At 42.6% G+C, this 144,179-nt stretch overlaps 1 protein-coding gene across 1 annotated transcript; it reads right to left on the bottom strand.

Annotated features, from left to right (window-relative positions):
* Positions 1 to 41,784: 41,784 nt before the first annotated feature.
* Positions 41,785 to 125,538, bottom strand: LOC145416330 (uncharacterized). Its single transcript, XM_080285329.1, has 5 exons — positions 125,179 to 125,538; positions 124,640 to 124,711; positions 97,624 to 98,196; positions 68,278 to 68,960; positions 41,785 to 42,444 (listed from the first exon to the last, which is right to left on the bottom strand). Exons 1-5 carry the CDS (start codon positions 125,528 to 125,530, stop codon positions 41,785 to 41,787), a joined length of 2,340 nt encoding a protein of 779 aa, XP_080141455.1. The 5' UTR covers positions 125,531 to 125,538.
* Positions 125,539 to 144,179: the final 18,641 nt, after the last annotated feature.

Here is a 144,179-nt window from a genome sequence, read left to right as displayed (position 1 = left end):
TCTTTACAGTTTACTGTGGAATGGAAGAACAATTTTAATCCATCACTAATCGTTCGAGCCTACTAACCTAACCTAACATACTGGTAATTCAGCCAGAGTTGACCTAACCAAACTATCCTGAATGATTTGGGGATGAATAAGTTTCAGCAGGTCTTTATTGACCCCTTGCCCTATGTAGGATTCAACCTGTGACATCAACAAGCCTCATTTGAGTAACATGTTATTTTTGCATAATTTGGGAGACATGAACATTTTTGTAATATAAACGATATTTCCAAAGAATATGGGTGTCATAAAATAGTTGAGATTTATGAAAGATAATCCATCATAAAATTTTCATGTGTTAACGGGAGCTCTCCTGCAGCTTTTATAAGAAAATTTTAATGTATATTTGAATATTAATGATACATTACACTAAATGAATCATTTGACCATATTACATCTTGTTTTACTTAATTATTGCTCATCGTAATAGGAATAATACATTTCATCTATGCAGCAGTAGCCCTCAGAATGCAGTTATCAATTCATCCTCTCAAGTAGCAGTCAATTTTTGGTAAGGAACCCAGTGTATTTGATTCCATATCCACTCAGTTGAGTAACCTTGACCTTGCCCTTGACATTTTGGGTGATTTTAACATACACAGTGTTGAATGGTTATTGCAATCCGCCCGGACTGACGACGCTGGTCTAGAATGCGAGCTGTTTGCGAAATCATTTAATCTCACCCAGTTGGTAAAGCAACCAACCAGAATACCTGATAATCCTGACCATAATGCCCATCTCTTGGATTTATTCTTGACAAATAATCCAGATCAATACAGGATAGAGGTACTGTCACCACTTGGATCCTCTGACCACAATCTCATCAAAGCCTCATTAGTTAACCCTCCTACACCTCCCCATTCCGAACCTGTCAGGGTGACCCGATGGCACTTTGACAGGGCAGACTGGGATGGATTTAGAAATTATCTTGCTGATGTTCCATGGCAATCTTTCTTCTCTAGTGATCCCAATTCTACCCAGTCCCACATTTGCGACTTTATTGACCCCTTGCTGGTATGGATTTACTCATACCAAGTCAACAATTCACTAAAAGATCAAACTCTCCAAAATGGTTTGATGGCAATTGTGCCAGAGCAACAGCCCAAAAGTCATTAGCATATAACTCTTACTTAAAATCAAAAACATCTAAATCACTCTCCCAATTTAAAATTGCTAGAAATCATGCAAAATCTGTATTAAATCTATCTAAATCAAACTTTCTTCAAAAGCAAGCATCAAAACTACTTAACAACCCTAATGCCAATAGAATATTCTGGTCAACTCTTAATTCTTTCAATAATAACTTTAACAAGTCATCTTCCATTCCCCCACTAAAATCTTCAGATGGCAATATTACAAATGACCCACGTGGGAAAGCAGATATCTTTGCTAGTACCTTTGCAAGAAACTCTACCATAGATGATACCAGCCAGAATGTCTCAGTACTGGAACTTGAGTCTCCCGAAATTGCCCCACTTAAAACACAGACAAGATTCGTAAAATCCATCCTAGACAATTTACCTATCAACAAAGCTCCAGGCCCAGATGGAATTCCGCCAATTGTTTTGAAAAAGTGTTCCCCTGAACTTGCCTCTGTCCTAGCTAAATTATTCAGACTATGCATACGTACTTCTTTATTCTCAAATTCATGGAAAGAAGCCAATATCCACCCAGTTCCGAAGAAAGGAAGTTCGTCTGACCCCTCCAATTACAGACCAATAGCTGTCACATCTTCTCTTGGTAAGGTATTTGAAACTTTAATTAATAAGCATATTGTTAAATATCTTGAATCCAACAACTTAATTAGTGATAGACAATACGGTTTTCGCCGTGAAAGATCCACCATTGACATACTCAATCTCTTAACTCATACGATCCATCAGTCAATTGATCTTTTTGGAGAAACTCATGCAGTAGCTCTTGATATCTCTAAAGCTTTCGACAGAGTATGGCACCGTTCCCTGCTGTCCAAACTCCCTTGCTATGGACTAACGTCTTTTGTTCCTTTGATTTCTTCTTATCATAGTGACAGGAAAATAAGAGTAAAAGTAGATGATGTATATTCAAATTTCCACTCAATTAACGCCGGCGTGCCGCAGGGATCAGTTCTGGCGCCAACCCTATTTCTGGTTCATATTAATGATCTCTTATCTGTCACTCACAATCCCATTCACTCATATGCAGATGACTCAACACTACATAGTTCATTCACACTCAGACATCCAATTACAAAGTCTAATATCTCTAACTCTCAACTCAGTACAGCCATCTCCATAAATCAAGCTCTATCTACAATCAGTGAATGGGGGCAAAACAACCTTGTCTCTTTTAATGCTAGTAAAACTAAATATATACAGTTTACTAATAGACAAATATTGCCAGATTCGTACATTACCTTCAGTGCTACTAATATTCCCATCTCCAAAAGTATTGAAATTCTTGGTGTCTCACTTAACAGTGCCCTCAGCTGGACCTCTCATGTCAGATCACTTGCTAAAACCGCCTCAAAGAAACTTGGATTATTGTACAGAGTCCGTAACTTCTTCGCCGATGAGCAGTTGGCTATAATTTATAAGAGTCATGTGCGCTCTCAGCTTGAATATTGCTCACCCTTGTGGGATGGTTGTGGAGAGGTTGCATTAAGACAACTAGACAAAATTCAGAATAAAGCTGTTAGAATCATTAACAACCCTGCCATTACATATAAACTACCTCCCCTGCAAGTAAGAAGGAATGTTGCCTCCCTTGCATTATTTTACAGATATTTTTTTGGCAAATGCTCAGACGAAGTTGCGTCCATGGTGCCACCTCTCCATGCCTTCCCTCGTGCTACACGGGCATCTTGTAGCGCTCATGACTGGAATGTCACTCAACCATATTGCAGAACTTCTGCCTATCAATTCTTTCATTCCCCGAACTGCATCTCTCTGGAACTCGCTTCCCCAGAGTTGTTTTCCTCCAAATTTCAACCTACAACTGTTCAAGTCTAACTGTTACAGATATTTTATGAACAGAGGACACCAGTAATCTGGTGTATGGATTTTTTTTTTTCCCCATTTGTTTTTCCTTACTCCGTTCTGTTATTAAAAAAAAAAAAAAAAAAAACATTGTGTTTAATTGCCCCTTTGTAACATTTATACTCTACAGGAGAAGTATATGGGCGTACATTTTCATGGTTTTTCAGATGTTCGGTGTTTATGTTTTTGCACATTTGTGGCTTTGCAAATTTATGACAGTTATGACATTATTAACACTTTTCCAACCCTGTCTACCAGCAAAGTAGTAAATTATTCCTACTTTCTGCCCAAGGATTGCAGTGCACATAAAGAGAGGGTCTTGTTTCATGGATGATGATGGGGGGGGGGGAGCATGCAGTAATATAGAAACTACCAAAACCTATGAATACCAAGCCTAACTGAAATGCTGCATAATACTTAAATGGCACTACTGGTACTGGCAACACACTTCTATGTTATATGGACATTTACTTTTAGAGAAGTGTTATTGGATATGACATGAGTGTATGACCAAAAAGCAGTTTCTTATTCTGTACTTGTGAATCTTCATTCCAGGAGGAAGATCCAGTTGTACGGAGAAACTGACTCGTGTTGAAGAGGCAATGCTGGATACAATTGTGAGTGAGGCTGTAGGAGGTATGCCAGGTGCTCAGGAAACGGAAGATGTAGAAGAACCGGAACCCTGCCAGGTGACCATTACTTTGCCATAATGTATACTGGTTTTCATATCCATTGCATATATATATAAATAAGTTGATGGTAAGGTATCTTGTACCCACTGTCATCATAATTTTTCCACCCATATTTTAGTCCCATTATAGATGTTAACACACTGATAGGTTATAGTAAAAATTTCTTATGCTGCTACTGTATCTTTAAACCAATAGAGTTCATGAGCGTAGAAATACCTAACCATTCCCTGATTGTGATTGCCTTGGCCAGCATTTTTCCCTGGGGTACTGTAAACCTTCAGCCACTAACCCTAAACAAAGCCACTTTTGGGAGTGGGACAGTGTTTCAAACTTAACATTGTTACTGTTATTACATCCAACACATGCAAGCCTTGATGGTCGTGTTTCGGTAAAAACAAAAACTATCTATCTATCTATCTATTGCCAGACGCCTCAATCCTGTTTGGGGTGGCCACAAACAAATCGCCTCCAAGTCGCCCTGTCCCCCGCCATTTCACTGCCCTGCTCCCAACTCACACCCCCCTCTCTTATATACCTCTCCACCCCATCCCTCCATCTCATCCTCGGCCTCCCCCTCCCTCTTCCCCCCTACATCCTCTCCACATGGCCAAACCACCTCAGTGTGTTCCTCCTAACGCTTCCTATCACATCCACATCAACACCACAACTCTCCTTTATATATATATATATTATATATATATATATAGTATATATATATATATATATATATATATATATATATATAAACAGTATGATCTTGTGATGTCCTTAATTACTCATTTAATTTATTGTTGTTTAAATACATTTCTTCCTCGTTGTCTCTCCTGTCCCACATCATTCATGAACTATCATTCTCGGTTTGTCACCGACATCTGTTTTGTTGAAACCATCAGCGTATTTAATGTAACAGTAGGTCGGCTTCAAGAAATTGCTGAGACATACTTTGCACTTTATTAATTTGATTTCTTATCAAACAGGACCCAGTGGTCAGTAGCTGCCAGTGGTTTGGCTCGGTGCGGATGCAGAGATGGTCAGCCCTAATGTCGAGATAGAGGAAGAAGTTGTGGCAGTTCCCTCTGAACATTTCTATGCATATTCTAGGCCATCAGGTAGACCACCAAGCAGACAAGTTGAGGCATTTGAATGCAGAGCTAAGACTTCCACCAGTGGCCCAACCCGGCCACCTAGCTGACCCACCAACAGAGCGCTTAGTCCAGCTCAAAGCAGAATTACATTGGCTAGTGATATGCTTAAGGTACAGACAGACATCAAAGACTGTCTGATGTATAGAACAGCAAACTGCCAGTATGGACAACTCTTTAAAAAGTATTGCAGAGTCTCTAAGAAAAATTGCTTCTAGAACATGAAATGTATTTAAGTCACAGTGTTGTCTTTAATACTGTGTTTGGTCATAGCGATTTTTTTTTTTTTTTTTTTGTAGTGCACTTATTATTATTATTCAGTTACGGTCAAATAAAAATAGTGATTTTGTCGACTACCTATTGTAGGATATCATACGTTTTGCAGTAATTACCTTCATTTCTTTATATTGTATGCAATGCTTCAATCACATTCTTATGTTGTGATAGGCAACATGCAAAATGTGGAAGAATCGCATTGCGCTTTCTAGTCCCACCAGATGTGATGTAAGGATCTCATTTATATAAGTCAATTATTCTAGTTTTCAGTTTGGTAAACATTGGTTACAAATATTAATCTCATTTTCTCTAATTACATGCCAAAGTGTTCTGTAAATCAAGTGCAGTGTTCCTTTTAATAGTGATTTGTTCATGGCCTTCCCTTGAAGACTAGGGGGGGAGGGGTAAGAGGCAACTGAAAGATGCATTTTGGTCTCAAGTCTTTCACTCCTCATTATCTTCTGCTCTTCTGTCTCCACTCTCGTCATGATATTTTCTTGTTTCTTCTGACCTTTATTTTTCCATTACCACTGTTCAAGGTACTGACTTAAGGCGCCTTCTCTCAGTGGCACTGCTATAGTCGAGCCGCTTCGCTGCCCATTCCACGAATGACTCTTACCTAACTCCCCCTTCCTCGGAAAGGGGGATGATGGTTTGCAGGAAGGGGGCAACTTCAATCTGTTTTCCGCTGGGTTCACGTTGCAATGAGTCATGTTTTGCCGTTAATACTATTGCCAGTACGTGGCCGTACCAGCTAGGATAAAACCCATTGATAGATAAATGTGAGTATACTGTACATAAATCTGTAAATGTGAAGGAAAGTTATATACGTCTTGATACAGTGTGCCTTTATTTTAGTACACTTTTCTAGCCAGATTAGGGTTGCCATATGTGAAGAGTCAAAATACAGGAGGCCTCCCCTGAAACCCATGCTTCCCCCTCGACCTCCCTAACACACACTGGGCCTTTGGCGTTATGAAACCTTTATATATATATATATATATATATATATATATATATATATATATATATATATATATATATATATATATATATTCCCTTGTACAAAGGAAAAGGGGAAAAAGAAGTGTGTGGTAATCATAGGGGCATTTGTATTCTTAGTGTAATAGGAAAGGTATATGTTGGGATACTTACTCATAGAGAGTTAGGGAAATAACAGAGGAATTAGCTGGAGAAGAACAGGGAGGTTTTAGGTAGGGAAGAGGTTGTGTGGATCAGATATTCATTCTTAGATCTGTAGTGTATATATATACAATGGGCTCGCACAGTGCGCGAGAGATTGGGTGGTCCACGACCTCGCGCACTACGAATTCGCGTACTAGAAATACATAATCTTATGGGAATAATTACATATGGGCGGTGCCCCCTCATATCTGGACATTTTTTGGCCCTTAGAGACATAATAAAGGCCATATGTTTCAGACATTGTACTAAAGCTATAGCTACAATAACAAAAATATGGGTAGTCACCTTAACAACAGTAGACAACAGGCCTGATGACCTTAAATAACAGGGGTTCCGAGGCGCGGCAACACTTACAGAGCCGCACTCCCCACCGCACCTCCCACTGCACCAACACTTCCCTTCACAGACTCCTCTTGATCACCTTCCCCAGGAGCATCAAAGTCACTCACTTCGGCCATAAACCCTTCAAAGTCCAATGCTGACACTTCTGACATTGCATCCTCTTCATCCTCAACAGGAACAGGAGCAGACGATGTCGATGGTTCCACAATTTCACCAACTTGAGCCCGCTGTGTGTAGTTTGTTATGAGTGTCTGTCTTCTTTTGTTTATTTCTTCCCTGTGCCTGACTGTGTAGAAACGGAAGAGTTTGTCGATACCAACCAGAAGTTCCTCCGTTTTTAGGTTGCTCACTTCCTGTTCCTTCACCTCTTCCTTGAGCTTATCCACGGCAGCAAGGATCTTGCTAATGTTTGACATACACAGCTCAGTCCTGCCTTCCATCACGCTAGGCTGCTCAACTTGACTCTCTCTGGCGTCGGGCTCTGCGTCAGCCTCGTCTGTCTGTTGCAACACTTCCTCGGGAGGCTGTTCCTCAGTAGCAGTGTGCTCTTCTTATATGTCCGCCAATGTAACGTCCTCGAAACCTGGTACAGCTTGTGCTGCTGTTAATGTTGCTACCTCAGCATTGGCCAGTGGTTGAATGGCCGTCTCCTGGGTGATGCATAGGTGAGGCGCGAGCATTCGCCACGCATGGTTCACCATTGCAGGTGTAATCTGGTGCCAGGCTTGAAGGAGAAATTCAACTACGTCCTTCACAGTAAAGTTACGCCAAAATGCCTCAACAGTCATGGCATCTGTGGCAGGTCGGGATACAGGTGCTGGTGGAGATGGGATGGGAGCAGATGCCTCATCAAGGTCTTCGTCGTGATCTTCTTGTAGGGCATGAAGCTCCTCTTGTGTGTCGGTCTTCCTGCATAGGTAGTCGTACACTTGCTTATGGTAGAAATGCTTCACTGTGGCGATTAGTTCTTGATCCAGTGGCTGCACTAGTGACGTCGTGCAGGGCGGCAGAAACACAACACGACAATCCTTGTGAAGATCTTCCAGGTATGAAGGGTGACTTGGTGCGTTATCAAGCACAAGGAGCATCTTAAATGGAATGCCCAGTTCCTGACACTTGGCCCTCGCATCAGGGACACGCTGCCTCGTTAACCAGTCTGCCATAATGTTCCCGGTCATCCAACCATTTGCGGACTTGTACCAATACATGTCACTTGCATCCATGTTCGTGAGGTTTTTGTAGCACCTTGGATGTGAAGCTGTGTGTACAACAACTGGCCTCATCTTGTGGCTCCCAGACAGGTTTACAGTGAACATTACCGTCATCTTACACTTCTGGATCTTGCGACCAGGGGCTTGTTTCTGTCTTTTAGCAATGTAAGTTGATTTTGGCATGGCCTTGTAATATAACGACGTTTCATCGATGTTGTAGATCTGGTCCTTGGTGTACTGTCCCTCTTCAATAATCGCATGAAATATCGCAAGATAGTCTCTCGCGGCCAGCTCATCGGCAGAGGCACGTTCACCAGACACTTTCACGTTACGGAGTTCCTTGCGCTTGAGAAAACGGTCCAGCCATCCAACCGATGCCCTGGAAGGTTTCTCCACTTTTAACCTTCGAGATGCAGCCTTGTTAAACAGCCGGGCTTAGTTCTGAATAAATCTTCCATTGAGTGGGACATCTTTCTTTTCTTTCCGCATTATGAAGGTGGCAAGATAGCGCTCCATTAGTATCATAGCACGATTTCCCACCCGCGAATGGTCGTCTAGGTCAGAGGCACCGTACGTCTTCACAACAGCCTTTATGGCTTCATGGTTCTTCCACACAGTTCTCACTGTAGATTCAGCCAGTCCCTGGGTTCTCCTGATAGCCATGTTTCCTTGACCCTCCTCCTTCATCTTAATGATCTTTAACTTGGTGGCATGCATCAGAAGTTTCTTAACTCTTGGGGTTGGAGCCATGGTGCGGCAAAGTACAGGCAGCACAAAAAACACTACACGTTGTACACGACAGGTTAGCTGTAGAGAGCGGATCCACACAATGCACGAGCCAGGACTGTTATGGCGCGCCCACTCCCTTGTACCCCAAGCTGCGCAGTAGAATGCCCGGGAATTTCTGCGCATCAACATGACGACACGTGACGCGCTGTGTGAGGGGTGGTCGCGAACTAGTAGAAAATGGCATTTTTGAGCCACTCCTTGCCTCTGCCTCGCGTTCTGTGCGGTAAACTCGCGCATTGAAGGGTTTTTGGTTATGATTTTTGGTCACTCGTGCACAAGGCGAATTGCACACTGCAATGACGTGCATTGTGCGAGCCTACTATATATATATATATATATATATATATATATATATATATATAAAATATACTGCCCTGGGAGGAAGGGAGAGTCCCAGAGGATTGGAAGTCAGGTATAATTATTCCCCTGTACAAAGGAAAGAGGGAAAAAGAAGTGTGTGGTAATCATAGGGGCATTTGTCTTAGTCCAACAGAAAAAGTATATGGTAGGATACTTATTGATGGAGAGTTAGGGAAATAACAGAGGAATTAGTTGGAGAAGAACAGGGAGGTTTTAGGAAGGGAAGAGGGTGTGTAGATCAGATATTCTTTCTTAGATCTTTAGTGGAAAAGGTTCTAGAGAAGGGAACGAAGTTGTGTGTGGCCTTCATGGATTTGGAGAAAGCATATGACAGAGTCGATAGACAAGGATTGTGGAAAGTATTAAGAACATATGGAGTAGATGGGATGTTGCTGATTGCCGTGAAGAGTATGTATGAGGGTGCTAAGGCTGCAGTGCGTGTGGGTAGTGAATTGGGTGAATTTTTCTGTTTGAAGGTTGGATTGAAACAGGGATGTGTCATGCCTCCATGGTTGTCCAATATGTATATGGATGGGGTTATAAAAGAGATACAAGGTAGGGCAGTGGCTGTTGGAAAGGCCCTAATGAAATTGGGCAGTGTTTGGAAACTTACCCTGTACTGTTGTTTGCGATGATACTGTGTTCTTCATTGAAGACGAAGGGGAGCCGCAAGGCTTGGTGGATGAGTTTGGAAGAGTGTGTAAGAAATGGAATCTAAAGGTGAATGCAGGGAAGAGTAAAGTTATGGTCTTTGAGAGAAATGAAGTCAATGAATGTACAGTGAGGTTGGATGAGGAGGAAATGGAAAATGTGAGTGCGTTTAAGTACTTGGGTAGTGTGATGAGTAAGGATGGAAGTTTAGAGGGTAAAGTGCTTGAAAGGGTACAACAAGGAAGACGCGTTGCTGGTTCTTTGAGAGCAGTGATAAGAAACAGGGAGGTGAGCATGGAAGTGAAAAAGTTACTACATGACAGTATTGTGATACCAACTCTAATGTATGAAAGTGAAGCTTGGACCTTGTTGGAGGGACAGAAGTCAAGAGTGAGAGCAGTGGAAATGAGTTATTCGAGAGGAGCATGTGGAGTCACGTGTAGAGACAGACTGATAAATGAGGAAATGAAGAAGCGTTGTGGTGTGGTTGTGATAGAAAGTGTTATTAGAAATACACTGAGGTGGTTTGGCCAAATGGAGAGGATGGAGAGTGAGAGACTGACGAGGAGAGTGTATGTGAGTGAGGTGGAGGAAGGAAGAGGCCAAGGATGAGATGAAGGGATGGAGTGGAGAGATATATGAGAGGGGTGTGTGAGCAAGCAGGGCAATGAAATGGCGGGGGACAGGGCAACATGGAGGCGATTTGTTTGTGGCCACCCTTTACGGGATTAATGCGTCTGGAAATATATATATATACAGTATATATATATATATATATATATATATATATATATATATATATATATATATATATAAACACACACACACACACACACACACACACCAGCATTGCTGTACTGTACCACAGGGTTTAATATTTTTACAATATATTGGACAACAAGCAAAGTACAGAACTGGCTAGTTTATGACTGAAAATGCTAAAGCGCCTTAGATGCAGGATAAGATCAGGATTACAAAAGTTACAGTATTGAAATGAAAACTATGGGAAGAATTGTGTACAATTACAATATATTGTATGGCTATAACAGCACTGAGTACGAAAAACATGCTTGTGGCCGAACAAAAGGAGAACGCAGGACATTTTAGCTAACTGCTTGAGCTAAATCAGCAAAATTGGCAACATTTACCAACTGACGAAAACAACTAATTCTCTGTCTGTCTGTCTGTCTCGCGTGCGCGATTACAGACTTTAAGGGTATATTAAATTTTTCGAGAAATAGTGATGGAAACTGAAATTCCGGACTTTGAAGAATTTTTAAAATTCCTCCCGGACGAAAATTTTGACACGTAAATGCAGGACATGTTCGGGAAAAACCGAACGTATGGCAACCCTAAGCCAGATTAAATTAGCTTATTGTACATGAAAATATTTCACTGCCTTTCTGATGTATATCAATTAAGGATGAGTACAACAAATGAAAAAAAAAAAATGCGGTGTCCATGTGCTAGAGCTCATGAAGAGCAGTACCTTCAGATACATATTAAGCAGGAGAGTATGCAAAAGTTTGGTGGAGAAGGAGGTATTTCGGAGAGAGGCATGAGTTAGAGAGGGTTGCTGGACTGCAGGGTACGAGGTGACAGGAGATAAGTTTGTGGCCACCCGTTAAAGCAGGGGTTCTTAACCTGAGGTCCATGGACCCCTTGGGGGTTCATGGATGGGCTTCAGGGGGTCCGTGAAGGTCAGAATAATTGAGAACAATTCAGTGATATTGCGTGATGCCGTTTGGCATAATTAGCTGCCCGCTCCCCCCCCCCCCAAAAAAAAAAAAACAGTCTTGAAGAATTCTGGTTTTCGTTGACAGAAGCCTACCCTCATCTTGCAAAGTGAGCTATGGGTGATCTGATTCCGTTTGCTAATACATACCTTTGTGAGTCAGAGTTTTCAGCGCTTGTTTCTACCAAAACGAAAAATCAAAATCAACTGGATGTCAACGATGACATGCGTGTTTCAAAGACCACCCCACAATTTCATCTTCTTATTCAAGCCAAACAACAACCCTCTCATTGACATGAACTTTTGGGCAGAATTAAAGTTATATTTTGTTTTATTTGCACAAGTTGGATGTACTTCATTTTTTCGAGTGGTCATTAGTTTGTGCATGAAAAAGAGTGAGAAACATTATTCTTTGTAAAGATGTTTTATACTTGTGTATGTCATACACTGCGTGAGGTAGTTTTCAATAAAACAAAGTATATTCGTTGCATGCAAAATGCTGTGTTTATGTGCTTATGTGCATTTTTATGGGGAAGGGGTTCATAGCTTTCACTAGATTCTCGAAGGGTCCGTGACTCAAAAAAGGTTAAGAACTATTGCGTTAAAGGATTAAGGCAACTGGTTATAAAAAGGCAGACACTAACTGTGACATTAAGACTGTGATTGACATCTGATCAGGGTAATTTAAACATCATAAAGTGGCATTTTGCTTGTACCATTATTATCTATTCAAAGAATGAGTGTACAATTGCCATCCTCCTTGCATGACCAGGAGTATTCACAACGTCATCTGCTCTACGTTGTGGCTGGTCAACAGGCTCCTTTTCCTCCTCAGTGATTTCTGGCAGTGGGATTCTCCTCTGTATACGAAGTTATGAAGCAACATGCACGCAATGATTATTCTGGCACATTTACTTGGTTCATACTGTACTGATCCCCCTGACCTGTGCAGGCATCTAAACCTTGACTTAAGAATACCAAAATTATTCACGATCACTATTCGAGTACTAGCGTGGCTGCGTTTGTATATTCTCTCTGCAGGTGTAGCAGGCCGGGCAAATGGAGTGATACGGTGAGGCTCTAGAGGATAGCCACTGTCCCCTGCAAACAGGTGGAAATGCATGTTTCTAATTAAGCCTGGGTGCAGTAAGGTAATATTTAAGATTTTCTATTCCTCATCATTATCATCCATCTCATTTCCCACCTTAGGGTGGGTTGAGGAGTGGTCATGAGTTTCAATGAAGGTTAAAAAGGATGAGTGTAAGTAGCGAATTTCTTCATGTACGATAAGTACAAACCATACATACATGTGTATTATGTATATTTACATGCCATAGACACTTATGACCCCCCCCCCTCTTTTTTGTTGTTGTTTGTGGTGGAAGTTCTTATGATTCCATCAAGTTTAGAAACCACGCATTTCTGCAAGAAATGTTGGCCAAAATCAAATTAACATCTTTTTTTTTACATAATAAAACATTAAAAAAGAAAAACTTGTGATTTGCCAAAAGTAAAACTAAACCCAAACAACTGCCCAACCTTAAAACATTAGCAAGATGATAAGGTTTAGGACCTTTCGATCATTTTTGCCATGTTTTACTTATTGCCTGATTTACACAAAGTAAGCCATTACCAGACTTGCCCAGCAGAAAGCTGTCACCGCAGACACCTTGTTCAAATCTCTGGCGGAGGTTAGAATTGGCCCAGATAAAGGCATCGTGAGTTCTGCCAGGGCATCGGGCATTACAACTCATTATCATTTTCTTGCTATCACAAACTACTTGCACATTAAGTGAATGGAACCCTTTCCTATTGACAAACATGTTCATTCTGGTATGCGACTTTAACTGAAATATGGGTTCCATCCACTACTCAATCATTTTGGGAAAATTGTTTATTCCGTGGAAACCTATTGCCTCTGTGCTCCACCGCAAAGCACTGGCCATCTTAATTTCCCTGGGTCCTTTTCTGTACAGTGCATCTGTCACACACGATATTACCATGGATGCACTTGATGAATACCACAGGCATCTGCAACAACACTCTGTAAACTCTCACTAGCATAGAACCCCAGGGCTGCCAAAACCTGTGTATGGGCAGGAATCGCATGGGAACGTCGCGTAGCCCTTCCAATGTGACGCACATGTTCTATTAACCATAATATTTCGTTCCTGGGGAGACGTTGGTGTCTCAACAGATGTTCATCATTTATGCCAAGAGGAGTCCAGCTGATCCCTGAACCTCCGTTCCCTTTGGAAACCATGATCTAAATCATGGGCAACCGCCAACTCCATATTGAAATAAACAATAACAAGTTTGGTAGGGTTTGTGTAGTAGAGAGTAAGTTTATTTATAGGTCACAATACGGTAAGGCTCCTCCGACCCGGTCTTAGCGGTTGAGGTGGCCTTTCTGAGGTTTACCCTCCTGTAGGTACTTCGTGTATGGGCCTTAACAACACAGCCTTAAACCACCCAACTTAAGGCCATGGTCAGCCTTAAGGCTGTTTGTGCATCTGCCCCCAGGGCTTCAACATTTTGATTAACCCAGTAGTGCACAGTGTCCTCTCTTCTATATTGTGGTTAACAACATGCGATTTAAAAGTGGAAAATTCACTGGAAAATGTCAGTTATTATTAATAAGTAATGGCTTTTATTCGCATGTTACCATTAACCCTTAACCATCGGCTGACGTGTACAGCCGTCTTGATTCAGGGCACGGAGCGCTGCTGGCTGACGTGATATACCACACTCACCTTCCCGCCACCCTTTGAACTCGTGACCATTTTCTATGATACCCACCAGGTAGGTAGGACCCCATGGTACCCCACGGTTGTGCGGTTCAGTCTGTACACAGCAGTGGTAGCATGAGGAGCCATGTCTTCTTCCTTGTCATCGTCCAATTCCCTTGCACCGCGTGAAGGGTCTATCACCTCATCGAACCCTGCGAAAGTTCTGTCCTTAATGCCGGGGAAAAGGCTAAGTGATAGTGCAATTGGACGTGCCTTGGACGACACCGTGTTCTCACGGACACTTAGCGAGAGCACGTCCTCAGAGGAGAGGAAGAGCTACTGCGTGGAGAGCGACCTTTCTTGCCCTCTGATCCCTACCCACTCTCTGACGCCAGAGGAGGCTCTGAGACTTCTTCAGAAAAAGGGAAGAGCCTGTGAAAGTGATGAATTTGGCGAGGAGGAGGAGATTGATGTCCCAGAACATCGGAAAGGTGACCATGGAACTGGCGGTCATCTCTGGAATAAACGTCAGTCATCTCTCCAACACTCTCGTTGCCTGCTCGCCGACATCTCGTCCTTCAACGTTCCCCAACACCTCAGCCTAGCACCTCAAGGATGATTATTCACAACTGGGCCCTTCAGGAGTGGTATTTCCCACAGGGGCCCCACATGGAGATACGCAGCACCGAGTGTCTCCCCAGGCAAGTTCCGCATCAGGTGAGCCATCACCTGTTTACTCCCCCAAACACCTCTCCCTCTTCTTCCCCCTCACCCCCTGTCAGTGGGCATGCACGTGGGTGTGCATGAGTGATAAAGAAACATCCTGGAACTGCCAGACGGCCGGCTCTACCACGTGTGGGTAGAGTCAATACCTTTGTGTGGGAGGATGGTGCTGGCTTTGAGCTGTATGTGCTGACATTTCATGAAAAGGATGCAGTTGTGCAGGAGGATGAGCTTCCCCCCAGACCCTGGACTATTAGCAGTTTGTTCAGGGCCATTTTTATCACTGCTATCATCCAATACCTGGTGGAGGAGATCAATTTCCACCAGGCCATGTGTGTGCGGTGGTTCGACGTGGCTGCCAGTGAGAGCATGTACTGTACAAATGTGACTGGATACTTGTGGAGGTTGGGGAGATGTTTGTGTGGCTCGCCCTTACCATGTTGATGGCGCATGTAAGAAAACACGTGCTCCATGACTATTGGTCGGTTGATGATGTCGTGGGCACTCCTGTCTTCGGCAAGTATATGGCCTGTGACAGGTACCTAGCCATCCTAAGGTTCCTTCACTTCAACAGAAATTACAAGCCTGCACCAAACGACAGGTTATGGAAAATAAAACCAATCATAACAATGCTCAAGGACTTCCAGGGTTTTTCGTCTGTTCCAGAAAGTGGTTACTGACGAGTCACTGGTGTTATTTAGGGGCAGGCTGGCATTTATTCAGTATGTGCCATCACCAGTTTGGCCTCAAATTCTTTGTGCTTCGTGACTGCAAAACTGGATATGTGCTGGATGTGATAGTTTATTCGGCAACAGATGTTGATATACCTAGTCACAATCCTCATGGGTTCTCAGCATCGGTAGTGAAAGTGATCATGGAAAGGTATTTCAACAGGCATCACATTCTGTACATCGATAATTATTTCACTGACGCAGCATTGACCAAGTATATGCTTGACCATGGTACTGGGTCCTGCGGAACTGTTACAGCCAACAGAAAGAATTTCCCTGTATTTCCGGCAAATACTGAGAAAGGAGCCCTTCTGACCAAGAAATGTAGCAACATGTTAGCCCTTCTCTTGCATAACAAGAGACCGGTTAACATGTCTACAGTACATAAGGGTGTGTCGAAGGAAACTGGAAAAAATGACTTCAGGACCAGGGAACCCGTGATAAAGCCAGATGCAGTCAACGATTACAGTATCAACATGCGGCTGGTTGATAAATCGGGCATGCAAATTGGTGAGGTCGATTGCCTACATAAGTCCGCAGGTGGTTCAAGAAAACAAGGTAAAGAAAATATGAGAGGTAGATTCACCGTCCTTAGCTCGCGCAGAGTGTGGTGTCAAGGATAATAAGAAAGAGAGAATGGGAACGTGAAAGAAAACGAATGTAATGGTATACCAATGTAAACTGATGATTTCCAGATGAATTGGTAGGTGTTTAGTGTTGCTATACTCTCAACCAGCAATCTCTGTCAATATTTTCAGTTGTTTTTCTCATAATCAGCTAGCTTACAGGCACCTGTGACGTCGGATCTGTGTCTGTATGACATTATACGACATTCCTGTATTCTCTGAAAACAGATAGTTCTTAAAATACCCGCTGCCGGACCACCCACCCCGCCACCCCCCACCCCACCACCGAGCCGCTACCACACCACCACCCCAGGAGGACACAACGGTGGGGCTAGTGACCCAGGTCAAGAGGATCACCGGGACGCTACTGTCCTGGTCCTTTTTCCCCGCAACTATCCCAACACCAGGTGACCGGAAAAAGTTAATGACCTTGCAGGCGGGACAGCCGTCACCAGAATTGGGGTGGGACTGAACAGGATTCAGTCCCAGGTAACACCGCGTTGACGGCCACTGTACGTGACGGGGAAGGAGCGGCCACTGTACGCCCTTCAGTTACCACCCCAAGGGCAGGAGGCCCAAGGCTACAGCCAGAAGTGCACACCAGGGTAAGGGGACCCTCGGCTACGGCCTTAGTATGCACCGGGGAGGGCACTGCCTCTGTGCATCCCTCTCCTGCTGTTCTCTCCTATGGGAGCAACACCGCGTCGATGGCCACTGTACGTGACGGGGAAGGAGCGGCCACTGTACACCCTTCAGTTGCTTCCCAAAGGGCAGGAAGGCTTACGGCTATGGCTGAAGTACACACCAGGGTAAGGGGACCCTCGGCTATGGCCTTAGTGTGTACCGGAGAGGACGCGGCCTCTGTGCACCCCTCTCCTGCTTTTCTCTCCTACGAGAGCAACACTGCGTCGATGGCCACTGTACATGACGGGGAAGGAGCGGCCACTGTACGCCCTTCAGTTGCTTCTCTAAGGGAAGATCAGCTACCGGCTATGGCCAATGAACGTACCAAGGTAAACAGGCCCTTGGCTAACCCTCAGTGCGTACCAGAGAGGGGCGGCCTCTGTGCACCCCTCTCCTGCTTTTCCCTACTACAGGAGCAACACTGCGTCGACGGCCACTGTACGTGACAGGGAAGGAGCGGCCACTGTACGCCCTTCAGTTGCTTCTCGTAAGACGGATAGGCTTACGGCTACGGCCGCAGTACGTGCCAGGGTAAGGCGACCCAAGGCTACGGCTTTAGTATGTACTGGAGAGGACACGGACTACGTGTACCTTTCTTCTGCCTTTTCCTCCTGTGGGAGCAGCACCGCCAGCACGGCCTCTGTACGTGCAGGGGAAGGAGCGGTCACTGTACACCCTTCAGCTGTATGCCCTAGGAGTCACGGAACCGAATTCATGGCCATTGTGCGTGACGGGGAAGGAGCGGCCACTGTACGCCCTTCATTTGTGGCTCTGAAAGCACTCCCAACGCATTGAAGTCTCTTGCGCGGCCGACCCCTTCCCTCTCGGCTGCGTGGGACGCCCTTTGTCACCATCCGGGAGTGTTGCCCCGGAGGTGTTGCCAGAGTGGCGGCAAGGCCCGATACCGGCCCTACCTCCTACCCCTGGGAAATCTCTGTTCCTGTCGGACACCAGACGGAGATGGTGCCGCAGCCCAACCCTGTCGGCGCCTTTCCCTACAGGCGACCGCAGTCCTAGGACTCCCAGGCCCGACCAGCAGCCTCCAGACGAGGGCAACCCAGGCTCACTCACCCCACAGAGCCAGAGGCGACAGGCCCGCCTCCTCCAGCTATTTGGCCCCAGTCCCGAGGGCCACCTCTCAGGTCGAGGCCCCCAGACCGGAGGGCCTCCCTGCACCCCACCAACGAGGCTTCAGTACAAGGGCCTCCTCTCAGGTCGAGGCCCCCAGACTGGAGGGCCTCCCTGCACCCCACCAACGAGGCTTCAGTACAAGGGCCTCCTCTCAGGTCGAGGCCCCCAGACAGGAGGGCCTCCCTGCACCTCACCGACGACCAGGACCCGGGCAGTGACTCCCCTGCAGGCAGTGTATTGCCCCTTGCAGGAAGGCTCCCCCTAGGGCCTTCCCCTCATGCCTGTACTCCAGAGTGATCTCTACCCAGGATACACGGGTAAATAGTGACGCCCCTTGTACCGAGAACAACCCAGGGGAAATAACAGTGAACAGTGACCAAGTGAAGTCCAGTGTAAAGCCAGTGACAGTTACCATTAGTCTATAAGAACCCGATACCCGCAGAACAGAAAATAGCCTGAGTCCTACATAAGAGAACTTATAGTGATTGTGTGAGTCCTAAATAAGAGAACTTTCAGTAACTGTGAACGGAGACTAGGGTGCGCGGGCGAATCAAAAGTCCGTGTATAAGTGCCACCGCAACTAAGTGACTACATTAAGTGTCGCGATCCGCACCCTGTCTAATTATAGTAGCATTCACCCCACGTACTCTTAATCTTGTTCATTCCCATTGTATCCAATTAAATATATATTCTGCCTAAAGATGAAACACGGGTATCGCTACATATAACTAATAACATAAATGTACATGCATTATACTGTGTGTTAAGTGTAACTGTGCATTGTGGTGTCAAAGGCTAACTTTGTGTCCCTGTCTCCTGTATATCAAATATCACTCTGTGTTATATTGTAACGGTGTAGAAATTAAGGCAATAGATGTGTTAAGGTATACTGCCTGGTTTTTATGTCCTGTTCCTTTGTGGGTGCTTTACTTCTGGTCCGGAAAGAGGACCCCGCTCAGTCGCTGGTGTTCTTAGGACGAGAAGTCGACCTAAAAACACCCAGCATAACAGTTCTTCTTGAAGACACATTTTATAATATCTCAGAAACATAGCACTAACCTTTTCATTGCTCTGCATGCGGTTTAGGATGCAAATAAAAGTAATCCATATAGGCCGGGGAGCTCGTATCCCAGGGCAGGTAGATGAGCGACTGGCCTCACTATCAAGCGGAGACCATCAGTCTGGATTATCTGTGACGTCATGCGCAGAGCGAGACACGTTTTTGCTCCCCCCCCCCCGAGTGAAACTACCTTATATTCTCTTTACCTTGCAAGAAGGAGTTTTTACATCCTGATATCGCAGTGCTGAACAGTTACATACTGTCGAGAAACCTCTCTCTCTACAAGAGTTTGAGAGAGAGCTGGCACGCGAACTCCTTGAGGAATATTCAACTGTTGAGGTGACAGGTGCTAGGCAGGGGATAGCGGCTACAGCTGACAGGTTCAGCTGTGCTGAGTATTTCCGGCAGCACAAGCTGGTGGAGGTTGGCGGTACCACAGCAGGTCGTCTAGTCTACAGGCGGTGCCACGTCTGCCGCACGACCAAACGCCGTCCCCCAGCACGAAAAGAGACCTCATACCAATGTGCAGCGTGCAAGGTCCCCCTATGCCCAAAAGGTTTCTCAGAGTATCACTCCGAGCATGAATACTGAGCAGGTGTGCGGGAAAGTGTAATTAGTGTACAGGAATGCACAAGTTTGTGTATTTTTATAAATAAGTGAAATGTTCGATATAAGTGATTTATGGTAAGTGCTATGACATAAGTGTTTTATAAGAAGTTCTACAAGAGCAGTGCAAAAAGTGTTACTGTTTATTGGACATTGGTGAAAAAACTTGGAAATACCTTGAGATAACCTACCTGTTACCTGAAAGAAAACCACTTGTGAGTGGGCCAGAAAGAAAAATACCTGGTTGGCGATAAGAAAATTATTTCACTCGATGCTCAGGGATTTTTCTTTTTTAGGTTCTTTACCATTCAGTTCAAGCCCCAACACACTGGGGAACACTGTCCCTGAAGGCAAAGCACGGAGGGGTGAATGAGGAAAAAATCAGTATCTTAGGGCAAAGAAGGTATAGAAGTAATTATCATTACAAGCACAATAATGAACAAAGGCATACAATGATACATACATGGTACAAAATTGTTACAATAATTATCATTACCTGTTCTGAGATGAGTAAAGTGGTACATATACACACGTATGTACTTACATATGCAGAGAGAGGCAAATATACACACGCACAGATACTTAAACGTATACATGTATGTATATATTTACGGACATGAAGACGTAGACATACTTCATGTACAGGATAGGTACGCAGGTAGAAGGATATGGATATGTGTACAGGCGTGCATACATATACCTTATGCAACATGCACATATATATATATATATGATATATTCATTTAGGCTTATACATAGGCAGGGAGACATATATTCAGACTATGCATACGTACTTCTTCATTCCCAAATTCATGGAAAGAAGCCAATATCCACCCACTTCCGAAGAAAGGAAGTTCCTCTGACCGCCCTGATTACAGATCAATAGCTGTCACATCTTCTCTTGGTAAGGTATTTGAAACTGTAATTAATAGGCAACTGTTAAACATCTTAAATCCAACAACTTAATTAGTGATAGACAATACGGTTTTCGCCACGAACGATCCACCATTGACACACTCAATCTCCTAACTCATACCATCCATCAATCAATTGACCTACATGGAGAAACTCAAGCAGTATCCCTTGATACTTCTAAAGCTTTCAACAGAGTATGGCACCGTTCCCTGCTGTCCAAACTCCCTTGTTGTGGACTATCTTCTTTTGTTCCTTTGATTTCTTCATATCTCAGTGACAGGAAAATAAAAGTAAAAGTAGATGATGTATATTCCAATTTCCACTCAATTAATGCCGGCGTGCCGCAGGGATCAGTTCTAGCACCAACTCTATTTCTGGTTCATATTAATGATCTCTTATCAGTCACCAACAATCCCATCCACTCATATGCAGATGACTCAACACTACATAGTTCATTCACACTCAGACACCATTTACAAAGTCTAATATCTCTACCTGTCAAATCAGTACAGCCATCTCCATAAATTAAGACCTATCTACGATCAGTGAATGGGGACAAAACAACTTTGTCTCATTTAATGCTAGTAAAACTAAATATACACAGTTTACTAATAGAGAGATATTGCCAGATTCGTATATTACCCTCAGTACTACTAATATTCTCATCTCCAAAAGTTCTGAAATTCTCGGCGTCTCACTTAACAATGCCCTCAGCTGGACCCCTCATGATAGATCACTTGCTAAAACCACTTCAAAGAAACTTGGATTATTGTACAGAGTCCGTAACTTCTTCACTGACGAGCAGTTAGCTATAATTTATAAGAGTCATGTGCGCTTTCAGCTTGAATATTGCTCACCCGTTTGAAATGGATGTGGAGAGGTTGCACTATAACAACTAGACAAATTCAGAACAAAGCTGTTAGAATTATTAACAACCCTGCCATTACAAATAAACTACCTCCCCTACAAGTAAAAAGGAATGTTGCCTCCCTTTCATTATTTTACAGATATTTTTATGGAAAATGCTCAAACGAAGTTGCGTCCATGGTGCCCTTCATACCTTCCCTCGTGCCACACGGGCATCTGGTAGCGCTCATGACTGGAATGTCACTCAGTCATATTGCAGAACTTCTGCCTATCAGAATTCTTTAATTCCCCGAACTGCATCTCTCTGGAACTCGCTTCACCAGAGGTGTTTCCCTCCAAACGTCAACCTACAGCTGTTCAAGTCTAACTGTTACAGATATTTTACGAACAGAGGACACCAGTGATCTGGTGTATGGATTATTTTTTTTTATTCATTTGTCTTTCTTTTCTCTGTTCTGTTGTTTAATATATACTGTATATATAAATATATATATATATATATATATATATATATATATATATATATATATATATATATATATATATATAAATATATATATATAGATAGATAGATAGATAGATAGATAGATAGATAGATATAGATAGATAGATAGTTAGATAGATAGATATACACACCCTAGGTGGATACATATACATAGTCACATTCACAGGTAGGTAGAGAGACAAAAAATATTATAATTGACGGAAGAAGTGAGTACAGAAAACCAAAGAGATATTTCCTTTCCCACACACCTATGGGGCATAGTGGCACTATGGAACGGACGGAGAATCTTTTCGGGAGCCACATGGACAGGGTGATTTTTTTTTTATGCGAGAAAGAAGGAACCAAAGGCCAGGGGCCTGCAAACCATTCCTTCCTAGAAAAAGTCAATAACAATACTAAAGACAGCCAAATTCAAGATCCGTTCATTTCAAGAACATTTCGAGATGCCTGGACACACTGCGTTTGAAAGACTGGAGATCACAGGAAGCAGGAAATATAGACAGAGGGAGACAGTTCCACAGTTGACCTGTTGCACAAATGAAGGACTGGGAGTAACAGTTTACTCTTGCATTAGAGAGTTGGACAGAAAAGGGATGAGAGTTTGTTGCTAGACGGGTGCTATGTGCCCATCGTAGAGGTGGAGGGATGGAAGCAGACAGTTCAGAGGAGCAGTGACCATTGAAGTAGTGATAGAAAAGAGATAAAGATGCAGCAGTGCGGCAAAGAGACAGAGTTTGAAGGGAACCAGTAAGAGGAGGAGAGTTAATGAGACAAAAATCCTTTGACTTCACCCTACTGAGAAGAGCTGTATGTGGGGAGCCTCCCCACACAGGTGAGTTGTACTCTACACAGGGGTGAATCAAACCCGTGTATAAAGTCAACAACTGTGGAGGGATAAAGAAGGCACAGAGTCGGCTTAGCACACCTAATCTCTTGGAAGCAGATTTTACAAGAGAGGCAATGTGATCTTTCCAAGATAAGTCCCGAGTAAATGAAACCCCAAGCATGTTCAAGGATGATGCAAGGTTTAGCTGATTATTATTAAACATTAGTGGGTACTCCTGTGGAATATTGTGTCGGGTTGCCATGTGTAAAAACTGAGTTTTTGATGCATTAAGAACAAGAATATTATTTTTACCCCAGTCAGAGATACGAGCCAAGTCAAACATCAGGTTTGCCATAGCCTCATCCCTTGTTTGTTGAAGGAACTGCTGAGATGGACATTGCAGGAACCGAATGGAAAGGAGAAGGGTGGAATCATCAGTGTACGAGTGGATAGGGTTAGATGTTCAGCTTAGAAGGTCATTGATGAATAAAAAGAAGAGAGTCGGTGCTAGGACAGAGCCCTGAGGAACACCACTGTTGATAGGTCTAGGAGAAGATTGATGGCCGACTACAACAGTGGCTATAGAACGACCAGAAAGGAAGCTGTAAGTGATGGCACATACAGAAGGATAGAAACCGCAAGAGTGCATTTGGGAAATTAAAGATTTATGCCAGACTCGATCGAAAGCCTTTGAGATGTCAAGTGCAATGGCAAAGCTTTCGCCAATGTCCCGAAAGGAGGATGATCAGGAGTGTGAAAGGTATGTGAGAAGATCGCCAGTGGAGCATCCCTGACGGACCCATGATGATGATCAGAAAGAAGGTTGTGATAGGAAAGATGCTTTAAAACTTTTCTGTTAAGAATTGACTCAAAAACTTTTGAGACAGGATGTTAAAGCTATTGGACGATAGTTAGAGGGTTGGGAATGGTCACTCATCGTTACGATGGCGAGTAAGGAGAAATCTGGAAACGAGTGGAATTTACCAAATTTCCTCCAAGGCCACACGAGCAGTGTTACAATCACAACTCCAGTCAGAGCTGCCAACGCTAGCCGCCGAGGCCAAAGACATGGCTGGTGGCGCGCGGTAAGATCCGCTCCACCAAACGTGAAAAACCAATGGTCTTCAACTCATCCTTACTCATCGACGGAACCACCTAGAGAACTTGGGATACCTTCATTGCAAAGAGGAAGAGTTAGTGAGTCTTATGAGCTTTTATTTGCTTCTCTAGCTTTTACAGTTTGGCAGATTAGGGTTTCAAATCCCCCTTAGGGAGGAGTAGGCGACGACGTGGAACCCCCGGTGGCTGGGGTTTAAGGAAAAAAATAAATACCTCGTACTATCACGTCTCCAACCATGAAGTTGTCCATGGTCGTCCATGGAGGTCTTTTCGTCACAAAAGATGACAGTGCCCCAAAAGGTCTGAGCTGTGATTTTGTGAGAATTAAAAGTCAACCGAAGTTGACTTCTGTTGACTTTTTATGTCATAATGTTGACTTGGGCGTCATTTTCTTGTCCAGGTGAGGACAAAATCCAACACTGTGACGTCATCAAATCCAACCGAGACCCTTCAGGTTTACATCGCCTCAACAATGGTTGGAAACAGTGTTGCCTCCTTCCAACCTGCTGCTGTTGGATCGCAAACGTAAACACCGTTCAGCTGATTCTCAGTACTTCTCCACATTCTTCCCACTTTTCCTCATATTTAACCACGACGAAGTAAATAAGAATTGTATGGTGGTTATTATTTAGTTTAATGTGCGAATATCTTCACAAAATTAAAGTACCCAAAATAAATGTGGTGAAGGCAAACAAGTTCGAAGATTTACAAGCTAAAAGTTTCTGTGATAGTGTCAGCTTGTGAATAGTGAAAAGTCTGGCCTGATATGATGAATTGACATTATGTATATGCTCGGTGTGGCTGGTGTTGTGACAATGAAAGTGTTTGTAATGTCATCGCATATACTGAGTAGTAAATATTGAGTCATGCAGTTGTGTTGGTTAGTCAACCAGAATATTTGACTTATTTCTCGCGAAATCACGGCTCAGGTCCTTGGCAAAATAGTCAAAACCAAAGCCCATTCTAATGTCTTTGTGCTCTTGTGTCAGTAGTGGCTTGCTGGCTTGAGTCCCGTGACGTATGCTTGCTTCATGTAGTCAGTTTCGCACTGTTTGTGCCCCTACCAGCAGATTAATCTGCTTCTTGATAGCAACACAGGTGGTTAGGGGATGTTATTGTGCACATGCAATAATTTGTCTGTCTTGGTCTTCTGTAGTGCGATGAGGGGCACCACTTCTTGGCATATTTTCAGTGCTATGCCTCTATATCTCTTTATTAAACCAGTAACTGACGAGCGGCTGTAGAGTGCGGGTGTGTACTGACATGGCCTCCCGCAGCTGTCACCGTAGTCACTTCAAGCCCCACGGGCCTCGCCCATCTGACCATACCTACAGCAAAATGGCCCAAATTAATGCCCATGATAGTCTCCTGTCCTCAGAGAGTGACGGGGAGGGGCAAGAAGTACCACAAAGGTGAGACACGAACGTGGATGGTGGCTCCGCTGCCACGGTGTGAGCAGCACCGTGTGTCACAAGTGACACAGGACCGAGTGTCAACAAACGACAGTGCACAGAGGAGGACGGCGATGTACCAGCACCTGAATGTGTCATGGACTTCGGTGTCCCGGAGGGACAATGTGATGCCAGAGTGAAGCTGGATTTTCTCTCGGATTGTTAGCTCTCCCTCTTAGAAAAAGATAAGTGTACCATTTCAGTGGCAAAACAGTTTCCTGATTCTGAGGTACTGTTCAAAGAAGATAAGACACATCCATACCTGACTGTGGATAGTGGCCCTACAGTAGATTGCTTGACCATTGATGGATTTCAGAGCATTGTCTTGGAAGCTGTGATCAACCACCCCCGTTCCAGGATCATCATTCATAATGTTCCTGTCTACTGGGCCGTGATGGACCTTGAGATACCAGAAAATGTCCTGTGGATGAAGAGAAGAATGGTTGACCAATATCCTAGGCCGCAGCTTATTGCTTTGTTAGAGGGAAAGATTCCAGAGAAAGTATTCATCAAGGAACTGGAATACAAGACAGCTGCACGGTATGTTTCAGAGCCTGACCTCCGCTACCGCTGTAGCAGGTGGGGGCACCTGGCATTGAAGTGTAGTGCAGCATACAGGTGCTGCTTCTGTGCTGAGATTCATGAAGGTAGCACCTGTCTGGAAAAAAACAAGAGGGGCGAACTCTTCAAATGCAAGTGCTGCAACTGTGGAGGGGAGCACAATGCCCACTTTGTGCTGGACACGCAAACCCGACGGGGGCTCGCCCTAAGGAAAAAAAAACTAGGCCACCTCTCCATACCTAGGTAGGGAAGCTTACAAGGGACTACGATGCATTGACCTGAAACATGGCAGAATTTAGGCATTCGATTGAGCAGGGGAGGCGGTGGCTGAATCGGTAGAGAGGCGGCCTGCAGTCCTGATGGACCCTGGTTCGAATCCCGGCTGGGGCAGGGAACAGTTTAAGGATTTGAATTTCATTAAAAAGCAGACTTTCCTGATCTACCAGATGACCCGCCGACATGTCGTAAAAATACCCCCGCTAATACCAATACACCAGTCCTGTATGAGACAGCCCTAGCATGTATTCAATATGGACGGTGGGTGTTAGCGCCGAAGTGGTGACATGTGGAGGTGTAGGAGGATTACTGGGCCTTGGGATAGGCTACTGCCCCCGAGATATAGGCCCTGAAGCCTTTGCCCAGAGTCGGACACAAAAAAAAAAAAGAAAAAAAAAGAAAAAAGGTAACGGCAGCAGTACAACAGATAGCAGTGAGACCACCAGCCAATGGATAGTTCCCCCTACACCTTCCTGACCTGGAATGTAAACGGCTTATGGACTCGCTTTACTGACCCCCATTCTTATGTTATAATGAACAAACCTGCTCTGATTGCTTAGGTAGGACGTGATGTGCCCCACCTAAGAGTTTATAGTGTTATCACCCTGGATCAAGATGAAGGCAGCTCCAGGGGCTTGGCAGTGTATGTTAAGTCTAGTCTCCCTGTTACACTAAAGCATACTCATTTATATTATGAATATATTCTCGTATATGTTCATCCTAGGTGCTTTCATATGGATTCCCTTCCCATTTGCATTTTTGAGGACAGAACTATTCTATTCTGAGACCTTAATGCCAGGCATGCAGACCTGGGTAGCGTTAAAACCTCCAGTGTCAATGGCGTGTGTTGGAAAAATTTCCTTGATGCTGTTGATACCGCTTTACTTACAGGTGAAAATGTTCCTACTCATATTCAGGGAGGCAGGCTCGACCATGTAACGGTAGTTTTGTTCAACTTTGAAACAAGTCCTGCTGAAACTCATGTACTCAGGTATTTACTCAGTGATCATTTCGCTCTAGAAACTTCTCGTACATTATGTACCACTATTTACAACCCAAGGAAAAGGTTACTAATTCCAAGTGTAAAATTACTTAAACTCTGCTGCTATGTCCAGAAATGGTATCGGACCACAAGGAGGTCCTTTTTGGATGTAAACACTTTCTATGAATGTCTTATTGCTGTTATAGAACATTTTGCTAAGCACCACGGCTCAAATAAGTTACCCAAAACATTGACCAGTAAACCTACACATGCTACTGATCCAGCAATACTAGGATGGCAGAAGACACTGGCTAACTTGCAGAGGCGCTGGCAAAACAATCCTTGTGACGATGAGGTGCGTGACAGCATGGTGGCAATCGCACAGTACCTAGCTGAATTACGTCAGAAGGTCAGAAAACGACACTGGGATAGCTTCCTCACGACCATTGGGAAGACCAAGTCTTTCTAGGGTGTGTGGTACCATGTAAACAGGATAAGAGGGAAACTAACCGCATAACCTCCATCCCAAACCCTGGTGACAAGGCCCAAGCCTTGGTCAACCAGTGGGCCAGTGCCTCTGCACAGTCAAGCCTGCCTGCCAGTTATAAAGAGAACCTTGGCCACCTCATGTCCTTCAGGAATTCCCTTGTTGATGTCAGTATTAATGTGAGGGATGACACCTGTCTTCCCATAACGTATGACGAATTGCTTTGTGCTGTAAAGAAAGGTAAATCGACCGCTCCAGGCCAGGATGGTGTAAGTTATGACATTTTCAATGCTCTCCTCGCCTCATATGACACACCCCTGCAGGATTTGTTCAATATGTCAAATGCGGACAGTGAGTTACCCACATCCTGGCGGAGTGCAGTCATAATCCCAAATCGAAAGGGCTGTGGTGGTTATCGCCCCATTTCCCTAGTAAGCTGTATCTGCAAAATGATGGAACGAGTTGTTCTAAATTGGTTGTTGTGCAAGACTGGCGATCAGTTGTCTCCGAACATACATGTTTTTTTTTTAAAGGAAGGGCAACGAGTGATTGTTTTATAAGGTGTCTCAGCAGTACTAGATCAATGTGCAGGGCATTCATTAACTTGAAAGGGGCGTTTGACAAAGCAAATAAGGAGGTAATTCTGGAGGAACTGGTTGCCAAAGGGGTTAAAGGGAAATTACTTGGGAGGATAAGATCTTATCTGTATTACCGGTTAGCAAAGGTTTAGTTGCAGGGACAGTTTTCTGACGAAAGGGAAATTGAACAGGGCACTCCTCAAGGAGGTGTCCTTAGTCCGATACTTTTCAATGTACTAATGAACAAAATTGCACGCCACACTTTCCCTTTAGGCACGGAGGTAATTATCTATTCTGATGATGTCTTGCTCCAGGGGGAATCCCCTTCCATTTTATGTGAAGCCCTGCACCAGTTGGAGGCTGTGTGTGTGCACATGGGACTCGTTATCAGTGAGTCGAAAACCAAATTTCAGGGATTACAGAAGTGCTGCAAACTCCCATGTATAAATTCTACTAAACTAGAATAAGTGAGTACCTACAAATACCTAGGGGTCCAGCTTAGTTATCATAAAGGCCCAGGATGCATTGGTTACGTTCACAATCAGTGCCTTCATAGACTTGCACCATTGCGAGTCTTTGCTATTAGGAGAAAAGGAGAAGGCATTCCAGTACTAAGGATGTACATTAGTACTATTAGGTCGTTGATAGATAACGCAGCCCCTGTCTTGGCACAGTATAGTCGAAACAACCTTAAGAAATTGGAAATGGTACAAAATGAGGCAATGAAGATAGTCCTAGGTTGTACCAAGACAGCAAAAACTGAGGTCATGCGGGCAGAACTGGAACTCCCAAGTATCGTAACCAGCATACGGGAAATTGCATCAGGATGATTAAATTCGTGTCTGAAAGGCAAAGACACTCCCTAACCACCTTTCAGAACAATGCTCGTTCTCCTCCAAACACATACCTCGGCGGTATGTACAGACTCTTGAACAACTTCAGAGTCATAACTCCTTGCATTAATCTTATACAAACACAAAGTCGGGCCACCTGGAGTCCTCGTAGAGTGACTGTGGACATAGAGAAACTCCACAAGGCCAAACATCATTGGCTGCCTTGTGAACTTAAATCCCATTTCAAGACAAAGTTGGAGACAATAGATCGTCACCAGACTGTACACACATTTTGTGACGGGTCTGAAGATGGCACTAAGTCTGGGTGTGGGCTGTTCATTAGGGAGTATGAGTCACCCACTCAGTACGTGGACACTGTCATTTCAAAAAGACTCCCTGACTGTCTTTCTTCCACACGGGCAGAACTATATTCGATAGAAGAGGGACTAGGCTGTGTTGTATCTTTATCTAAGGATGTTTACGGTACTTTTTTGTGGATAGTCAAGGAGCGCTACGAATTACTGTCTCCTACTCCTGCAGACTGTGATACTGTTAATAGATGTTTATCAACCATACGGTGTATTGAAAGCACAGGTCATAAAGTCCACTTCACATGGGTTCCCTCCCATACAGGGATACCCTTCAACGAAAAGGCTGACGATCTAGCTCGTAAGGCTCTGCTCTCGGCCTACGACGCTCCTGATACATCTGCTGAATATAGTTATAGTACTGTCAAATACATGATTAGCTCTCTTGCTAGCCAAGATATTACTAGACAGCTTCATGATACCACAGCGAGTGGCAGCACTAGGTCTATTCATTATGTTAAATGTGGCTCAGAATACTGATGTAACATGTGGTGAAAGAGGTGTACTTCATGACGCTGTTGTCATGAGACTGAGACTAGGCTATAAATATTAATGGGAATTCACCAGAGAAGATCCTGTATGTGCAGTGTGTGGGACACACACACACACACACACACACACACACACACACACACTGCATCATTACATAATGGAATGTCCGCGAACTGCTAATTATAGAAACGCACAACTTTTAATACTGAACAAATCACATGGTTAATCAGTGAAAAACTGTTACTCCCAATTCCCCGTGAACATCGGGAATATGTACCACAATACTAACAAACACTACATTCAGACATGTTTATTTACACTTACAAACACTTGCTATCCTCTCTTCTATCTGGCACAGACCAGCAGCATTCATCATGCACCCCGCTACCTAGCAATAGCCGCTAACAACTGTGCTTCCAGTCCAGTGTAAGGGAAAAATTCTATTATTTTAAAAAACTGAGGGTCATGTACAGACTGTATGGTCAACTAAACAGTTGTCTTCACATAAAACGGAGAAAGAGAGGTGTAACCTTAGAGGATGCGTGTGCCTTAGGTTACTTAGCCATAGTTGCTGACAAATGTACTGCTTCAAGTCAATGTAAGAAAAACGCTGCCGTGCATCAGTGGAGAATATGTATGAAATACATGTACAACAAAACGAAGTGAAGATCTGAAACGAAGAGAGGAGGGTGTAGTGGTCGGAAATTGTATTAGGTGTGGTGGTGGTGGAGGGTGTTGTGGCCATCACTCACCGACCTGCTGATAAGGCGATGCTGTGTCATCACCGGCCAGGACTGGTACTGTTATGTTCACTGTATTCCTTTACGACTCTAATACTACCCATTACTCCTGTATGTAATACATCCTACGAATGCCTCTGTGTTTCATAACATAGAGTGTAACTTATTTTTTCAAAGGGTATGTGGCTACAACCAAAAAAACCATGGTGTGGCCACACCCACAAATGTCCAATTAGTAACCGTATATAACTGCATTGACTGAAGAAGGTGTGCGACAAGACCCACCACCTTCTTTTGTTATATTAGCATTCTGTACCTTTTACAACAATAAATATTTCAGTTCAATTCTTTAACCATCTGTTAACAGTCCTCTTCTTGATGTTAAGCTGCCGGAATATCTGTCTTGCCGGAATATTTGCAAAATAAAGAGCAATTATCTGCTCGCGCTGACAGGCTGTGTTTCGTGTCGGCGATCGATCCTGCCCACAGACCTCACGGCTTTATTTTCCTGCGTAAATATCATTCCGCGTAGAGATTCAAATGTGGATAAGAATCTATTTTTAATGTATATTTTTCGTGGTTTGATGGCACTCGTGATTTAGACATTACCATGTCTGGTTAGTCCTCACGATCGTATAAAGTCCATATGATCAGAACGACTTTATGCTAATTTCTTTTTCTTTTGAAAACGTTTTATTCTGTGTTTCTGGTATTCATAATAAATTATGATATTCATATTAAAGACTTGGAGTTAACGAATTTCTGAAAGAAGGTATATAGCGACATAAGCTAACGCTGAAAAAGAACAGTAAATGGCAATGTGTGTGTGTGTGTGTGTGTGTGTGTGTGTGTGTGTGTGTGTGTGTGTGTGTGTGTGTGTGTGTGTGTGTAATACCATGCAGTTTTATTGGGCTTTGGTAAGAAATCAATTAATCAATCAATCAATTGCCAAACGCCTTAATCCCGTAAGAAGTGGCCACAAACAAATCGCCTCCATGTCGCCCTGTCCCCCTCCATTTCACCGCCCTGCTCCCAGCTCACACACCCCTCTCTCATATACCTTTCAACTCCATCCCTCCATCTCATCCTTGGCCTCCCCCTCCCTCTCCCCCCCTCCACCTCATTCCAGTACACTCTCCTTGTCAGTCTCTCACTCTCCATCCTCTCCACATGGCCAAACCACCTCAGTGTCTTTCTCCTAATGCTTCGTATCACATCCACATCCACACCGCAACGCTCCTCCACATCCTCATTTGTCAGTCTGGCTCTCCATGTGATTCCACAGGCTCCTCTCAAGTAACTGATTTTCACTGCTCTCACTCTTGACTTCTGTCCCTCCAACAAGGTCCAAGCTTCACATCCATACGTTAGAGTTAGTGTCACAAAACTGTCATGTAGCAACATTTTCACTTCCATGCTTACTTCCCTGTTTCTTAACACTTCTTTCAAGGTACCAGCAACCTTTTTTCCTCGTTGTACCCTTTCAAGCCCTTCACCCTCCAAACCTCCATCCTTACTCATCACACTACCCAAGTACTTACGCGAACTCACATTTTCCATTTCCTCCTCATCCACTCTCAATGTACTTTCACTGACTTCACTTCTTTCGAAGACCATAACTTTACTCCTCCCTACATTCACCTTTAGATTCTGTTTCTTACACACTTTCCCAGACTCATCCACCAAGCCTTGCAGCCCTCCCTCGTCTTCATTTAACGACACAGTATCATCTGCAACCAACAGTACAGGGAGTTTCCAAACACTTCCCTTCCTCATTAGGGCCACTCCGACATCCACTGCCCTACCTTGTATCTATTTTATAACTCCATCCATATACAAACTGAACAACCATGGAGACATGACACATCACTATTTCAACCCAACCTTCAAAGAGAAAAATTCACTCAGTTCACTATTCACACGCACTGCAGCCTTAGCACCCTCAATACATACTCATCACGGCATTCAACAACTTCCCATCTATATTCTTAATACTTTCCACAATCCTTGCCTACCCACCCTGTCATATGCTTTCTCCAAATCCATGAAGGCCGCATACAACTTCTTTCCCTTCTCTAGAAACTTTTCCACTAAAGATCTAAGAATGAATATCTGATCTACACAACCTCTTCCCTTCCTAAAACCTCCCTGTTCTTTTCCAACTAATTCCTCTGTTATTTCCCTAACCCTGTCAATAAGTATCCGACCATATACTTTTCTTATTACACTAAGAAGACAAATGCCCCTATGATTACCACATACTTCTTTTTCCCGTTTTCCTTTGAACAGGGGAATAATTATACATGACTTCCAATCATCCAAGACTCTACCTTCCTTGCAGGCCAATCTGCACATCTTCCACATCCATTCTACTACTATCTCTGCCCCATGCTTCAGCATTTCACCACATACTCCATCAATTCCTGGGGCTTTCCCCATTTTAACTTTCTTCATCGCTTCCACAACTTCCATCATACTGATTTCTTCCTCTCATCTCACATCCCTCTTTCTTCCAGCAATTATTATTATTATTATTGGATTATTATTATTATTATTATTATTATTATTATTATTATTATTATAATAATAATAATAATAATTATTATTATTATTATTATTATCATTATTATTGTTATTATTATTATTATCATCATAATCATCATCATAATCATTATTATTATTATTATTATTATTACTTCTGTTGTTATTATATTAATAATAATAATAACAACGAAATGTGAGAGGAACATGTGGAGTTACAGGATGAGACAGACAGATAAATGAGGAAGTGAATGAGCTTTGTGCTGTTGACGTGGATGTGACAGAAGGCGTCAGGAGAAATACACTGAGGTGGTTTGGCCAAGTGGAGTGGATGGGGAGTGATAGACTAACTATAGGAGAGTGTATGACTGAGGTGGAGGGAGGAGAAGGAGGGGGAGACAGAGGATGAGGCTAAGGGGCGGAGGTAAAGAGGTATGTGAGGGGGGGCGGAGGTGTAAGTCGGGGGGAGGGCAGGAATATGGCAGGGGACAGGGCGACACGCTTGCGACATGTTTGTGGCCACCCCTTATGGGATTAAGGCGCTAGGCCAAAGATATATAATAATAATAATAACAGTAATAATAATAATAATATTAATAATAATAATAATATTATTATTATTATTATTATTATTATAAAAATAATAATAATTAAAGTAAATATATATATATATATATATATATATATATATATATATATATATATATATATATATATATATATATATATATATATAATGGCACGGAACAAGGAACAGGTATTCTCTTATGGGTCCACATTTGTGACGTATTATCTTGCTGACACTTTCCACATGTCTAATATGTCTGTTAATATTAGACGAGTTCTGGCCAGTGAAATGGCAATATTCACCACTAACACATGAACATATAAGTTGTGATAACTGATGAGGAGATTTTGGACAAAACATTCGGGATATTGTCTGCGGATGATGGTGCTGATGGGCATTTTTTAGCTACGTCATGCTGAACTGAATTTAGCACACCACTTTTTAATAGGGGAGTGTGATGGGTTTGTGCCCTGATGTGTGCTCTGTGTCTTGCAACACACCTTGGGGAGTCATAAGCTTCACCCAGAAGTAATTAATGGTGGCTTGTACGTTAGATTTATCAATTTCCCTTATGTTGACCAAATTGCTTCTTACTACAACTTGCAAAACGAACAGTAGCGATATAACTTTTATGCTCTGGAGTATTTATAAATATAACTGCATCATACCAGAAGAAAAATCATCTTAAAATGCTGGAGTATCATTATGGTTAGGTAAATAAATATTTCATTTCCCGGTGTGTATATCGAGATGTCCAGGTATCTGAAAAGGACGTTTTTTGTCTTTCACTTAGAAGTATAAGTTCGACAGGTTTTCGGGTTTTGATTTCTGTTTTAAATCAACACAGTGCACGCAGGAAAGAAGCAAATTAGATTAATGAAAATAAACATTATGCATTAATATAAGAATAGATAGATAGATAGATAGACAGATAGACAGATATAGATATATGTATGTATGTGTGTATGTATGTATATATGTATATATATTTCCAGCCATGTCATGGTGGCGCGGTGTGGAAGGTGACAGGTTGCCACTGTGCTGCTCCGGCTGGAGTCCCGGCGAGAGCATTTCAAGGAGTCTGTGGGTGTTGAGATGACGTCGCTCTCACAGGCTGACCTGCCTCATTCACACCTGACTGGTGAGGTGACCACCGACTGCTGACCTGGACTGATCATCCTGGTGGGATATTGAGAAGCAGCTGCTGCCCTTGACTGTGTGGCAGAGGGTTGAGTTGCTGACCCTAACTGCTGCCCTTAACTGTGTGGCAGAGGGTTGAGTTGCTGACCCTAACTGCTGCCCTTAACTGGGTAGCAGAGGGTGGGACTTACTTGACCGGACTTGGCGTATTTGAACTTGACTGGACTTGACTTAACTGAACTTGACTGGACTAGACCGGATTTGACGACTAAACAATAGGCTAAACACCATGCACAACAATAGCCCATACCATAGCCCAAACACCATGCACAACAATAGCCCATACCATAGCCCAAACACCATGCACAACAATAGCCCATACCATAGCCCAAACACCATGCACAACAATAGCCCATACCACAGCCCAAACACCATGCACAACAATAGCCCATACCATAGCCCAAACACCATGCACAACAATAGCCCATACCATAGCCCAAACACCATGCACAACAATAGCCCATACCATAGCCCAAACACCATGCACAACAATAGCCCATACCATAGCCCAAACACCATGCACAACAATAGCCCATACCATAGCCCAAACACCATGCACAACAATAGCCCATACCATAGCCCAAACACCATGCACAACAATAGCCCATACCATAGCCCAAACACCATGCACATCAGCCTATAACACTTAATCGCCACAGAACGGGGAAGGACTGAGGGGAAGGTGCCACCTGGGGTCCGGGACCTGGGTGTGTCCGTATCCCAGGGCAGACCTTAACTCAGGAAGCGGGGACTTGTTCACACACCACCATAATGTACACACACGGCAGTAAATTTCTGACCAGGGGCTGGCCAATCTTTTGGCCTGACAAAGGGTAGCACAATCGAACATCTTCCGGCAGTGTGGGCGAACCTTGTGAAGCAGTTGAGTGACTGGAACTAGAGTACACCACATCGCTGGCGTCATAAACAGTTGTCTACACTTCCTTTCACTCATAGTTATTTACAGGCCAGGGTTCAATACCGTCCACATTACCAGTTGGACTTGAACTGCTGTAGGTTGAAATTTGTGGGAGACTAATCTGAGGAAGCGAGTGCCAAAATGAAGCAGTTCAGATAATATAACAATACTGCCAGACAATCTTGCAATATGGCAGTGTGAAGCCATGAGCACTGCCAGATACCTGTCTGATACTTCGTCTGAGCATTTGCCATAAAAGTATCTGTAGAACAGTGCACGGGAAGCAACATTTCGCTTTACTTGTAAGGGACGTTGCTGATTTGTAATTGCCAGGTTATTATTCTTACAGCTTTCTTCTGAATTTTGTCCAGTTGTTTTAGTGAACTTCCACATGCACTCCACAAGAGTGTGCAATATTCGAGCTGAGAGTGCACTTAACTCTTCTAAATTATATCTAACTGCTCGTACGTGAAGATGTTGTGGATTCTGTACAAAAATCCGGGTTTCTTTGACTCAGTTTTAGCAAGTGATCTAACGTGAGAGGTCCTACTGAGGGTACTGTTAAGCTAAACACCGAGAATTCAATACCTTTAGATACTGGAATATGGGTTGCATTGCAGATCATATCGGTAACTGGCAATACCTATTAGAAAACTGGAAAGATAATGTTTCCCTAGCATCAAATGAAAAACTATTATTTTGTTCCCATTGAGCTATCTTTGATAAGTCTTGATTTATAGAGACTGCTGTTCTGAACTGGGATTTAGAAATGTTAACATTGGCAAACGGGTGGTTAAGTTTAACCCCAACACCGCGGGCTTGTTTACCAATGACTTGCGTGTCCCGCGGGGTTATTTGGGCTCCGACAGACTCTCAAAAAATATTTGCCAAAAATCGGTTATTAGTCCTAGAATAATAAAATTAAATATGCTTATTGCACATACCTTCAGCTTTCTCCTGGAATGATTGTTGAGCCTTCGTCGGTTACCGTAGGACTTGTGGAGACCTCTGAAGTAGGGTAACTAAGTCTCCACTTCACACTCCCCGACAACCCGTAATATGATTACCACAGCCAGATACAAACACTATAAACACTATTCTACAATTTTCAAGTAGTTTGGGATCCATACCAAAAAAAAAAACACTGTGAAAGCAATGGAAATTACGAGCGCGTCTGATCGTCGCACTTGCGCTAGTTCGCTCTAGGCACTCTTTCATTTATTATTCATAAAACCCCTCACACTTTATATTTCTATTACTATATCACACTTATATATATCTGGAGTCTTTCTCCATAAGTTTCCTTCAGTCGTATTAGTTTATTGTCACTGAAGTCATTCAATTTTTCAGTCAGTAAAATACGTAGAGAGCCACGGATTCACTCTCACTGTTATAACATAAATTATTTGTACTCATATTCTTATATTACTAATTACTTACATTACTATTTACATTTTCTATTCTATTTTCAATATTTACCCTGCTATTTTACTTACACTATGTTATTCACTGTCACTTTCAGTAAGATAAAACTATAATACACTGTTCAATCATATGAACTGAACATCCATTGCTTTCACCTGCTATTTACACATTATTTCCAAATAATTCTGCTTCCACACTTGCACTGTTAGAACTGCTTCTGGCTGTGATAATCGAAGAAGCAGGTAACACAGAGGGGAACCTGGCATTCAGCGCACTGCCAAGAGGTGCGTTTATGCTCAGGTGTGCGGCGTGTGGTATGCGCACATACCTGACACCTGCGAACGCAGCCTTCCTTTTCCCTGTGGCAGGCATTAGCTCAAGTCTGTGCCGATCCATATACGCCCTCTGCTCAAGTCGGTCAGGAAGTGTAACTGGATGGCGCCTTGGAGTTGCTGCTTGCACCCTACCATATCTTTCCAGCAGCTGCTGGACACAAGTCCTGGCGAACAACCTCAGGGAGAAGGACTTGGGTGGCTTTACCTTCATCTTGTACAGGATGAAGGCGTTCAGCATCGTCATATCTATGAGATGCAGAAAAACTTTCCTGTACCACCTAGTATTCTTCCTGAGGCAGTCGATCTCACCAATCATCATGTCGGACTTGTCCACCAGCCGCATGTTGATATTATAGTCCAACACAGCATCAGGTTTCATCACAGGTTCGCCTGTCCTACGGTCGACCTTCCCACTGTCTCTCATCTCCCCCTTATGTACGGTGGTGAGCATGTGCACGACTCTCTTGTCATGCCACCGTATTGCCAGCATCTTCTCACACTTGCGTAGGTGCACGTCTCCTCGCTGCGAGTTTCCCGCCTCTGGGAATTTGGGGAAGTTGGCACGATTACTTTTCACAGTGCCGCAGGAGCCAATGCCGTGCTCAGAAAGGTATTTGGCAAGTTTCGGTGCTGTATAGTAGTTGTCTGTATACAGCACATGATTCCCACCAAAATACTTTTCTAGGAGCACTTTCACTACACAGCCTGAGAAGCCAAGGGGGTGAGTTTTATCGAGATCGACAGTGCTGGCTGAATATATGACGAAGTCAAGGATGTACCCTGTCTTACAGTCGCACAGTACAAAGAACTTAATTCCAAAGCGATGGCGTTTGCTTGGAATGTACTGAACAAACTGAAGACGTCCTCTGAACAAAACCAAGGATTCATCAATGACAACCTTCTGAAATGGGTGGAAGAATGACATGAACTTATCCTTCATTCTGTTCAGAATCTCCCGGATCTTCCAGAGTGGGTCAGTTTGGGAAGGTACATCATTGTCGGCAAAGTACAGGTTTCCCATGATGTTCCGGAAGCGATCTCTGGCCATGTACTTATTGAAGGTCGGTGAGGGTAGTAAGGGGTCCATGGACCAGTATTCTTCCAACTCATGCTTCTTGGAGTGTGGCATAAGAAGCATGAGGGCAAAGAACACATACAGCTCCTGCACTCCCAGCATGGTCCACTGTTGCATCTTGGCTGCACCTGTACCACTAGCAGCACGTTGTGATTCGTACCTGTTGGTCTCATCACATATGTGCTGCATGACTTCGTCATCTAGGAAGGCCAAAAGGTAGTCGACACACTCAGCACTTTCGTCCATAGTGAAGGCAGGCTGAACTCCTGAGGAGCTCTCATCGAAAACCAGATTTTCGGGGACAAAATCTGACCCTTCCGTCCATGCGAAGGCGTCCAGGATTCCCTGGCATGGCGGTGGAGGGCGGGTGGTGGTGGTGGTGGTGGTGGAGGTTGGCTGTGAGGAGGCTTATCTCTGTCAAGGTCACTCTCACTGACCCTAGGTTGCCGTACAGCACTAGCAGCCCTTACCCTACTAGCTACACTACTTTTCACTCTCTTAGATCTACCTCTACCTCTACGGCCTGCCTTCACTGTTGATGCTGGTGGTGACTCCGACGACGAAGACTCCGGAGATAACTCAGCCGACGATGATGACAAGATGAGTAAAGCGGGGCTTGGGGAACGGGGAGGTGAATGCACTCGTGACTCATGGCGGGCTGGGTCACGTGGGGGCATTGTTCTGGGGCTAACACACCGCCTTTTCACTCCCTTCCCAAATTCTTGTCCTTCCTGCACTAAAGGCTCCTTTCCCTTGGAGCTAGACACTAATTCACTTGTAGAAGCACTTGTTGTCGCTGTTTCTGGCGCGATAACCTCACCCGGCTCATCACACGATTCACCCGAATCGTCATAGTCACTGTCCATCATTATCATGGACAATTCTGCAAGTTCTCATGCCACTGTAGAGTCACTGAGGCCTTTCCTGCTTGCCTCAACACTTTTCTTTGGAGTAGAGGTCACAGGGCCCTTTGCAATGGGCGCAGAAGCGGCAGGAATGGCGGGGCGCGAGTGCGACATGTTGTCCTTACAGTGGAGGACAAGGAACTAAATGCCGTGGCTTATCTGAGAAGGGAAGGGTTGACAATGACACTTTAGGCTTACTGCTGCTAACTTACAGGCTAATTTTTTATAGGTAGAAAATCTTGGCAATAAATAAAGAAATAGGTAGTTCCAGGTGAATGTAAATGTCAATTAGGATTCTCCCTTCCTTTCTGATATATATTTTTATTACAGACATCGATTACAAGCCATAAATCAAAGGGGAAATTACCGTGGTAATGTAGCGAATGAATGCACGTGAGGTTTTGTCAGGTGATAATTAGCCAATTTCTGGAGTATAACACTATCACTTACCTGTTTTTTTTTTTCGTATATATTATTTGGTAAAAATATAGGGCATAGGGCTTATTTCAATGGATGAAATCTGTGGAAAAAGAAGGGGGAAATTTCTGTAGCGCAGTGCGGCGTGGGAGGTGAGAGGAGAGGGTAATGGAGGGCAGGTAGGGAGGGGAGTCACGAAGGGGGTAAAATAGCTAAAATGTTAACAATGGATGGGAGTACAGATGAGATTTGGAGTGCTGACTAGTGTTGGACATTGGCAGTACTGATAGATGATACAAGCCACCACTTGAGAGCCCGGGATAATTCAAAATAACACAGAATCACAAAAGTGACGCCCCGCGGTATGATCCATTGTAGCCGAGCGTCACGAAAGTGACGCCCCGCGGTTAAGGGGTTAAAGGAACTGCAAAACGTTGAGCCATCGGGATATGAATGAATGGGATAATGAGTAAGACAGATCATTAATATGAATAAGGAACAGGGTTGGAGCCAGGACTAATCTTAGTGGAACACTGGCATTAACTGGGAGAAAATTAGAATATTCATCATCTACCTTTACTTTTCTGTTGCCAATATATTAGGAGATCAGTGGGACAGAAGATGATAGGTCCTAGCAAGGGAGTTTGCACAACAGGGAACGGTGCCATACTCTGTCAAAAGCATTAAAAACACCAAGTGCTACTGCATGTTTTGCTCCACGTTGATCAATTGACCGATGAATTTTAAGAGTAATGAGACTGAATATAACAACAGTGGATCTTTCGTGGCGAAATCATATTGTCTGTCAGTAGCTAAATTGCTGGATTCAATTTGCATATTAATATGCTTATCAATGACAATTTCAAATATATACTTTACTAAGACGTGATACTTTGGGTCTGTAGTCAGAGGGGTCGGAGGAACTTTCCTTTTTTGGACCTGGGTAGATGTTGGCTTATTTTCAAGAGTTAGGGAATGGAAAATCACTTAGCAATAATTGAACAATATTGCTACAACAAGAGCATGTTCAGGGAACACTTTTTCAAACATATTGGAGGAACTCTTCTGAACCTGGAGTCATGTTAGCTGGTAAACTATCTGGGATAGATTTTACTTTAGTCTGTATCTTTAGTGGAGCAGTTCCGAGAGAGTCAAGTTCTAGTACAGGTATGTTATGACTGACTTCTGTAATAAAATAACTGGCAAACTGACTGGCCAGAATGATAGCTTTTTCCACGAGGTTCATCTACAGTGTTTCCGTCTGAAGATTTTAGTTGGGGAATGGGTAGTGACTTGTTCAAGTTACTAAGAAACTATATAGAGTTGAACCTAATAATCTATTGCCATTAGGACTATTTAACAGTCTGGATGCTTGGTTGTGAAGAAAATTGATTTAGCGACATTTATTACTGCTTCCGCGTGGTTTCTAGTAAGGCTGTTTTTTTTGTTTTTTTTTTGTGAGAGTTATGTTAGAGTTTTGGGCGTTGCTCTTGCACAGTTGCAGTCGAACAGTTTGGGGGAGTCCGCCCTTTTAGTAAACTGTTTACAGGGTATGAACAATTCCATACCAACTTGTATTAAGTCGTTAATGGGGGACTGGGTAGAACTGATATCTGTGAAGAAAGACTGCAAAGGAATATCAGCTAGATAATTCCTGATCCATCCCAGTCTTCCCTATCAAAGTACCATCTGGACACTGGTTCAGTACAGGCAGGTTTGGGGCAACTGACGAAGGATGCTTTGATGAAACTGTAGTCGCAGGATCCACGTGGTGACAGTACCTCTACATCCGGGAGGACAAGACCACAGTGAGTTACGGTGACCTCAGTGACGGGGTTGTGGCTCACAGCAGCGCTCACCACCTCCAGCCCTGACACCACCTCACCGAAGGGACATCTGATACTCTTACCCGGGTCACCTCTAGTGCAGATGACAAAACAAGACTCCAGCATCTCTGAACCTCTTCCATAACCAAGACAACCAATGCTCTGGCCTTTATCTACTCTTATATCATACACAAAAACTAATCCTCTCGTCAAGGGTTTTTCATAAGTAGATCCCATCTCAGCATGAGTAGCAAATACCTGCTCCTTCTTCCGTTTACCCCCAACAACTAAACACTCTCCCTGGTCACCACTGTTCAGTACTTTAGAAGCCTTGGCGCCACAATAGGATGGTCCCAGAGCACCCAGGCAGAGTGCCAGGAACAGGCGTGCCTGACGTACGTGGCACCACATGCGGATGTTAACTTGACCGAGATGACTGCCACCTGCACTCAGCGCCAAGAACACTTCACAAGGTTCCTGCCGGGGGAAGAAGAGAGGGGCTGTAATGACAGGTCCAAGATATATATATCCTGAATGTAGTGTAGTAAACTGAGGTAGGAAAAAATCAAATGAGTCATCATTCAGTGTCCTTTTTTTCTGTAGTTAGCAATGATTTATTCTGATCCCTTGAACCGATGTGTCCCTGAAAATACTAAGAACCAATATTGTATTAATAACAAATTAATAATACCTTTTTTTTCTTTCTTTCTTTACCTCCTAAACATGGAAAAAAATAGTACATGGGAAGGAAAGGATCATATACTTTTCCATTTTAATGATACCTGCCAACGATAAAACCTAATACTGTATCTGAACAATTACAAAAACACATCTTTTCTCACATCAAATTGAGGCTTACTCCATCCAGGCGCCACACTTCACGAAGGCATACATAATACCACCTCAGCCTTTCAAAACCTTCAGTCAAACAATATCCTTCATGAACAACTACCGAAGATTGGCCCTTCAGATGTTACCGTACCCAGCAAGACACGAGTACACCCGGCCAGACTGTGACGCAGTTACCACTCGTCCGTGTTCTTGTACGTTACCAGCACAATATAAAACACAAACAATCCAATATACCTACACTGCAGTGTAGCCACATACCACAACACACACTCATCTCACGCACCACATTGTCACAACACACAATCCTTTCAACAAAATCTGAACAAAGACCTCTGGGAGGGAGTGGGTGAAGGGGCCTGTTTTCTGCAGTCCACTGGGTTCACGACCTGATGAGTCTGGAGTTGCAACAACAATTACTAATATTACCTGAAATTTTTTCTCTTTACAGTTCCATAAAATTATGTCACCAGGCAAAAATATTTCGTTCAGTTATTGACATCCAAGGAACTAAGTAATAATGGTATGTATTTGTCCAGCAGAAAGCCATTCTCCTTATATGTCAGTCAATAACCAAGTGTTAAAACACAGTTCTGTTCCTTTATGGTTGGAAATTTATTTATCACTCTTCTTCATGCAGTGTTAGTTTCATCAAAAAGTAAAGCGTAGGTATCTGTATAACTGTACCTTACGGTTCACTAAATACAGTGTGTAGGATACAAAAACTTGCCCACTGGTTGCCTCTACTTCGCCTCCACCTTAGTAGTTTGTCCTCCTCCATCATCAGAGAATTTTTTCCCGAGTGGTATACCAGACGAAGTTCAGAGGTAGTGTATTCTATAGATCCCTATTAATTGTTACACGCCTTAATCCCATAAGGGGTGGCCATAAACAAATCGCCTCCACGTCGCTGTCATCTGCCATTTGGCTGCCCTCCCTCCAACTCACACTCCCCTTCTCTCATATATCTCTCCACTCCATCCATCCATCACATCCTAGGTCTCCCCCTCCTCCTTCCCCCCTCCATGTCACTCAAATATATTCTCCTCTCCACAGGGCCGAACCATCACAAATGACTTCCTATAACACCTTCAGTCATCTCCACATCAACATCACAATGCTCCTTTACTTCCTCATTTGTATGTATGTCTCTCCATGTAACTTCACATGCTCCTCTCAGATAACCACTGTTATCATTCCTGACTCACGCTCTGCCACCAGGATCCAAGCTTCACTTCCATATGCCAGAGTGGGGATGCGAATACTGTCATGCAGCGATTATTTATTACTTCCATCCTCACTTCCCTATTCCTTATCACTGCTTCAGTGAACTAGCAACCTTTCTACCTTGCTGTACCTTTTCAAACATGATACACTTTCCCTAACCATCACAAACACCTGACAGAGCTGGATTGCATCAGCAACCTATAACTGGACAGTTTTGTATCACATGACATCCAGTCCCTCACAAATATCGTCGGATACTCATATGCACATTGTACCATTCCCAATATCTGGAAACATGCTACAATCGTCATAACATTACTCTTCAGCCAAACATGGGCCCAACACACGCCTCTTCATATAACTCTCCATAACACTACTTAGTGCACCATCTATGATAACTGCCTAATTCTTAACAAAATCATACATAATGTGCCACTTCCTCACAATACGGCTTTAAAGCTCACCACTGCACAAACACCTTGCTAAACAACGTTACACAATACGCTTCTGACAACACCAACTCCACAAGGTTGATACAATATACACTTCCCATATGAATAGACAGTAGTAAAACTTTTGATACCATAACCCAATGCAAACCAAACACTAAAAATCTACATCACTTTAATATGGAGACCACCAACAAACTCTGACTTGCCACCAACTTGTCTGGTAGACACGCAAATGCTATACTCCAGTGCAAGTCATCAATGGCACGAAATTTTCCTAGTGGAGTTCCTTAGGGATCTGATCTTTCACCCACATTTTTCAAAATATACCACGTGCATGACATTCTTCCGCTCCAGCCACTCACATATGCAGATGACACTGTAATAAAACCACACACCACATCGCAGACTCACCCTGCACACTCCAACAAGACTACCTCAACACTCTTCAGACATAGGTTGAGAACAAAAGCTGACGATCTCTTCGGCCAAATCCACAACTACACTCATCACCCGCAAGAATCGTAAGCACAAGTTCACTCCTAACATCTCCATGGCACATACGTCCTCCAGTAACACCACTGGAGTGGCACATGACGCTGGCTTCACCTTCAAGGGCCATATACAACACATTAAGAAGTACTGCATCGCCAGACACAGTGCATTTAGGGCAATTAAAGGGACAAACTTTGTACAACAAAAGGAAACACTCTTCTTACTCTACAATCAATATAAATGTATCATGTCAGTTATGTCCTGCGTCTTCCCTGCAAGGCCCCCATCCTAGCTAACTCACTACCACACCTTGCAAACCATACAGAACAACGTTCTGTACATCGTTACTGCTGCATCAATACTACTTTCACATCTCAATTACACTCTGAAGAAAAAAAAAAAATCCTGCAATAAGAGTACCTCCGCTGACACAGAGCAGCTTTACACTGCACAATTAGGTACGTAAAACAATTACTGTACAAACGCTCACCAATAGCATCCCAACTCCAGACACTCAAACCGGACAAGCAGTAATCTGTAGTCTTAATCGATTACAATGGATTACAAATTTTTATATACAATTCCATTCGTAATCTGTTACACAATACTAGTAATATGTACAAAGTAACTGCATCGTACATTCGAAAAGTAATCTTAATCATGATTACTTATATGATGACAGTGTAATTTCGTCATTAAAATATATTGCATTACAAATATATATCTTTATTAAGCATACTCTCAACCTATAATTTATTGTCGATATAAACTGCGTGCGTTCCTATAAGCATTAGGTTATCCAGCCAGCCAACCATTTAGCTTTTGTACACCCTATCGTCTTTGGCAACATAATGTTTGACTTTGTATTAATCCTGCGACGCAAGATGTCAGGCTAATTAGGGCAACACGAGAGTCTGTTGCTTTGTTGTTGGTGTTGCTGAAGAAAGTTTTGTAAAAGACAACTGCACTTAAACCATTAACTCTACAGCATCCATTTCTCAGAACATACTATCATTCCCCCCCCCCCCCACGCAGCTGCGTGTCATCCTACCCGAATATTGTCTTTCACATCCATTACTCTACCACCTTGAACCTATCTTGGAGAATAGTTTGGAACAATCCTTCACTGCATTCAAACCACTATGCCTACTGTACAACACTCATTCTCAAAGGCTATACACTTTTCTTGGCCAAGCCCCTCTGCCCACCAATATCCCATCCCATCCCACCCATTGTGTGTCTCACCACGTCCATTTCTTTATCCCATCTTTGGCGGTTTCATGATGTGACGCAGGTCACACGGTTGGCAAGCACGCTTGTTTCATTATATTCAATGTTCACATTCTCTTTTACATACTTAAAAATATTTTCGTATACCTATCCAGTGTACAATTGTCAACTTAATGCAGCATTCCATTAAAAAGCCAATACCACATCATTCCTTAATTAGCGAAAACAGGCCATGGATGGAATAATGGGCTTTGGGAGATTCCTGTGCTACTTAATGTTGATTAAACATTCTAAAGGTTCATTGGTGATGTGTATTCCTTGACTGGAGTTTACTTAATCCCGAGACTGTACATAGAACGCAAAACAGATGTAGGTCACAGAAGGAAAATAATGGAATAAGAAGTAATAAAAGAAAAGCATTCGGGAGCCGAATGCTAATCGCTAGCCAGAATATTCTGTTGGCCAAGTCCAAGATTTTGGCCGTATCTTGATACCCTGAAGGTTTTATGTTGATAGTTCAAGCCGTCCATGAGATATAATGGGAACACACACACACACACACACACACACACACACACACACACACACACACACACACACACACACACACACACACACACACACACACAAACTTCTCTAACGGGGGTAAAAACAAAAAGAAACACAGGTGTTTATATCGGGTATAACACGCTGACTACCACCCCAGTGTGGGTGATGCAGCAGGTCTGTAGAGTATGGTTGTACACAGGTAACTAGTACAGTAAATTAGTTATGAAGACTATAACAGAACGACGTTACTGGGATAAATTACACAGAAGCTTCCCTTAATAATGCTGTTGGAACGTTACTGGGATAAATTACACAGAAGCTTACCTTAATAATGCTGTTGGAACGTTACTGGGATAAATTACACAGAAGCTTACCTTAATAATGCTGGTGGAACGTTACTGAGATAAATTACACAGAAGTTTCCCTTAATAATGCTGTTGGAACGTTAGTGGGATAAATTACACAGAAGCTTACCTTAATAATGCTGTTGGAACGTTACTGGGATAAATTACACAGAAGCTTACCTTAATAATGCTGGTGGAACGTAAACTACAGTCTAGATCGACTTTTTTTTTTTTTTTTGTGAGGAAGAAGGAACCAAAGGCAACGAGCCCGCAAACTGTTCCTTCCAAGAGAAAAACAAAATACAAGAGAGAGCCAAATTCAAGATCCATCCATTTCGAGATGCCTGGACACACTGCGTTTGAAAGACTGGAGATCATAGGAAGCAGGAAATACAGACAGAGGGAGACAGTTCCAGAGTTGACCTATTGCATAAATGAAGGACTGGGAGTAACGGTTAACTCTTGCATGAGAGAGTTGGACAGAAAATGAGTGAGAGTTTGCTGCTAAACGGGTGCTACGCGTCCGTCGCAGAGGTGGAGGAATGCATGCAGACAGTTCAGAGGAACAGTGACCACTGAAGTAACGAATGAAAAGAGATAAAGATGCAACAGTGTGGCGAAGAGACAGAGGTTGAAGGCAGTCAGTAAGAGGGGGTGAGTTAATGAGACAAAAAGCCTTTGACTCCACCCAACTGAGAAGAGCTGTATGGGGGGAGCCTCCCCACACATGAGAGTTGTACTCCACGTAGGGGCAGATAAAACTCCTGTATAGAGTCAACAATTGTGCAGGGGTAAAGAAGGAACGGAGTCGGCTTAGCACACCTAATCTCTTGGAAGCAGATTTTACAAGAGATGTAATATGATCTTTCCAAGGTAAGTCCCGAGTGAATGAAACCCCAAGCATGTTCAAGGTTGATGCAGGATTAAGCTGAATATTATTAAACATTAGTGGGTATACCTGTGGAAGATTTTGTTGGGTTGATATGTGTACAAACTGAGTCTTTGATGCATTAAAAACAACCAGATTATTTTTACCCCAGTCAGTGATACGAGCCAAGTCATACATTAGGTGTGCCATAGCTTCATCCCTTGTTTGTTGAAGTAACTGCTGAGATGGACGTTGTGGAAATCGAATGGAAAGGTGAAGGGTGGAATCATCAGCGTATGAGTGGATAGGGTTAGATGTACGGCTTAGAAGGTCATTGATGAATAAAAGGAAGAGAGTTGGTGATAGGACAGAGGCCTGAGGAACACCAGTGTTGATAGATCTAGAAGAACGAATACCGTCTACAACAGCGGCTATAGAACGAACAGAGAGGAAGCTAGAGATCAAGGCGTATAGATAGAAGGATAGAAACCGTAAGAAGGCAGTTTCGAAATTAAAGATTTATGCCAGACTCGATCGAAAGCCTTTGAGATGTCAAGTGCAATGGCAAAGCTTTCGCCAAAGTCCCGAAAGGAGGATGATCAGGAGTCTGAAAGGTAGGTGAGAAGATCGCCTGTGGTGCGTCCCTGACGGAACCCATACTGACGATCAGAAAGAAGGTTGTGATAGGAAAGATGCTTTAAAATTTTTCTATTAAGAATAGACTCAAAAACTTTTGAGATACAGGATGTTAAAGCAACTGGACGATAGTTAGAGGGTTGGGAATGGTCACCCTTCTTTGGGACTGGCTGAATGAGAGCAAACTTCCAGCAAGAAGGAAAGGTACAAGTTGACAGACAAAGGCGAAAGAGTTTGCCCGGGCAGGGTGTAAGCACAGAAGCACAGTTCATGAGAACAACAGGAGGGACTCCATCAGACCCATATACCTTATTAGTATTAAGGCCTGTGACAGCAGAGAATACATCAGCTGAAGAAATTTTAATATTAGCCATGAGGAAGTCAGAGGGGGGAAGTGATGGAGGAACAGCACCGGAATCATCTAAGGTGGAATTGGAGGAGAAACTCTGAGCGAAGAGATCTGCCTTATCAATAAAAGAAATAGCTACAGAGCCATCAGAGTAGAAAAGAGGAGGGAAGGATGATGAGGTAAAGTTGTTGGAAAGGTTTTTGGCAAGGTGTCAGAAGGAGCGGGGAGAATTTGAGTTAGAGAGTTGAGAGCATTTTGTACGGATGAAATTATTTTTAGCAGAGCGAAGAACAGACTTAGCACAATTCTGGGCAAAAACGTATAAAGGATGTGATTCAGCGGTGGGTTGGCTCCGATTCCTTTTATAGGCCCTCTCCTTGTTGAGGACAGCATTAGAACAAGCGTGATTAAACCAAGGCTTTCGTGCATTAGTCAAATGATATGAGAAAGGAATGTATGCTTCCATGCCCGAGAGAATAGCTCCTGTAATGCGCAAGGCACACCCAGATGGCTCCCGGCCATGGAAGCAATAATCATTCCAGGAAAAATCAAAGAAGTACTGCCTGAGGGCCTCCCAATCTGCAGCTCCAGAGTGCCACAGACGACGTTTCCCTGGAGGGTCCTCAGGCCGTACCGGAGCGATAGGACAGGTTAAGGTGATAAGGTTGTGATCGGAGGAGCCCAACAGAGAGAAAAGATTAACAGTGTAAGCAGAATGATTAGTTGTTAAGGAAGAGGTCAAGTATGTTGCAGCTGTCTCCAAGGCGGTCAGGGATACGGGTTGGGTGCTGTACAAGTTGCTCTAGGTCATTAAAGATAGAAAAGGTGTAGGCTTGTTCACCAGGTGGATCAGAGAAAAGAGAGGAGAGCCAAAGGTGGAGGTGAACATTGAAATCTCCAAGAATGGAGATTTCAGAGAAAGGAGAAATGGATAGAATGTGTTCCATCGTAGAAGTAAGATAGTCAAAGAATTTTTGATAGCCGGTAGAATTAGGAGATAAGTAAATAGCACGGAAATATTTAGTCATTGACAGGAAAGCCGAAGCCAGAGTGTTGAGAATTCAGAAGAATCGAGTTCAGCAACACGAGAGCAAGATAAGTTGTTGCGTATATATACAAAACAGCCACCTTTGGCTTTGAAATGAGTATAGAGAAAGTAGGAGGATACAGAAAAGGGTTTGCTGTCAGTTGCCTCAGAGAGCTGAGTCTCAGTTAGAAAAAGAAGGTGAGGTTTAGAGAAGGAGAGGTGGTGCTCAACAGAGCAAAAGTTAGAGGAAAGGCCACCAATGTTGCAGAAATGAAGAAGAAGAGAGTCAGACAGTGGTTCCAGGCAGCTTGAGTCGTCACCGGTAGAGGGGCAGAAGGTGGGGGCATTTATGGTCCCCCCCCCCTGGGGACTCCGAGGCTACGTTATTCGACGCCATTTTTCAAAAATTTGAAAAAGAAGTGTGGAGTGTACTGTGCATGTAGTTTGGTGTTGACTGTGATTAATTACAAAACGAATATAAGTAAACCAATGAAAATTCAAAATGGAGTTATTTCTTTCATTTTATATTATTAATCTTGTGAAACAGGATGGAATAATTTCTGCAACCAGCCCTATACTGATGCTCAAGATGTGTGTATGTGTATGTGTGTGTGTGTGTGTGTGTGTGTGTGAGTGTGTAATTACTCCTAGGCTATTTCATGGATTTCAGTGAAACTTCCCAGGTTAGTTCAACTGGGTACTGGGACGGTCTTCCACTAGCCCCTTAACCGCGGGGCGTCACTTTCGTGACGCTTGGGAGCAAGGGATCATACCGCAGGGCGTCGCTTTCGTGATTCTGTGTTATTTTGAATTCACCGGGGCTTCCAAGTGGGGGCTTGTATCATCTATCAGTACTGCCAATGTCCAACACTAGTCAGCACTCCTAATCTCATCTGTACTCCCATCCATTGTTGACAATTTAGCCATTTCTCCCCGTTCTTGACTCTCCTCCCTACCCCCCCTCCATTACCCTATCCTCTCGCCTGCCCGGCCGTGCTACGCTAAGTAAATCTTCCCTGGAATTTTTCACTGATTTCATCCATTGAAATAAGCCCTATGTCCTATTCTTATACCAAATAATATATACAAGAAAGAAATAAGGTAAGTGAGAGTGCCATACATCTGGAATTGGCTAATTATCACCTGACAACACCTCACGTGCACTCGTTCGCTAATTTTCGCTGTTGTTTTCCCCTTGAAATATGCCGTAATAAATATACATGTAAGGAGGGAAGGGAGAAGCCTAAGTGATATTTACATTCACCTGGAACTACCTAATTTATAATGTATTGTCTAGATTTCCTGCCAATCATATCAGTGCTAGACAAAGCTGTTTCAAGATATAACATTGGTAGCTCTGAATATATATCTCCTAAGTAGGCCTCTAATCTATTTTCGTAATAAATATACATGTAAGGAGGGAAGGGAGAAGCCTAAGTGATATTTACATTCACCTGGAACTACCAAATTTATAATGTATTGTCTAGATTTCCTGCCAATCATATCAGTGCTAGACTTAGCTGTTTCAAGAAGTAATATTGGTAACTCTGAATAACCCCTAGCAGGCCTCCAGCTGGCCCTCGCTCCGTTATCAGTTTACTCTCACCTTCCAAAGCGAGAGTACGTATGTTTCTTCTTGCTGACTTCAAGGCCTTTTTTCACCCCCATGCAAATGGCCCTGTGACCTTTACCCCCTACTAAACCTCGTGTGGAAAGAGGTAAAGGGCTGACAATTGATAAAAGAGTGACTACGATCTTTCTATTGAGTAAAACAGTGCAAGTGGAATTGTAAATAATGTGTAAATAATGTGTAAACAGCAAGTGAAAGTAATGAATGTAAATATACGTGAACAATGGAATAATAGTTTTATAAGTTATTTCAAGTGACAGTGCACAACACAGTGTAAATAAAATAGAAATGTAAATAACGTAAATAAAATAGAGAACGTAAATAGAAATGTAAATGAGTAGTATTATAAGAATACGAGTATATACCCGAGGAGTAATGAAAGTGAAAGTTTCACTCTAGCATGTCTGAATGCTATGAGTTATGAGAGTGAAGATGAAAGTGACATTCACTCTCAATGCCAGTATACAGGACGAGAAAGTGAATGCTACGTATTTTACTGAAAGAAATTGAATCCCTACAGTGACAATAAACTAATACTACTGAAGGAAACTTATGGATAAAGACTGTAGATATATATAAGTGTTATATAGTAATAGAAATATAAAGTGTGAGGGGTTTTATGAATAATAAATGACAGACTACCAAGAGCGAACTATACTCGGTTCCACGGAGTCTGACGCACTGATTTTGCCAGTCGAGGACAGGTGGATCTGGTAACACTGCGCGACGTACTCGGGCGGTGATTGGTGGATTTCCGTTGTGTTTGAACGTGCTCCAAAGTGACTTTGTATTTCAACCAAGACCCTTATTGATTTGTAAGATACCGGATTATACAGATACAAATTAAAGCAATGATATCTTTAATGATAAATATGTGCCTTTTAAATTACTAGAGATAAACCGGAACGACAGTGATAACAAAAAGTAAAGTCGCGACTGGATGCATACGGACAAGTCAGCGACTGATTTAAATTCATTTCATTATGTTTGATTTCGTTTATACTGCACGCGGTTTTATTATAGCAGCATATTTCAACTACTATTTTCTCTTGGAGTTTGCTTTTATCTTACTTTCCTTTCTTCCACCATTAACAAAAATTCGGTTTATTTTATAATGATACAATCCATTACTTTTGCGGCTCTTTGTCGAGGGGGCAGAGATACATGCTTGAGGATGCATTGTGACCAGGGATAGGGTGTCTGTCTGTATGTCTGTCTCTTATGATACAAAAATGTTAGGGAAAATCAAACACCAAACTTATTCATGTAAGAAATAATTTTAATGAATCTGACTATGAATACAAACAAATGCAGATTTTTAAAGCTACTGTTACCTATGAAGGTAATGAAAATATGTATGTACACTATATGTATTGAGAATAGAATAGCATGTACTGGCCCCAGTGAGGTGTGTAATTCACCGGGTCGGTCAGGATCACCTGATGGTCGTGATCGTCAGCTTTTACCCTCCCGGAAGGGAGCTGAGAGCTCATATAGTCCGATCTAAGGGCAAGGGTGTGACCTTCACACACGCACACACCCGTCCCCTTGCTCAATGGGGACAGTAACCACCTACTTCGTCAGTGAAACTTTTCGCAACCTGAGCGAGGCGCGAACTCCCGTCTACCAGATGGCAAGTGAGAACGTTACCACTGCACCAGCAAGCGGTGTGTGTGTGTGTGTGTGTGTGTGTGTGTGTGTGTTTACACAAATCATAATTATTAGAAGCTAAGCTAAGCATATCTAGAGTAAGGTTGTACATTAGTAGATGAGGTAATGAAGGGCACGGTGAAGACTGTACTGTGACACTGTGTAGCAGTGGTGGGAAAAACATTCGAGCCTTCAAAGGACCTCGGGTCCACCTCGCTATGAACGTCTGAATTCCCACCACAGTTGCTGACTTGTCCGTATGCATACAGTCGCGACTTTACTTAAGTTTTTGTTATCATTGTCATTCCGGTTTATCTCTAGTAATTTAAAAGGCACATATTTATCATTAAAGATATCATCGCTTTAATTTGTATCTGTATAATCCGGTATCTTACAAATCAATAAGGGTCTTGGTTGAAATACAAAGTCACTTTGGAGCACGTTCAAACACAACGGAAATCCACCAATCACCGCCCGAGTACGTCGCGCAATGTTACCAGATCCACCTGTCCTCGGCTGGCAAAATCAGTGCGTCAGACTCCGTGGAACCGAGTATAGTGCCAGTGCGACGATCAGACGCGCTCGTAATTTCCATTGCTTTCACAGTGTTTTTTTCTTTGAGTATGGATCCCAAACTACTTGAAAATTGTAGAATAGTGTTTATAGTGTTTGTATCTGGCTGTGGTAATCATATTACGGGTTGTCGGGAAGTGTAAAGTGGAGACTTCGTTACCCTACTTCAGAGGTCTCCACAAGTCTTACGGTAACGACGAAGGCTCAACAATCATTCCAGGAGAAAGCTGAAGGTATGTGCCATAAGCATATGTAATTTTATTATTCTAGGACTAATAACTGATTTTTGGCAAATATTTTTTGAGAGTCTGTCGGAGCCCAAATAACCCCGCGGCACACGCAAGTCATTGGTAAACAAGCCCGCGGTGTAGGGGCTAGATACACTTATTCAACCAAGATTCTGAGGGGGGGGGGTCAGGCTTCCTCACCAAATATTTCCAGAAATGGTGAAAAGAGGGTAGATATGGCTTTGATGTATTAGTACATGTTGTGCAATTGGTGGGCGTGACCCCTCCGCCCGATGACTGTTGGGGTGTCAGCCTCCCTTCCCAAAATATACAGGATCATATACAAGAGATTTTAATGAAACTCCCTAGGTGGCTTCGTCTGGTTACTGGGAAGGTCATCTGCTATATACAATTTTCCAACCATAAATTTTAGGGGGCTAGCCGCCCTTACCAAACTGAATATTCTCAAACAGTAAAATGAGGGAAGATATGGCTCTTAGCCAGCCCCCCTCCCTAAGACAAAAACCATCAGAAATAAGGAAAGGTGCGCACATGGTTTTAGATAAAATCTACATATATATCGCAGGACTGGGTATACAGTTGCCATATTTTCTCTGAACGCACATGAAGATATGGCACATATATTTTATTAATATATAGGAAATGACCATTCCTGTTATTCCGATTTCACAACATATACAGTAATCGTAATTACATTCGAATTTTGTGTAATCGTAATCTCCATGGTTGTTCAATCTGTACATGGATGGGGTAATAAAAGAGGTACAAGGTAGGGTAGTGGATGTTGGAGTGGCCATGGTGGGAGAGGATAGTGTTTGGAAACTCCCTGTACTGTTGTTTGCAGATGATACTGTGTTGTTGAGTGAAGATGAAGGAGAGCTGCAAGGCTTGATGGATGAGTTTGGGAGAGTGTGTAAGAAACGGAATCTAAAGGTGAATGTAGGGAAGAATAAAGTGATGGTCTTTGAGAGAGGTGAAGTCAGTGAATGTACAGCGAGGTTGAATGGTGAGGAATTGGAAAATGTGAGTAGGTTTAAGTACTTGGGTAGTGTGATGAGTAAGGATGGAGGTTTGGAGGGTGAAGTGCTTGAAAGGGTACAGCAGGGAAGAAAGGTTGCTGGTCCCTTGAAAGCAGTGATAAGAAACAGGGAAGTGAGCATGGAAGTGAAAAAGTTACTACATGACAGTATTGTGATACCAACTCTAACGTACGGAAGTGAAGCTTGGACGTTGTTGGAAGGACACAAGTCAAGAGTGAGAGCAGTGGAAATGAGTTATTTAAGAGGAGCCTGTGGAGTCACATGGAGAGACAGGCTGACGAATGAGAATATAAAGGAGCGTTGTGGTGTTGATGTGGATGTGATAGGAAGCGTTATGAGGAACACACTGAGGTGGTTTGGCCATGTGGAGAGGATGGAGGGTGAAAGACTGACGAAGAGAGTGTATGTGAGTGAGGTGGAGGGGGAAAGAGGGAGGGGGAGGCCGAGGATGAGATGGAGGGATGGGGTGGAGAGGTATATGAGAGAAGGGGGTGTGAGCTGGGAGCAGGGGAGTGAAATGGCGGGGGACAGGGCGACTTGGAGGCGATTTGTTTGTGGCCACCCCAAACGGGATTGAGGCGTCTGGCAATAGATAGATAGATAGATAGTAATCCTACTCAAGAAAGTGCTCTGTAAACGTATTTTGAACTGACTACATTATTATGTTGCCTCTGTAATCACACCATGTCTGACTCAAAAACTAGCAATGAAGAAACACATACAGTACATATTTATTTCATGTGCTGGGCAATATAATACATCGATCAGAACATTATAAGCTCTACCTCTTGATATTCACCCTGAAATAGACCTGATCGAGTACACCTATTGCTAGGCTCAGATCAGGACATAACCCTACCCTCCTTAGTTACCAGCTTAGATCTGGGTTGGGAGAAATTGCACATAACATGTTTCTCACTTGTACAATACGCCCACACCCATAACCTATATTATGAAGCTTGCACACCTGCCACATTAAGACGCAGACACATCAACGGTGTGGAGAACCTACGGGATGACTCCATAGGGTCAGTTACTTCCTTGTGGTCGACGGGTCTGCTGGGCCAGGCTTGAGCAGCTTGAGCAATAACAGCAGCTTTGATGACTGATATTGCCGTCAAATTCTTCAGTTCTTTTCTTTGGATATGCCATGAGTTTACTATATTCTAAACACTTCCCTAGGGAGGGAAAGGAGGTGCGGATGATGATGATGACTAAACATTTCAGATCAGTTACAAATCTTAAACCGATCAGTTGTAATCAAGCACTGTTGCATACTCGTATTAAAATGTCAAGCATACACTATACCTTGTTTCAAAGCAGTTACTAAACAGTCATGATCTTAATTAATCTGTATTCATACACAGCTACACATAATGTTTCTTATTAATCTTGTCATACAGTGGTATGATTGCAATATTGTGAAACTCTTCCAAGCTTGACTTAAATAGAATATTGCATAAGTTCAAGAAACCGCTTGGTTGTGTAGGTTAGATTTTATGGTACCCTCTGACTCAGGCGGTAAACTAACAGCTAGAGGGTAAAAGGATAAGCAACACTGCTCTGGCTTTTTTGTTAAAACAGTTGTAATATGACTCACAGGCATAATATTCGATATGAACTGAAGCATCACTTACAGAGTCCATCTCCAGCAGACCCGGCCCCCACAGAGTAAACTTGCAGCAATAGCATCAGTGGTTGAGGATGCCGTCCAGCTTCAGTCACATTCATCAAGAGCAACACTAGATGTAGTCAGCAAGTGTATCATTTCACACTGACTCTTTCATAAGGAGGATAAACTGCCGGTGTCATGGGAAATCTGAGTATATTATGTTGGGTCACCTACCAGTACTTAACTGCTGCACATCATCTCATACTTTTTTCACAGCGGAGACGGGATAATAAATTTACAGGAAGCAGAGGACACGCTACTCTCTCTCTCTCTATATATATATCCATCATCCAATCCTACGTTGCCCCATGAGGAGCGTAGGAGCCTGAGGCTAGACAGTTGGTCCTGACATTTAAGATGAGAGTGACCAGCCTCACTCATCCCTGAGTGGCATTACATGAGCAATAAACCCCAACCACTCCTTGGATATAAACCTTCACCGGCTCAATCCGACTGGAGGGCAATAATTACCCACTAAACCACCAGGCGCCAAAATTTCGTTATATGGTCACCATCCAGCGTAGTTAATGGTTCCCTGTTGTCAGTATATATATTCATCCTTCCTTCCACCATGCAATCGTACCTTGCCCCATGAGGAGCGTAGGAGCCCTGGGCTGGGCAAGTTGGCTCTGACATTTAAGATGAGAGTGACCAGCCTCACTCATCCCTGAATGACACTACGTGAGCAATAAAACTCAACCACACCTTGGATATAAGCCTGCACCGGCTCAATCCGATTGGAGCGCCTAAACTACCAGTCGCCATATTTGTTATATGGTTACCACCCAGCGCAGTAAATATATATATATATATATATATATATATATATATATATATATATATATATATATATATATCTATATATCTATATCTATCTATCTATATATATATCCACTCACTCGATGTAGTGCTGCTGTCGGGTGTCTGCCCTTTCCTCTCCTCCATCCTTCTTTCCTTCCATCCTCTTCTGTCTTCCTTTACTTCATTCTTTCCTTGTCCCTCTGCCTACGGGTGACTTTACACTCCCTCTTCTGTCTTTTTTTCCTTCATTCTTTCCTCTTCCTTCTGCCTGTGGGTGACTCTACACTGAATGACAAGCCAAATGGTTTCCTGTACATCAGGAAACCATTTACCACGCTGGGTGGTAATCATATAACCAAATTTTGGCGCCTGGTGGTTTAGTGAGTAATTATTGTGCTCCAATCGGATTGAGTCGGTAAAGGTTTATATCCAAGGGCTGGTTGGGGTTGATTGATCATGTAATGCCACTCAGGGATGAGTGAGGCTGGTCACTCATCTTAAATGTCGGGACCAACTGCTTAGCCCCGGGCTGCTAGGCTCCTCGTGGGGCAATGTAGGAGTGGATGATGGATGGATGAATGGATATATATATATATATATATATATATATATATATATATATATATATATATATATATATATATATATATATATATATTCAACTGCTTAGCCCCGGGCCGCTAGGCTCCTCGTGGGGCAATGTAGGAGTGGATGATGGATGGATGAATGGATATATATATATATATATATATATATATATATATATATATATATATATATATATATATATATATATATATATATATTGAACTACAGACCAGCATCACTGACCAGTGTTGTAAGCAAGGAACTAGAAAGCTAATACAAAAATTTTGGGTAATCCTCTGGAAAAATACAATATGGTAACATAAAGTTCGGTTTCAGAAAAGGAAAATCATGTGTTAGGAATCTATTAAGCAACTGAAGGACTTGCAGAAACACCACAGAAAAGAGAAGGATGCGTGTATCTATTTAGATTTTAAGAAAGCATTTGACAAAGCACCGCACCAAAGACTTTTATGGAAATTGTACCATCAAGGAGAAATCCAAGGTAAATTGTACTGTTGGATGCAGATTTTCTCAGAAAAAGGGAAATGAGAACACTACTAAGGGAAAATTACTCATCACTGACGGAAGTGACTAGAGCAGTTCCACATTCTAAGTGCTTGCACCAAATATGTTTTTGTATAAGTAAATGATATAGACAGCAACATTGGAATTGGGAACTATCTAAATATGTTTGCTGATGATCCAAAAATACAAAGGAGAATTACAAACACAGACTCCTGCACAGAGCAACAAGAGGAATTAAATAAGCTTCATGAATGGAACAATAGATGGCAAATGGAATTCACTGTGGACAAATGCCATGTAATTAAGTTTGGTAAAAGTGGAAAAGACCAGATTGGGATTATACGCTAGGAAGTTCAACCTTATACATATCAGAAAAGGAGAAGGACCAAGGAGTGATTATCAATAACAGACTATGTCCGGCTGACCACATAAATGAGAAGGTACGGAACATGCATACACTGCTTGCTAATATGAGAATAGCATTCACATATATAAATGAAAAAATGCCGAGAGAGATAATAGCTTCATTCATCAGACCAACCCTGGAATATGCATCAGTAGTCTTGAATCCTCATCTCAAAAAACATAGATAAGATTGAAAAAATACAAAAGGTCGCTACAAGATGGGCACCAAGTTTAAGGGATCTAAACTATGAAGAAAGACTAGTAAAACTGAACCTACCAACATTACAAGAGAGAAGGAAAAACTGGAGGAATTATTAAGTTATTTAAATGCATCTCAGGGAAAGAGAATATAGACATCAATGAGTATATAACTTATGGGGAGGCAGCAGCAAGAGGACACTGCAAAAAACTGCATAAGAGGAGAGGTGACAAAGACGAAAGGAAATTCAGTTTCCCAAACAGAGCAACTGATCAGTGGAATGCACTACCGAATGAAACAGTGTGTGAGAAAACTATTCATATATTTAAGAATATGTATGATAATAATGGTTTAATACACGGAACAGTACGAGCTTGATTCATTCCTGAAGAGGCACAATTAGGCAAGCACACACACACACACACACACACACACACACACACACACACACACACACACAGTATCTATTTATCTATCTGTCTATTTATCTATCTGTCTATCTATCTATCTATATTTTTTTAAGAGACAATGAATGGAGGAAGGAAAAACAAAGAAAAAAAAGTCCATGTGCCTAAAGGCATCCTCCATTCATAAAATATTTATAACTACTAGACTGAAATAAATGTGGATTAAACGTTTGTAAAAAGGAACGCCCAGGAAGTGAATTACGGGGAGCAGTAGTTCTGGGGATAAATGAATTCTGATAAGCAGAGGTTCTGCACTGTGGGGGAGAGAGTGTAAGTTCATGGGCACTCCCAGCTGCCCTAGTATTTCGAGAGAAAATGTGAAGGGGAGGCACAACTGAAGCAAGTTCGTCAGAGCACTTACGGTAAAAATATCGGTAAAATAATGCTAAAGATGCAACATCTCTACGTACTGATAATGGAGGAAGGTCTTGCGTAATGGCAGGATTATTGATTAATCTAATGGCTTTATTTTGAATTTTGTCCAACTGCCTCAATGCAACCGCTTCACATCCACTCCTCAGTGGCGAACAGAATTCTATCTGAGAACACATGTGACTTTTGTATATTGTGGCCAACAGCTCATCAGTGAACAATTCACGAACTCTGTACATAAGTCCTAATTTTTTATATGCATTTTCAGGAAGGGATTTAATATAAGCTGTCCAGTTTAGGTTGGTGTTTAGTGTGACACCTAGGATATCAATTGTAGTGGATATGGAACTATTGACATCATTTAAACTTATGCGGGAGTCTAAGGTTTTTTTTTCTGCTGGAGAAATTAATGTATTTAGTTTTCTGAGCATTAAATGAGACAAGATTTGTTTGTCCCCGTTGATTAATTTTAGAAAGGTCCTGCTTCTGAGAAACTGCTGTGTTTATTTGGAAATTTATAATATCAGATTGTGTAAAGGAGGTACTAAATGTGAAAGAACTATGAAGTGTCGAGTCATCAACATAAGAGTGTATTGGGCTGTGAGGTACAGACAGGAGGTCATTTATATGAATGAGAAAGAGGGTTGGGGCCGAAACTGATCTCTGAGGTACGCCATCATTCATGGAACGAATTTGGGAATAAATTCCATCTACCATGACCCGTATTTTTCTATTATGAAAGTAAGAAGAAATTAGAGGAACCAGCGATGCAAGGCCATAGTGTGACATCTTAGACAATATGGCCCGGTGCCATACTGTCAAATGCTTTTGAAATATCAAGTGCTATTGTGTGTGTTTCACTATGTTGGTCTATTGTTATGTTAATCTGATGGTTAAGAAGGCAAAGAATGTGTACAGCTGAACGTTCTTGTCTAAATCCATACTGCCGATCATTGATTAATTTATTGACTTCTAAGTGCTTGACTGTGCGTTTATTTATTAGTATCTCAAATACTTTACTGCAAACGGAAGTTATAGCGATTGGTCTATAGTTTGAAGGATCAGAAGTGGCCCCCTTTTTAGGAACATGATGGATATTTGCTTCTTTCCAAGAAGCTGGAAAACTTGAGGTACAGATGAATAAGCGGAAAAATTTTGCCAATACAGGAGCCAAACTGAGGAGCAGTAAAGTACTACTGAAGGAATTTCATCTAGACCAGTAGCTTTGTCTATTGAGAGATTCTGTAATACGGCTTGTACGTATCTGGTGTGAATCATGAAAGGAGGTATTTGAGCGGAATCAAAATCAAGTACAGGAATATTGTGATTTTCTGTATTTAGAGTTGTTTGTTGAAAAAAATATCAACAAGAAGACTGGCTTTTCCACGTGGGTCACTTACTAGATTTCCAATGGGGGTCTGTAACAGTGGAAAGGAAGAGGTGGTAGTGACGTTAGATTTGAATGAATTAAGGACAGACCAGAATATTTTGTTGACATTGGGGTTGTTTAGTAGTTTGTTAGCTTATCTATGTAGAAAGTTAGATTTAGAAAGATTGATAATAGTTTTGGCGTGGTTTCTGATATTTGTATAATAGTTAAAGGTTTCTTTAGTTTTGGTTCTTGTATAAGTGTTATAGGCTATTGTTTTATGTTCTGTTACTCTAGCGTATGGATCGGGTGCGAAATGATGAAGTGCGAACGAGAACTGGAGTTGTTCGGGAGATGGCTGGTAGAGTTGAGCAGAGGGTGTTGCGATGGTCTGGGCATATGGAGAGAAAGGATAATGAGCGATTGGTGAAAAAGATAACTAGATCTGATGTGAGAGGTGTAAGGCTGAGAGGAAGACCACGAATAGGATGGATGGACAGTGTGAAGAGAGCGCTGGATGCGAAAGGGATGTCTGTTGAGCAAGGAAGAGTGGCTGTGCGTGACAGAAATAAATGGAGAGAAATTGTGAATGAATAAGTGATGACGCAGCCCTGAGGGGATATTCTCCCGCATTTGGTCGGATCAGCTAGTCAGGTCAGGTGCGGGTAAGGGGATGGGTCTGTTATGATGTGGCAGGGGTAAACCAGTTCTGCTGTTGGGCCCTGCTGCGGATGTCACTGATTGCATTGCGCAGTTGACCCTTGTGCGGTGTGGTGCGGTGAGGATCTGTCCGTTCTCCCCTTTGGGGCTAAGATGCGAATGAAGGTGTTTGAATGGATGAGTAAATGGGGAGTGTGTCGTCCTGTCTCGGCTACCTCCCTTTCCTTGGGGGAAGCAGCCTAGGTATATAGATAGATAGATAGATACTCTAGCACAATTATGGTCATACCATTTAGGTGAATTGCATCTTTTTCTGTAACTGTGATGGGGAATGAATGTTATCATGCCGACTTTAATTAAATATTGTATATGGACCAATGTGGAGTTTGCATCTTGAGAGAAAAAGAAGGTCCAAGGAATATCCATGAAAAAATTTTGAAGACCCTCCCAGTCTGCCCTGTCGAAGTGTCATTTAGTCACCACGACTGGTTCAGAGTAGGAGGGTGTGGTAGGTGTTGAACTGGTGGCTTGAATCAGTGGATCCGAGGGGGGACTTCACTTCGACATTATAATAATCTGAACTGGTTGCTTTAAACAAGTCCAATAGGTGGAGATTTTGATCAGGGTTGTCTGGTACACGGGTAGGTTGACTGACTAACTGGGTGAGATTGAATGAGTCTGCAAATAGCTCACATTCAAGACCAGAGTCATCAGTTCTGGCTGAATAAGTGAGCCATTCAACATTATGGACATTAAAATCACCCAGAATAGTAATTTCTGATGTAGTATTAATGTTGAGGACACTTAGCTGTGAAGACAGGGAGTCAAACAGACTCGGCTCTGGAGGGGCATTAGGGGAACGATAAACACAACAGAAACTCTTAATTTTACCAAAAGAATTTAATTTGTATATGGAATGGTCGAAATAAGGAGTAGACTGTACCACCAATCGTGCAGGGCAGTACTCCCATGGTGGATGGAAAGCTGATGACAGGGAGAGCTGGAGCTCCCGTTTCATCAGCCCTTGGGACTAGTTCCTGACCATCCTCCTTTGCTGAACTTTTTCATTATTTCAGTAACACAAAGAGAAGGCCAGCACGCTCTCCAGTACAAGTTTCTCTAACTGTCAGTATCAATCTACATGCACAGTACACACTACACTACCTTTTCAAAATCAAAAACGAAAAATGGCACACTATAACCATGCCTCGGAGACCCAGGGAGGGGGGAGGACCATAATTGCCCCCACCATCTGCCCCTCTCCCAGTAATGTCTCATCGTGCCTGGAACCACTGTCTGACTCACTTCTTTTTCATTTCTCCAACATTTGCAGCCTTTCCTCTTGATTCTTCTGAATTCTCTACTCTCTGGCTTCGGCTCTCCTGCCATTCTCTGACTAAATATATCTGCACTGTTTACTTATTGCCTAATTCTACTATCAAAATTTTTTCAACTATCCTACTTCTACAGTGGAACACATTCTATCCATTTCTCCTTTCTCTGAAATCTCCATTCTAGGAGATTTCAACGTTCACCACCACCTTTGGCTCTCCTTTACTTTCACTAGTCCACCTGGTGAACAAGCTAACATTTTTTCTATCCTGAATGACCTACAGCAGCTTGTACAGAACCCTACCCATATCCCTGACCGTCTTGGAGAAAGCTCTCTTCCTTACTACTAGTCCTTCTGCTTACACTGCTAATTTTTTCTCTCCGTTGGGCTCCTCTGATCATAACCTTATTACCTTAACCTGTCCTATCGCTTCGGTATGGCCTGTGGACCCTCCAAAGAGACATCGTCTGTGGCACTTTGGAGTTGCAGATTGGGAGGCCCTCAGGCAGTACTTCTTTTATTTTCCCTGGAATTATTATTGCTTCCATGGCCAAAAGCCATCAGAGTGTGCCTTGCGCATTATGGAGGTTATTCTTTCAGGCATGGAAGCTTACATTTCTTTCTCATATCTTTTGACTAATGCATGAAAACCTTGTTTTAATCACGCTTGTTCTAATGCTGTCCGCAACAGGGAGAGGGCCTATAAAAGATACCGGAGCCAACCCATCCCTGAATCACATCTTCTTTATGTTTCTGCCCGGAATCGTGCTATGTCTGTTCTTCGCTCTGCTAAAAATAGTTTCATCCATATTAAATGCTCTTAACTCTCCAACTCAAATTCTTCCCGCTTCTTCTGGCACCTTGCCAAAAACCTTTCTAACAACTTTACCTCATCATCCTTCCCTCTTCTTTTCTACTCTGATGGCTCTGTAGCTATTTCTTCTACTGATAAAGCAGATCACCTCACTCAGACTTTCTCGTTCAATTCCACCTTAGACAATTCCGGTGCTGTTCCTTCATCACTTCCCCCCTCTGACATTCTCATGGCTGACATTAAAATTTCTTCAGCTGATGTATTTTCTGCCATCACTGGCCTCAATACTAACAAGGCATATGGGCCTGATGGAGTCCCTCCTGTTGTACTCAAGAAATGTTCTGTGCTTACACCCTTCCTAGGTAAATGGTTTCGCCTTTGTCTTTCAACTTGTACCTTTCCTTCTTGCTGGAAGTTTGCTCTCACTGGCCAGTCCCAAAGAAGGGTGACCATTCCCAACCCTATAACTGTCGTCTAATTGCTTTAACATCCTGTGTCTCAAAAGTTTTCGAGTCTCTTCTTAACAGAAAAGTTTTAAAGCATCTTTCCTATCACAACCTTCTTCCCGATTGTCAATATGGGTTCCGTCAGAGATGCTCCACTGGCGATCTTCTCACCTACCTTTCAGACTCCTGGTCATCCTCCTTTCGGGACTTTGACGAAAGCTTTGCCATTGCACTTGACATCTCAAAGGATTTCGATCGAGTCTGGCATAAATCTTTAATTTCCAAACTGCCCTCTTATGGTTTCTATCCTTCTACCTGTGCCTTCATCTATGGCTTCCTTTCTGGTCGTTCTATAGCTGCTGTTGTAGACGACCATCGTTCTTTTCCTAGATCTATCAACAACGGTGTTCCTCAGGCCTCTGTCCTATCACCAACTCTCTTCCTTTTATTCATCAATGATCTTCTAAGCTGTATATCTAACCCTATCGACTGATATGCTGATGACTCCACCCTTCACCTTTCCACTTGGTTTCCACAACGTCCGTCTCGGCAGTTATTTCAACAAACAAGGGATGAGGCTATGGCACATCTAATGTTTGACTTGGCTTGTGATATCTGACTGGGGTAAAAATAATCTTGTTGATTTTAATGCATCAAAGACTCAGTTTTTACACCTATCAACCCGTCAAAATCTTCCACAGGGAGTACCCACTAATGTTTAATAATATCCAGCTCAATCCTGCATCATCCTTGAACATGCTTGGGATTTCATTCACTCAGGACTTATCTTGGAAAAATCATATTGCATCTCTTGTAAATTCTGCTTCCAGGAGATTAGGTGTGCTAAGCCGACTCCGTGCCTTCTTTACCCCTGCACAGTTGTTGACTTTATACACGGATATTATTCGGCCCTGTTTAGAGTACAACTCTCATGTGTGAGGAGGCTCCCCACATACATCTCTTCTCAATAGGGTGGAGTCAAAGGCTTTTCGTCTCATCAACTTTCCTCCTCTTACTGGCTCCTTTCAACCTCTGTCTCTTCGTCGCACTGTTGCATCTTTATCTCTTTTCTATCGCTATTTCAGTGGTCACTGCTTCTCTGAACTGTCTGCTTGCATCCTTCTACCTTTACGACAGCGTGCGTAGCACCTGCCTAGCAACAAACTCTGATCCATTTTCTGTCCAACTCTCTCATGCAAGAGTTAACCGCTACTCCCAGTCCTTCATTTATGCAATAGGTCAACTCTGGAAGTGTCTCCCTCTGTCTGTATTTCCTATTTCCTATGATCTCCAATCTTTCAAATGCAGTGTGTCCAGGCATCTCGAAATGAATGGATCTTGAATTTGGCTCTCTTTTGTACTGTTTTGTTTTTATTATTGGAATGAACTGTTTTGTGGGCTCAGGCTATGGTTCCTTCTTCCTCGCATTAAAAAAAAATAATAATAATGATAAGTTTAGTTATCTCCTCCAGGACACGTTCTGATTAAGCGAGGCAATATACGCCTCCTTTGGATCTGAAATTGTAAATCAAGATATAACCAGGAAAATTAAATCTTGCTAAATCAGAGGTGGAGTTTACTTCAGTCTCTGTCAAAAAGAGTAGATCTGGGCATTAAAACTGGAGGAAATTGTGAACAGAGATGTTGTTGGAGTGAAGTCCCCTAATATATATACCTGTATACAGAGAGAGAGAGAGAGAGAGAGAGAGAGAGAGAGAGAGAGACAGACAGACAGAGACAGACATAGATAGACAGATAGATACCTAGGCTGCTTCCCCCAAGGAAAGGGAGGTAGCCGTGACAGGACGACACACTCCCCATTTACTCATCTATTCAAACACATTCATTCGCATCATATATATATATATATATATATATATATCAACATAGGTTCAGTTGTCAACCACTGTGGAGGTACAGTTACTGCTAACCTTATGGGTGAATTGTGAGGGAGAACACTTTCGCTCGTACCTCAATCTCGGTTGAGAAATGAGCCCTCGCAGATGCACTATTTTCCCTCTCAAAACTATGCCTAAAATCGATTTCTGCAATTACGAAACTGGCTTCACTAGCTGCATCAAGATTCACTGCAGCTCATCCACGTGTTTGTACCAATTAGTCACGGAAGCACAGACCAACTCCCTAGCTTGACGACTCAAAGGCTTGAGGCAAAATGGAAACTCCACCGCTGTTCTGTATATTGCCTTCCTTATACTTCCCATTATTTTACTGAAATACCCAATAAAAACCACACATCCTTTTCGTTATTTTTAAATTTCAATATATGTAGGTGGGGGCGCTCACCATCCTCTCACTCGATGTAGTTCTGCTCTCGGGTGTCTGCCCTTTCCTCTCCTCCATCCTTCTTTCCTTCCATCCTCTTCTGTCTTTCTTTCCTTCATTCTTTCCTCGTCCTTCTGCCTACGGGTGACTTTACACGCCCTCTTCTGTCTTTCTTTCCTTCATTCTTTCCTCTTCCTTCAGCCTATGGGTGCCTCTACACAGAGTGACAAGCCAGATGATTTCCTGTACACAAGGAAACCATTTATGCGCCGGTTGGTAACCATATAGCCAAATTTTGGCTCCTGGTGGTTTAGTGGGTAATTACGGAGCTCCAACCGGATTGAGCCGGTGAAGGTTTATATCCAAGGGATGGTTGGGGTTTATTGCTCACGTAATGCCTCCCAGGGTTTGAGTGAGGCTGGTCACTCTCATCTTAAATGTCAGGACCAACTTGCCTAGCCCCGGGCTCCTACGCTTCTCATGGGGCAACGTAGGATTGGATGATGAATGAATGATGAAAAATTACAATTAAATAATTATCAAAGTATGAACACTGCACACAACACACAGGTGAAACATGCCTACAGCTAGAACCACTACAGGTCTGCTTATATCACATTTGTGGTGTGTACTTAGATGTTGTTTTTATGACTTAATTATCCACAGTCTGTACTTTAAATTTTAGAATTAAGATTTTTGTTGCTACTGCTAAGCATTACTGTGTAATCGTATGCAGAGGCAAGAGTAATGAATTGTACTGTAATGTCTCATCTTTGTTTACAAAACCGTGCTGCTTCAGCCACCTGGTATGTCTTTTCCTTCTTTAAAAGCTGGTTTATTCAGGATATTAGTTAATGTGAAAGTGCTTTACCTCCATCTTGTCCACCATAACTGGATTTTACTGTATTGTATACGTACTGTATCTTAGCGTCATAATGGTGCATGGAAGACTGGAGAATGACAGTGAAGATGTGGTGAGAAATATATAAATTTCTACCCTGTATGTGAATTAGAGAAGAGTGTCATTAGGACGGCCGAGGTAGTGCAGCAAAGACTGTAGAATGACTGAAGATGTGGCGAGAAATAAAGTGGTACCTTGTATGAGAATGAGAGGAGGGTGTCATCAGGACAGCCGAGGCAGTGCAGCAGCATGATGCATGGAAGACTGTAGAATGACTGTGAAGATGTGGTGATAAATACATAAAGTGGTACCTTGTATGAGAATGAGAGGAGGGTGTCGTCAGGACAGCCGAGGCAGTGCAGCAGCAGGCGCCCGTCCTTGTAGTCCAGCCGAGCGCACCAATCCTTATCCTCCTGCTGCACATTTGATGCTTCTGACGCAGCTTCAAGTATGGCGCCTTTGACAACATTTGTAGTTTGTTGTATATTCTGAGCAGCATCTGCATGTATATCCTCCTGAGTCACCTTACTGGCAGACCCACAATCTCCAGATGCTGCCTCAGCATGGCCTCTGCCTCGCTCTTCACACTGAAACTCCCCCAGTTTAGCCTCAGCTTGCTTCAGTTCTGTGATACTGCTCATCTTCTTGACTTTGTCTAGTAACTGAAGCAAGTTAAGCCGAGTGTCATGCAAAGTGGAGCTGCTTTCACACAGCTCGCTCAACTCCTGCACCAACTTACCAAAACTTTGTTTCACCTTATTTCTCTGATTTTCGGTTTTACTGTCACACTGTTTCAGCTGGGTCTCGATTAACAATTTGATGCATGTTTCGAGGACGTCTCTCTTTTCCTGCATGTATGCCTTGGCCAGAAGGACATTGTGACCCAGATGGAGGCCAGAGTTGAGGCAGAGGTTACAAAGCTGCACCTCACAGCCGCAGCACCAATACCGCAGCTCATCTCCGTGCTCACTGCAGCTCTCATCCTGAACACAAACTAAATGTTACAAAAGCATAACATTTTCTCAAAGTGCAAAAATTAAAAAACACTGCATCTGTATACCATCACTGATCACTGATACCATTACCCAGTGTCTAACAGATCAGAATTTCCCTGACTGATCATGAACTCACATAAACAAAGAAATGGCTCTGAAACTATTCGACTGAGTTAATGGCTCTGAAACTGTCCGACTGAGTTAATGGCTCTGAAACTATTCGACTGAGTTAATGGCTCTGAAACTATTCGACTGAGTTAATGGCTCTGAAACTATTCGACTGAGTTAATGGCTATGAAACTATTCGACTGAGTTAATGGCTATGAAACTATTCGACTGAGTTTGGAGAGATCTGGAAAAAGACAAATGTGCCCCTCCCCCTCCCCCCCACTGCAAACTTTTGTTTCTCCAGCTGACCTTCATTAATCCAGAACTGGATATTAATCTGAGTAAAGTTGCACATCGTCACTCTTTTTTGTTTGGTTAGTTGACCACTTACTTTTGACTAGGTGCAGTTTTTAACGACAAAACGAATATAATGTAATGAGTTACTAATGGTAAGGAGAAGAACTGAACTTTTGCAGGTAACTGTTCTTCTGCCTTGACTAGTGTCTAGTGGTTGCTAGTAAACTTGAACTGACATGACAACGGCTTGATATGAATGATTCTCAAATAGGTTATGCAGAGAGAGAGAGAGAGAGAGAGAGAGAGAGAGAAAGAAAAGAAACCAGGGGTTGTAGCATTCTATAGGTATTTTCAAAAGAAAGATGAAAAAAAGAAAGCAAAAATCAAGATTCGTCCATTTGCCCATACCTGGACACAATTAATTTACTGATTGGAGATGACAGGCAGGAGGAATGAAAAACTGAGGACGACCATTCCAGAACTTACCAGCTGTGTGAATGAATGACTGAGACTACTGGTTAACTCCTTCATTTGAGAACAGGCCAGAAATGCGGTAATAGTGTGTGGCTATATGGGTGTTTATGACAGAGAGAGAGAGAGAGAGAGAGAGAGAGAGAGAGAGAGAGAGAGAGAGAATTTTATATATATCTATCTATCTAGATAGATAGTCCCTAGTGAGGGGACTAGGGACACCCTCCTCTGTTTTTTAGTTCCTAAAAAGAGAAAGGCCAGAAAAAGGGATGGGGGATGGAGTTTTCCCCGTACCCTGAAGATTGGGTCTATGAATGTGCGTGGATGTAGTACGATTGAGGCTAAAAGGGAGGAGATTGGGAGAATGTTTGTGAGAAGAAAGTTGGATGTGTTAGCTTTGAGTGAAACGAAGATGAAAGGGAAGGGTGAGTCTATGTTTGGAAGTGTGAATGGAAGATTGTCAGGTGTTGATAGAGGAAGGGCAAGAGAAGGTGTGGCATTGTTAGTGAGTCCGGAAGTACAGCAGTGTGTGACTGAATGGAAGGAGGTGTCATCGAGACTGATGTGGGTGAAAGCGAAATTTGAACGTGAGTTGTGGGTGTTTGTGAGTGCATATGGGCCTGGTAGTGAAAGGGATGAAGAAGAGAGGGAGTCTTTCTGGAATGATGTTGATGAGTGTCTGCAGAGTTTTGGAGCGAATGTGAATGTGGTAATGATGGGAGATCTAAATGCTAGAGTGCGAAATGTAGCAGTTGAAGGCGTAGTTGGTATGCATGGTGTGCCTGGAAGAAATGAAAATGGGGAACGAATGATAGCGATGTGTGTTGAGCGAGAGATGGTGATTGGGAATACGCTGTTTGAGAAGAACGATATTTATAAGTATACATGGGTGAGACAGGAGGGTGGAAGGGTTGTTGATAGAGCTTTGATGGACTATGTGGTTGTGTCTAGGAATGTAATAGGAAGATTGTTGGATCTGAGAGTTCTGAGAGGGGAGGGTGGAGGTATGTCTGACCACTACTTGGTGGAGGGAAAGTTAAGAGTAGGTAAGAGATGGGTGAGAGCTAGGAGGGTTAGGTGTGGCAGGGAGGTTTTGAAAGTCAGTGAGTTGGATAAAAGAGAGAAAAAGATAGAGTATCAGGAGAAATTGAAAGATGAGTGGAACGCAGTGAAAGATCGGGCAAATGGCAGCGTGGAGGAGGAATGGCAGTTGTTTAAGAGTGCTGTGGTGGGGCATGCGGAAGAGGTGTGTGGTGTGAGAAGTGTGGGTGGTGGTGTAAGAAAAGGAGGTGAAGGGTGGTGCGAGGAAGTAAGTATGGCTGTGGCTGAGAAGAGACGTGCATATGAAGTGTGGCTGCAGAGGAAGGATGAGATGTCATATGAAAGATATAAGGAAAAGAGGAATAGAGCGAGAAGGGCTGTGCGTGATGCTAAAGTGGCAGCAGATGAGAGGTGGGGTAGGCGGCTGACAGAGAATTTTCAACAGAATAAGAAAATGTTTTGGAAGGAGGTGAAAAGGGTGCGAAAGGGAGAGTCTGGGAAGGAAGAATGAGTAAAAGCAGAGGATGGAAGGATGTTAATTGAGATGGATGCAGTAAGGAAGAGATGGGCAGAGTATTTTGAAAGACTGTTAAATGTAGAGGAGGAAAGGGTGGCTGAGATTGTGGCGGATGGAAGGGTGCAAGGAATAAATGTGTTGGGAGAGTTGAATGATTCTTTGATCACGAAGGAGGAAGTGGAGAAGTCAGTAAAGGAGATGAAAACAGGAAAAGCTGCAGGTATGGATGGGTGTGCTGTGGAATGCCTGAAAGGTGGTGGAGTGACTATTGTTGACTGGTTAGTAAGATTGTTGAATGTGTGCTTTGTGAAAGGTATGGTGCCAGTTGACTGGGCAAGTGCTTGTGTGGTCCCGTTGTATAAAGGCAAGGGTGTAAGTATGAATGTACTAGTTTTAGGGGTATAAGTCTGTTGAGTGTTGTAGGTAAGGTGTATGGTAGAGTGTTAATTATGAGAGTTAAAGAGGGTCCAGAGGGAGTGATTGGTGATGAGCAGTGTGGCTTTACGAGAGGGAGGGGATGCGTTGATCAGGTGTTTACTGTGAGACAAGTGTGTGAAAAGTATTTAGCAAAAGGCAAGGATGTGTTTTGGGCATTTATGGATTTAGAGAAAGCGTATGATAGAATTGATAGGGAGGCTTTGTGGACTGTTTTAAGATTGTATGGACTTGATGGTAGGTTACTAAAAGGGGTGAAAAGTTTTTATGTAAATAGTAGAGCGTGTGTAAGGGTGGGAAATGCTGTGAGTGATTGGTTTCCCGTGAGAGTGGGGCTGCGACAGGGATGTGTGATGTCGCCTTGGTTGTTTAATATTTACATGGATGGTGTTGTAAGGGAGCTGAACGCAAGAGTTTTAGGTGGAGGTCTGAGTCTGGTGAATGTTGATGGTGGAGAGTGGAATCTGAAGCAGCTGCTGTTTGCAGATGATACTGCACTGGTGACTGATTCAGAGGAGAGATTGAGACAGTTGGCAGAGGAGTTTGGAAGGGTGTGTGAAAGGAGGAAATTGAAAGTAAATGAGAATAAGAGTAAAGTGATGAAGTGTACGAGGTTGATAGATGGTAGGGGGATGAATATAGTTTTGAATGGTGAGTTGCTTGAGGAGGTAGATTGTTTTAAATATCTAAGGTCACATGTTGCTGTGGATGGAAGAATAGATGCAGAAGTGAAGTTTAGAATAAATGAAGTACGAAAGGTGCTGGGAGGAATGAAAAAGTGTTTAAATGTCGTTCGCTTAGATTGGATGTAAAGAGAAGGATGTATGAGGGTGTTGTGGTACCGACTGCGTTATATGAGGCTGAAACATGGAATATGGGTGTAGCAGAGAGGAAAAGTTTGAATGTAATGGAGATAAGGTGCCTGAGGAGTATGTGTGGAGTGACGCGTATGGATCGGGTGCGAAATGATGAAGTGCGAAGGAGAACTGGAGTTGTTCGGGAGATGGCTGGTAGAGTTGAGCAGAGGGTGTTGCGATGGTTTGGGCATATGGAGAGAATGGATAATGAGCGATTGGTGAAAAAGATAACTAGATCTGATGTGAGAGGTGTAAGGCTGAGAGGAAGACCACGAATAGGATGGATGGACAGTGTGAAGAGAGTGCTGGATGCCAGAGGGATGTCTGTTGAGCAAGGAAGAGTGGTTGTGCGTGACAGAAATAAATGGAGAGAAATTGTTAATGAATAAGTGATGACGCAGCCCTGAGGGGATATTCTCCCGCATTTGGTCTGATCAGCTAGTTAGGTCAGGTGCGGGTAAGGGGATGGGTCTGTTATGATGTGGCAGGGGTAAACCAGTTTTGCTGTCGGGCCCTGCTGCGGATGTCAGTAATTGCATTGCGCAGTTGACCCTTGTGCGGTGTGGTGCGGTGAGGATCTGTCCGTTCTCCCCTTTGGGGCTAAGATGCGAATGAATGTGTTTGAATGGATGAGTAAATGGGGAGTGTGTTGTCCTGTCTCGGCTACCTCCCTTTCCTTGGGGGAAGCAGCCTAGGTATATAGATAGATAGATCTATCTATCTATTGCCAGACGCCTCAATCCCGTTTGGGGTGGCCACAAACATGTAACTTGCAATACTTTGGTGATAGAAACTCCGTGTACAAACAGCTAGATAAGGAGTTTATTACAAGCTCACAGTAAAATAGTCTGCCCGTGTCGGCTGTCTGCTATCAACTGATGCAATAACGCCGTCTTCAGGCGTGGGAAAGGGTGCTGACCTAGCAAGATTAGTGGGGGCATGTATGCATTGGGGGGGGACATATATACATCGGGGGTAGACATATTGTGGAGGGGGTACACTACTCCCCCGGGTAGCTGAGATGGTGTCTCCTGACACCGGGAGTTAAATGGTGTTTGATTATAGTAGGAAGGCAGGACCGGGAGGTTTGTACAAGGGATAAGTATGATACAGGGGCAGTAGGGGAGACATGGCCATGTGGAGGGGAGGGAAATTAGAAGGATATATACATATAAGATATACAAGGAATAATAGGTACAAATCCAGTAAGGGTCGAAGGGATATATAAACATAATGGGAAGTACACAATAATAGTTTGATACATGATAAACAAGGAGTAGATATGAGAGTTCTATTGTTGTTCTTCCTTCATTTTTTTTTTTTTGTATTTTCTGTAGGATACACTGTCACTCAGTAATGCATGAAAGAAATACCATCGTTTTCTAGTAGGCAGAGTGCTGTTCAGTTTGGTTAAATGGTAGATGGCAATGGTAGTCACGGAATGCGAGGGCACTAAGTACGGGGAGTTTCTACGTCGTGTGTAGGGCGTACTATGCCGGTAGCGACTCTGATTTCCTGGAGTCGACGTTCCACTTTTCTGACACAACAATGCACTGCACAGATGATGAGTAGAAAACCTATGAAAGCGATAACCACAGGGGGAAACACAACTGTTGGATGAACCCATGAACGGCTGAAGGCCAGAGAAAATTGATCCATAATGAAATCACTGTCATTGAGGAAGGTGAGCATGCGCAAGTGAGGGGAGGTGATGGTAATGTTGGTAGAAGGTAGGGTTGAAGGCATGTCGATTGGTTGAAAGATGTCATAGGAGTGTTTACGAACAGCTTGGTGATAGCGAGTGGCGTAAGTGATGACGGACTCTGATTTGACGGTACAATAGTCAGGTGCTTTGTAGAGACCACTAGCGGGGACGGAGCGAACGGAAGAACCAGGACACATGATTGTGACAGAGATGGGAACAGCAAAGAAGAAGTACTGGACATGGTTGAGGTGAGCATGGTGGACTGGGAGGTCAGGAGCTGGGACAAAAGAACAGGCCGAGTAGATGGAATGGTTGCGAACTAAAGCAGACTCACAGGGTGTAGCACTGCTAGGGAAGATAGCGAAAAGGTGGGCAGCACAAAGACGAGAGGTCGGAGTAAGGGAAGAACATTGCTGGAGGTCTGTGGAAGAAAGGAAGGCAATGGAAAGATGATCATGGGAGAGGAGGAAATATTCTGAAGGAACAGATACCTGTAACAAGGAGTTGTTGAGGCGGAAAGGGAAGGGAATGATGTGGAAAAGGTTAAAGGTTATGGCAGAACGGAGCGAAATATGGACGACGACGTATGTAGTGAGAAGAGTGGCTTCGAGAACAGGATAATAATATTCAAGGGAGGAGTAAGGGAGGACTAGGGATAGACCGAAGGTGGAGTGAACCCATTCCAGGACAGAACGGAGAGCTGAGACAGGTACTAAGTCGGCAGTGACACGTCCATTGATAGCATCGACTAGGATACGAACCAAGGTAAAGACTTGAGACAGGAGAGAGTCAATGGCTAGTTGGAGAATATCCAGGTTGAGTCTGAGGTAGAAGAAGAAAATGTGTCAATGAGCTCAGTGAATCTAGTACTTATGTATTGCAATTGCCAGGAGAGTGGGAGGAAAAGGTTATAGAGATACTCATTCGGGTTGTGTGTCCCCATGAGGGCCGTGAGATGGTTCCTGATTCCGTGTAGCTGGTGCGCGTAGGCAGGTAGGGCAATGGCTATGTCGGCCAGGGGTGCAAGACCGTAGCGCAAGGAGACCTCGCCTCCTGAGCCGACCAAGGCCCCGGGACGTACTCCACCATCGTCCTGACCTGACCCAGACCCCAGGAGGGTCAGCACTGCCAGCAGGGAGATCGCTAACATCGTACCTAGAAAATCAGGGTAGAGTTAATGGGGGAGGTCGTGAAGAGGTTGATGGGCAGAGCGCAGTTTGGACTGATATTGATTGATTGATGAATGAGCAGGTGGAGTTGGAGAGGAAGGAGACTGAGGGATAGGTGGAGACAAGGTAGACTGAGGGAGGGGAGGAGGGGAAGAGGGGGCAGGAGGTTGTGTAAGTGACTCTTCCAACACGAGGCCACGGGGTGCTCGCTTTAAGTCATCGACATGGACCCATCTGGTGTCCCTAGTGGACAGGTCCTGAAGGTGAAATTTGTTGCCTTGTTGAGTGAGGACGCGGTAGGGCCCTGTAAATTTGTCATCCAACTTAGAGGAACGCGTATGGGAATGAGCAAAGACAAGATCGCCTACATTGATAGTGATAGGAGAGGCGGACTTATGTTGGCGCTGCAGCATGTCCTCCTGAGAGGAAGCCAAAGTGGATTGGACATACTGGTGGATTGTCTGGAAGTTGGCCAATTTTAGTTTAACATAATCATCCATGTTGTAGATGGGTTCTGGCTTTGAGGATAAGAGAGAGTATGGGAGGTCCTTGTCAAAACCAAAGAGGACGAAGAAGGGAGATTCAGCAATGGATGCATTGATGGAGCTATTGATGGAAGATGCCACTTGGGGAATCCAGTCATCCCAGGACGAACTATGGGAGCCTAGATGTCTGAGGCACTCTAAGATTTTTTGGTTGTGGCGTTCTACAAGGCCATTGGAAGCCGGATGGTTAGGCACGACATTGCACTTACTGATCCGAAAGTGGCAACAGATCTCATTGAGAAGGCTATTGTTGAACTCTGTACTGTTGTCAGTAAGAATGGTATGAGGGGTACTGAACGGGCAAATTATGTGATCTACAAGGGCACGTGCAATGCTCTTCGCGGTCTTGTCGGAGAGGGGAACAAGGACACAGTAGCGGGAGAAATGGTCGACCGCTACGAACAAGTGCTCAGCACCAGATTCTGTGAGAGGTAGTTTTAAGAGATCGATTGAGACAGTTTCCCATGGTCGTGATGGGATTGGGTGTTGTAAGAGAGGTGCTGGTAAGCCGGTTGATCCTTTGTGGCGGTGGCAGGAGAGGCAAGAGTCACAGTGGGCATTGATATCGCGGCGCATGGTTGGCCAATAGTATTTGAGACGTGCTTGGCGCAAGCATCGGTCTTTGCCTGGATGGGAAGCTTGAGGAGTATTATGAACAATATGAAGAACCTTTGGTATCAGGACAGTGGGGAAACAAGTTGGCGTACTTCGCGATTGGGCATATCTTTGCCTGTTAGCAGTGTTTTCCTGTACAAGAGATCATCATCTAGCATGAACTCATCTAGTGATACTGGCAGAGTAGGTAAGGTCGAGGCATCACCAGATTCTAGGAAATAAATGACTTTGGACCACATGGGGTCTTGGCGTTGAAAGTTTCGAACAACTTCTGACGTTAGTGTAGTATTTTCAGTTACTTCAGGCTGCAGTGATGTTATAGCTGCTGCTACGTGACGTGAGAGTGCGTCTGCGACTACATTCAACTTGCCTGGTACATATTGAAAAGTGGGATTAAAGTCCTGACTCCTGGATGATGACAGACCATCTAGCTAACCTACCTGTTAGGTTGCGATTCTTGAACAAATCACATAGTGGAAGGTGGTCTGTTTGGATATGCACTGGATAACCATAGACTATACCTCTGAAATGTTTCAAGGACCAGATTACCGCTAGCGCTTCGAGATCTGTGACACTGTAGTTACGTTCAACGGTTGTAAGGGTGCGACTAGCATACGCTATTACGCGCTTCCTTGATGCTTCATCGAATTGCATCAAAACGGCACCAAGTCCAGTGCCTGAGGCGTCTGTGCAGAGAAGGAAGGGTGTGGTATAATCAGGGAACGCTAGAACAGGGGCATTTACAAGAGCTGTCTTTAGCTTTTGGAAAGCCTGTGACTGGTCGTTAGTCCAAACAAAGGGCACATTCTGCTTGAGTAAGTGGGTCAGAGGAGCGGCGATCTGTGCATAATCCCGGATAAAGCGACGATAATGGCCACTGAGGCCCAGGAAACTTCGTACAGTGTCGGTAGTGGTAGGTTCTGGGAAGTTAATGATCGCCTTAGTTTTATCCTCATTAGTATGAATGCCTTGTGCATTTACGACATGGCCTAGGAATTTGATTTTCTTTCGCAGGAAGTCACATTTACTGAGATTGATTTTCAGGCCTGCGAGCTGGAGGCGTTCAAAGACTTGCTGGAGTTTGGTAAAATGATCAGGGATGGATTTACTCACAACAATGATATCATCTAGGTAAGCAAAAAGAGAGTGTCCCATCATACCGCTGAAGACTGAATGGATAAGTCGCATGAACATGGAAGGAGCATTTCTCAGACCAAAAGGGAGTCTCTTAAACTGAAAATGTCCGGAAGGGGTGCTAAAGGCTGTGACTGGGCGAGAGGACTCTTCCATTTCGACCTGCCAGTACCCGCTGAGGAGGTCTAAAGATGAAAAGACTACGTTATTGTCACCAAGGGATTCTAGCAAATCAGTGAGGACAGGTAACGGGAAACGGTCGGGAACGGTGACAGAATTGACCTTACGATAGTCGACTACTGGTCTAAAGTTGCCGTCCTTCTTTGGTACTAAGAAAAGTGGGCTATTCCATGGACTGACGGAGGGTTCAATAATGTCCTGGTCTAACATGTTCTGTACCATTTGATCTGTCTGCTTTCTCTGGCTGTGAGGAAATCGATACGCTGGTATGTAAATCGGCTGAGTTCCTGGTAGTAGTTCAATCGTATGTTTGACAAGGTCTGCTCTACCCATCGGTTCACCGGGTAAGGCAACCACGTTTCTGTACGAGGTCAGAAGGTCGAGGAGTTGAGACGTATTTTCTGGGAAATCTGTGCAAGTGAGATGTGAGAGCATATTGGGTGAATGCGTCAGCGCAGATCCCGTAGAGTTAATAGTACATACACCGATTGGCGTATCATCAGTCTGAATAGTAGGAATTGAGGAATCCTGGCACACCTTTACGGCCACTGGGTATACTAGGAAGTCTCCAATCTTTACACCACTTTTAAGTTTTAGTGGAGCATTTGTGACATTGAGCAAGTACAGGTAGCATAAGCTGTCCTCTAAGACTGTACACCACGCTGACTCATAAGTCAAGCCATTCACACAACACGTCTCAGGTAGGGTTAGTACATCCACTCCTTCTTTTGCACCGGCCACACAAACAGAGACTTTGGTGAACTCATGTGGTAACAAAATTGTGCACGTATTCGTTGCTGCACGTTTCGTCTCTGCGTGTTGGAGAAGATCATTCAGACTGTGTGAGGTAGGTAACTGAGACATGTCTGAGTCAGCGATAGTGTTGTCGGGAGAGGATGTAAGGGCCATGTTCGAAGGCTGAGATGATGTATCAGGAGACATTGAGGAATTTATGTCCTTGCTCGCAGTCAGTAAAGGAATGATCTCTGTATTCTCAGATGATGATAGTGGTGGTTTGGGCTGGGCTAGACTCTTTGGTAGTGATAGGGACAGAGGTAACTGAAGGACTGATTTGATCGTAAGAACAGGACGGGGACATTCCATAGTGTAAACCGGGAATCCAGAAATGTCTATACTACCACAAGCAGGTAATAATGCAATGGAATGTTGTGCCATGGTGGAAAAACCAAGAAGGGCATCTGCGGGATACTGTAAGTCATTAGTGACATGAAATTCAATGAGGATAGGGGGCAAATCTCTGTGGAGTTTGACTTCAAGGGTGACTCTTCCCTTAACCTTAAACTCTGAGCCGTTAACACCACATAGGCGAATGTCTGGTGGTTCTAGGAAACTGACGTGGCTGTGATGGCGATGAATAATTTGTAAGGAATTTTCGGAGATGAGATTTACTATAGATCCTGTGTCCAAGAAGAATGACGTTGGTATGTCATGACTGCTTCCGAGAATGACTAAACCCGAGGATGTTATGGGACCTACATGGCGGATGAGGAGTTGGGTTTCTGGTTCTACGTGATATTGGTCCGATACGGGCGCGGCGCTTCCCCCGACTGTGGGCAGTTGAGGTAACGACATTCCTCAGTGGTGTGAGTCGTGCTTGATTTGTGGTATTTGCAGTGTGGACGACGTGAGCGGGAAGGCGTACGCTGTCTGGTTTGGGAGTGAGGACGTCTGTATGTACGGTCGCAACTGGATGCTCGATGTCTAGGATGACCACAGTACCAGCAAAGAATCGAAGATTGTCTGTTTCGTCGGGCGCTAGATTGATCACGACCTGCGGTAGGAGAGCGATGTGTGGCAGGTCTGCCGCGTGTGGTGGGACAGGAGCGAGATTGGTCTGGGGTAGTGGAGGTGTGACAGACTGAGGAGGCCAAGGGTTGGGTGGTGCCCTGGCGCGTGTAGTTCGAACCTGTTCTTTCATGAATGGCTTTAGTGACCTGAATAATTTTATCTCCTGGATTGAAACTGATTTCCAAGGCTAGCTCTCGCTGTTTAGGAGTAAGCCAGTGAAGGAATCTGAGGTAACCAATTAAGTCAGCAAAGTTGGTGAGTGAAAGCATTGGAACGCCATTCTTGTCTTCTAACCATTTCGTGCCTACCAGTAATTGGAGCATCTCGCTACTAGTTGCTTTCATGGCGGCGGCAGCTTCGCGGAGCTTGGCATATTGCGCTGGGACACGCAAGTCCTCATCTAGTTGGTTTAGGAGATTAATGAATCCATGAGAGACGCGGTATTTGAATGCTGGCAACAAGGCTGATGAGTTCCGTACGAAAATTAGCAAAGGTACGAATGCTATCGAAATGTCCTGCACGGATCGCGGATCCGATGTCTGATTTACCGTGGTGCAAGCGACCAAGGAGGTAAGCTACTTTGAGCGATTCCTCGGTAATTTGTCTATTGTTTATTTCTGTTTCGACTTCTCTGAGGAAATCATAGACAGACCAAGTTGGGTCCTGGCCGGTAAACTTGGGACGATTGGCATCGTCGAGATAGATAGACTGTGGAGGGTTGGCCATGGCTGGAAGTGCAGAAGTGGCGGCAGGAGAGGTGTGGGAGAGAGAGAAGGTAGTGGCAGTTAAGGGCGAGCAAGATGGGGTATGAAGGGAGGCAGGAGAGGGAACGACAGGGGAAGGAGTAGAGGAAGAAGAAGGGAGTGTAGAGGCAGGAGTAGAGGAGGAGGTATCTGGATTTACGAGGGTAGGACGGGTAGTAAGTGATTCTGCAGGAAATGAAACGGGAGTCTCAGGTACAGGGCAGTGGTACTCTTTGCCACTTCGTAAATGAGTGATTGTGTTAGAGTCGGCAGACGGGGTATGAGCAGGTGATGTTTCCGGGTCGAGAGGGCTGGTGGTAAGCGGTTGACGTGGAAAGTATGACATTTAATGCTGCAATGGAAGATGAAAGGATGAAGATGGATACGTAGGTGGAAATGTATAAATAACAATGAGAGAATGGAATACACTAGGTGTGAAAATATGAATGAAGGTGCGGGGATGAATGGTTTAAATAAAATGCGAAGGATGAGATGGATAATAAATAACGTAGGTGAAGATGAAAACGGGGTGATGAAAATGAGATGGAATATTTACAATAACCAATCTGTAGAGAAAATCGAGGATAATCTCTATAGAAAGGAAAGATATACTATAGTTACACAGTAGAAACGGGAGTGTCGAGATGGATGACGTGCAGGGTAGCTGGGCGTAGCTGGGCTGGGGCGGGGCGACGGGGCGGGGCGGGGCGGGGCGGGGCGGCGGTGGAGAGACAGCTGGGCGGAGAGGAGAAGAGACGCCGCGATGAATCACCGGCAGGGAGTGGCGGTCTTAGGAGGCTCGGTAATGCAGACCAGATGCGGGCGACGGCGGAGGCCGGTGGTGGGTGGTGAGGGCAGATGTCGGCGCAAGGCAGGTGTAGAGCTGGTGAGTTGCAAATGCAGAGAATGGTGGTGGGCAGGCAGCGGGCAGACAGTGATAAGTGGCACCGTGGGGGCAGGAGCTATGATGAGTCCGGAACAGGTGCTGGGAACAGTGCAACAGGTGCGTAGGTCGGCGACGGCGACACATGCGGTCAGGAACAAGGCGTATGGGTGCGGTTGTTTGAGAGGTGAGCACTGATGAGAAAAATGGGACACTCGAAAAGCACAGCCAAGGTATTACACCACTAGAGGCACGGAGGAGGGGCGAGGCTGGCAGATGCGAGTCGTCGTGTATCTTCTTGTATCACTAAAAATCCAAGGAGGCGGTCAGAATGTAATGGCTCGAAACACCGCTGCTACCAAATGTAACTTGCAATACTTTCGTGATAGAAACTCCGTGTACAAACAGCTAGATAAAGAGTTTATTACAAGCTCACAGTAAAATAGTCTGCCTGTGTCGGCTGTCTGCTATCAATTGATGCAATAACGCCGTCTTCAGGCGTGGGAAAGGGTGCTGACCTAACAAGATTAGTGGGGGCATGTATGCATTGGGGAGGGGACATTTATACATCGGGGGTAGACATATTGTGGAGGGGGTACAAACAAATCACCTCCAAGTCGCCCTGTCCCCCGCCATTTCACTGCCCTGCTCCCAACTCACACCCCCCTCTCTCATATACCTCTCCACCCCATCCCTCCATCTCATCCTCGGCCTCCCCCTCCCTCTTCCCCCCTCCACCTCACTCACATACACTCTCTTCGTCAGTTTTTCGCCCTCCATCCTCTCCACATGGCCAAACCACCTCAGTGTGTTCCTCATAATGCTTCCTATCACATCCACATCCACACCACAACGCTCCTTTATATCCTCATTCGTCAGCCTGTCTCTCCATGTGATTCCATAGGCTCCTCTTAAATAACTCATTTCCACTGCTCTCACTCTTGACTTGTGTCCTTCCAACAACGTCCAAGCTTCACTTCCGTACGTTAGAGTTGGTATCACAATACTGTCATGTAGTAACTTTTTCACTTCCATGCTCACTTCCCTGTTTCTTATCACTGCTTTCAAAGAACCAGTAACCTTTCTTCTCTGCTGTACCCTTTCAAGCACTTCACCCTCCAAATCTCCATCCTTACTCATCACACTACCCAATTACTTAAACGTACTCACATTTTCCAATTCCTCACCATCCAACCTCGCTGTACATTCACTGACTTCACCTCTGTCAAAGACCATCACTTTCCTCTTCCCTACATTCACCTTTAGATTCCGTTTCTTACACACTCTCCCAAACTCATCCACCAAGCCTTGCAGCTCCCCTTCGTCTTCACTCAACAGCACAGTATCATCTGCAAACAACAGTACAGGGAGTTTCCAAACACTATCCTCTCTCACCAGGGCCACTCCAACATCCACTACCCTACCTTGTACCTTTCATTACCCCATCCATGTACAGATTGAACAACCATGGAGACATGACACATCCCTGTTTCAACCCAACTTTCAAAGAGAAAAATTCACTTAGTTCACCATCCACACGCACTGCAACCTTCGTACCATCGTACATACTCTTCATAGCATTCAACAACTTCCCATCTACTCCATATATTCTTAACACTTTCCACAATCCTTGTCTATCCACCCTGTCATATGCTTTCTCCAAATCCATGAAAGCCGCATACAACTTCTTTCCCTTCTCTAGAAACTTTTCCACTAAAGATCTAAGAATGAATATCTGATCTACACAACCTCTTCCCTTCCTAAAGCCTCCCTGTTCTTCTCCAACTAATTTCCCTGTTCTTTCTCTAACTCTGTCAATAAGTATCCTACCATACACTTTTCCTATTATACTAAGAAGACAAATGCCCCTATGATTACCACACACTTCTTTTTCCCCTTTTCCTTTGTATAAGAGAATAATTATACCTGACTTCCAATCCTCCGGGACTCTATCTTCCTCCCAAGCTAATCGTACATCTTCCACATCCATTCTACTACGAGTACTATCTCTCTCCCATGCTTCAGCATTTCACCACACACTCCATCAATTCCTGGGGCTTTCCCCGATTTAACTTTCTCCATTGCTTCCACAACTTCTATCCTACCGATATCTTCCTGTCTTCTCACCTCCCTCCTTCTCCCAGCCATTCCCCAGCCACTTATACTCGCATTACTTCCATCCTCTACGTTCAACAAATCCTTAAAGTGCTCTCTCCATCTGCTCACTTTTTCTCCCTTCTGCACTAGTAATCTACCATTTTTATCTTTCACTCCCCTGCTAACTTCACTTACACCCTGTCTTACTCTTTTCACCTCGTTCCAGAACATTTTCTTACAGTCCCTCCACTTTACACTCAAATTCCTTCCAAATTCCTCATCCACTCTCTTCTTACTCTCTCTTACTAATCTTTTCACCTCTCTCTTTCTTTCTACATATAACTCTCTCTTCCGCCTCTCAACTTCTTCCACGCCCCTATTTCTCATCCATTCATTGTATGCTTTCTTCTTTTGTGCCACAGCCTGTTTCACCTCTTCAGTCCACCATGCTGTTCCTTGCACCCCCCTCCATCTTCTCTTCCTTCCACACACCTCATCACATGCTGCACATATTTCTTCTGTAAATATCCTACACATACCTTCCACGTCTCCCATCTGCTCCAATTCATATTTGCCCAATCGTTCCTCCACTTCTCTCTTATACTCTGCCATTTTCTCATCCTCTTGTAACCTTTCCACTGTCCTTGGAACTACTCCTTCCTCTCGTCTTTCCCTTCTTCTATTCGTCCATCTTACTTGAATTCTAATTCTGGCCACCACCAAGTAGGGGTCAGAAAGTCCACTCCCCCAACCTCTATAAACTCTTGCATCCATTACACATCTTCGCAACCTTTCATCCACACACACATAATCAATCATTGCCTTCCTTTCATTCAGGTCACCACCCACCCTTCTCATCACTCGCCATGTATACCTGTGGATCATTTTATGCCTGATGAGGGTATTGGCTATCACCAACCCCCTCCCAGCACAAATGTCCACTAACGCACTCCCATTCTCATCTATCTCAGCAGGCAAACCCCACTCACCAACTATTCCATCCACCTTCACATTCCCAACTTTACCATTCATATCACCAATCAAAAACACTCTCTCATTCCTTCCAAACTTATCCATGCACACTTCTACATTTGTCCAGAACTCTTCTCTCACTCTTCTAGCACGATCTTGCGTTGGCACATACACACACACAATCGCCCACATTTGTATTCCAACTTTCAACTTTACCCACAGAAGCCTTGACGCAACTCATCCATACTGTCTTATGGTCCTCTTCCATCTTTTACTCACAACTATACATACTCCTTCCTTTGCCCTCTCATTCTCACCTACTCCTGCACATATACCCCATCCATACTTCCATTCTCTCACACCTTCTCCTCTCCATTTTGTGTCAGTTATTCCACATACATCCACTTTCGCACCCTCAAGCACCTGGACAATCTCTCTCTCTTTCACCTCATCATTCGCTCCCCTTACATTCCACGTTCCGATAACCATGTCCTTTGTCCGGCCCTTGGTCGTCATCGTTTGGTGAGTCCTTGTCCGAGGCTTATTGTTTGTTTTTTTAGTTAGTTGTTTTCCGGGGAGGGGCACTAACCCTCCGCCAACCCTTTTAGTCGCCTTTTACGACAAGCAGGGATACTGGGGGAGTATTCTTGAAAAAAAAAAAAACCCTACCTGCAGGGGTATATATCTATATATATATATATATATATATATATATATATATATATATATATATATATATGGCCTGATGCCCTAATCCCGCAAATGGTGGCTGCAGACAAAACGCCTCCAAGTCACTCTGTCACCCACCAATTGACTACCCTCCCCCCAACTCACCCCCTCCCTCATATACCTCTCAACTCCATCCCTCCACCTCATCCTCGGTCTACCCCTCCCTCTCCCTCCCACCACCTCACTTACATACACCCTCTTAGTCTTTCATTGTCCATTCTCTCCACATGTCCAAACCACCTTAGTGTATTTCTCCTAATCTTCTCAACCACATCCACATCTACCCCACAACGTTCCTTCACTTCTTCATTCGTCAACCTGTCCCTCCATGTCACTCCACATGCTCTTCTCAAGTAACTCATTTCCATTGCTCTCACTCTTGACTTGTTCCCCTCTTGCAAGGTCCACGCCTCGCTTCCATACGTCAGGTTAGGGATCACGATACCATCATGCAGTGACTTCTTAACTTCCATACTCACCTCCCTATTTCTCATCACTGCTTTCAGTGTACCAACAACCTACCTTCCCTGCTGTACCCTTTCACGTACTTCATCCCCCAAAGTTCCATCCTTACTTATCACACTACCCAAGTACTTGAATGCACTCACATTCTCCATATCCTCACCATCCAACCTCACTGCACACTCTGTGACTTCATTCCTCTCAAACACCATAACTTTACTTTTGTTTACATTAACTTTCAGCTTCCTCCTCCTACACACTGTCCCAAATTCATTCACCAAACCTTGCAACTCCCATTCATCTTCACTCAACAATACTGTATCATCAGCAAACAGCAACACCGGAAGCTTCCAAATCTCACCCTCATTCATTAGGGCCAGCCCCACATCCACTGCCCTACCTTGCACCTCCTTTACAACCCCATCCATATATATATTAAACATCCATGGAGACATCACACACCCCTGTTTCAGTCCCACACTGAGATCAAAGAACTCACTCAGCTCACCATCCACTTGCACCGTAGCCCTAGTTCCCTCGTACATACTCTTCACAGCACTCAACAATTTCCCCTCCACTCCATATATTCTTAATACCTTCCACATACCTTGCCTATCTATTCTGTCATAAGCTTTCTCCAAGTCCATGAAGGCAGCATACACTTTTCTTCCCTTCTCTAGATACTTCTCCACTAAACATCTTCGAACAAATATCTGATCTACACACCCTTTTCCCTTCCTAAATCCCCCTTGTTCTTCTCCAACTAGCTCCTCTGTCATATGCCTAACCCTATCAATGAGTATTCTACCATATATTTTACCAGTCACACTAAGAAGGCAAATACCCCTATGGTTACCATATACTTCTCTCTCCCCTTTTCCTTTGTACAGAGGAACAATTATACCTGATTTCCAGTCCTTTGGAACCCTTTCCTCTTCCCAAGCCAATCTACACAACTTCCATATCCACTCCACAACAATCTCACCCCCATACCTAAGCATATCACCACACACTCCATCAATTCCTGGGACCTTTCCCAGCTTAATCTTCTTCATCGCTTCCACTACTTCCGCCCTACTGATCTCTTCCTCCCTCCTCTCATCTCTTCTTCTCCCAGCCATTCCCTAACCACTTATATTCACACTGCTCTCACTCTCTACATTCAACAAATCCTCAAAGTGCTCTTTCCATCTCCTCAATTTCTCTCTCTTCTCCACCAACAATCTATTATTCCTATCTTTCACTCCCCTACTATTTCCCCTTTCACACTGACTTACTTTCTTTACCTCCTTCCAAAACAATTTCTTACTCTCCCTCCATTTCACACTCAGATTCCTCCCAAACTCTTCATCCACTTTCTTCTTACTCTCTTTCACCAGTCTCTTAACCTCCATTCTCCTGCTCACATATACCTCTCTCTTCTCTCTCTCATCTTCTCCCCTACTCTACTCGCCAACCATTCACTCTATGCCTTCTTCTTTTGTTTCACAGCTCGTTTCACCTCATCATTCCACCATGCTGTCCCTTGCACACCCTTGCATCTCCTCCTCACTCCACAAACCGACTCACACGCTGCGCCTATCTCTTCCGTGAATATCTTACATACGTATTCCACCCCTTCCATCTGCTCTAGCTCATACCTTCCCAATCTTTCTTCCACTATGCTCTTATACTCAGTCATTTTCTCACTATCTTGCAATTTCTCGACTCTTCTCACAGGAGCTGTTTCCTCCTGTCTTCCCCTTCGTCTCCTCAATCACTTTCTTTGCATCTCTACCTTGTCCATCACTAAGTGATGGTCCGAGACTCCATTCCCCCACCCTCTCCACACTCTTGCATCCAACACTTGTCTTCTCATTCGCTCATCCACACACACGTAGTCTATCATTGCCTTTCGTTCAACAAGTTCACCATCCATCCTCCTCATTACTCTCCATGTATACCGGTGGATCATCTTATGACGAAAGTAGGTGTTGGCTATTGCCAACCCCTTACAAGCACAGATGTCCACCAAAGCACTACCATTCCCATCTACTTCAGCTGGCACACCCCACTGACCAACCACTCCATCCACTCATACATTCCCAACTTTGCCATTCATGTCTCCAATCAACAGCACTCTCTCGCTCCTCTCAAACTTGTCCATACATGCTTCTACTCTCGCCCAAAACTCATCTTTCACTCTTGCCACTCGATCCTCTGTTGGAGCATACACACATACAATCGCCCATGCTTGTATACCTACAGTACTTTCATCCTCACCCATACAATCCTTGCACCCACTGTTCCATACTCTCTTATATTCTCCTTCCACTTCTTGCTTATCATCAGACATACTCCCTCTCTTGCCCTCTCATTCTCACTGACTCCCGCACATATACCTGCACCATATTCCCATTCCCTCACCGTTTCACCTTCCCATTTAGTTTCAGTCAATCCACATATATCCACTTTTGCATCCTCAAGCACCTGAACAATCTCTCTCTCTTTCACTTCATCATTCAATCCTCTCACATTCCATGTTCCCACCCTAAGAATGTCCTTTGTCCTTTCCTTAGTCGCCAACGTATGGTCCGTCCGGGTCCGAGGCGCTTTATTCGCTTTTTTAGTTAGTTCTCTTTACGGGGTGGGGCACTAACCCACCACCAACACTTTTAGTCGCCTCGTACGACAAGCCACTGCAAGTCCACTGTTGAACAAAGCCCCCCCTAACCTTCTCTACGAATTCCTTGACTGAGTCAATCTCTGCCATATTTTCCCGCAAACATCTCTATCTCATCTCTCCACCTCTTGTCTGGCCTTTTTCTGTTACGCTTATAATCTCATGGTGTCCAGTCAGTCAGCCTCTTGCTCCAGTGGTTATCCATTATTCATGCTACATGACCTGTCCACCTCCATTTCTGTTATTTTATAACTTCTACAAAGTCTTTGACTTCACTCTGCTCACTCACCCTAGTCGATCTTTTCCTGTCTCTTAAATATAATCCCAACATTGACCTTTCCATTGCCCTTTGAGAACAGATTAGTTGATTTTCCATCGATTTTGCCAGTTTCCAGGTTTCACAACCGTACGCCATAACTGGAATTATAAGTTCATTATATACTTCTCGTTTCAAACATACTGGCAAGCTACTTTTCATGACGTCTCTGTGTTTACCGATAGCTATCCATCCAAATGTAATGCGTCTTTACACACACACACACACACACACACACACACACACACACACAAACTTCACTTCACAAAGAACACAGGGATGCAGAATAACCACAGGAGAAATGAAAGGAGCGACAGTGGGTACTTTCGTATATTGCATCTTCAGACAGAGTGATATAGAAACGTAAAGCCTCGAGGTCTTTTATGCACACCCGCAGCAGGGAGTGGCACACAGAACAATGGATGACCTGAATTATAACTGATCTATGCACAAAACAATGGGGTGCTTTCAAAGCTAGTATTCTGCTAGATGGCTCCACTGTTGCAGTAAACACCTTCCCAGGGCTGATTAAAAAGCATATTTTTCTTTGTTAAATATCTATACTGTTGTGTGAAAATGTGAATCATGGTAATGTCATATGCCGAAATATAAATAATACAAATAGAACACCTATATATAACGTATCGTGAAGTGTTTATATTTATCATAAAAGGAAATTAAAATATCACTGATGGCATGTGATGGCAACCCGTCCTTCCAGTCACCCTAAATTATTTAATTTCTGCTACATTTAGTGCAAATTTGGTTCTTAATACATTGTCTGTTCAGACTGTAAAGTACGCCTAGTGGGTATCTAGACTCATGCAGTTTCTATGTGGGCAGAAATTTAATGTTGAGTAAATACTGGCATTCAACATTTTGCTCTCTTCCTTCGCGCATGCGCACCACAAGACAGTCCCGTGTTTAAGTTTTTTCCCGAGGGATGCCAAGTTTCCATGAAAAATTTTATTTTGATGGCGTGTAATGTCACGGATTCACTCAGAGTAGAAACGAGCTATATTCATAACATTCGTCATTGGTTCATAAGTGACTATGTATAGGCAGTGTGTTTCACTGAGCGATATCTTTGTGTAATTGTCATTCCCACATCTTGCCTCTCTAGCTGTTAACTAAGCTACGCCCATTTCTCATGTTCCTGTACCCGACGTTGGTTACATTACTGTCGTAAATGGACACACCCACAAACACACATAGTTCAGTAATGTGAGTTCCTGACTGTTAAGCTGAGAGAGAGAGAGAGAGAGAGAGAGAGAGAGAGAGAGAGAGAGAGACCTTCCCCTGCAGCTTCCTTGCACCATGAGTGAGTCATATTCATATGTATCATTGTACCTTTTTGTAAATAAAGTGTTACAGTGAAGTTTTGTCTTTTTCTGTTGAGAACTAGTGGTTATTTTAATTTTTACATTTCACCGAGTGCCTACCAAATAAATACCTTAAGGTCATCTTATCATCAATATCTCACACACATTGCCCCCTCTTGGCAAGTCCCTAATGGTATGGTCATGTGAGAACTGTCTCCAGGCCACCTGTCCACACACATATGTTTGTAAGATCTTCCACTGACTGAGTCAGTAGCTTGTGCACATACCAGTCCTCTTGACCTGGATGCAATCTCACTGGGGGTAGGGGGGTTTGTCAAGAATACTCCCCCAGTATCCCTGCTTGTCGTAAAAGGCGACTAAAAGGGTTGGCGGAGGGTTAGTGCCCCTCCCCGGAAAACAACTAACTAAAAAAACAAACAATAAGCCTCGGACAAGGACTGACCAAACGTTGACGACCAAGGACCGGACAAAGGACATTGCAATTGGAACGTGGAATGTAAGGGGAGCAAATGATGAGGTGAAAGAGAGAGAGATTGTCCAGGTGCTTGAGGATGCGAAAGTGGATGTATGTGGAATAACTGAAACAAAATGGAAAGGAGAAAGTGTGAGAGAATGGGAGTATGGATGGGGTATATGTGCTGGAGTAGGTGAGAATGAGAGGGCAAAGGAAGGAGTATGTATAGTTGTGAGTAAAAGATGGAAGAGGAGCATAAGACAGTATGGAACAGTTGGATCAAGGATTGTGTGGGTAAAGTTGAAAGTTGGAATACAAATGTGGGCGATTGTCTGTGTGTATGCGCCAACGCAAGATCGTGCTAGAAGAGTGAGAGAAGAGTTCTGGACAAATGTAGAAGTGTGCATGGAAAAGTTTGGAAGGAATGATAGAGTGTTTTTGATTGTTGATATGAATGGTAAAGTTGGGAATGTGAAGGTGGATGGAATAGTTGGTGAGTGGGGTGTGCCTGCTGAGATAGATGAGAATGGGAGTGCGTTAGTGGACATTTGTGCTGGGAGGGGGTTGGTGATAGCCAATACCCTCTTCAGGCATAAAATGATCCACAGGTATACATGGCGAGTGGTGAGAAGGGTGGGTGGTGAATTGAGTGAAAGGAAGGCAATGATTGATTATGTGTGTGTGGATGAAAGGATGCGAAGATGTATATTGGATACAAGAGTTTATAGAGGTTGGGGGAGTGGACTTTCTGACCACTACTTGGTGGTGGCCAGAGTTAAAGTTCAAGTAAGATGGAGGAATAGAAGAAGGGAAAGACGAGAGGAAGGAGTAGTTGCAAGGAGAGTGGAAAGGTTACAAGAGGATGAGAAAAAGGCAGAGTATAAGAGAGAAGTGGAGGAATGATTGGGCAAATATGAGTTGGAGCAGATGGGGGACGTGGAAGGTGTGTGTATGATATTTACAGAAGAAATATGTGCAGCATGTGATGTGGTGTGTGGAAGGAAGAGAAGACGGAGGGGGGTGCAAGGAACAGCGTGGTGGACTGAAGAGGTGAAACGGGCTGTGGCACAAAAGAAGAAAGCATATAATGAATGGATGAGAAATAGGGGCGTGGAAGAAGTTGAGAGGCGGAAGAGAGAGTTATATGTAGAAAGAAAGAGAGAGGTGAAAAGATTAGTAAGAGAGAGTAAGAATAGAGTGAATGAGGAATTTGGAAGGAATTTGAGTGTAAAGTGGAGGGACTGTAAGAAAATGTTCTGGAAAGAGGTGAAAAGAGTAAGACAGGGTGGAAGTGAAGTTAGCAGGGGAGTGAAAGATAAAAATGGTAGATTACTAGTGGAGAAGGGAGAAAAAGTGAGCAGATGGAGAGAACACTTTAAGGAATTGTTGAACGTGGAGGATGGAAGTATTGCGAGTATAAGTGGCTGGGGAATGGCTGGAAGAAGAAGGGAGGTGAGAAGACAGGAAGAAATCAGTAGGATAGAAGTTGTGGAAGCAATGAAGAAAGTTAAATCAGGGAAAGCCCCAGGAATTGATGGAGTGTGTGGTGAAATGTTGAAGCATGGGGGAGAGATAGTAGTAGAATGGATGTGGAAGATGTGCAGATTGGCCTGGGAGGAAGGTAGAGTCCCGGAGGATTGGAAGTCAGGTATAATTATTCCCTTGTACAAAGGAAAAGGGGAAAAAGAAGTGTGTGGTAATCACAGGGGCATTTGTCTTCTTAGTATAATAGGAAAAGTGTATGGTAGGATACTTATTGACAGAGTTAGAGAAAGAACAGAGAAATTAGTTGGAGAAGAACAGGGAGGCTTTAGGAAGGGAAGAGGTTGTGTAGATCAGATATTCATTCTCAGATCTTTAGTGTGGAAAAGCTTCTAGCGAAGGGAAAGAAGTTGTATGCGGCGTTCATGGATTTGGAGAAAGCATATGACAGGGTGGATAGACTAGGATTGTGGAAAGTGTTAAGAATATATGGAATAGATGGGAAGTTGTTGAATGCTGTGAAGAGTATGTACGATGGTGCGAAGGCTGCAGTGCGTGTGGAAGGTGAACTAAGTGAATTTTTCTCTTTGAAAGTTGGGTTGAAACAGGGATGTGTCATGTCTCCGTGGTTGTTCAATCTGTACATGGATGGGGTAATAAAAGAGGTACAAGGTAGGGTAGTGGATGTTGGAGTGGCCCTAGTGAGAGAGGATAATGTTTGGAAACTCCCTGTACTGTTGTTTGCAGATGATACCGTGTTGTTGAGTGAAGACGAAGGGGAGCTGAAAGGCTTGGTGGATGAGTTTGAGAGAGTGTGTAAGAAACGGAATCTAAAGGTGAATGTAGGGAAGAGTAAAGTGATGGTCTTTGAGAGAGGTGAAGTCAGTGAATGTTCAGCGAGGTTGGATGGTGAGGAATTGGAAAATGTGAGTACGTTTAAGTACTTGGGTAGTGTGATGAGTAAGGATGGAGGTTTGGAGGGTGAAGTGCTTGAAAGGGTACAGCAGGGAAGAAAGGTTGCTGGTTCTTTGAAAGCAGTGATAAGAAACAGGGAAGTGAGCATGGAAGTGAAAAAGTTACTACATGACAGTATTGTGATACCAACTCTAACGTACGGAAGTGAAGCTTGGACGTTGTTGGAAGGACACAAGTCAAGAGTGAGAGCCGTGGAAATGAGTTATTTAAGAGGAGCCTGTGGAGTCACATGGAGAGACAGGCTGACGAATGAGTATATAAAGGAGCGTTGTGGTGTTGATGTGGATGTGATAGGAAGCGTTATGAGGAACACACTGAGGTGGTTTGGCCATGTGGAGAGGATGGAGGGTCAAAGACTGACGAAGAGAGTGTATGTGAGTGAGGTGGAGGGGGAGAGAGGGAGGGAGGCCGAGGTTGAGGTGGAGAGATGGGGTGGAGAGGTATATGAGAGGGGGGGGTGTGAGTTGGGAGCAGGGGAGTGAAATGGCGGGGGACAGGGCGACTTGGAGGCGATTTGTTTGTGGCCACCCCAAACGGGATTGAGGCGTCTGGCAATATATATATATATATATATATATATATATATATATATATATATATATATATATATATATACAGTATATATATATATATATATATATATATATATATATATATATATACAGTATATATATGTATATATATATATATATATATATATATATATATATATATATATATATACAGTATATATATATATATATATATATATATATATATAATATATATCTATAGATACATACATATATATATATATATATATATATATATATATATATATATATTGTGTGTGATTGCATTGCGCAGTTGACCCTTGTGCGGTGTGATGCGGTGAGGATCTGTCCGTTCTTCCCTTTGGAGCTAAGATGCGAATGAATGTGTTTGAATGGATGAGTAAATGGAGAGTGAGTCGTCCTGTCTCGGCTACCTCCCTTTTCTTGGGGGAAGCAGCCTAGGTATATAGATAGATAGATATATATATATATATAAAATCGTGAATACTGAACTTGACTCCGTGTGAATCTTGTGGATCACTTGGAGGCGATGTCTTGGCTTGTTTACCTTCCCCAGTCGTCTGTCCTCGGCGAGACCGGGCAAAAAATGACGCTTAAACGATCTTGGTTTTGGGACAGTTCCTCATACCGGATGAATTATGATGGTGAATGCCAGTATTTACTCAACATTAAATTTCTGCCCACATAGAGACTGGATGAGTCAAGATACCCACTAGGCGTACTTTACACACTGAACAAACTATGTATTAAGAATCTAACTTGCACTAAATGTAGCAGAAATAAAATAATATAGGACCACTGAAATGGTGGATTGCCATCACATGCCATCAGTGATATTTTAATTTCAGTTTATGATAAATATAAACAATTCATGATACGTTATATATACGTGTTCTATTTGTATTATTTATATTACGGCATATGACATAACCATGATTCACAATTTCACACAACAGTGTAAATATTTAACAAATAAAATTATGCTTTTTAAACAGCGCGGGAATGTGTTTACTGCTACAGTGGAGCCATCTGACGGAATACTAGGCTTTTCAGAAGCACCCCATTGTACCTGACTTTTTACCTTACGGATATATATATATATATATATATATATATATATATATATATATATAAACACACACCCATTATATGCCCAAGAAAAGTAAGCCAAAACAAAGCTGCCTTATGGTTAGAAATAAAGAACAGATTTCAGACTACCTAAGTTATGTTGAGTGTGATATTGATGAGTTGAATGACAGACCAGCAAAAGTCTTAACGGAATCAGCAGAGTTGGTAGAGAACACCAGTACAACCAATGCCAATAAGTATTCAAAAATGACCAACACATGAGAAAAAAAAAAAAAAAAAGTGATGAAAGTGAAAAGGGAGAAAGGTGAAATAGAAAGAGCAGAATCAAAAAGCTTATCAACAATGGATAGAGACAGGAAAAACGAAAGAGAAAAATGGAACAGATCAAAGAAACCATCAACAAAGAAAAAGTCTGAAAGAGATTAGAAGCAAAATTGCGCTAGGAATGCTACAAATTATATCACCGACAGACAAAAATTATAAAGTCAGTCCATGAAGAGATATGATGATGATGGTGAAGAGAGTTTAGGAATTTTACAAAGACCTGCATGCATCAAAAACAATAGTACCGATAGCTAGCTTTTCAACTGACACAAGTGTAATACCAGAGGTAACACCAGACGAAGTAATCATTTCTCTTAAAAGTATGAAAAGAGGAAAGGCCCCGGGAGGAAATGGAACAGTAGCAGATTTACTGTCGGATGCAGCAGTAGAAGTACAAAACAGGCTCCTCCACTTATTTACTCTGTGTATAAAGATAAAAACTCCCAAACCATGGTGTAATGCAACAGCTATTGTGCTTTACAAGAAAGACGACTCAAAAGATCTTAGTAACTACTGACCCATTAGCCTTTTCCAGTTATTTACAAACTCTTCACTTGTTCTTACGAAGAGAATAAATACAAATTTGAAAGAAAACCAACTTCGTGAGCAGGCAGGATTCCGAAGCGGGTAATCGACTACTGATCATATACACACAATGAATCAGCTAACAGAGAAAACTACAGAATATAATAAACCACTGTGGTTTGGTTTTCTCGATTATTAAAAGGCTTTCGACCCGGTGGAGCACACAGTAATTATAAATTCATTGCGGAATAAGGGGCAAGTGAGAACATTGTAAAACGGCTACAGTCAAGTTACGTACAGACCCAGGCAAAATTAAGACAGAAAGGCTTGCGTCAGGGAGATAGTGTTTCACCAAAATTATTTACAGCATGCCATGAATGTATTTCAGAGAGCTAGACTGGGAGAATACCTGCAACAAAATTAAAAGATTTAATTTGCACATGGTATTGTCCTAATATCAGAAACAGCACAGACATTGCAAACAATGTTCAATGACCTAAACGAAGTAAGTCTCAGAGTATCCTAGAGATGACTCAGAGTAATAGTAATATTTAATCGAAATACACAAAGACCCTCATCAAAATAAACGAGGAAATTCTTGAAGAATTTCAGGTGTACAATTACCTAGGACAAATACTAAAACTAACGAAAATACAGCGAAGTAAAGACACATTACAACTGGATGGAAAACTTTCGGTAAACATAGAGAGATTATGAAAAGTAGCTTGTCATCATAAATGAAACGAACAGTAAATACCGAATGTGTTATTCCAGCTATGATGCTCGGTTGTGACACCTGGAGGCTCACGAAATTGATGGAAGAGCAACTAATCTGCTCTCAAAGATCAATGGAAATGAGAATGTTAGGAATATCTTTGAGAAGACGAAAACTATCAATCTGAGTGTGAGAGCAAACTAATGTTAAAGACACTACAGACGTTATAAAAGAACAGATATGGAGGTGGGCAAGTCATGTAGCAAGAATAAACGATAACTGATGGAACAAGAGGCTGACTGACTATATTCGAAGATACTGCAATCGTGACAGAAAAAGGTCAGACAGAAGGTGGAGGGATGAAATAGATAAGTTTGTAGGCAAACACTGGCGAAGATTGGCTAGGTCAAGGAATTTGTGCAGAAGGATCGAGAAGGCCTTTGTTCTGCAGTGGACTTGCAGTGGATGATTATATATATATATATATATATATATATATATATATATATATATATATATATATATATATATATATATATATATACACGTGTATATATATCCATCCATCCATCAATCATCCAATCCTACATTGCCCCACGAGGAGCGTAGGAGCCCGGGGCTAGGCAGTTGGTCTCGACATTTAAGATGAGAGTGACCAGCCTCACTCATCCCTGAGTCGCATTACATGAGCAATCAACCCCAACCACCCCTTGGATATAAACCTTCACCGGCTCAATCCGACTGGAGCGCAATAATTACCCACTAAACCACCAGGTGCCAAAATTTGGCTATATGGTTACCACCCAGCGTAGTAAATGGTTTCCTGGTGTACAGGAAACCATTTGGCTTGTCACTCAGTGTAGAGTCACCCATAGGCAGAAGGAAAAGGAAAAAATGAAGGAAAAAAAGACAGAAGAGGGAGTGTAAAGTCACCCGTAGGCAGAGGGACAAGGAAAGAAAGAAGGAAAGAAAGACAGAAGAGGATGGAAGGAAAGAAGGAAAGGGCAGACACCCGAGAGCAGCACTACATCGAGTGGATGGTGAGCGCCCCCACATACCATATATATATATATATATATATATATATATATATATATATACATTAAGGTGGTCCTTAATTTTCAGCTTGAAAAATCTGCTTCAGCTGCTGCGGGACTTCGGTCCTATTGACTGAAAAATGATGTATACAAAACTTCATGCTTAACAGATAATTTTAACTGGTGACGCATCATGTTCAAAGTTATACTGTGGTGGGATAATGTTAATATGCCATTGGGTTTCCTAGGTTCCCCTCTTTCCAGAGTATTAACCCCTCACTGGGGGCGGTATCATGGGAACCCAACTCCCACTCATTGTTGTCTAGTTTTATGGCTTGTAACTGCTGCCAGCTGTAGCCTTCTTCGCATTTGGATACACTTGCCTGTGTTGCTCAACGACCTGGAGAAGAAACTAACATTGATCTTCGTTCTTGGTCAACACTGGATTAAACTCTTGAATCAGTGCTACCCTTCTTTCAGTCCTCAGCCTTGCTTCAGTGTGCTGCTTCTCTGATGATGGAAAAGAGACTTCGATGCTGTATATAACTTTAGCCATCCACCTGGCGTGATGGCAAGCACCAGGGTGCTGAAACCATGTTTCACTGGGCGGTACACCACCCAAGACAACAATGGACAGTTCTGGCAGTTCTCGATAATCATCTTGAGGTTGGTTTTCTTGCAACTGTTTCATACAAAATGCTATAAGCTCATCACATTGCTCACTATCAGTCACCAGCATTTCCTCATTGTCTTTCATGGGCTGAAAGCGTGTTGTGTCTTTAGTATTCCACTTGGCTTTGAACTGCTTGAATGTGTTAATGTCGGGACCACAGGACGGTCCAAGGCAAATGGTGATGGCGTTTTGAAAAAGGACCTCAAAAATGTGATGCCGACAAGCCAGGTGGAGATCCTTGTGCAACTGCTGCTGAATAAGGGTGCACGTCCCTGCCCACAATCCGGTATTGCTGGCAGTGGTGTCGAATGCCATTCCTACCACACGTTCAGATATACTGCAGTCATTCAAGGTTTCACTGATGACATTGGCCATGGCCTATCCTGTCCCTGATTCCAAACTGGGTACATTCAAAAGCTTTGAAACTCCATCACCTGAGATGAGAATAGGAAGGCCTTCAGTGACATTTGCTCCTGTTACATCGGGAATTAGTTTACCATCCCAGTGCACTACAAGTGGCACAGTTGGATGGAATGATTTCTTCAGCCATTCTCCAGATTCCCTCCCACTCTTGATTCGATCTCAGAGGATACTTTGCCTGTTGATAGCATACATTGTTGGATCTTGTCCAGAAGCAGAAATGGTCGCAGAAAGCAGATGGACTGCAGCACGGTCTGAAGTCTTGGTCCGACCTACAGCAGCAGCAACTGGAGAAATGACGACCAGTTTTCATGTTCGTTGGCATTTCAGATGAGAAGCTGCTGCCGAAAAGGAAGGACCTGCTATATCTGTATAATCGTCACCCCTTTCGTCTTCATCACAAGTTGGGCTCTCCTCCAGCTCCACTATTTCCTCTCTTACTGCTTGATGTCATTCCTCACGCTGTCTCCTCTCCTGTTCAGTCTGTTGTCTCTGTCTTCGTTCTTTCCTGTGGAGTTTGACATCAATATCCAGCATAGAACTTCGCCTCTCTTTCTCTCTCTGAGCCACAAGAAACTCCTTATCTTCACAATTTTTTGATGAGGTCGAAGGCATTCGTGTGTGCGATGTCAAAGAGATCTTTCATCTATTCTTGGAAGTTCTTTCTCTTCTCCTATCTTTCAGTACTCCTGCTCTTACGCTTCTCCAACTTTATCCATTTTTTATAAAGAAATTCGATTTTTGGGATACGATTCCGTGGCTCAGATGCAGGAATGCGAGCTCTCTCCCAGAATCCCCCTAGTTCCTCAGACAGAACACACGCTGAATCCCTCAGCGTTCGTGTCTCTGTTCGCATCAGGTAGAAAAGTCGCGCCAACACTTCTACACAAGAAGGTAACTTACTTCCAAGTAGTCTTTCACTTGGTTGGCCAAAAAGCCAAATTTTGGTTTTACTCCTGCTTTTCGTCACTGGCGTTGACAGTTTCACTTTAGTCATGGTAAAGAAGTGCTTAATAAGAACTCAAAAGGCAAATCAGTGAAAAGGGGAAAAAAAATACTGGTTTTACTAGAATGTAGCCTCCAATGAAGCAGGCCTATAGCATACACTTTTTTCAAATAACATACAAGATTATCACAACAATAATTTGATAATTAGGCTCAAACTTTGGGTAAGATGCGGCACCAGTAAATATCATCCAGATCGGCTAAAATTTGGTGTCTCAAGAGATTACACCTAAACTCACACTATACACTGCCAGCAAATAAAATATTCCTGGATTATATTTTACCCCTTAGTAATAAGGACCACACTAATATATATATATATATATATATATATATATATATGTGTGTGTGTGTGTGTGTGTGTGTGTAAAGAGAGAGAGAGAGAGAGAGTATCTATCTATCTATCTATTGCCAGACGCCTCAATCCCGTTTGGGGTGGCCACAAACAAATCGCCTCCAAGTCGCCCTGTCCCCCGTCATTTCACTGCCCTGCTCCCAACTCACACCTCCCTCTCTCATATACCTCTCCACCCCATCCCTCCATCTCATCCTCGGCCTCCCCCTCCCTCTTCCCCCCTCCACCTCACTCACATACACTCCCTTCGTCAGTCTTTCACCCTCCATCCTCTCCACATGGCCAAACCACCTCAGTGTGTTCCTCATAACGCTTCCAATCACATCCACATCCACACCACAACGCTCCTTTATATCCTCATTTGTCAGCCTGCCTCTCCATGTGACTCCACAGGCTCATCTTAAATAACTCATTTCCACTGCTCTCACTCTTGACTTGTGTCCTTCCAACAACGTCCAAGCTTCACTTCCATACGTTAGAGTTGGTATCACAATACTGTCATGTAGTAATTTTTTCACTTCCATGCTCACTTCCCTGTTTCTTATCACTGTTTTCAAAGAACCAGCAACCTTTCTTCCCTGCTGTACCCTTTCAAGCACTTCACCCTCCAAACCTCCATCCTTACTCATCACACTACCCAAGTACTTAAACGTACTCACATTTTCCAATTCCTCACCATCCAACCTCGCTGTACATTCACTGACTTCACCTCTCTCAAAGATCATCACTTTACTCTTCCCTACATTCACCTTTAGATTCCGTTTCTTACACACTCTCCCAAACTCATCCACCAAGCCTTGCAGCTCCCCTTCGTCTTCACTCAACAACACAGTATCATCTGCAAACAACAGTACAGGGAGTTTCCAAACACTATCCTCTCTCACCAGGGCCACTCCAACATCCACTACCTTACCTTGTACCTCACTTATTACCCCACCCATGTACAGATTGAACAACCATGGAGACATGACACATCCCTGTTTCAACCCAACTTTCAAAGAGAAAAAAATCACTTAGTTCACCATCCACATGCACTGCAGCCTTCGTACCATCGTACATACTCTTCATAGCATTCAACAACTTCCCATCTACTCCATATATTCTTAATACTTTCCACAATCCTTGTCTATCCACCCTGTCATATGCTTTCTCCAAATCCATGAAAGCCACATACAACTTCTTTCCCTTCTCGAGAAACTTTTCCACTAAAGATCTAAGAATGAATATCTGATCTACACAACCATTCCCTTCCTAAAGCCTCCCTGTTCTTCTCCAACTAATTTCTCTGTTCTTTCTCTAACTCTGTTAATAAGTATCCTACCATACATTTTTTCCTATTATACTAAGACGACAAATGCCCCTATGATTACCACACATTTCTTTTTCCCCTTTTCCTTTGTACAAGGGAATAATTATACCTGACTTCCAATCCTCCGGGACTCTACCTTCCTCCCAGGACAATCTGCACATCTTCCACATCCATTCTACTACTATCTCTCCCCCATGCTTCAGCATTTCACCACACACTCCATCAATTCCTGGGGCTTTCCCCGATTTAACTTTCTTCATTGCTTCCACAACTTCTATCCTACTGATCTCTTCCTGTCTTCTCACCTCCCTCCTTCTCCCAGTCATTCCCCAGCCACTTATATTCGCATTACTTCCATCCTCTACGTTCAACAATTCCTTAAAGTGTTCTCTCCATCTGCTCACTTTTTCTCCCTTCTCCACTAGTAATCTACCATTTTTATCTTTCACTCCCCTGCTAACTTCACTTCCACCCTGTCTTACTCTTTTCACCTCTTTCCAGAACATTTTCTTTCAGTCCCTCCACTTTACACTCAAATTCCTTCCAAATTCCTCATCCACTCTCTTCCTATTCTCTCTTACTATTTTTTTCACCTCTCTCTTTCTTTCTATATATAACTCTCTCTTCCGCCTCTCAACTTCTTCCACGCCCCTATTTCTCATCCATTCATTGTATGCTTTCTTCTTTTGTGCCACACCCTGTCTCACCTCTTCAGTCCACCACGCTGTTCCTTGCACCCCCCCTCCATCTTCTCTTCCTTCAACACACCACATCACATGCTGCACATATTTCTTCTGTAAATATCCTACACACACCTTCCACGTCTCCCATCTGCTCCAATTCATATTTGCCCAATCGTTCCTCCACTTCTCTCTTATACTTTGCCTTTTTCTCATCCTCTTGTAACCTTTCCACTCTCCTTGCAACTACTCCTTCCTCTCGTCTTTCCCTTCTTCTATTCCTCCATCTTACTTGAATTCTAATTCTGGCCACCACCAAGTAGGGGTCAGAAAGTTCACTCCCCTAACCTCTATAAACTCTTGCATCCATTACACATCTTCGCATCCTTTCATCCACACACACATAATCAATCATTGCCTTCCTTTCATTCAGTTCACCACCCACCCTTCTCATCACTCGCCATGATTACCTGTGGATCATTTTATGCCTGAAGAGAGTATTGGCTATCGCCAACCCCCTCCCAGCTCAAATGTCCACTAACGCACTCTCATTCTCATCTATCTCAGCAGGGACATCCCACTCACCAACTATTCCTTCCACCTTCACATTCCCAACGTTACCATTCATATCACCGATCAAAAACACTCTCTCATTCCTTCCAAACTTATCCATGCACACTTCCACATTTGTCCAGAACTCTTCTCTCACTCTTCTAGCACGATCTTGCGTTGGTGCATACACACACACAATCGCCCACATTTGTATTCCCACTTTCAACTTTACCCACACAATTCTTGACCCAAGTGATTCATTCTGTCTTATGCTCTTCTTCCATCTTTTACTCACAACTATACATACTCCTTCCTTTGCCCTCTCATTCTCACCTACTCCTGCACATATACCCCATCCATACTCCCACTCTCTCACACTTTCTCCTCTCCATTTTGTTTCAGTTATTCCACATACATCCACTTTCGCACCCTCAAGCACCTGGACAATCTCTCTTTCACCTCATCATTCGCTCCTCTTATATTCCATGTATATATATATATATATATATATATAAAGAGAGAGAGAGAGAGAGAGAGAGAGAGAGAGAGAGAGAGAGAGAGAGTGTGTGTGTGTGTGTGTGTGTGTGTGTGTGTGTGTGTGTGTGTGTGTGTGTTTAAAAAAGCCAGGACTTGACATGCCAACTGTGTGGCAAAGTTTGTGAATGCTGAACTGGCCTGCACAGTCACACACGCTGGCACCAGACACAGAAACACACCATCTTTGTTAGTATGGCAGCCGCCGTCTGCTGTAGTAGAAGGACAGCTTTTATGTGTGTGTGTCCAAGTATTTACATACGATTATAGGAAATTATGTGTCTCTGTGCACAGGCGTGGGTTTACAGATTTTTTATACATATGTGGTAATTAGTAGATGGTTCACTCACACAATATGTGTGAATGTACAGAACATTTCTATTGCAGTTGAGCAAAAATATGTTATGAATCAAATTTCCCTCTCCGTCTTGATAACTAGAAAATGAATAAAAGAAAGCATGCACTGGTTCAGATCAGAATGTGACTGTATGGTCTACCTTTCCATTTCCATTATTATTCTACTGGCTGCCGATGCTGTGAAGCTTTCTTCAGGTTTTTTAATCCTACTTCTGTAATTTGTACTGTATGAACTTTAAGAACCGTAAGGTCTCTCTCTCTCTCTCCACATATATTTTTCCTCATCTCCTTATCAGTCTCTTTCATCTTTTTCTCTTTCTACCCCACCTGCCCGCCTCCCCATGTGCCCCACGCCCCTACCCCCACGAACCCTCCATCTCACCATTTCCCATCACCACCAACTCGTTGCCTTACGACTAAAACTTGAAGCCAATCTACAAACTTTATTATGTTTCCTAAGTTATCTACAGCTGCATTTTTAATACACTCACCTGCATAAACCTGCTCACACGTACTCTTGACTTTCTGGAAATTTAAACCTTCAGTGTAATTTTCATTTTTTCCTTCCTGTGGACGATTTGATTTGAGTTGCTGGATTAGAAAAAGCCTCCATTATTGCCTGCAGCAGCGTAACGTCTTTTGTATGATACTCTTGGTACAGCACAGTACTTACAGACGACTGTACTCTAGTTGAATCTTTGGTAATGATACTCTTGGTACAGCACAGTACTTACAGACGACTGTACTCTAGTTGAATCTTTGGTTATGATACTCTTGGTACAGCACAGTACTTACAGACGACTGTACTCTAGTTGAATCTTTGGTAAAGAACTTCTTGGTACAGCACAGTACTTACAGACGACTGTACTCTAGTTGAATCTTTGGTAAAGAACCTCTTGGTACAGTACAGTACTTACAGACGACTGTACTATAGTTGAATCTTTGGTAATGATACTCATGGTACAGTACAGTACTTACAGACGACTGTACTCTAGTTGAATCTTTGGTAATGATACTCATGGTACAGCACAGTACTTACAGACGACTGTACTATAGTTGAATCTTTGGTTATGATACCCATGGTACGGTACAGTACCTAGAAACGACTATAGTTGAATCTTTGGCAATGAGGCGGCTATAAAGTCGTCATTAGCCAACTGATTATGACCTTCGAATTTCCATATAGTGCCATCCAATACTCAAGGAGGATTATATTATACAACATGGGCTGACCAGCCTCTCATTTACTAAAGTTGCTTCTATTTCGTTGCCGCAGCCACCAGACGATTTAATACACACTACAGGAAACCTCTTGAAGTGGAGTGATGAATGGGTTCATGCGATGTCTAACACATCTCATGCTTCTTAGACGTGGATGATAAGTCTAAGTGGAAAAACCCTGGAGAGACCTTTGTCCTGCAGTGACTGGATGCAAGTAGCTTCTTAGACGTGGATAATAAGTCTAAGTGGAAAAACCTTGGAGAGACCTTCGTCCTGCAGTGACTGGATGCCAGTAGTTGATGCTGATGCTGGTGTAAAGACTGGAATGGGAGTAGTAAAGAAGGATGACGGTAATCAAGGAGGGAGGAAACGAAGAGAGAGAGAGAGAGAGAGAGAGAGAGAGAGAGAGAGATGAAGTGAAGCATAGAGCATTGGTGAGGAAGGGAAGAACTGGTAAAAAAAAAAAAAAAACTTTGGTAGGACCGCTGAGTCAAGGAAGAAGGAATGGGACAGAACTTGCAAAAGGAATGGAAGAAAAGAAAACGAGTAAGGAAAGACGAACTGAAGAAAGAAAAGGATGCTGAACGAGGAAAAAGTGAAGATGAAACGGGAAGACAAAGTAGAGTAAATGAAACACGGAAAAAGGAAAGGCAAGGGGTGAAGGAGGGAGTGAGGAAAGGAAAAGAGTAATGGGGAAGGTGATTAGTGAGTGATGATAACATGAAGATTATAAAAGCAGTGAGCACGGATAACAATGGGTCAGAAATTGAGACATGATGAAGGTAAAGCAGAGTTGGGTAATGTGAAGACGAGAATAGGACGTAAGATAAAACCAGAGAAAACTAGTAATTAAGAGAAGAAGAGAAACTGAAATGAAAATGGAGAATAATAACTAAGGATGGAAATGGTGAACAAAGGGGAGTAAAAGTATGAAAAGCAGCAGCGAGAAAAGGGAAAAAAATTACTAAGAACTGAAGACAGCCCATCATAGGGATGTTAGATTGTCCATTGTCATCTGACTCGAATGTACAGCCTCTCAAGCTGACAATTAATTATACTGCACGTGTTAGGAAGTATCCAGTCATCAAAATCTGCGTGTTGACTACTGCTGCCATAGAGAAGCCGGCGGCAATATTCTTAAAACTCAGAAGGTTAAGGTGATAAGCGCTTCCCCTCTATTTTTGTCTGTCATTTGTGAAATTGTTTACATTTCTTATCTTCAAGCTGAATGCAATCTGTAATGTGGCAGGTAAGTTACCCACATCTAATGTCCACAGCTGTTATATAAATGACACAGAAATTAAGTCCTTGCATATCCCATCGTCCTCTCAGTGGTACAAATGTGACCACTGCAGTTCAATAATTTAACCAGCGTTAAAGCGAGTGGGTTGCATATCTTGACTGAACAAAGATGAACAAAGAATGGGATCAAGCATAAATAACATAGTAAAGTACACAAATCCAGTTGTCACCGTGGCAAGACACAACGTTGTGACTCAAGAGGCACCGGTCCCAGACGTGCAGTGGCACATGGAGGCGCGGCCTCAGACAGGAATATATAGTGTGTTCCATACATAAGTTTCTCTTCCATTTCGCTGGCGATTCCTCGTTTGTTGCGAAGACGACTCATTAAATGTTATCAGTATCTACCTTGCATCATTTATTAATTTCCTCCTCGTACTGCTATACCCACTCACACACCAGTACACTGTGTCGTGACCACAACACATAACATCTGGTGAGTTTCTTGTGGAGCACTTTTTACGAACTACCTTCTATTGTCACGAAGGAAAGTACGTCACCTGGTCAGCGGCGACTAACTCGAAAAATCCCCTTAGTCCGCCTAACCTGAAACGAACCAAACATCAAAACAGTGTCTCTTGGTGACAGCGGCACGGCAGGCACAAGGATAATCACAGGAGTGACGGAATCACAATTTAGTTTATGCAAAAGTTGACTAAAAAGAATCTCATGTTTATGTAGCACTATATCAACGTTGTCAAGCGAAACTTTGTTAAATTATGTATACAGAATTGTAGTACTTAAACAGTTCCAGAAAGTTCGGCAGGAGTAGACTGTAGCACCAGTCGACCATGACGGTACTCCCAAAGTAGATGGAAAGCTGGTGATAGGGAGAGCTGGAACTCACGTTTCATCAGCCCTCGGGACTAGTTCCAGACCATTCCCGTTTGCTGAACATTTTCAGTGTCTCAGTAACACAGAGAGTAGGCCAGCATGCTCTCCAATACAAGTTTCTCTAACGGTCAACACCAAACTACAAGCACATTACACACTACACTTCCTATTCAAAATTAAACCAAAATGGCGTCACTGAACCAAGCCTCGGAGTATCCAGGGGGAGGGGGACCATAAACGCCCCAACATCCGCCCCTCTCCCGGTGACGACCCAGCGAGATGCCTGGAACCACTGTGTGACTCACTTCGTCTTCATTTCTGCAATATTCGCGGCCTTTCCTCTAACTTTGTCTCCGTTGAGCATCACCTCTTCCCCTCTAAACGTCACCTTCTCCTCCTAACTGAGAATCAGCTGTCTGAGGCAACTGATACCAAACCCTTCTCTGTATCCTCCTACTTTCTCTATACTCATTTCAAAGCCAAAGGTGATTCTTGCGTATTTGTACCCAACGACTTATCATACTCTCGTGTTCCTGAACTTGATTCTTCTGAATTCTCTACACTCTGGCTTCGTCTTTCCTATCATTCTCTGACTAAATATTTCTGTGCTGTTTACTTATCCTCTAATTTTACTATGAAAAATTCTTTGACTATCATACTTCTAAGATGGAACACATCCTATCCATTTATCCTTTCTCTGAAATTTCCATTCTAAGAGATATCAATGTTCACCACCACCTTTGGTTCTCCTCTCCTTTCACTGATCCACCCGGTGAACAAGCCTACACCTTTTCTATTCTTAATGACCTAGAGCAGCTTGTACATCACCCTACCCGTATCCCTGACTGCCTTGGAGAGAGATCCAACATACTTGACCACTTCGTTACAACTAATCATTCTGCTTATGCTGTAAATCTTTCCTCACCGCTGGGCTCCTCTGATCATAACCTTATCACCTTAACCTGTTCTATCGCTCCAGTGTGGCCTGTGGACCCTTCAAAGAAACGTCGATTGTGGCACTTTGGAGCTGCTGATTGGAAGGCCCTCAGTCAGTACTTCTTTGATTTTCCCTGGAATGATTATAGCTTTCATGGCCTAGAGCCATCTCAGTGTGCCTTGCACATTACGGGGATTATTCTCTCGGGCATGGAAGCATACATTACTTTCTCTTATCAACTGACAAATGAAAAAAAAAAAAGTGGTTTAATCACGCTTGTTCTGATGCTGTCCACAACAAGGAGAAGGCCTACGAAAGGTATCGGAGCCAACCCTTCCCTGAATCTCATCATTCTTATTCTTCCAGCTTCTTCTGACACCTTGCCAAGAACCTTTCTAACACCTTTACTTCATCATCCTTCCCTCCTCTTTTCCACTCTGATGGCTCTGTGGCTATTTCCTCTCCTGATAAAGCAGATCTCTTAGCTCAGACTTTCTCCTCCAATTCCACCTTAGATGATTCCAGCGCTGTCCCACCATCTCTTCCCCCTCTGACTTCTTCATGGCTGACATTAAAATTTCTTCAATTGATTAAGTTTCTGCAATCACTGGCTTCAGTACTGACAAGGCATTTTAGCCTGATGGGGGTCTCTCCTGTTGTCCTCAAGAACTGTGCTTCTGTGCTTACACCCTGCATAGGTAAACTCTTTCGCCTTTGTCTATCAACTTGCACCTTTCCTTCTTGCTGGAAGTTTGCTCTCATTCAGCCAATTCCAAAGAAGGGTGAACATTCAAAGCCCTCTAACTATTGCCCAATTGCTTTAACATCTTGTATTTCAATAGTTTTCGAGTATATTCTTAATAAAAATAATTTAAAGCATCTTTCCTATCGCAACCTTCTTTCTGATCGTCAGTATGGGTTCCACAAGGGACGCTCAACTGGTGATCTCACCTACCATTCAGACTCCTGGTCATCCTCTTTTCGGGACTTTGGCGAAAGCCTTGCCATTGCACTTCACATCTCAAAGGCTTTCGATCGAGTCTAGCATAAATCTTTAATTTCCAAACTACGCTCCTATGGTTTCTATCCTTCTATCTGTGCCCTCATTTCTAGCCTTCTTTCAGGTCATTCTGTAGCTGTCGTTGTAGATGGCCACCATTCTTCTCCTAGATCTATAAACAGAGGTGTTCCTCAGGGCTCTGGCCTATCTCCAACTCTCTTCCTTTTATTCATCAATGACCTTCTATGCTGTACATCTAACCCAATCCACTCATACGCTAATGACTCCAGTTTTGCGGGCTCGTTGCCTTTGGTTCCTTCTTCCTCACATAAAAAAAAGAAAAAACTTCACCTTACCACGCGTTTTCTGCAGCGTCCATCTCAGCAGTTACTTCAACAAACAGGGGATGAGGATGTTGCACACCTAATGTCTGACTTGGCTCATATCTCTTATTGGGGTAAAAATAACCTTGTTGTTTTTTATGCATCCAAAACTCATTTCTTACACTTATCAACCCGACAAAATCTTCCACAGGAATATCCATTAATTTTTAACAATAGCCAGTTCAATCCTGCATCGTCTTTAAACATACTTTGGGTGTCGTTCTCTCGGGATTTATCTTAGGAAGAACACATTACCTCTCTTTTTACATCTGCTTCCAAGAGATTGGGTGTGCTAAGCCGACTTCGTACCTTCTTTACCCCTGAACAGTTGCTGACTTTATCCACGAGTTTTATTCGCCCGTGTGTAGAGTACAACTCTGTGTGGGGAGGCTCATCACACTTAGCTCTTCTCAACATGGTTGACTCAAAGGTTTTTCATCTCATTAACTATCTGCCTCTTACTGGCTCCCTTCAACTTCTGTCTCTCCGTCGCACTGTTGCATCTTTATCTCATTTCTATCGCTACTTCAGTGGTCACTGCCCCTCCGAACTGTCTGCTTGCATCCCTTCACCAGTACGGAGGGCACGTAGCACCCATCTGGCAACAAGCTCTCATCCCTTTTCTGTCCAACTCTCTAATGCAACAGTTAGCAGCTACTCTCAGTCCTTCATGTATGCAACAGGTCAGCTCCGGAAATGTCTCCCTCTGTCTGTTTTTCCTACTGCCAACGATCTCCAGTCTTTCAAACGCAGTGTGTCCAGGTACCTTGAAATGAAGCGATCTTGAATTTGGCTCTCCATTTTTTTTTCTTTTTTTTTTTTTTTGTCTTGGAGGAAGCAGTTTGCAGGCCCCTGGCCTTTAGCTCCTTCTTCATTGCATTGAAAATATAAATAAATATCAACATAGCTCTTGACTAGGTGGCTCGGTATCAACATAGCTCTTAACTAGGTGGCTCGGTATCAACATAGCTCTTGACTAGGTGGCTCGGTATCAACATAGCTCTTGACTAGGTGGCTCGGTATCAACACAGCTCTTGACTAGGTGGCTCGGTATCAACATAGCTCTTGACTAGGTGGCTCGGTATCAACATAGCTCTTGACTAGGTGGCTCGGTCTCAGAGAACATCATCATGCCTGTCATTCCTGGTCAGCAGGAATATGACTCATAACATCGCTTCTTCGTAACATTTGGGATGCGGGGAGGAAGGTGAACTTATTTCATCTTATTGTAAAGTGTGTGTGTGTGTGTGTGTGTGTGTGTGTGTGTGTGTGTGTGTGTGTGTGGAGGATGTGTATTTTACACACACACACACACACACACACACACACACACACACACACACACACACACACACACACACACACAGATGATGACGCCCAGAGAGTGAAGGCTGAAGGAGCATGGGTAAAAAAAAAAAAAAAAGCTGTATTTTAAAAGCCCCAGCCATCTTCCTCCCTCCCTCCCCCATACACACATATGAAAGCCAAGCCTCACCGAGGCGAATAAAGCAATGTAAATAATCAGAAACTAAGTAAGGTTAACGAAGAACTGAGTCAGGCCAACAGGTCCCCCTCCACAATCTTCCACACGACTATCCTCTCACCATCAGCAACAAACAACTTAGTCTTCCATCATCTCCTAAAATCCTTGGTGTCTCTTTTTTTGCAGGAAATATATCCACTTCTGTGGGAAGGCAAGAGCTCTCCCTCTCTCTCTCTCTCTCTCTCTCTCTCTCTCTCTCATATATATATATATATATATATATATATATATATATATATATATATATATATATATACATATATATATATATATATATATATATATATATATATATATATATATATATATATATATATATATATATATATATATATATATATATATATATATATATATATATATATATATAGATATAGATAGATAGATAGATAGATATAGATAGATAGATAGATAGATATAACTATCCATCTATCTGTCTATCTCTTCCATTGCAACTATTCAGTTGGTCATTCAACAAATTTTTTCAGTCTGTATCTTGTCGAGTCTTGTTGCAATGAGCAAGCAGTACCTGTAATATGGTGTGTAGTTGTTATTATAATATCATACGAGTATACGTATGAAGCGATGTTTGTGAGCAGTTGCAGTGTGGGAATATCATGCATGCATTGGTTACAGACGGTGGGTGAAAAAATGGAAGCCTGAGGAACACCATTACAGAAGTTTCGTGTTGATGATGACTTGCCCTGGAATGTTAAATGTGCTCGTCTGTCTGACATGTAGTTTGCAAGCCAGCATTTGGTGCTGTTTTCAGTGTTTATGCTGATGAATTCTCTTATAGTTTGCATCGTTGGTTGGCATCAAAGGTTTTACAAATATCTTCTGCTGTAAGAAGTATACATTGTGCGGATCTCGTGGAGTTGATGCCGCTGGATGCTGGCATAGTGGTTCATTAGTATGTTTGCTTGTTCTCTGTAAGAAGGAATGTGATGAGTGTTAGACGTGACGGCGGCCTGGGCGATGGATGTATAGGTCTGTGATTTGGTGATACTATTATTTTAAAAAGCAGAGAGAAATCTGCGAGAGAGACTAAGTGTTGCTGTCTTCCCGTTTTCGGTTTTATATGTTCTGATTTTGCTGTTAATTTTCTTGTTTAACTGTTGGAGACTTGTATTAGTGTCGTGTGTGTGGGAAGAGGAAGTTATCCTTGAGATGTGCGTTTATGAGGAGGGCGAGCCCTGGTGTAAAGTTTGGACTGTAGCGTCTTCTATTGCCTAGTGGGATGTGGTACTTGTCTGCATTAAGTATGATGCTTTCAAATTTCATAGGTACTGTGTAATGAAATGCTATCCCGTTTCTTCAGTGAATTTAGTCCAGTTTGTTTTCTTGGTGTTTACGTAAGAAGTATGTGATCGCTCAGTGCAGAGTGCAAACCTAAGGTGATTAGGAGTTCAGTTACTGTTTGTCAAGCAGTGTTATGTTTCATTGTGGGTGAACAGAATGTTACGTCTGGGAACGAGGGGGGCAGTTTCCTTGCTGTGGAATACAGGTGTTTTGTAAGGGGTCATTGAGAATTGTCGTGTTGCAATCTCAAGACCTCGTCTGTTGTTTTGGCTGTATTCATATCAGTCAGAGTTTTTAAAGTTTAAGTCCCAAGCAATGATACAATTAGATGCCAAACATTCAATCATATGCGGATAGCATGAGGTTTTACTGTGCTGGCACAATGTGGAAGATGGTGAGGAAATGTATATGTTGAAAAATAATGATATCCTGTCTTTGATCAGTTCAACTCCCTTCCCATTCGAATTATTTAGGGTTCCCACTTTCACCTGGGCTACCATTTTTAGGCGGGCCTGCCCATGACCAGGTAACCTTTGCCCATTTCCCACAGGAGTCAGGCGAGATCCCTATACATCGCATATGGGGTGCGCCATAGCAATTTTAAAGACTTTTCTTGTTTTATTTGCCATTTTCTTACCCAGAGGCCCTTTGTGACACTAACGCTTCTTATTTATCAGGGCTTGTAAACAGCACTGAACTGTGCTGTTTGCCTCCCCTAGACTGGGAGAGTGCTTTTAGTCTGACTGCTGCTAATAGGCCCTTGCAGTACGGCCCCCGTTCAGTCTCAGTAGCACTTAAGCCTGCTCAGCACTGGCCATAGCACTTCGCGAATAGGCTCATCTCCATCCTTGAAGAACCACAGCCGCCTTTTCTGGCTGGGATTATGTCTTAATAGGGTCTCAGCAAAGATGGAGGATGAAGTATCTTCCGACCTCCTCTGTGTCCTTCTTGTCTCTACTCTTGAAGAGCCACACCCATTTTTTCAGCTGAGACTATAGCTTAAGAGAGTCTCAGGGGAGGTGGGGGATGAGGCAGCCTGGCCGACCTCCGCCGTCCCCTCCTCGTCCCTACTCTCGAAAGGCCACTTCAGTTTTTTCCAGCTTGGGTTCTGGCCCAAGAGGGTCTTGGGAGACGTGGAGGATAAAGTGGCCTTGGCATCCTACTTTGCGCCCTCCTCCTTTCTACCCCAGAAGACCTACCACCTTTTCTGGTAGGGGATCTGGCTCAAGAGGGTTTCAGGACATGGGAGTGCTGTAAGTCTGACTGCTGCTAGTAGGTCCTTACTAGTCGGGTTGCACCTACCTAGTATGTCCCTAATAAGTCAAAGCAGCACTCAAGCCCGCCCACCACTTCATGGTAGCAATCCATGAGTAGGGTTGTTTCTTGCAAGAATGCAGAGTCTATTTTGTGGTTGTTAGGAAAGTTGTTCAGTTCCTGCTCTTTGCAGTAAAGACTATCAACATTTACTTGCAAGGTCTTTAGTTTGCATGTTTAGGGTGGTGTATGTGTGTATAGTACAAGTCTGTAATACACATGTTTGTGCATCGGGGCCGAGACAAGGTAGTCAACTGTATATGGGGGTTGGGGAGTGGGGGAAGTTGTTTGGTGTGACGTGACGTGAAGTATGTCGGGGAATTAGCACATTTACATCGGTTTCTCTTTTGTGTTTGTCTTCTTCCTAGTCTTGGTTGTTTTGTTTTCATCCACGTGATATTTCTTTGTTTCTAAATCTGTATCACTAAAAAGAAAGTTTCCAATTATATCTCCAGTATTTTCTATATATGGCCGTCAGAAGTTTTTTTTTTTTTTATGCGAGGAAGAAGGAACCAAAGGCCATGAGCCCGCAGTAACAGTTCCCTCCAAGAGAAAAACAAAATACAATAGAGAGCCAAATTCAAGATCCAATCATTTTGAGATGCCTGGACACACTGCGTTTGAAAGACTGGAGATCATAGGCAGCAGGAAATAGAGACAGAGGGAGACAGTTCCAGAATTGACCTGTTGCATAAATGAAAGACTGGGAGTAACGGTTAACTCTTGCATTAGAGAGTTGGACAGAAAAGGGATAAGAGTTTGCTGCCAGACGGGTGCTACGCGCCCGTCGTAGAGGTGGAGGAATGCAAGCAGACAGTTCAGAGAAGCAGTGACTATTAAAGTAGCGATAGAAAAGAGATAAAGATGCAACAGTGCAGTGAAGAGACAAAGGTTGAAGGGAGTCAGTAAGAGGAGGAGAGTTAATGAGACGAAAAGCCTTTGACTCCACCCTATTAAGAAGAGCTGTCTGTGGGGAGCCTCCCCACACATGAGAGTTGTACTCCACACAGGGGCGGATAAAACCCCTGTATAGAGTCAACAATTGTGCAGGGGTAAAGAAAGAGCAGAGTCGGCTAAGCACACCCAATCTCTTGGAAGCAGATTTTACAAGAGATGTAATATGATCTTTCCACGATAAGTCCCGAGTAAATGAAACATCAAGCATGTTCAAGGATGATGCAGGATTAAGCTGAATATTATTAAACATTAGTGGGTATACCTGTGGAAGATTTTGTCGGGTTGATAGGTGTAAAAACTGAGTCTTAGATGCATTAAAAAACCATATTATTTTTACCCCAGTCAGAGATACAGGGCAAGTCAGACATTAGGTGTGCCATAGCCTCATCCCTTGTTTGTTGAAGTAACTGTTGAGATGGGCGTTGTGGGAACCGAATGGAATGGTGAAGGGTGGAGTCATCAGCATATCAGTCGATAGGGTTAGATGTACAGCTTAGAAGATCATTGATGAATAAAAGGAAGAGAGTTGGTGATAAGACAGAGCCCTGAGGAACACCACTGTTGATAGATCTAGGAGAAGAACGATGGCCGTCTACAACAGTGGCTATAGAACGACCAGAAAGGAAGCTAGCGATGAAGGCACAGATAGAAGGATAGAAACCGTAGGAGGGCAGTTTGGAAATTAAAGATTTATGCCAGACTCGATCGAAAGCCTTTGAGATGTCAAGTGCAATGGCAAAGCTTTCGCCAAAGTCCCGAAAGGAGGATGACCAGGAGTCTGAAAGGTAGGTGAGAAGATCGCCAGTGGAGCGTCCCTGACGGAACCCGTACTGACGATCGGAAAGAAGGTTGTGATAGGAAAGATGCTTTAAAATTTTTCTATTGAGAATTGACTCGAAAACTTTTGAAATACAGGATGTTAAAGCAATTGGACGATAGTTGGAGGGTTAAGAGTGGTCACCCTTCTATGGGACTGGCTGAATGAGACCAAACTTCCAGCAAGAAGGAAAGGTACAAGTTGACAGACAAAGGCGAAAGAGTTTGCCTAGGCAGCGTGTAAGCACAGAAGCACAATTCTTGAGAACAACAGGACGGACCCTATCAGGCCCATATGCCTTGTTAGTACTGAGGCCAGTGATGGCAGAAAATACATCAGCTGAAGAAATTTAAATGTCAGCCATGAGGAAGTCAGAGGGGGGAAGTGATGGAGGAACAGCACCGGAATCATCTAAGGTGGAATTGGAAGAGAAAGTCTGTGCGAAGAGATCTGCTTTATCAGAAGAAGAAATGGCTACAGAACCATCAGTGTAGAAAAGAGGAGGGAAGGATGATGAGGTAAAGTTGTTAGAAAGGTTTTTGGCAAGGTGCCAGAAGGAGCGGGAAGAATTCGAGTTGGAGAGTTGAGAGCATTTAGTACGGATGAAATTATTTTTAGTAGAGCGAAGAACAGACTTAGCACGATTCCGGGCAGAAACGTACAAAAAGATGTGATTCAGGGGTGGGTTGGCTCCGGTACCTTTCGTAGGCCCTCTCCTTGTTGCAGACAGCATTAGAACAACCGTGATTAAACCAAGGCTTTCGTGCATTAGTCAAAGGATATGAGAAAGGAATATACGCTTCCATGCCCGAGAGAATAACCTCCGTAATGCGCAAGGCACACTCAGATGGCTCACGGCCATGGAAGCAATAATCATTCCAGGGAAAATCAAAGAAGTACTGCCTGAGGGCCTCCCAGTCCGCGGCTCCAAAATGCCAAAGACGACGTTTCCCTGGAGGGTCCACAGGCCGTACCGGAGTGATAGGACAGGTTAAGGTGATAAGGTTGTGATCAGAGGAGCCCAATAGAGAGAAAAGATTAGCAGAGTAAGCAGAAGTATTAGTTGTGAGGAAGAGGTCAAGTATGTTGCAGCTCTCTCCAAGGCGGTCAGAGATACGAGTAGGGTGCTGTACAAGCTGCTCTAGGTCATTAAGGATAGAAAAGATGTAGGCTTGTTCACCAGTTGGATCAGTGAAAGGAGAGGAGAGCCAAAGGTGGTGGTGAACATTGAAATCTCCTAGAATGGAGATTTCTGAGAAAGGAGAAATGGATAGAATTTGTTCCATCGTAGAAGTAAGATAGTCGAAGAATTTTTGATTATCAGTAGAATCAGGGGATAAGTAAACAGCACAGATATATTTAGTCAGAGAATGACACGAAAGCCGAAGCCAGAGTGTAGAGAATTCAGAAGAATCGAGTTCAGGAACACAAGAGCAAGATAAGTCGTTGCGTATATATACACAACAGCCACCTTTGGCTTTGAAATGAGTATGCAGAAAGTAGGAGGATACAGAAAAGGTTTTGCTGTTAGTTGCCTCAGACAGCTGAGTCTCAGTTAGAAAAAGAAGGTGAGGTTTAGAGGAGGAGAGGTGGTGCTCAACATAGCGAAAGTTAGAGGAAATGCCGCGAATGTTGCAGAAATGAAGAAGAAGTGAGTCAGACAGTGGTTCCAGGCACCTCGAGTCGTCACCAGGAGAGGGGCGGATGGTGGGGGCATTTATGGTCCCCCCCCTTGGGAACTCCGAGGCTTGGTGAAGAGACGCCATAATTTTTTACATTTTGGAAAGGGAAGTGTAGTGTGTACTGTGCATGTAGTTTGGTGTAGATAGTTAAAGAAATTTGTACTGGAGAGCATGCTGGCCTACTCTCTGTGTAACTGAGACACTGAAAAAGTTCAGCAAAGGGGGATGGTCAGGAACTAGTCCTGAGGGCTGATGAAACGGGAGCTCCGGCACTCCCTGTCATCAGCTTTCCATCCACCTCGGGAGTACTGCCCTGCTCGACTAGGGCATACATTTTTTTATATTCTGGACAAAAAAGTTGGAAATGCTTTAGTGTCTCATCTTCACTTCCACATAAACAGTTCGTTGTGTTCTTTCCTGTAAATCTGTTTCTGTCATTTAGGGGCAGAACAGTTGCTCTTCTTTTATATAACGTTACTGATGCCCGTGTTTTGTCATAAATTTTGTTTTCATTTTTTATTATATTTTCCAGGTCTGGTATACTCTGAAACCTGATTTCTCCGTCAATTTCATTTTCCATTTTTTTTTTCGTGACCCAGTCTGTAATTTTCTTCTGTATGTCTTCTTTCATCATGTCTACAACTTCTCTATGGCTTAAACTTGTTTCTTGTACATATCTGTTCACTCCTTTAATCCACTTGTAGTTTCTTGTTATTTTCATTTCTTCAACTATGCTGCTCAGTAGCGTGTTTCTAACTCTTTGATCTTCACTCCTTTTCGCTAATACTGATTTAAGGTATCGTATCTTTCCTCCTACTGACCTTGACCTTATCAGTGAGAATCCTCTCTCTCCTTTTTGTTGCCATCTGGGCATACCTGGGAGCTCTTAGTACTTGGATATATACTTGATTTTCAATCCGTTGTAGCTTCCTGATCTCCAGTCCATTCACATGTATTACGTTTGTTCCATATAATATGACAGGTAGTGCTACACTTTTCCTGAAATTCTTTGCAGTCAGTAACTTATTACAGTTTTGAAGCATTATAGAGTAAGCTCGGTTGGCCATTCATGTGCTGTTTTTGCAGCCTGTAAAATAATGTCGGGTATTATATGTATGTCTAGGTACTTGAAGCTTGAAGTTACATGAATGTTTTCTGTGTTCTGGTTGATCCTCCATATTTTTTATTATTATAGTATTTTGATCTTTCTTGATTTCGAGTCCTCAGTCTTTACTTGGTTGTATGAGTATATTTATTTGTTTATTTATTTGTTTCTTGTAAGAAGTGGCTGAGTTGTGGCCCGTCATCTACAAAGTACAGTGCGTTTATATTAATCTGATCATTTTGAAAGCCTTTGCTCCTGCTTTCTGTTTCTCTGAGTATCTGATAGGTTATGAGTTTACGTAGAGCTGTGGATCCAGTACACAGCTGTCTTAGGCCACTTGTTACTGATATTGCTGTCTCTGTCTCCCAGTAATGTTATATAGGTTTTGTCCTTTTCATTGATTGTTTTTAGATTGTCAATTATTTTTGGGTATATTCCATATTCTTCAAAGATTTTTATTACTGCGCCCCTTTGTTTTAGAATCAAAGGCTTTGCTGTAGTCTGTGGAGGCTACTGTTAATGCTCGTTTTCCTATATAGTGCTGTAAATTCATTAGGTTGTTTTCTATCCTTCTCTCCTTTGAAAATCCAGCTTGTGTTTCTAGCATATCATTGCTGTTTGTTACGTGGCTTTCAATCTTTTGTTTTATGAGTGGAAATCTCATGGGGTAGCTTGTCATTACAATGGGTCTCAGATTTTACACAGTTGGATTTTTTTTTTTTCTTTATCAGTATTGTCTGTGAGGTTTTCCAATCTTTTTTTTTTTTTTATATGAGGAAGAAGGAACCAAAGGCAACGAGCCTGCAAAAATATTCCTTCCAAGAGAAAAACAAAATATAAGAGAGAGCCAAATTCAAGATCCGATCATTTCCAGATGCCTGGACACACTGCGTTTGAAAAACTGGAGACCATGGGAAGTAGGAAATACAGACAGAGGGAGACAGTTCCAGAGTTGACCTGTTGCATAAATGAAGGACTGGGAGTAACGGTTAACTCTTGCATTAGAGAGTTGGACAGAAAAGAGATGAGAGTTTGCTGCCAGACGGGTGCTATGCGCCCGTCGTAGGGGTGGAGGAATGCATGCAGATAGTTCAGAGGAGCAGTGACCATTGAAGCAGTGATAGAAAAGAGATAAAGATGCAACAGTGCGGCGAAGAGACAAAGGTTGAAGGGAGTCAGTAAGAGGAGGAGAGTTAATGAGGTGAAAAGCCTTTGACTCCACCCTATTGAGAAGAGCTGTATGTGGGGAGCCTCCCCACACATGAGAGTTGTACTCTAAACAGGGGCGGATAAAACCCCTGTATAGAGTCAACAATTGTGCAGGGGTAAAGAAGGAACGGAGTCGGCTTAGCACACCCAATCTCTTGGAAGCAGATTTTACAAGAGATGTAATACGATCTTTCCAAGATAAGTCCCGAGTAAATGAAACACCAAGCATGTTCAAGGATGATGCAGGATTAAGCTGAATATTATCAAACATTAGTGGGTATACCTGTGGAAGATTTCGTCGGGTTGATAGGTGCAAAAACTGAGTCTTTGATGCATTAAAAACAATCATATTATTTTTACTCCAGTCAGAGATATGAGCCAAGTCAGACATTAGGCGTGCCTGAGCCTCATCCCTTGTTTGTTGAAGTAACTGGTGAGATGGACGTTGCGGGAATCGAATGGAAGGTGAAGGGTGGAGTCATCAGCGTATGAGTGGATAGGGTTAGATGTACAGCTTAGAAGGTCATTGATGAATAAAAGGAAGAGAGTTGGTGATAAGACAGAGCCCTGAGGAACGCCACTGTTAATTGATCTAGGAGAAGGACGATGGCCGTCTACAACAGTGGCTACAGAACGACCAGAAAGGAAGCTAGAGATGAAGGCACAGATAGAAGGATAGAAACCGTAAAAGGGCAGTTTGGAAATTAAAGATTTATGCCAGACTCGATCGAAAGCCTTTGAGATGTCAAGTGCAATGGCAAAGCTTTCGCCAAAGTCCCGAAAGGAGGATGACCAGGAGTCTGAAAGGTAGGTGAGAAGATCGCCGGTGGAGCGTCCCTGACGGAACCCATACTGACGATCAGAAAGAAGGTTGTGATAGGAAAGATGCTTTAAAATTTTTCTATTAAGAAGAGACTCGAAAACTTTTGAGATACAGGATGTTAAAGCAATTAGAGCATAGTTAGAGGGTTAAGAGTGGTCACCCTTCTTTGGGACTGGCTGAATGAGAGCAAACTTCCAGCAAGAAGGAAAGGTACAAGTTGACAGACAAAGGCGAAAGAGTTTGCCTAGGCAGGGTGTAAGCACAGAAGCACAGTTCTTGAGAACAACAGGAGGGACTCCATCAGGCCCATATGCCTTATTAGTACTGAGGCCTGTGACAGCAGAAAATACATCAGCTGAAGAAATTTTAATGTCAGCAATGAAGAAGTCAGAGGGGGGAAGTGATGGAAGAACAGCACCGGAATCGTCTAAGGAGGAATTGGAGGAAAAAGTCTGAGCGAAGAGATCTGCTTTATCAGTAGAAGAAATAGCTACAGAGCCATCAGAGTAGAAAAGAGGAGGGAAGGATGATGAGGTAAAGTTGTTAGAAAGGTTTTTGGCAAGGTGCCAGAAGGAGCGGGAAGAATTCGAGTTAGAGAGTTGAGAACACTTAGTACGGATGAAACTATTTTTAGCAGAGCGAAGAACAGACTTAGCACGATTCCGGGCAGAAACGTACAAAAAGATGTGATTCAGGGGTGGGTTGGCTCCAGTACCTTTTATAGGCCCTCTCCTTGTTGCGGACAGCATTAGAACAAGCGTGATTAAACCAAGGCTTTCGTGCTTTAGTCAAAGGATATGAGAAAGGAATGTATGCTTCCATGCCCGAAAGAATAACCTCCGTAATGCGCAAGGCACACCCAGATGGCTCCCGGCCATGGAAGGAATTATCATTCCAGGGAAAATCAAAGAAGTACTGCCTGAGGGCCTCCCAGTCTGCAGCTCCAAAGTGCCACAGACGACGTTTCTTTGGAGGGTCCGCAGACCGTACTGGAGTGATAGGACAGGTTAAGGTGATAAGGTTGTGATCGGAGGAGCCCAACAGAGAGAAAAGATTAACAGTGTAAGCAGAAGGATTAGTTGCAAGGAAAAGGTCAAGTATGTTGGAACTCTCTCCAAGGCGATCAGGGATATGGGTAGGTTGCTGTACAAGCTGCTCTAGGTCATTAAGGATAGAAAAGGTGTAGGCTTGTTCACCTGGTGGATCAGTGAAAGGAGAGGAGAGCCAAAGGTGGTGGTGAACATTGAAATCTCCTAGAATGGAGATTTCAGAGAAAGGAGAAATGGATAGAATGTGTTCCATCGTAGAAGTAAGATAGTCAAAGAATTTTTGATAGTCAGTAGAATTAGGAGATAAGTAAACAGCACAGATATAGTTAGTCAGAGAATGACAGGAAAGCCGAAGCCAGAGTGTAGAGAATTCGGAAGAATCAAGTTCAGGAACACGAGAGCAAGATAAGTTGTTGCGTATATATACACAACAGCCACCTTTGGCTTTGAAATGAGTATAGAGAAAGTAGGAGGATACAAAAAAGGGTCTACTGTCAGTTGCCTCAGACAGCTGAGTCTCAGTTAGAAAAAGAAGGTGAGGTTTAGAGAACGAGAGGTGGTGCTCAACAGAGGGAAAGTTAGAGGAAAGGCCATGAATGTTGCAGAAATGAAGAAGAGAGTCAGACAGTGGTTCCAGGCATCTTGAGTCGTCACTGGAAGAGGGGCAGAAGGTGGGGGCATTTATGTTCCCCCACCCCGGGGGACTCCGAGGCTATGTTATTCGATGCCATTTTCTTTTCAAATTTTGAAAAGGAAGTGTGGTGTGTACTGTGCATGTAGTTTGGTGTTGATAGAAAAACTTGTACCAGAGAGCATACTGGCCTACTCTCTGTGTTACTGAGACACTGAAAAAGTTCAGCAAAGGGGGATGGTCGGGACCTAGTCCCGAGGGCTGATGAAACGGGAGCTACAGCTCTCCCTATCATCAGCTTTCCATCCACCTTGGGAGTACTGCCCTGCTCGACTGGTGCTACAGTCTACTCCACTGGTATCTCTCCATTTTCTTGTATCTGGTTATAGAAGTCAGTCATCTTTCTTATGCAAACATCATTAACCATTACCGATTTATATATTTCAGGCTTATTCTATCTTTCCAGCAGCTTTTTTATTCTTTAGTATGCCTTTTGTCTCTCTTAGTCTCACTGGGGTTATATTTTTATCGTTTCGGTGTACCACGTCTATATAGTCAATCAGCACTCTCGGGAAAGGTTTGTCAGCTTCAGTGGCTACTAAGTTCGGTGCGTTGTAGAATTATTTATCTTATTACCCAACCCAGCTCCGGAGGGGCTCGTGGACGGGTATTGTTTTCACTTGGTTTGTCTGTTTATTTGTCTGTCAGTAACCAACTTTATGCAAAAACTACCGGTGCGATTTTGACAAAAATTACAGGGATGATGGGCTATGACATTCTCATCACCTGATTCAATTTGGGGTCAAATTGGGCCACAGCCCAGGCAATAGGCCAAAAAAATGTAGAAGAACGATTAGGGATAAAAATCGTTGTTTCGCCATAACTCCTTTCAAATTCGTCATATCTACATGAAACCAAAACCTAAAGGCGCATCTTTCAAATCTCCATCCAATAAAATGCCCCATTACATCAGAGGGTCACCCCTCGTTAGCGGTATGAGGGTCAATGTCGGGTGGGTCGGGTCTAAAATTTCAAATGGGCATTAAATCAACTTTCACCTAATTTATTCCAAATTTGATATGTGACATATATGACTAGATATCCTGTTGTGTTTATGTCAGCACTAAAATGACTGTCGCAGACGGGTTTGCTGTGCCTTGGTACCGCTTCTTTTTTTCTTTTGTTTGAGGGTTCCACATGTTAGGTACGTACACAGTTTTATTTATTTATTTATTTATTTTTTAATACAGAACTGCTTCCAATAGTCTTCAGTTTTTAACTTTCATATTTTGCATGTTTTCTTTCGTCACTGTCGTGTAGTATTAAATCTGTTTCATTTTTCTGATGTTTTCTCCTTAGTTAACTGATGTGTACCCAAATGTTTTTTCCTCTGTCTTTACTTTTTTGTATCTCTTGCGTTACTTTATCTTCATGTTTGCAGATTTCTTCCTTTACCATGCATTTAACTTACTTCTTCAGATCCATATACTTATTGTACCACACTTTTCTTTCCAACTCTATATTTACGTTTCTTCTTTTCTTATTTAGATCTTTCTTTGTTCTTACCCTTCTCCTCACCTCTTCATTTATCCAAAATGGTTCACGTTGTTTGTTACAGTTCAGTCTTCATTTCTGAGTGTGGTGCATGTGAGGTGGCTCTATTTATTGCAAGGGTTACACTGAACGAATTCACGTGTTTATCTACTGCTTGTGATGTGCTGATAGCAAACTGGACAAAAGTATCGTGTACAGTACAAAGCCCGGGATTAATCTCCGGCAAGTGTGAGGAGGAAGGAATTGACTGCCGGAGAATCACTTTCTCCAGTGTAAAATGGCGCAGAGGACAGTCATCCCTATGCGGAGATTCCTCTCGCACCCCCCAGGCCAACCATGGTCTTTCCCAATGCCCATAAAACCAAGAGGTCAACTCAGCAGCCAGAGTACGCATGTAGGCGGGGTTTGGGTTTGGCAAGCCGTGACGTGGCGGGTAGGACTCGAGTGGCCAGATGTCACCGTCTCTCTCTCTCTCTCTCCAGTGTTGAATATTTTTTCCCATTACCTAAACCTTTTTTGACACTCCTACTGTTCGTTGTTGCTGTCATCATGGCTGAAACGAAGCGGTTAATAATCACGAATAATCGTGAAATTATTGTTCTTGTCAGGAGATCGTCATTAAGGAATACATTTTTCCAATTTACTTATGTGTTATATATATATATATATATATATATATATATATATATATATATATATATATATATATATATATATAAATATATATATATATAAATATATATATATATATATGAGATAGAGAGAGAGAGAGAGAGAGAGAGGAAGAATGAATCACTGCGAACAGTTGCCAGTTAGGTATATTATTTCGTGAATTGGGTGTGTGTGTGAAATGCCCAAGTTTTTCTAACTCTCCGTTAAGTACCTGAGAACATAAGAAGGGAAGATAACAACGTATCTGCCAGCTCATTTTAACATGACAAAATTAACATAAATTGTGTCGAAACATTATGATAGTAACACTGGAAGGATTATGAGTGAGGTCAAGGCCATACTTTACTTAATCTCTCTTTCTCTCTCTCTCTCTCTCTCTCTCTCTCTCTCTCTCTCTCTCTCTCTCTCTCTCTCTCTCTCTCTCTCTCTCTCTCTCTCTCTCAAATTAAAATGGATAGCACGAATACACGTAAAAATGATAAAAAAAATATTAATAGCAATAATAATAAAATAATAAATAATAATAATAATAATAATAATAATAATAATAATGTTTAAACTACAGTAATAATAATATTAATAACCACCATCAGCACCAGTGTGAAAATAGTAAATTATTTTAGAGGTATGGTTAAGGTCATAATTTACCCTTTCTCTCTCTCTCTCTCTCTCTCTCTCTCTCTCTCTCTCTCAAACCAGGAAGCTTTCAACCTATTTTCTCTCCATATTTATTATTATTATTATTTATATTATTATTATTATTATTATTATTATTATTATATAAACATACTGTGCCTGTTCTGATAGGTAAACGAAGCGGTGGTACGGCCCCGGGTCTGAATCTTATTTGATCTGAAGGTACTGGTAGTCCTAGTAACTCATATTTAAGACTTCTTTCGTATGCTGTAGCTTCAAAATGGCGCTGCATATATACGAAGTGGCAGGACTCATATCATTTTGTCGTTTGCATACATTAATCCATTTGTACCTCAGTTCCTCGACTTTGAGAAGTAATATTGCCACCTTTTACACATACTGAGTGGCAGCCAAAGACTGCGCAAGTATTGGGCACTCTGCATTAACAGATGTCGCACCAGAAAACAAGAGTTCCTACTGATAGGTACTCTGTACTTGACATGCCTAGACTGATCTCTGCTGACTTGTACTACCCTCAGTCTTCCCTTTCTGTGACGTCACGCCACTTTAGACCCACCTCCTGCGCCAACCTGTACCAATTTAGCACGCTGGCGTGCTGACCTCTTGGTTCTATGGGCCTTGGTCTTTCCTGCAGGACGCAGAAGACGAAGGGAAGTAAAGAAGTTTGGTCCCACTTGGCGAAGTTACAGTCTCCGTTGCTGATGCTCCTATTCCATTCCCTGCCGCGGAAAGGCTCACCCTTCAGAGCAGTGTGTTCATAGCAAATAGGGAAAGAACAGGAGATTCAGTTACATATGAAAGAGTAGAAAATTACTTTCCCACCTCTCTCAAGAGCAAACATAAACATCCAGTTGTTGAAAGCAATAAGTTTCAAGAACTCTGAACGTTTAGTAGACATCAAGTGTTGGGAAATAATACGAAAGCCTGGATAATAACTGTGTAAAAATAATTATTTAATGCTCATTCGAAAAATAAATAAAAATGGGCTCGATGGCAAACAGACATACCTGGCATACCTACAGATCCTTCACGCGTGGAAATACTGTTAAAGATCAAACAGACTGCAGATCTAGGGATACACAGGGGCTGCTATACTGTAACAGGGTTCCCTAAAGCTGACAATCAAGAGTTCCAAGGGTGGACCCATTATCTTGAAGTCGGTGTAGGAGGACGAAAGGCTAAGGAGAGAGACGTTCACAGAGAGCTGCACATCGTGGTGGTACTTTCTGCAACTGGGGCACCGAATGGAATTCACCATCAGCAGGCCACAATCATCATCATCATCATCATCATCATTAATATGGGAGTATCCATAATCGTGGTGAGGCTTTGCAACAGCAGCCAGGCATGAACGGCAGAAGGTGTGGCCACATGGAAGAGCCACTGGTTCTCGTAAACCCGCCTTGTACACCTCCAAGCATACACCACAGGTCACAGTCTCACGCATCCCCTTCATGCCTGTAAAAATGTGTCATGTGAGTTTTATGTTACACACACACACACACACACACACACACACACACACACACACACACACACACACACACACACACACACACACACACACACACACACACAAAGTAATAGGATTGCAGGTACGAAAGTGGTACACAAACAGGATGGAAGAAAAAGGAGGAAGGTAGTAGAACCATGTCATGACAAGTATATAAACAAGATGATAAAGTTGATGTACTCAAATGTGGCTGGAATGGTATCTAAATTACTAGAGATGAATGATTATGTCAGAGAAAATGAACCACAAATAATATGCCTAACTGAGACAAAATTAACACCAAGGATATCCAATGACATACTAAACTTAGAGGAATACAATATATGGAGAAGAGACAGAAATTTAAAAAAAGGAGGAGGAATTATAATATTAACTAAGAAAAATCTAAAAGTCAAGGAAATAAACCTAGATATACCATCACAAGTAGAACTGATTGCAGTAGAGATCAATACATCTGAAGGTAAAGTAATGGTAGCCAATTTGTACATGCCACCCAGAAAGAGACGAATATGAGGACCTGGCAGAGAGTACAATTCAGAGTATAAGATCATTGCTACATAAAATGGAAGAGAAATCGGAAAGAATCATACTAACTGGGGACTTCAATACAAATATAAATTGGAATACTCTAGATATAAATAGCCAAGAAAGCCATTGCGACCAAAAGCTCCTGGATCTCGTACAAGAGTTTTTCTTAACGCAACATGTCAGGGAAACCACCAGAAAAAGAGGACTTGATGTACCTTCAGTGCTAGATCTAATATTTACTAGGCAAGAAAATGACATTGACAGTTTAATATATCACCCTCCACTCGGTAAAAGCGATCATGCAGTACTAAATTATAACTTCAGGATAGCATATGACATAGTAAACAGCAATGACAGTTACAAAAAGAGCCTAAACTATAAAAAGGGAAATTATCAAGACCTAAAGAAGTATTTCTTAGAAGTTGATTGGGAAAATGAGCTTAGAGGACAAGATTTAAATGCTGTATATAAAAATTTTTGTGAATGTTATGAAATAGGAGTAGAGAAGTACATCCCACAGCACAAATAAGCAGATAAGAAAATACAGAAATGGTTCAATACAGAATGTAAAAAATCAAAAGAAAGAAGAGATTTGTTGTGGAATAGATACAGAAGACACAATAGTGAAAGGGCGTATAATAACTACAAACAGGCAAGAAACAACTATACAAGAATAAGGAGGGAAGCCCAAAAACAGTTTGAGGAGGATATAATAAATAAAAGTAGTGATCAACCACAGCTGTTTTACAGCTACATGAGAAGCAAAACCAAAGTAAAAGATAAAATACAATCCATTACGGACGAGGGAATCACTTATACACAAGAGAAAGATATTTGTGAAGCACTAAATAAGAATTTCCAATTAGTTTTTACAGAAGAAAAAAATTTTGAGAGGGACTATGTGGAACACGCATGTCCACACATACTACCAGATATACAAATAGCAGAAAAAGTAATACAGAAGGAGTTAAGTAGATTAGACAGAGGAAAAGCAAGTGGTCCTGATGAAATTTCATGTTGGGTATTACGAGAATGTGCAAAGGAGTTAAGTAAACCATTATTTTTAATTTTCAAGAAATCCTTGAGTCAAGGGAAACTACCTGATATTTGGAAAAAAGCAAATATAGTCCCCTTATTCAAGAAATCCTTGAGTCAAGGTAAACTACCTGATATTTGGAAGAAAGCAAATATTGTCCCCTTATTCAAGAAAGGAAATAGACAAAATCCTCTCAGCTACCGACCAGTATCACTGACCAGTGTTGTAAGCAAGGTATTAGAAAAACTTATAAGAAAAGCTTGGGTAAATCATCTAGAAGAACACAGTATGATAACAGAAAGACAGTTTGGTTTCAGAAAAGGAAAATCATGTGTTACTAATCTGTTGAGCTACTATGACAGAGTAACAAACACAATACAGGAAAGGGAAGGATGGGTGGACAGTATCTATTTAGATTTCAAGAAAGCTTTTGACACAGTACCACACCAAAGACTTTTATGGAAACTGTACCATCAAGGAGGAATTCGAGGCAAACTGTTTTGTTGGATGCAAGACTTTCTCATAAAAAGAGAAATGAGGACAGTACTAAGAGGAAACTACTCATCATGGAAAGAAGTGACTAGTGGAGTACCACAGGGTTCGGTGCTGGCACCAATCATGTTTTTAGTGTATATAAATGATATAAACAGTAACACTGGAAATGAGAGCTATCTGAATATGTTTGCAGATGATGCAAAAGTACAAAGGAGAATTACTAGCACAGACTCTTGTAGGGAGCTACAAGAAGAATTAAATAAACTTCATGAATGGAGTAGTACATGGCAAATGGAATTCAATGTGGACAAGTGTCATGTAATCAAGTTTGGTAAAAGTGGAAAAAGACCTGATTGGGATTATAAGTTAGGAAATAAAACCCTAAACACATCAGAAAGAGAGAAAGACCAAGGTGTGATTATCAATAACAGACTATCTCCGGCTGAGCACATCAGCGAGAAGGTACGGAACATGTATACACTGCTTGCAAATGTGAGAATAGCATTCACATACATAAATGAAGACATGCTAAGAAGGATAATAACATCATTCATTAGACCAACCCTGGAATATGCATCAGTAGTCTGGAGTCCTTATCTCAAAAAGCATATAGACAAGATTGAAAAAGTTCAAAGGGCCGCTACAAGAGGGATACCAAGCTTAAGGGACCTAAGCTACGAAGAAAGACTAAATAAATTGAATCTACCAACACTATAGGAGAGAAGGAAAAGAGGTGACATGATAATGCTATATAAGTGCATATCAGGAACGGAGAAAATAGACATAAATGATTACTTAACATATGGGGAAGCATCAGCAAGAGGACACTGCAAAAAACTGCATAAGAAGAGAGGTGATAAAGACGTAAGGAAATTCAGTTTCCCAAACAGAGCAATTGATCAATGGAATGCACTACCGAATGAAATAGTGTATGCCAAAACAATTCACAGATTTAAGGATATGTACGATAAATATGGTTTAAGACACGGGACAGTACGAGCTTGACTCATTCCTGTAAAGATACTGTACAATTAGATAAGAAAAATTAGGTAAAAACATACACACATTTAAATACATATAGCCTAAATATAATATATATATATATATATATATATATATATATATATATATATATATATATATATATATATATAGTGTGTGTATAAACATATATATATTGCATTATATCTGTTTATCTATCTATTGCCAGACGCCTCAATCCCGTTTGGGGTGGCCACAAACAAATCTCCTCCAAGTCGCCCTGTCCCCCGCCATTTCACTGCTCTGCTCCCAACTCACACCCCCCTCTCTCATATACCTCTCCACCCCATCCCTCCATCTAATCCTCGGCCTCCCCCTCCCTCTTCCCTCCTCCACCTCACTCACATACACTCTCTTCGTCAGTCTTGCACCCTCCATCCTATCCACATGGCCAAACCACCTCAGTGTGTTCCTCATAACGCTTCCTATAACATCCACATCAACACCACAAAGCTCCTTTATATCCTCATTCGTCAGCCTGTCTCTCCACGTGACTCCACAGGCTCCTCTTAAATAACTCATTTCCACTGCTCTCACTCTTGACTTGTGTCCTTCCAACAACGTCCAAGCTTCACTTCCGTTCGTTAGAGTTGGTATCACAATACTGTCATGTAGTAACTTTTTCACTTCCATGCTCACTTCCCTGTTTCTTATTACTGCTTTCAAAGAAACAGCAACCTTTCTTCCCTGCTGTACTCATTCAAGCACTTCACCCTCCAAACCTCCATCCTTACTCATCACACTACCCAAGTACTTAAACGTACTCACATTTTCCAATTCCTCACCATCCAACCTCGCTGTACATTCACTGACTTCACCTCTCTCAAAGACCATCACTTTCCTCTTCCCTATATTCACCTTTAGATTCTGTTTCTTACACACTCTCCCAAACTCATCCACCAAGCCTTGCAGCTCCCCTTCGTCTTCACTCAACAACACTGTATCACCTGGAAACAACAGTACAGGGAGTTTCCAAACACTTTCCTCTCTCACCTGGGCCACTCTAACATCCACTACCCTACCTTGTACCTCTTTTATTACCCCATCCAAATACAGACTGAATAACCATGGAGACATGACACATCCCTGTTTCAACCCAACTTTCAAAGAGAAAAATTCACTTAGTTCACCATCCACACGCACTGCAGCCTTCGCACCATCGTACATACTCTTCACAGCATTCAACAACTTCCCATCTACTCCATATATTCTTAACACTTTCCACAATCCTTGTCTATCCACCCTGCCATATGCTTTCTCCAAATCCATGAAAGCCGCATACAACTTCTTTCCTTTCTCTAGAAACTTTTCCACTAAAGATCTAAGAATGAATATCTGATCTACACAACCTCTTCCCTTCCTAAAGCCTCCCTGTTCTTCTCCAACTAATTTCTCTGTTCTTTCTCTAACTCTGTTAATAAGTATCCTACCATACATTTTTTCCTATTATACTAAGACGACAAATGCCCCTATGATTACCACACATTTCTTTTTCTCCTTTTCCTTTGTACAAGGGAATAATTATACCTGACTTCCAATCCTCCGGGACTCTACCTTCCTCCCAGGCCAATCTGCACATCTTCCACATCCATTCTACTACTATCTCTCCCCCATGCTTCAGCATTTCACCACACACTCCATCAATTCCTGGGTCTTTCCCCGATTTATCTTTCTTCATTGCTTCCACAACGTCTATCCTACTGATCTCTTCCTGTCCTCTCACCTCCCTCCTTCTTCCAGCCATTCCCCAGCCACTTATACTCGCATTACTTCCATCCTCTACGTTCAACGATTCCTTAAAGTATTCTCTCCATCTGCTCATTTTTCTCTCTTCTCCACTAGTAATCTACCATTTTTATCTTTCACTCCCCTGCTAACTTCACTTCCACCCTGTCTTACTCTTTTCACCTCTTTCCAGAACATTTTCTTACAGTCCCTCCACTTTACACTCAAATTCCTTCCAAATTCCTCATCCACTCTCTTCTTACTCTCTCTTACTAATCTTTTCACCTCTCTCTTTCTTTCTACATATAACTCTCTCTTCCGCCTCTCAACTTCTTCCACGCCCCTATTTCTCATCCATTCATTGTATGCTTTCTTCTTTTGTGCCACAGCCTCTTTCACCTCTTCAGTTCACCATGCTGTTCCTTGCACCCCCCTCCGTCTTCTCTTCCTTCCAGACACCATATCACATGCTGCACATATTTCTTCTGTAAATATCCTACACACACCTTCCACGTCTCGCATCTGCTCCAATTCAAATTTGCCGAATCGTTCCTCCACTTCTCTCTTATACTCTGCCTTTTTCTCATCCTCTTGTAACCTTTCCACTCTCCTTGCAACTACTCCTTCCTCTCGTCTTTCCCTTCTTCTATTCCTCCATCTTACTTGAATTCTAATTCTGGCCACCACCAAGTAGTGGTCAGAAAGTTCACTCCCCCAACCTCTATAAATTCTTGCATCCATTACACATCTTCGCATCCTTTCATCCACACACACATAATCAATCATTGCCTCCCTTTCATTTAGTTCACCACCCACCCTTCTCATCACTCGCCATGTATACCTGTGGATCATTTTATGCCTCAAGAGGGTATTGGCTATCACCAACCCCCTCCCAGCACAAATGTCCACTAACGCACTCCCATTCTCATCTATCTCAGCAGGCACACCCCACTCACCAACTATTCCATCTACCTTCACATTCTCAACTTTACCATTCATATCACCAATCAAAAACACTCTCTCATTCCTTCCAAACTTTTCCATGCACACTTCAACATTTGTCCAGAACTCTTCTCTCACTCTTCGAACACGATCTTGTGTTGGCGCATACACACACACAATCGCCCACATTTGTATTCCAACTTTCAACTTTACCCACACAATTCTTGACCCAACTGATCCATACAGTCTTATTCTCCTCTTCCATCTTTTACTCACAACTATACATACTCCTTCCTTTGCCCTCTCATTCTCACCTACTCCTGCACATATACCCCATCCATACTCCCATTCTCTCACACTTTCTCCTCTCCATTTTGTTTCAGTTATTCCACATACATCCACTTTCGCACCCTCAGTCACCTGGACAATCTATCTCTCTTTCACCTCATCATTCGCTCCCCTTACATTCCACGTTCCGATAACCATGTCCTTTGTCCGGTCCTGGGTCGTCATCGTTTGGTCAGTCTTTGTCCGAGGCTTATTGTTTGTTTTTTTTAGTTAGTTGTTTTCCGGGGAGGGGCACTAACCCTCCGCCAACCCTTTTAGTCGCCTTTTACGACAAACAGGGATACAGGGGGAGTATTCTTGTATTATATATATATATATATATATATATATATATATATATATATATATATATATATATATATATATATATAGAAAAAGGGAAAGACGAGACGAAAGAGTAGTTGCAAGGAGAGTGGAAAAGTAACAAGAGGATGAGAAAAAGGCAGAGTATAAGAGAGAAGTGGAGGAATGATTGGGCAAATATGAATTGGAGCAGATGGGAGACGTGGAAGGTGTGTGTAGGATATTTAGAGAAGAAATATGTGCAGCATGTGATGTGGTGTGTGGAAGAAGGAGAAGACGGAGGGGATTGCAAGGAACAGCGTGGTGGAATGAAGAGGTGAAACAGGCTGTGGCACAAAAGAAGAAAGCTTACAATGAATGGATGAGAAATAGGGGCGTGGAAGAAGTTGAGAGGCGGAAGAGAGAGTTATATGTAGAAAGAAAGAGAGAGGTGAAAAGATTAGTAAGAGAGAGTAAGAAGAGAGTGGATGAGGAATTTGGAAGGAATTTGAGTGTAAAGTGGAGGGACTGTAAGAAAATGTTGTGGAAAGAGGTGAAAAGAGTAAGACAGGGTGGAAGTGAAGTTAGCAGGGGAGGGAAAGATAAAAATGGTAGATTACTAGTGGAGAAGGGAGAAAAAGTGAGCAGATGGAGAGAACACTTTAAGGAATTGTTGAACGTAGAGGATGGAAGTAATGCGAGTATAAGTGGCTGGGGAATGGCTGGGAGAAGGAGGGAGGTGAGAAGACAGGAAGAAATCAGTAGGATAGAAGTTGTGGAAGCAATGAAGAAAGTTAAATCGGGGAAAGCCCCAGGAATTGATGGAGTGTGTGGTGAAATGCTGAAGCATGGGGGAGAGATAGTAGTAGAATGGATGTGGAAGATGTGCATATTGGCCTGGGAGGAAGGTAGAGTCCTGGGGGATTGGAAGTCAGGTATAATTATTCCATTGTACAAAGGAAAAGGGGAAAAAGAAGTGTGTTGTAATCATAGGGGCATTTGTCTTCTTGGTATAAAAGGAAAAGTGTATGGTAGGATACTTATTAACAGAGTTAGAGAAAGAACAGAGAAATTAGTTGGAGAAGAACAGGGAGGATTTAGGAAGGGAAGAATTTGTGTAGATCAGATATTCATTCTTAGATCTTTAGTGGAAAAGTTTCTAGAGAAGGGAAAGAAGTTGTATGCGGCCATCATGGATTTGGAGAAAGCACATGACAGGGTGGATAGACAAGGATTGTGGAAACTGTTAAGAATATACGGAGTAGATGGAAAGTTGTTGAATGCTGTGAAGAGTATGTACTATGGTGCGAAGGCTGCAGTGCGTGTGGATGGTGAACTAAGTGAATTTTTCTCTTTGAAAGTTGGGTTGAAACAGGGATGTGTCATGTCTCCATGGTTGTTCAATCTGTACATGGATGGGGTAATAAAAGAGGTACAAGGTAGGGTAGTGGATGTTGGAGTGGCCCTGGTGAGAGAGGACAGTGTTTGGAAACTCCCTTTACTGTTGTTTGCAGATGATACTGTGTTGTTGAGTGAAGACGAAGGGGAGCTGCAAGGCTTGGTGGATGAGTTTGGGAGAGTGTGAAAGAAACGGAATCTAAAGGTGAATGTAGGGAAGAGTAAAGTGATGGTCTTTGAGAGAGGTGAAGTCAGTGAATGTACAGCGAGGTTGGATGATGTGGAATTGGAAAATGTGAGTACGTTTAAGTACTTGGCCAGTGTGATGAGTAAGGATGGAGGTTTGGAGGGTGAAGTGCTTGAAAGGGTACAGCAGGGAAGAAAGGTTGCTTGTTCTTTGAAAGCAGTGATAAGAAACAGGGAAGTGAGCATGGAAGTGAAAAAGTTACTCCATGACAGTATTGTGATACCAACTCTAACGTATGTAAGTGAAGCTTGGACGTTGTTGGAAGGACACAAGTCAAGAGTGAGAGCAGTGGAAATGAGTTATTTAAGAGGAGCCTGTGGAGTCACGTGGAGAGACAGGCTGACGAATGAGGATATAAAGAAGCGTTGTGGTGTGGATGTGATAGGAAGCGTTATGAGGAACACACTGAGGTGCTTTGGCCATGTGGAGAGGATGGAGGGTGAAAGACTGACGAAGAGAGTGTATGTGAGTGAGATGGAGGGGGGAAGAGGAAGGGGGAGGCCGAGGATGAGATGAAGGGATGGGGTGGAGAGGTATATGAGAGAGAGGGGTGTGAGTTGGGAGCAGGTCAGTGAAATGGCGGGGGACAGGGCGACTTGGAGGCGATTTGTTTGTGGCCACCCCAAACGGGATTGAGGCGTCTGGCAATATATATATATATATATATATATATAGATAGATAGATGTTTATATATATATATATATATATATATATATATATATATATATATATATATATATAAAGAGGGAGAGAGAGAGAGAGAGAGAGAGAGAGAGAGTATATATATATATATATATATATATATATATATATATATATATATATATATACAGTGGAGTACGGAGATTTCGTGTATTATTTCAAGATAATGTTCACGGTAATACAGGAGTGGGGAATGAGAAAGTCCATGTAACACTCCAATACCATCTCTTGGATGCCAACTAGTGAATAAATTGTTTTAACGTTCAGCACAAATGTTTGATTTTAACATAAAAAAAGAAAACAAAACAGTCTCTAAATGAAACAACTAAATGAATTTCCTAAGTGTACATAGTGAAATAGATATAAAAATCAATACTCATAACGAGCTAATATTAGAAATATAATTACAAAGCCTACGGATCAGTAGATTTATAATAAACATGAACGGAACAACAGAATACCCAAATTATAATTGATATCGATAACCTCATATCATTTATTTGCACTTTCCTCCTCCGCCATTTATCTTTACTATAGTCTCTCTCTCTCTCTCTCTCTCTCTCTCTCTCTCTCTCTCTCTCTCTCTCTCTCTCTCTCTCTCTTTCTCTAATAATTATAATAATAAAACACACACACACACACACACACACACATACATTTTTTTTTACAAAGTAATAGGATTGCAGGTACGAAAGTGGTACATAAACAGGAGGGAATAAAAAGGAGGAAGGTAGTAGAACCAAATCATAACAAGTATATAAACAAGATGATTAAGTTGATGTACTCAAATGTGGATGGAATGGTATCTAAATTATTAGAGATGAATGATTATGTCAGAGAAAATGAACCACATATAATATGCCTAACTGAAACAAAATTAACACCAAGGATATCAATTGACATCCTAAACTTAGAGGAATATAATATATGAAGAAGAGATAGGAACTTTAAAAAAAGGAGGAGGAATTATAATATTAACTAAGAAAAATCTAAAAGTCAAAGAAATAGAACTAGATATACCCTCACAAGTAGAACTGATTGCAGTAGAGATCAATACATCTGAAGGGAAAGTGATTGTAGCCAATATGTACAGTCACCAAACTTTCCACCTGGGCCACCCCGCCACGAGAGGTGGGTAAGGGGTGCTGGCAACAGTGTAGGCTATCTGTTTGTTCGTGTGTACATGCTTGATGAAAGTTCGGATCATCACCTCTCGTTTTCCTTAGTGAACCTCAGTCAAAGTTCATCCCAGTAATCAGTCGACAATTTTTAGGCGATAGAATTTCAAAGGAGCTTCTTGAAAGTGTTGGATAATGCAAGTATTGAAAACAATAAGTAAACTAATTCAAAAGACCGCATTTTTACATATATTATATATTTTAAAACGTATTCTTTTTCATTATTACATGATAAACCCCTGGCTAAAAAATGTCTACTGCATATTGGGGGGGAAGAACCGTCGTGTGACCGGCCCTTATGGTTGAAAAGTAGATATCTGTGTTTGTTCGTTTTGCATTTAGCCAGTCCTGGGCCGATCTCGATTAAACCTATTGAAATACCATTCTTGATCCGAGACATGATTAGACAAGTTAGGTCATTAATCGTTACAGGATTACTCATTGGGAGGATATTAATTTAAACTAAGTTGGAGAGTTAGGAGCTGTAGATGTCGGAGGTTGAAACTCGTTCGTTGGGGCAGAATAATGCCTCGAGTCAGCTAGTCATGAGTCAACCTTTCGTTAACAATAGAAAACCTAAGCATCTCATCACTTAATCATTACGTGGATCTCTGTGCTTGCAGTGCAAACACGGCAACTGTTTTAATAGTTGATTTATATTAAATATTTGAAACGTACTGTGGGTGACGTGGTAGTTAACGCTTCCACCAGGCGATCCGTGTGACGTGGTTCCACCCCCGTCAGGAGAGATGGGTTTCTTCAATTAAACACCAAACCCTTGTCTTATGACCTAGGTCTTGGTAGCAGCCAGTCAGCAACCAACATCACATATCCTCGCACTCCGGACCTAGGTGACGGGGGCTAAAGCGAGGTTCGCGGGATAAAAAAAAAAAAAAAAAAAAAAAAAAAAAAAAAGTGTTCCAGCCTGTAATGATAATTTCATGTTCGTTATGTTGCATTTACCAATCACATAAGTAATATCACAGGCAATGGTGATATAAATGTCCAAACAATTCATGAATCAATAAAATTGAGCTTAAAATGACTGGAAGCTTTTGCATACTGTGGTGAAGAGATGGTGTCTTCATCTTGCTATAATGTGAGATAATGTTGTTCGGTGAATAATCGATGAGCATGTAAATGTGTGACCGCACACATAAGCGGCACCGCTCACAATCAGTTTTCCTTGCAATGTGTAATTCAGTCATACGTTAGACGAATGGACTATAAAGATGTGCTGTAATGATCATAGTCATATGAAAAATGGTACGGTAAATCATTATCATAGCTGATATAATAACCACATTCAACAAAAGTATGCATAAATTCTCTGCCTGCTCAGGTGACAGTATTTTAATCTCCTACCTCTTCGTGGTGCACCACAGAACACATGAAAACATCTGCCTGAAGTACTACCAACGAGGAAATAAGCAACCGTTAACAGTGTCTGAACATCATCCTAATGTTTATTGGTCAGTGTCATTCATGATGTGAATATGGCAGGCAATCTTACTTGTAACTGGATGTAGATGTTAGGTAAATGCATTCATCTTCAACCTATACTGATAATGGTATCAAGTGATAACCCTATGAAATGGAATTACTGATATAATAAGAGAGTGTGAGAGAAAGGCTTGGAGTGATTCCAGTATTTAGTGCATTAACATGTTATTTTAACAGTGTAAAAACAACATAGAAAATAAGATGTTTAGTATTGTTAAAAAATGTAAATATTTGGTAGATTGCCAATGGATCTCAAAAACTAGTTCGGCAGTTATTGTCACTGGCGGTATGAATAACGTAACCCCCTCCCCTCAACGTCCTGCACCTGCCCTGGACTTCACTATGCCAAGCTCCCCCCTTAAGCAGCTCTCCCACCGGCTCGACCAGTTGCAGGAAACCGGTCGCATGGAATTGTTGCATGTCACAGGTTGCACGGACCAAGGCCAAATATGTATAGTATAATATATATTATTGTATTATAAATAAAAGTTTATATTTATATAAGAATATTATATTACTTTATTATAAAATTTATATAGTCATATATCTTTGGCCTTGGTCAGCACGACCTGTGGCACACAACAATTTTCCATGCGACCAGTTTCATGCAACTGGCTGAGCCGATGGGAGAGCCGCCTTACTCCTGAGACATTTTTCTCACCACCTAACTCCGTGCCCAGCCATTTATGGGATGAACTCTGACTCTGACAGAGGTTCACTATGGACCAAGAGAGTTGATGATCCGAACTTTCGCCGAGCATGTACACACGAACAAACATATACACTGTTGCCAGCACCCGTTACCCACCTCTCGCGGCTAGGTGGCCCAGGTGGAAAGTTTGGCGACTGTACATGCCACCCAAGTCAAACACATGGGAAAGAGACGAGTATGAGGACCTGGCAGAGAATACAATTCAGAGTTTAAGATCATTACTACATAAAATGGAAGAGAAATCGGAAAGAATTATACTGGAGATTTTAATATAGATATAATTTGGAATACTCTAGATATAATAAGCCAAGAAAGCTGTTGGGACCAAAAGCTCCTGGATCTCGTACAAGAGTTTTTCCTAATGCAACATGTAAGGGAATGCACCGGAAAAAGAGGACTCGATGTACCCTCAATGCTAGATCTCATATTTACTAGGCAAGAAAACGATATTGACAATTTAATATATCACCGTCCATTCGGCAAAAGCGACCATGCAGTACTAAATTGCAACTTCAGGATAGCATATGACATAGTTAACAACAATGAAAGTTACAAAAAGAGCCTAAACTATAAAAAGGGAAACCATCATGACCTAAACAAGTGCTTCTTAGAAACTGATTGGGGAAAGGAGCTTAGAGGACAAGATTTAAATGCTATATATAAAAAATTCTGTGAACTTTATGAAATAGGAGTCCAGAAGTACATCCCACAGCACAAAGATGCAGAAAAGAAAATAAAGAAATGGTTCAATACAGAATGTAAAAAATCAAAAGAAAAAAGAGATTTGTTGTGGAACAGATACGAAGACACAATAGTGAAAGGGCGTATAATAATTACAAACAGGCAAGAAACGATTATACAAGAATAAGGAGGCTCAAAAACAGTTTGAGGAGGATATGATAAATAAAAGTAGTGATCAACCGAAGCTATTTTACAGCTACATGAGAAGCAAAACCAAAGTAAAAGATAAAATACAATCCATTACGGACGAGGGAATCACCTACACACAAGAGAAGGATATTTGCGAAGCATTAAACAAGAAATTCCAATCAGTTTTTACAGAGGAAAAAAATTTTGAGAGGGATTATGTGGAACATGCATGCCCACACATACTACCAGATATACAACATCAGAAAAAGTAATACAGGAGGAGCTAAGTAAATTAGACAAAGGAAAAGCAAATGGTCCTGATGAATTTTCATGTTGGGTACTACGTGAATGTGCAAAGGAGTTAAGTAAACCATTATTTTTAATTTTCAAGAAATCCTTGAGTCAAGGTAAACTACCTGATATTTGGAAGAAAGCAAACATTGTTCCCATATTCAAGAAAGGGAATAGACAAAATCCACTCAATTACCGACCAGTATCACTAACCAGTGTCGTAAGCAAGGTATTAGTAAAGCTTATAAGAAAAGCTTGGGTAAATCATCTAGAAGAACACAATGTGATAACAGAAAGACAGTTTGGTTTCAGAAAAGGAAAATCATGTGTTACTAATCTGCTAAGCTACTATGACAGAGTAACAGACACATTACAGGAAGAGAAGGATGGGTGGACAGTATCTATTTAGATTTCAAGAAAGCATTTGACACAGTATATCACCAAAGACTTTTATGGAAACTGTACCATCAAGGAGGAATTCGAGGCAAACTGTATTGTTGGATGCAAAATTTTCTCATAAGAAGAGAAATGAGAACAGTACTAAGGGGAAATTACTCATCATGGAGAGAAGTGACTAGTGGAGTACCACAGGGCTCAGTGCTGGCACCAATCATGAATTAGTGTATATAAATGATATAGACAGTAACACTGGAAATGAAGGCTATCTAAATATGTTTGCAGATGATGCAAAAGAAGAATTACTAACACAGACTCCTGTAAAGAGCTACAAGAAGAATTAAATAAACTTCATGAATGGAGTAATACATGGCAAATGGAATTCAATGTGGACAAGTGTCATGTAATCAAGTCTGGTAAGAGTGGAAAAAGACCTGATTGCGATTATACGTTAGGAAATAAAACCCTACACACATCAGAAAGAGAGAAGGACCTAGGTGTGATTATCATTAACAGACTATCTCCGGCTGACCACATCAGTGAGAAGGTACGGAACATGTATACACTGCTTGCAAATATGAGAATAACATTCACATACATAAATGAAGACATGCTAAGAAAGATAATAACATCATTCATCATACCAACCCTGGAGTATGCATCAGTAGTGTGGAGTCCTCATTTAAAAAAACACATAGACAAGATTGAAAAAGTTCAAAGGGCCGCTACAAGATGGGTACCAAGCTTAAGGGATCTAAGCTACGAAGAAAGACTAAATAAACTGAATCTACCAACACTACGGGAAAGAAGGAAAAGAGGTGACATGATTATGCTATATAAATGCATATCAGGGAAGGAGAAAAGTAGACATAAATGATTACTTAACCTATGAGGAAGCATCAGCATGAGGACACTGCAAAAAAACTGCATAAGAAGAAAGGTGATAAAGACGTAAGGAAATTTAGTTTCCCAAATACAGCAATTGATCAGTGGAATCCACTACCGAATGAAATAGTGTGCCAAAACAATTCACAATTTTAAGGATATGTACGATAAATATGGTTTAAGACACGGGACAGTACGAACTTGACTCATTCCTGTAAAGATACAATTAGGTAAGAACACACACACACACACACACACACACACACACACACACACACACACACACACACACACAATAGAGTAACTCAAAAGACCACCACCCCTGGCTGAAGCTCTCGAAGCCATGTGGTTCTGTTAACGCTGTGGTAAACACACACACACACACACACACACACACACACACACACACACACACACACACACACACACAACACACAACACACACACACAACACACACACACACACACACACACAAACGAACACGGGAAACAGAGGCGGGAACCAAAGTACTACAAGTTCGCCTTGTCCCAAGTGTTTAAGCAGTCCAGGACATTACCATAGACAAAATGACAGAACACCATGAACCATCATTTCTATACATAGGCTACTGCGTAGTTAACATATTGGTCTTCATACTCCGGCGCCCATGTCCTCTCCATCTAAATCCGTTATTCGAACCACTCAAACGATTCGTTTCTCTGGAGCAGGAGGCTGAGAGTTCAATAGTCAGTGCTGATTTTTCACCAAGAACAAGTCTCTGTCGCCACAAACTTAGATACAATCAGGTCTTAGCTTTGCCATTTACTATCACTATATTTAGCAGAAAACCGGGGAACCTTCATATATTTCACTGTTTCCCTTACTTATACTTTGCCTTCCGTCGAATTACACACTAGGGTGTAACTGAATCATTATATTGTTCATTAATGGCAGCTTTATTATCCAGTGCTCTGTAAACGATTTAATTATCCCCATCATTATTCCATATGGTGGGGCTATAGGAATCACCCATGTCCGTCCGTCTGTCCGTCTTTCCGTCCGGGCCTGTATCTTGGGAGGGGGGGGGATACGGCCGACTGGCTTCATATCACACAGAAAGATAGAGTATGTGTCACAGTTGATGCCTGTATATGTAAAATGCCATAGTCTACTTTTCCACCTATGACCATGTAAGGAAAAATGTGTCTTGTTATCCGTCTGTCCGTCTTTCCGTCCGGGCCTGTATTTTGGAAACTACCAGGTGGATTGGCTTCATATCTTGGAAAGATCCTTTCTACGCATCCGTCTAGCAACAAACTCTCATCCTTTTTCTGTCCAACTCTCTAAAGCAAGAGTTAACCGTTACTCCCAGTCCTTCATTTATGCAACAGGTCAACTCTGGAGTTGTCTTCCTCTGTCTGTATTTCCTACTTCCTGTGATCTCCATTCTTTCAAACGCAGTGTGTCCAGGCATCTCGAAATGAACAGCTCTTGAATTTGTCTTTCATTTGTTTTTGTTTTTTTCTTGGAAGGAACGGTTTGGGGGCTCCTGGCCTTTGGTTCATTCTTTCTTGCATTAAAAAAAAAAAATCATGGAAAGATAGAGTATGTGTCGTAGTTGATGCCCGTATGTGTAAAATTGCCATATTGTCTGTACTTCACGAGCTATGACCATATAAGGAAAAACCTGTCTTCTGTTATATTTTGGAAACTTCTTGTTGGATTCTCTTTATATCTGAAAGAAAGATAGAGTATGAGTCCTAGTTTCTGTCCTTACATATGAAATTGCCACATCGTAAGTATTTTACAAGCTATTTTCGTATATGGAAACTAATCTGTAAAAAGCTGTATCTTGGAATCATCCTCACTTAAAGAGATAGTGTACGAGTCCTAGTTTATGCCCCTATATATGAAACTGCCATACTTATTAATGTATATCTATATATTCTTCACCTAATAGTGGGGATACGTCTTTGTTAAAGGCTTGTTATTTAAAATGCGTGATTTACAACTTAGTGCCCCCGAGATGGAAACAGGGGAGGAATACCATAGTGCCCCCGACAAAGAGGCGAATGGTATACAGCCCAGTGTGCCCGGGAACGTACCGACACCCCCACCCGGACCCCGCGGAGTAGCCACCACCAGACGACGGGATACACAGCAACAACGACATATGTCAGTGTCACGAATCAATTCGCGACATTTCCCTTTTGTGAGAAACCACGAAATATTAGTGGAAAACTCACTGTGTATCGCTCAGCTAACCGTTTCTCCCTCCATTTCGGAGTATACTTTTCAAAACATTCGTCACCGTTTTCAAAAGTGACCGATTTAATGCACGTCACTAAGTGCTGTACTGAGCGATACTATTGTTCTTTATTGTTCGTCTCTGCTTGCCTCTGACCGTTAGAAAACGCGGCGTACTGCTCCCTTTTGTTCCCACGACTTAGTCTAGTGTTTGCTGTGACGGAGACAGGACCTGTGCAGCAGTGCGAGAGGTCAGCTAGTACCCAAACTCCACTTACAGTTTCTCCAAGCTCCCACCTTTAGTTCTCCAGCTTTGGGTGATACACCGCATTCATTGCCTAGTATTTCCTTTTTGTATTTTGTAGTCATAAGAGTTTAGTTAAGGCGTTTTTTCCTAGGCGTAAGTATTTAGCTTTTGTGTGAGTGAGTGAGTGCGTCTCATTTAATTTGATTTGAATTGTAACGTTAAATTTATTTTTTGTAATTAATAAATTTAACAGTTCTTTTTCTTGAGCTCAATGTAAGTAAAATCTTGTTTCATTTCTCCATAATTAAGCTTATTTTCCATACAGCTCCTAGCTTGCATAAACGTTTGCTTTCATAACTGGTACTTAGACCAGTCTTGTTGTATTAACTTAAAATCCGTTGTGCCAGATAGGAGTTAATGCATCAGCAAGAGCCTGATATTATTATTAGTATTAGTTATTTATTGTCAGGGGTGAAGTAACTTTCTCCAGAGGCTAACAGTACAGTAATTCAGCAATTGTGAGTAATTAGTCTCTGCTGTGTACTGTTGAGAAAGTTTATAAATTCTCGATCTTAGAGAATCGTAGCAAGTCAGCGTAAAGTAATCGTTGCTTCATGTAGCAAGACAATCATTGTCTCTGCTCTTCAATATTATTGAATATTATTATCAATCAAATAATATTTAACCATATATTTCAAAATTACTGTGTTATTATAAAAACCCCGTGACAATTGGCGACTTCATTCCAGGATATTAACTCCTAGCTTTAAAGCTATTCACGAGATAGTGCTCACTCGTTCATATTAGGCATTTATCATTAAAGTTTATAGGCACAAGTTTACTGGTGTTTACCGTTAATTAAGCAAGTGAATTTTTGCTTTATTAATCAATAGAGTACTTAACTCGTTTATTCTTGGTAACGCCAGACGATTTCATTCGCTTCTGGGAAGTCAGACTACCCATTGTGTTAATTGTTGAGTCTTCCCAGTCATTTGCATTTTCGCTTTATTCTTATCCTGTTAACTAGATAAGACTGGTCACCACTAGCTTGTGTCTGTACTCTTTACTTGTATTTATTAGCATTCGTTTGCGAAGCAGCAATCAGTACTGAGTCTCTAGTTATTTAGATTGAGTCAGCGACATGGCTACCACCATATTTTTACAGGAAGCCAAAGATATGGGTCTTACAGACCCAACTGAAATTAAAGAATACATACTCTCACGGCATAATCAGGAGCAGCAGCGCGAGAATGATGCCCGTGAAGAGCGTAAGATACAGCGCGAATACGAGCGAGAACAGCGCGAACACGAGCGTGAACAACGAGACAGAGAACGAGAACACGAACGTGCCGAGCGAGAAGCACGAGAAAAACATGAACTTGAAGTGCTGAAGCTCAAGCGAGATTCCTTGGGTTCAGACACATCTGGTGCAGTTGGTTCAAGCTCCACGAGCGCTCTCCCTGCACATGTTATGGCGACCCCACACATCAAGCTTCCCCCATACAAAGATGTCGAGCGAATCGAGCCAT

Source organism: Coenobita brevimanus, chromosome 105 (assembly GCF_032717465.1).
Source record: "Coenobita brevimanus isolate Jiangsu-jjx chromosome 105, ASM3271746v2, whole genome shotgun sequence".
Taxonomy (NCBI): domain Eukaryota; kingdom Metazoa; phylum Arthropoda; class Malacostraca; order Decapoda; family Coenobitidae; genus Coenobita; species Coenobita brevimanus.
The sequence above is the reverse complement of the archived record's forward strand: the minus strand, read 5'-3'. Positions and strand labels throughout refer to the sequence as shown.

Bases quoted from the DNA above. Each gene is read 5' to 3' on its own strand.
- LOC145416330 (XM_080285329.1), bottom strand. From the start codon at position 125,530: ATGCGTGAGACTGTGACCTGTGGTGTATGCTTGGAGGTGTACAAGGCG. The intron at 124,712-125,178 runs GTATAGCAGCCC...TGCGTCCTGCAG, and splicing joins CTTTAGGGAACCCTGTTACA to GAAAGACCAAGGCCCATAGA. The intron at 42,445-68,277 runs GTACCACTTTAT...TTCCCCCGGCAG, and splicing joins TCCTCTCATTCTCATACAAG to GAACCTTGTGAAGTGTTCTT.